Source organism: Argopecten irradians, chromosome 6 (genome assembly GCF_041381155.1).
Source record: "Argopecten irradians isolate NY chromosome 6, Ai_NY, whole genome shotgun sequence".
Taxonomy (NCBI): Eukaryota; Metazoa; Mollusca; class Bivalvia; order Pectinida; family Pectinidae; genus Argopecten; species Argopecten irradians.
Genome location: NC_091139.1, coordinates 47,071,704 through 47,215,882, shown reverse-complemented (window position 1 = coordinate 47,215,882; position 144,179 = coordinate 47,071,704). Strand labels below are relative to the sequence as shown.

At 38.8% G+C, this 144,179-nt stretch overlaps 3 protein-coding genes across 3 annotated transcripts; 2 read left to right on the top strand and 1 right to left on the bottom strand.

The window, feature by feature from the left end:
- Positions 1-29,375: 29,375 nt before the first annotated feature.
- LOC138326091 (equilibrative nucleobase transporter 1-like) lies at positions 29,376-61,910 on the top strand. Its single transcript, XM_069272231.1, has 10 exons — positions 29,376-30,067; positions 33,312-33,358; positions 33,574-33,650; positions 40,358-40,450; positions 42,548-42,731; positions 47,949-48,116; positions 48,413-48,514; positions 56,461-56,647; positions 56,914-57,034; positions 60,147-61,910. The coding sequence occupies exons 1-10, from the start codon at positions 29,670-29,672 to the stop codon at positions 60,294-60,296; spliced, it is 1,527 nt and encodes a 508-aa protein (XP_069128332.1). The 5' UTR covers positions 29,376-29,669; the 3' UTR covers positions 60,297-61,910.
- A 9,573-nt stretch (positions 61,911-71,483) lies between these two features.
- LOC138326090 (cholecystokinin receptor-like) lies at positions 71,484-125,975 on the bottom strand. The gene is made up of 5 exons (XM_069272230.1): positions 125,944-125,975; positions 104,450-104,573; positions 102,639-102,841; positions 74,475-74,649; positions 71,484-73,668 (listed from the first exon to the last, which is right to left on the bottom strand). Exons 1-5 carry the CDS (start codon positions 125,955-125,957, stop codon positions 73,249-73,251), a joined length of 936 nt encoding a protein of 311 aa, XP_069128331.1. The 5' UTR covers positions 125,958-125,975; the 3' UTR covers positions 71,484-73,248.
- A 227-nt stretch (positions 125,976-126,202) lies between these two features.
- Positions 126,203-128,113, top strand: LOC138326566 (zinc finger protein 665-like). The gene has a single exon (XM_069272663.1). The coding sequence runs from the start codon at positions 126,203-126,205 to the stop codon at positions 128,111-128,113; it is 1,911 nt and encodes a 636-aa protein (XP_069128764.1).
- Positions 128,114-144,179: the final 16,066 nt, after the last annotated feature.

Below are 144,179 nucleotides of genomic sequence, written 5' to 3'. Positions count from 1 at the left end.
AGGTAGATCTATCCCTCATATTGTGGTGTTTGTAGCCGACTACAGTGATTTAGTTATGTAAAGCTTACTAGTATCTGTTTACCAGCCATAAACCACTGTAATAAATGAGGTACTGTCTATCCCTACTTTAATTGTTGTTGTAGCCGACTACAGTGGATTTCAAGATTTAGCCTTTGTCTTACTACAGCTGTTACTGCCATAACCGATATCAAAATGATGTGCTCTCACTATAGCAGGTAACTAGCCGATATACATGTGGTTGCTCTCACTATAGCAGTTACTGTCGATATCAAGCTGTGCCAGCTCCACTGTAATAAAGTAGGTTGTCGATATCAAGATGTGCCACTCACTGTAAGCAGTAGTTAGCATTATCACTGTCGATATCAAGATGTGCTCTCACTATTGTAGCAGTTACTGTCGATTTCAATTTATGTGCTCTCACTATACGTGTAGCTGTCGATATCAGCCATGTGCTCTCACTATAGCAAGTTATACTGTCGATATCATTCATTGATGTGCTATAGCCGGTCACAGGGTGAGTTTAGTTATCGTAAGTGTCGATATCTAAGATGTTACTCTCACTAAAGCACTGTAATAAAATGATATCAAGATGTGTCTATCTACTGTGAATTTAGTTATGTAAGCCATGTTAACCATTGTATTGATGTGTCTATCCCTATTCATAGTTGTAGCTCTCACAGACTACAGCGATGGATGTAATAGTGTAACTGTAAGTCTTACTACAGTGTCGATATCATGTAGCCTTAACCAGCCAGCTCATACTAACTGTCGATATCAAATGTTCTCTCAATTGTAAAAGTTAGTAGCCGATATTCAAGATGTTGTTATCTAAGTCTTACTACAGCTGTTAGTTAGCTGTAACTCGATGTATCTAAATGATAGTGTCGATCCCTCATTAGTGTGTTGTTGTAGCCGTTACTGTCGATTTCAGTTATGTAAGCTCATTGTACAGTATGCTGTTACGAGCCATCAAAGATTAGCTCTCACTATAGTAGTTTTACTGTCCGATATCAAGCTCTTACTATTCGAGTAGTCGATATAAGATGTGCACTACTCAGGTAGCAGGTATACTGTCGATATTCAAAACATGTGCATCTCACTATATAGGTAGTATATCTGTCGATATCATACGATGTTGCTCTCCACTATAGCGCGTTTAAAATGTCGATTATCAACATGTGCTACTCACTGGTAGCAGCAACTGTCGATATTCAACATGTTTGCTCTCACTGTAGCATGTTATACTGTCGATATCAAGATGTGCTCTCACTGTTGCAGTTAGGTCTAAATCATGATGTGCTTCTCACTATCACGTAGCCAGTTATATCTAGTGTGCTCTCTCTATAGCAGTAACTGTCGATATAAGATGTGTTCTCATTGTAAGCTAACTGTCGTTATCCAAGATACTGTAGCTGTTACTGTCATAGAAGATGTGCTCTCTCTACTTGTGATGTGCTCTGCAACTGTAGCAGTAATTCTGTCGATATCAAGATGTCCTCTCACTATAGTGCAGTAACTGTCGATATCAAGCTCACTGTAGCAGTTATACTGTCGATATCAAGAGTAACTGTGATATCAAGATGCTCTCACTACAGTAGATATGCATAACTGTCGATATCAAGATGTGCTCTCACTGGTGCAGTAACTGTCGATATCAAGATGTGCTCTCAACTTGTAGCGTTATACTGTCGATATCAAGATGTGCTCTCACTGATAGCAGTAACTGTCGATATCAAGATGTGCTCTCACTATAGTAGTAACTGTCGATATCAATGATGTGCTTTCACTGTAGCAGTTACTGTCGATATCATGATTTGCTCTCACTATAGCAGTAAACTGTCGATATCAAGATGTGCTCTCACTGTAGCAGTAACTGTCGATATCAAGATGTGCTCTCACTATAGCAGTTACTGTCGATATCAAGATGTGCTCTCACTGTAGCAGTAACTGTCGATATCAAGATGTGCTCTCACTATAGCAGTTATACTGTCGATATCAGATGTGCTCTCACTATAGTAGTAACTGTCGATATCAAGATGTGCTCTCACTGTAGCAGTTATACTGTCGATATCAAGATGTGCTCTCACTGTAGCAGTAACTGTCGATATCAAGATGTGCTCTCACTATAGCAGTAACTGTCGATATCAACATGTGCTCTCACTATAGCAGTAACTGTCGATATCAAGATGTGCTCTCACTATAGCAGTTACTGTCGATATCAAGATGTGCTCTCACTATAGCAGTAACTGTCGATATCAAGATGTGCTCTCACTATAGTAGTTACTGTTGATATCAAGATGTGCTCTCACTGTAGCGGTTATACTGTCGATATCAAGATGTGCTCTCACTATAGCAGTTATACTGTCGATATCAGATGTGATCCCACTATAGCAGTAACTGTCGATAACCGATTTACTCTCACTGTAGCGGTTATACTGTCGATATTAAGATGTGCTCTCACTGGTGCAGTAACTGTCGATATCAAGATGTGCTCTCACTATAGCAGTAACTGTCGATATCAAGATGTGCTCTCACTATAGCAGTAACTGTCGATATCAAGATGTGCTCTCACTGTATAGCAGTTATACTGTCGATATCAAGATGTGCTCTCACTATAGCAGTAACTGTCATATCAAGATGTGCTCTCACTATAGCAGTTATACTGTCGATATCAAGATGTGCTCTCACTGTAGCAGTTACTGTCGATATCAAGATGTGCTCTCACTGTAGCAGTAACTGTCGATATCAAGATGTGCTCTCACTATAGCAGTAACTGTCGATATCAAGATGTGCTCTCACTGTAGCAGTTATACTGTCGATATCAAGATGTGCTCTCACTGGTGCAGTAACTGTCGATATCAAGATGTGCTCTCACTGTAGCAGTTATACTGTCGATATCAAGATGTGCTTCTCACTATAGCAGTAACTGTCGATATCAAGATGTGCTCTCACTGTAGCAGTTACTGTCGATATCAAGATGTGCTCTCACTTAGCAGTAACTGTCGATATCAAGATGTGCTCTCACTGTAGCAGTTATACTGTCGATATCAAGATGTGCTCTAACTGAAGCAGTAACTGTCGATATCAAGATGTGCTCTCACTATAGTAGTAACTGTCGATATCAAGATGTGCTCTCACTGTAGCAGTTACTGTCGATATCAAGATGTGCTCTCACTATAGCAGTAACTGTCGATATCAAGATGTGCTCTCACTGTAGCAGTAACTGTCGATATCAAGATGTGCTCTCACTGTAGCAGTAACTGTCGATATCAAGATGTGCTCTCATTGTAGCAGTAACTGTCGATATCAAGATGTGCTCTCACTGTAGCAGTTACTGTCGATATCAAGATGTGCTCTCACTATAGCAGTAACTGTCGATATCAAGATGTGATCTCACTATAGCAGTAACTGTCAATAACCGATTTGCTCTCACTGTAGCGGTTATACTGTCGATATCAAGATGTGCTCTCACTGGTGCAGTAACTGTCGATATCAAGATGTGCTCTCACTGTAGCAGTTATACTGTCGATATCAAGATGTGCTCTCACTATAGTAGTTACTGTTGATATCAAGATGTGCTCTCACTGTAGCGGTTATACTGTCGATATCAAGATGTGCTCTCACTATAGCAGTTAACTGTCGATATCAAGATGTGCTCTCACTGTAGCAGTTAACTGTCGATATCAAGATGTGCTCTCACTGTAGCAGTATACTGTCGATATCAAGATGTGCTCTCACTATAGCAGTAACTGTCGATATCAAGATGTGCTCTCACTGTAGCAGTTATACTGTCGATATCAAGATGTGCTCTCACTATAGCAGTTATACTGTCGATATCAGATGTGATCCCACTATAGCAGTTTACTGTCGATATCAAGATGTGCTCTCACTATAGCAGTAACTGTCGATATCAAGATGTGCTCTCACTGTAGCAGTTAACTGTCGATATCAAGATGTGCTCTCACTATAGCAGTAATACTGTCGATATCAAGATGTGCTCTCACTGTAGCAGTTATACTGTCGATATCAAGATGTGCTCTCACTATAGTAGGTTTACTGTCGATATCAAGATGTGCTCTCACTGGTGCAGTAACTGTCGATATCAAGATGTGCTCTCACTATAGCAGTTACTGTCGATATCAAGATGTGCTCTCACTGTAGCAGTAACTGTCGATATCAAGATGTGCTCTCACTATAGCAGTAACTGTCGATATCAAGATGTGCTCTCACTGTAGCGGTTATACTGTCGATATCAAGATGTGCTCTCACTATAGCAGTATACTGTCGATATCAAGATGTGCTCTCACTGTAGCAGTTGCTAACTGTCGATATCAAGATGTGCTCTCACTGTAGCAGTAACTGTCGATATCAAGATGTGCTCTCACTATAGCTGTAACTGTCGATATCAAGTTGTGCTCTCACTGTAGCAGTTATACTATTGATATCAAGATGTGCTCTCACTATAGTAGTTACTCTCGATATCAAGATGTGCTTTCACTGTAGCAGTAACTGTCGATATCAAGATGTGCTCTCACTATAGCAGTTATTGTCGATATCAAGATGTGCTCTCACTGTAGCAGTAACTGTCGATATCAAGATGTGCTCTCACTATAGCAGTAACTGTCGATATCAAGATGTGCTCTCACTGTAGCAGTTATACTGTCGATATCAGATGTGCTCTCACTATAGCAGTTACTGTCGATATCAGATGTGCTCTCACTGTAGCAGTAACTGTCGATATCAAGATGTGCTCTCACTGTAGCAGTAACTGTCGATATCAAGATGTGCTCTCACTGTAGCAGTTATACTGTCGATATCAAGATGTGCTCTCACTATAGTAGTTACTGTCGATATCAAGATGTGCTCTCACTGTAGCAGTTACTGTCGATATCAAGATGTGCTCTCACTATAGCAGTAACTGTCGATATCAAGATGTGCTCTCACTGTAGCAGTTATACTGTCGATATCAAGATGTGCTCTCACTGTAGCAGTAACTGTCGATATCAAGATGTGCTCTCACTGTAGTAGTTACTGTTGATATCAAGATGTGCTCTCACTGTAGAGGTTATACTGTCGATATCAAGATGTGCTCTCACTGGTGCAGTAACTGTCGATATCAAGATGTGCTCTCACTGTAGCAGTTATACTGTCGATATCAAGATGTGCTCTAACTGAAGCAGTAACTGTCGATATCAAGATGTGCTCTCACTGTAGCAGTAACTGTCGATATCAAGATGTGCTCTCACTATAGCAGTTAACTGTCGATATCAAGATGTGCTCTCACTGTAGCAGTTACTGTCGATATCAAGATGTGCTCTCACTATAGCAGTAACTGTCGATATCAAGATGTGCTCTCACTATAGCAGTAACTGTCGATATCAAGATGTGCTCTCACTGTAGCAGTTAACTGTCGATATCAAGATGTGCTCTCACCTGTAGCAGTAGCTGTCGATATCAAGATGTGCTCTCACTGTAGCAGTTACTGTCGATATCAAGATGTGCTCTCACTGTAGCAGTTATACTGTCGATATCAAGATGTGCTCTCACTATAGCAGTTACTGTCGATATCAAGATGTGCTCTCACTATAGCAGTAACTGTCGATATCAAGATGTGCTCTCACTATAGCAGTAACTGTCGATATTGCAGTAACTGTCGATATCAAGATGTGCCCTCACTGTAGCAGTTATACTGTCGATATCAAGATGTGCTCTCACTATAGTAGTTACTGTTGATATCAAGATGTGCTCTCACTGTAGAGGTTATACTGTCGATATCAAGATGTGCTCTCACTGGTGCAGTAACTGTCGATATCAAGATGTGCTCTCACTGGTGCAGTAACTGTCGATATCAAGATGTGCTCTCACTGTAGCAGTTATACTGTCGATATCAAGATGTGCTCTAACTGAAGCAGTAACTGTCGATATCAAGATGTGCTCTCACTATAGTAGTAACTGTCGATATCAAGATGTGCTTTCACTGTAGCAGTTACTGTCGATATTATGATTTGCTCTCACTATAGCTGTAACTGTCGATATCAGATGGGCTCTCACTGTAGCAGTAACTGTCGATATCAAGATGTGCTCTCACTATAGCACTTACTGTCGATATCAGATGTGCTCTCACTGGTGCAGTAACTGTCGATATCAAGATTTGCTCTCACTATAGTAGTTACTGTCGATATCAAGCTGTGCTTTCACTGTAGCAGTAACTGTCGATATCATATGTGATCTCACTATAGCAGTAACTGTCGATAACCGAGTTGCTCTCACTGTAGCGGTTAAAATGTCGATATCAACATGTGCTCTCACTGGTGCAGCAACTGTCGATATCAACATGTGCTCTCACTGTAGCAGTTATACTGTCGATATCAAGATGTGCTCTCACTATAGTAGGTACTGTCGATATCAAGATGTGCTCTCACTGTGGCGGTTATACTGTCGATATCAAGATGTGCTCTCTCTATAGTAGGTACTGTCGATATCAAGATGTGCTCTCACTGTAGCAGTTATACTGTCGATATCAAGATGTGCTCTCACTGGTGCAGTAACTGTCGATATCAAGATGTGCTCTCACTGTAGCAGTTATACTGTCGATATCAAGATGTGCTCTCACTATAGTAGGTACTGTCGATATCAAGATGTGCTCTCACTGGTGCAGTAACTGTCGATATCAAGATGTGCTCTCACTATAGCAGTAACTGTCGATATCAAGATGTGCTCTCACTGTAGCAGTTATACTGTCGATATCAAGATGTGCTCTCACTATAGCAGTAACTGTCGATATCAAGATGTGCTCTCACTGTAGCAGTTATACTGTCGATATCAAGATGTGCTCTCACTATAGCAGTAACTGTCGATATCAAGATGTGCTCTCACTATAGCAGTAACTGTCGATAACCGATTTGCTCTCACTGTAGCGGTTATACTGTCGATATCAAGATGTGCTCTCACTATAGCAGTAACTGTCGATATCAAGATGTGCTCTCACTGTAGCAGTTATACTGTCGATATCAAGATGTGCTCTCACTATAGTAGGTACTGTCGATATCAAGATGTGCTCTCACTGGTGCAGTAACTGTCGATATCAAGATGTGCACTCACTGTACCAGTTACTGTCGATATAAATATGTGCTCTCTCTATAGCAGTAACTGTCGATATCAAGATGTGCTCTCACTGTAGCAGTTACTGTCGATATCAAGATGTGCTCTCACTGTAGCAGTTATTGTCGATATCAAGATGTGCTCTCACTATAGCAGTAACTGTCGATATCAAGATGTGCTCTCACTATAGCAGTAACTGTCGATATCAAGATGTGCTCTCACTGTAGCAGTTATACTGTCGATATCAAGATGTGCTCTCACTGTAGCAGTTACTGTCGATATCAAGATGTGCTCTCACTATAGCAGTAACTGTCGATATCAAGATGTGCTCTCACTATAGCAGTAACTGTCGATATCAGATGTGCTCTCACTATAGCAGTAACTGTCGATAACCGATTTGCTCTCACTGTAGCGGTTATACTGTCGATATCAAGATGTGCTCTCACTGGTGCAGTAACTGTCGATATCAAGATGTGCTCTCACTGTAGCAGTTATACTGTCGATATCAAGATGTGCTCTCACTGAAGCAGTAACTGTCGATATCAAGTTGTGCTCTCACTACAGCAGTTACTGTCGATATCAACATGTGCTCTCACAATAGCAGTAACTTTCAATAAGAAGTTGTGCTCTCACTGTAGCAGTTATTGTCGATATCAAGATGTGCTCTCACTATAGCAGTAACTGTCGATATCAAGATGTGCTCTCACTATAGTAGTTATTGTCGATATCAAGATGTGCTCTCACTGTAGCCGTTATACTGTCGATATCAAGATGTGCTCTCACTGTAGCAGTAACTGTCGATATCAAGATGTGCTCTCACTATAGCAGTAACTGTCGATATCAAGATGTGCTCTCACTGTAGCAGTTATACTGTCGATATCAAGATGTGCTCTCACTATAGCAGTAACTGTCGATATCAAGATGTGCTCTCACTATAGCAGTAACTGTCGATATCAAGATGTGCTCTCACTGTAGCAGTTATACTGTCGATATCAAGATGTGCTCTCACTGTAGCAGTAACTGTCGATATCAAGATGTGCTCTCACTGTAGCAGTTATACTGTCGATATCAAGATGTGCTCTCACTATAGCAGTTACTGTTGATATCAAGATGTGCTCTCACTGTAGAGGTTATACTGTCGATATCAAGATGTGCTCTCACTGGTGCAGTAACTGTCGATATCAAGATGTGCTCTCACTGTAGCAGTTATACTGTCGATATCAAGATGTGCTCTAACTGAAGCAGTAACTGTCGATATCAAGATGTGCTCTCACTATAGTAGTAACTGTCGATATCAAGATGTGCTTTCACTGTAGCAGTTACTGTCGATATTATGATTTGCTCTCACTATAGCTGTAACTGTCGATATCAGATGGGCTCTCACTGTAGCAGTAACTGTCGATATCAAGATGTGCTCTCACTATAGCACTTACTGTCGATATCAGATGTGCTCTCACTGGTGCAGTAACTGTCGATATCAAGATTTGCTCTCACTATAGTAGTTACTGTCGATATCAAGCTGTGCTTTCACTGTAGCAGTAACTGTCGATATCATATGTGATCTCACTATAGCAGTAACTGTCGATAACCGAGTTGCTCTCACTGTAGCGGTTAAAATGTCGATATCAACATGTGCTCTCACTGGTGCAGCAACTGTCGATATCAACATGTGCTCTCACTGTAGCAGTTATACTGTCGATATCAAGATGTGCTCTCACTATAGTAGGTACTGTCGATATCAAGATGTGCTCTCACTGTGGCGGTTATACTGTCGATATCAAGATGTGCTCTCTCTATAGTAGGTACTGTCGATATCAAGATGTGCTCTCACTGTAGCAGTTATACTATTGATATCAAGATGTGATCTCACTATAGCAGTAACTGTCGATATCAAGATGTGCTATCACTGTAGCAGTTATACCGTCGATATCAAGATGTGCTCTCACTATAGTAGGTACTGTCGATATCAAGATGTGCTCTTACTGGTGCAGTAACTGTCGATATCAAGATGTGCTCTCACTATAGTAGTTACTGTTGATATCAAGATGTGCTCTCACTGTAGAGGTTATACTGTCGATATCAAGATGTGCTCTCACTATAGCAGTAACTGTCGATATCAAGATGTGCTCTCACTGTAGCAGTTATACTGTCGATATCAAGATGTGCTCTCACTATAGTAGGTATTGTCTATATCAAGATGTGCTCTCACTATAGCAGTAAAACTGTCGATAACCGATTTGCTCTCACTGTAGCGGTTATACTGTCGATATCAAGATGTGCTCTCGCTTGTGCAGTAACTGTCGATATCAAGATGTGCTCTCACTGTAGCAGTAATACTGTCGATATCAAGATGTGCTCTCACTATAGTAGGTACTGTCGATATCAAGATGTGCTGTCACTGGTGCAGTAACTGTCGATATCAAGATGTGCTCTCACTATAGCAGTTATTGTTAATATCAACATGTGCTCTCACTATAGCAGTAACTTTCGATAACAAATTGTGCTCTCACTGTAGCAGTTACCGTCGATATCAAGATGTGTTCTCACTGTAGCAGTTATTGTCGATATCAAGATGTGCTCTCACTATAGCTGTAACTGTCGATATCAAGATGTGCTCTCACTATAGCAGTAACTGTCGATATCAAGATGTGCTCACACTGTTGCATTTATACTGTCGATATCAGATGTGCTCTCACTGTAGCAGTTACTGTCGATATAAATATGTGCTCTCACTATAGCAGTAACTGTCGATATCAAGATGTGCTCTCACTATAGCAGTAACTGTCGATATCAAGATGTGCTCTCACTATAGCAGTAACTGTCGATATCAAGATGTGCTCTCACTATAGCAGTATACTGTCGATATCAAGATGTGCTCTCACTGTAGAGGTTATACTGTCGATATCAAGATGTGCTCTCACTGGTGCAGTAACTGTCGATATCAAGATGTGCTCTCACTGTAGCAGTTATACTGTCGATATCAAGATGTGCTCTCACTGAAGCAGTAACTGTCGATATCAAGATGTGCTCTCACTATAGTAGTTACTGTCGATATCAAGATGTGCTCTCACTATAGCAGTAACTGTCGATATCAAGATGTGCTCTCACTGTAGCAGTTATTGTCGATATCAAGATGTGCTCTCACTATAGCAGTAACTGTCGATATCAAGATGTGCTCTCACTATAGTAGTTATTGTCGATATCAAGATGTGCTCTCACTGTAGCAGTTATACTGTCGATATCAAGATGTGCTCTCACTGTAGCAGTAACTGTCGATATCAAGATGGTCTCTCACTATTGCAGTAACTGTCGATATCAAGATGTGCTCTCACAGTAGCAATTATACTGTCGATATCAAGATGTGCTCTCACTATAGCAGTAACTGTCGATATCAAGATGTGCTCTCACTATAGCAGTAACTGTCGATATCAAGATGTGCTCACACTGTAGCATTTATACTGTCGATATCAGATGTGCTCTCACTGTAGCAGTTACTGTCGATATAAATATGTGCTCTCACTATAGCAGTAACTGTCGATATCAAGATGTGCTCTCACTATAGCAGTAACTGTCGATATCAAGATGTGCTCTGACAGTAGCAGTTATACTATCGATATCAGATTTGCTCTCATTGTAGCATTAACTGTCAATATCAAGATCTGCTCTCACTATAGTAGTTACTCGTCGATATCAAGATGTGCTCTCACTGTATAGTAGTTACTGTCGATATCAAGATGTGCTCTCACTATAGCAGTAACTGTCGATATCAAGATGTGCTCTCACTGTAGCAGTTATACTGTCGATATCAAGATGTGCTCTCACTGTAGCAGTAACTGTCGATATCAAGATGTGCTCTCACTGTAGCAGTTATACTGTCGATATCAAGATGTGCTCTCACTGTAGCAGTAACTGTCGATATCAAGATGTGCTCTCACTATAGCAGTTACTGTCGATATCAAGATGTGCTCTCACTGTATAGCAGTTACTGTCGATATCAAGATGTGCTCTCACTATAGCAGTTAACTGTCGATATCAAGATGTGCTCTCACTGGTGCAGTAACTGTCGATATCAAGATGTGCTCTCACTATAGCAGTAACTGTCGATATCAAGATGTGCTCTCACTGTAGCAGTTACTGTCGATATCAAGATGTGCTCTCACTGTAGCAGTAACTGTCGATATCAAGATGTGCTCTCACTGTAGCAGTTATACTGTCGATATCAAGATGTGCTCTCACTATAGTAGTTACTGTTGATATCAAGATGTGCTCTCACTGTAGAGGTTATACTGTCGATATCAAGATGTGCTCTCACTATAGCAGTTACTGTCGATATCAAGATGTGCTCTCACTGTAGCAGTTATACTGTCGATATCAAGATGTGCTCTCACTATAGCAGTAACTGTCGATATCAAGATGTGCTCTCACTATAGCAGTAACTGTCGATATCAAGATGTGCTCTCACTATAGCAGTAACTGTCGATATCAAGATGTGCTCTCACTGTAGCAGTTATACTGTCGATATCAAGATGTGCTCTCACTGTAGCAGTAACTGTCGATATCAAGATGTGCTCTCACTGTAGCAGTTATACTGTCGATATCAAGATGTGCTCTCACTGAAGCAGTAACTGTCGATATCAAGATGTGCTCTCACTATAGCAGTAACTGTCGATATCAAGATGTGCTCTCACTGTAGCAGTTATACTGTCGATATCAAGATGTGCTCTCACTGTAGCAGTAACTGTCGATATCAAGATGTGCTCTCACTATAGCAGTAACTGTCGATATCAAGATGTGCTCTCACTGTAGCAGTTATACTGTCGATATCAAGATGTGCTCTCACTGTAGCAGTAACTGTCGATATCAAGATGTGCTCTCACTGTAGCAGTTATACTGTCGATATCAAGATGTGCTCTCACTATAGCAGTTATACTGTCGATATCATGATGTGCTCTCACTATAGCTGTAACTGTCGATATCAAGATGTGCTCTCTCTATAGCAGTAACTGTCGATATCAGATGTGCTCTCATTGTAGCAGTAGCTGTCGATATCAAGATGTGCTCTCACTGTAGCAGTTACTGTCGATATCAAGATGTGCTCTCACTGTAGCAGTAACTGTCGATATCAAGATGTGCTCTCACTATAGCAGTAACTGTCGATATCAAGATGTGCTCTCACTGTAGCAGTTATACTGTCGATATCAAGATGTGCTCTCACTGTAGCAGTAACTGTCGATATCAAGATGTGCTCTCACTATAGCAGTTATACTGTCGATATCAAGATGTGCTCTCACTGTAGCAGTAACTGTCGATATCAAGATGTGCTCTCACTATAGCAGTAACTGTCGATATCAAGATGTGCTCTCACTGTAGCAGTAACTGTCGATATCAAGATGTGCTCTCACTATAGCAGTAACTGTCGATATCAAGATGTGCTCTCACTGTAGCAGTTATACTGTCGATATCAAGATGTGCTCTCACTATAGCAGTAACTGTCGATATCAAGATGTGCTCTCACTGTAGCAGTTATACTGTCGATATCAAGATGTGCTCTCACTATAGCAGTAACTGTCGATATCAAGATGTGCTCTCACTGTAGCAGTTATACTGTCGATATCAAGATGTGCTCTCACTATAGCAGTAACTGTCGATATCAAGATGTGCTCTCACTGTAGCAGTTATACTGTCGATATCAAGATGTGCTCTCACTGTAGCAGTAACTGTCGATATCAAGATGTGCTCTCACTATAGCAGTAACTGTCGATATCAAGATGTGCTCTCACTGTAGCAGTAACTGTCGATATCAAGATGTGCTCTCACTATAGTAGTTACTGTCGATATCAAGATGTGCTCTCACTGTAGCAGTATACTGTCGATATCAAGATGTGCTCTCACTATAGCAGTAACTGTCGATATCAAGATGTGCTCTCACTGTAGCAGTTATACTGTCGATATCAAGATGTGCTCTCACTGTAGCAGTAACTGTCGATATCAAGATGTGCTCTCACTGTAGCAGTTATACTGTCGATATCAAGATGTGCTCTCACTATAGCAGTTACTGTCGATATCAAGATGTGCTCTCACTGTAGCAGTTATACTGTCGATATCAAGATGTGCTCTCACTGTAGCAGTAACTGTCGATATCAAGATGTGCTCTCACTATAGCAGTTACTGTCGATATCAAATGTGCTCTCACTGTAGCAGTAACTGTCGATATCAAGATGTGCCCTCACTGTAGCAGTTATACTGTCGATATCAAGATGTGCTCTCACTATAGTAGTTACTGTTGATATCAAGATGTGCTCTCACTGTAGAGGTTATACTGTCGATATCAAGATGTGCTCTCACTGTAGCAGTATACTGTCGATATCAAGATGTGCTCTCACTGCAGTAGTAACTGTCGATATCAAGATGTGCTCTCACTGTAGCAGTAACTGTCGATATCAAGATGTGCTCTCACTGTAGCAGTAACTGTCGATATCAAGATGTGCTCTCACTGTAGCAGTAACTGTCGATATCAAGATGTGCTCTCACTATAGCAGTTATACTGTCGATATCAAGATGTGCTCTCACTATAGCAGTTGTACTGTCGATATCAAGATGTGCTCTCACTGTAGCAGTTAACTGTCGATATCAAGATGTGCTCTCACTATAGCAGTAACTGTCGATATCAAGATGTGCTCTCACTATAGCAGTAACTGTCGATATCAAGATGTGCTCTCACTGTAGCAGTTACTGTCGATATCAAGATGTGCTCTCACTATAGCAGTAACTGTCGATATCAAGATGTGCTCTCACTGTAGCAGTTAACTGTCGATATCAAGATGTGCTCTCACTGTAGCAGTAACTGTCGATATCAAGATGTGCTCTCACTATAGCAGTAGTAACTGTCGATATCAAGATGTGCTCTCACTATAGCAGTAACTGTCGATATCAAGATGTGCTCTCACTGTAGCAGTTATACTGTCGATATCAAGATGTGCTCTCACTATAGCTGTAACTGTCGATATCAAGATGTGCTCTCACTGTAGCAGTTATACTATTGATATCAAGATGTGCTCTCACTATAGCAGTAACTGTCGATATCAAGATGTGCTCTCACTATAGCAGTAACTGTCGATATCAAGATGTGCTCTCACTGTAGCAGTAACTGTCGATATCAAGATGTGCTCTCACTATAGCAGTTAACTGTCGATATCAAGATGTGCTCTCACTATAGCAGTTAACTGTCGATATCAAGATGTGCTCTCACTATAGCAGTAACTGTCGATATCAAGATGTGCTCTCACTGTAGCAGTTACTGTCGATATCAGATGTGCTCTCACTGTAGCAGTATACTGTCGATATCAAGATGTGCTCTCACTATAGCAGTAACTGTCGATATCAAGATGTGCTCTCACTATAGCAGTTACTGTCGATATCAAGATGTGCTCTCACTATAGCAGTAACTGTCGATATCAAGATGTGCTCTCACTTAGCAGTAACTGTCGATATCAAGATGTGCTCTCACTGTAGCAGTTATACTGTCGATATCAAGATGTGCTCTCACTATAGCAGTAACTGTCGATATCAAGATGTGCTCTCACTATAGCAGTAACTGTCGATATCAAGATGTGCTCTCACTGTAGCAGTTACTGTCGATATCAAGATGTGCTCTCACTATAGCAGTAACTGTCGATATCAAGATGTGCTCTCACTGTAGCAGTTAACTGTCGATATCAAGATGTGCTCTCACTATAGCAGTAACTGTCGATATCAAGATGTGCTCTCACTGTAGCAGTTAACTGTCGATATCAAGATGTGCTCTCACTATAGCAGTAACTGTCGATATCAAGATGTGCTCTCACTGTAGCAGTTAACTGTCGATATCAAGATGTGCTCTCACTATAGCAGTAACTGTCGATATCAAGATGTGCTCTCACTGTAGCAGTAACTGTCGATATCAAGATGTGCTCTCACTGTAGCAGTAACTGTCGATATCAAGATGTGCTCTCACTATAGCAGTAACTGTCGATATCAAGATGTGCTCTCACTATAGCAGTAACTGTCGATATCAAGATGTGCTCTCACTATAGCAGTAACTGTCGATATCAAGATGTGCTCTCACTGTAGCAGTTATACTGTCGATATCAGATGTGCTCTCACTGTAGCAGTAACTGTCGATATCAAGATGTGCTCTCACTGTAGCAGTAACTGTCGATATCAAGATGTGCTCTCACTGTAGCAGTTACTGTCGATATCAAGATGTGCTCTCACTGTAGCAGTAACTGTCGATATCAAGATGTGCTCTCACTATAGCAGTAACTGTCGATATCAAGATGTGCTCATCACTGTAGCAGTTAATTACATTGTCGATATCAAGATGTGCTCTCTCACTATAGCAGTTACTGTCGATATCAAGATGTGCTCTCACTAGAGTAACTGCATATAGATGTGTAACTGTCGATATCAAGATGTGCTCTCACTATAGCAGTTACTGTCGATATCAGATGTGCTCTCACTGTAGCAGTTACTGTCGATATCAAGATGTGCTCTCACTATAGCAGTAACTGTCGATATCAGATGTGCTCTCACTGTAGCAGTTACTGTCGATATCAGATGTGCTGATCTCACTATAGCAGTAACTGTCGATATCAAGATGTGGTCTCACTGTAGCAGTACTGTCGATATCAAGATGTGCTCTCACTATAGCAGTTAACTGTCGATATCAAGATGTGCTCTCACTATAGCAGTAACTGTCGATATCAAGATGTGCTCTCACTATAGCAGTTACTGTCGATATCAAGATGTGCTCTCACTATAGCAGTTACTGTCGATATCAAGATGTGCTCTCACTATAGCAGTAACTGTCGATATCAGATGTGCTCTCACTGTAGCAGTTACTGTCGATATCAGATGTGCTCTCACTATAGCAGTAACTGTCGATATCAAGATGTGCTCTCACTGTAGCAGTTAACTGTCGATATCAGATGTGCTCTCACTATAGCAGTAACTGTCGATATCAGATGTGCTCTCACTGTAGCAGTAACTGTCGATATCAGATGTGATCACTATAGCAGTATGTCGATATCAGATGTGCTCTCACTATAGCAGTAACTGTCGATATCAGATGTGCTCTCACTATAGCAGTAACTGTCGATATCAAGATGTGCTCTCACTATAGCAGTAACTGTCGATATCAAGATGTGCTCTCACTATAGCAGTAACTGTCGATATCAAGATGTGCTCTCACTATAGCAGTAACTGTCGATATCAAGATGTGCTCTCACTGTAGCAGTTACTGTCGATATCAAGATGTGCTCTCACTATAGCAGTAACTGTCGATATCAAGATGTGCTCTCACTATAGCAGTAACTGTCGATATCAGATGTGCTCTCACTGTAGCAGTAACTGTCGATATCAAGATGTGCTCTCACTGTAGCAGTTATACTGTCGATATCAAGATGTGCTCTCACTGAAGCAGTAACTGTCGATATCAAGATGTGCTCTCACTATAGTAGTAACTGTCGATATCAAGATGTGCTCTCACTGTAGCAGTTATACTGTCGATATCAAGATGTGCTCTCACTGTAGCAGTTAACTGTCGATATCAAGATGTGCTCTCACTGTAGCAGTAACTGTCGATATCAAGATGTGCTCTCACTATAGCAGTTACTGTCGATATCAAGATGTGCTCTCACTGTAGCAGTTACTGTCGATATCAAGATGTGCTCTCACTATAGCAGTAACTGTCGATATCAAGATGTGCTCTCACTGTAGCAGTTACTGTCGATATCAAGATGTGCTCTCACTGTAGCAGTTATACTGTCGATATCAAGATGTGCTCTCACTATAGCAGTAACTGTCGATATCAAGATGTGCTCTCACTGTAGCAGTTATACTGTCGATATCAAGATGTGCTCTCACTATAGCAGTAACTGTCGATATCAAGATGTGCTCTCACTATAGCAGTTACTGTCGATATCAAGATGTGCTCTCACTATAGCAGTAACTGTCGATATCAAGATGTGCTCTCACTGTAGCAGTTATACTGTCGATATCAAGATGTGCTCTCACTGTAGCAGTAACTGTCGATATCAAGATGTGCTCTCACTATAGTAGTAACTGTCGATATCAAGATGTGCTCTCACTGTAGCAGTTATACTGTCGATATCAAGATGTGCTCTCACTGTAGCAGTAACTGTCGATATCAAGATGTGCTCTCACTGTAGTAGTTACTGTCGATATCAAGATGTGCTCTCACTATAGCAGTAACTGTCGATATCAAGATGTGCTCTCACTATAGCAGTAACTGTCGATATCAAGATGTGCTCTCACTATAGCAGTAACTGTCGATATCAAGATGTGCTCTCACTGTAGCAGTTATACTGTCGATATCAAGATGTGCTCTCACTATAGCAGTTACTGTCGATATCAAGATGTGCTCTCACTATAGCAGTAACTGTCGATATCAAGATGTGCTCTCACTGTAGCAGTAACTGTCGATATCAAGATGTGCTCTCACTGTAGCAGTTACTGTCGATATCAAGATGTGCTCTCACTATAGCAGTAACTGTCGATATCAAGATGTGCTCTCACTGTAGCAGTAACTGTCGATATCAAGATGTGCTCTCACTATAGCAGTTACTGTCGATATCAAGATGTGCTCTCACTATAGCAGTAACTGTCGATATCAAGATGTGCTCTCACTATAGCAGTAACTGTCGATATCAAGATGTGCTCTCACTATAGCAGTAACTGTCGATATCAAGATGTGCTCTCACTGTAGCAGTAACTGTCGATATCAAGATGTGCTCTCACTATAGCAGTTACTGTCGATATCAAGATGTGCTCTCACTATAGCAGTAACTGTCGATATCAAGATGTGCTCTCACTCAGCAGTATGTCGAGAGTTACTGTAGCAGATATCAGATGTGCTCTCACTATAGCAGTTAACTGTCGATATCAGATGTGCTCTCACTATAGCAGTTACTGTCGATATCAAGATGTGCTCTCACTATAGCAGTTACTGTCGATATCAAGATGTGCTCTCACTATAGCAGTAACTGTCGATATCAAGATGTGCTCTCACTATAGCAGTAACTGTCGATATCAGATGTGCTCTCACTGTAGCAGTTATACTGTCGATATCAGATGTGCTCTCACTATAGCAGTAACTGTCGATATCAAGATGTGATCTCACTGTAGCAGTAACTGTCGATATCAGATGTGCTCTCACTATAGCAGTAACTGTCGATATCAAGATGTGCTCTCACTATAGCAGTAACTGTCGATATCAGATGTGCTCTCACTATAGCAGTAACTGTCGATATCAAGATGTGCTCTCACTATAGCAGTTACTGTCGATATCAAGATGTGCTCTCACTGTAGCAGTAACTGTCGATATCAAGATGTGCTCTCACTACAGCAGTAACTGTCGATATCAAGATGTGCTCTCACTACAGCAGTAACTGTCGATATCAAGATGTGCTCTCACTGTAGCAGTAACTGTCGATATCAAGATGTGCTCTCACTATAGCAGTTACTGTCGATATCAAGATGTGCTCTCACTATAGCAGTAACTGTCGATATCAAGATGTGCTCTCACTATAGCAGTAACTGTCGATATCAAGATGTGCTCTCACTGTAGCAGTTATACTGTCGATATCAAGATGTGCTCTCACTATAGCAGTAACTGTCGATATCAAGATGTGCTCTCACTATAGCAGTAACTGTCGATATCAAGATGTGCTCTCACTATAGCAGTTACTGTCGATATCAAGATGTGCTCTCACTATAGCAGTTATACTGTCGATATCAGATGTGCTCTCACTGTAGCAGTTACTGTCGATATCAAGATGTGCTCTCACTATAGCAGTAACTGTCGATATCAAGATGTGCTCTCACTATAGCAGTTACTGTCGATATCAAGATGTGCTCTCACTATAGTAGGTACTGTCGATATCAAGATGTGCTCTCACTGTAGCAGTAACTGTCGATATCAAGATGTGCTCTCACTGTAGCAGTAACTGTCGATATCAAGATGTGCTCTCACTATAGCAGTAACTGTCGATATCAAGATGTGCTCTCACTATAGCAGTTACTGTCGATATCAAGATGTGCTCTCACTGTAGCAGTTACTGTCGATATCAAGATGTGCTCTCACTATAGCAGTTACTGTCGATATCAAGATGTGCTCTCACTATAGCAGTAACTGTCGATATCAAGATGTGCTCTCACTATAGCAGTTACTGTCGATATCAAGATGTGCTCTCACTATAGCAGTTACTGTCGATATCAAGATGTGCTCTCACTGTAGCAGTTACTGTCGATATCAAGATGTGCTCTCACTGTAGCAGTTATACTGTCGATATCAAGATGTGCTCTCACTGTAGCAGTAACTGTCGATATCAAGATGTGCTCTCACTATAGCAGTAACTGTCGATATCAAGATGTGCTTTCACTGTAGCAGTTATACTGTCGATATCAAGATGTGCTCTCTCTATAGCAGTAACTGTCGATATCAAGATGGGCTCTCACTGTAGCATGTACTGTCGATATCAAGATGCGCTCTCACTATAACAGAACCTGTCGATATCAAGATGTGCTCTCACTGTAGCAGTAACTGTCGATATCAAGATGTGCTCTCACTATAGCAGTAACTGTCGATATCAGATGTGCTCTCACTGTAGCAGTTATACTGTCGATATCAAGATGTGCTCTCACTGTAGCAGTAACTGTCGATATCAAGATGTGCTCTCACTGTAGCAGTAACTGTCGATATCAAGATGTGCTCTCACTATAGCAGTAACTGTCGATATCAAGATGTGCTCTCACTGTAGCAGTTATACTGTCGATATCAGATGTGCTCTCACTATAGCAGTAACTGTCGATATCAAGATGTGCTCTCACTATAGCAGTTACTGTCGATATCAAGATGTGCTCTCACTATAGCAGTAACTGTCGATATCAAGATGTGCTCTCACTATAGTAGTTACTGTCGATATCAAGATGTGCTCTCACTGTAGCAGTTACTATCGATATCAAGATGTGCTCTCACTATAGCAGTTACTGTCGATATCAGATGTGCTCTCACTGTAGCAATAACTGTCGATATCAAGATGTTCTCTCACTATAGCAGTTACTGTCGATATCAAGATGTGCTCTCAGTATTGCAGTTACTGTCGATATCAAGATTTGCTTTCCTTATAGCAGTAACTGTCGATATTAGATGTTATCTCACTATAGCAGTTACTCTCGATATCAAGATGTGCTCTCACTATAGCAGTAACTGTCGATATCAGATGTGCTCTCACCATAGCAGTAACTGTCGATATCAAGATGTGTTCTCACTGTAGCAGTTATACTGTCGATATCAAGATGTGCTCTAAATGTAACAGTAACTGTCGATATCAAGATGTGCTCTCACTGTAGCATGTACTGTCGATATCAAGATGTGCTCTCACTATTGCAGTAACTGTCGATATCAAGATGTGCTCTCACTATAGCAGTAACTGTCGATATCAGATGTGCTCTCACTGTAGCAGTTACTGTCGATATCAGATGGGCTGTAACTATAGCAGTAACTGTCGATATCAGATGTGATCTCACTGTAGCAGTTACTGTCGATATCAGATGTGCTCTCACTATAGCAGTAACTGTCGATATCAGATGTGCTCTCACTGTAGCAGTAACTGTCGATATCAGATGTGATCTCACTATAGCAGTTATACTGTCGATATCAAGATGTGCTCTCACTATGGCAGTTACTGTCGATATCAGATGGGCTCTAACTATAGCAGTAACTTTCGATATCAGATGTGATCTCACTGTAGCAGTTACAATCGATATCAGATGTGCTCTCACTGTAGCAGTAACTTTCGATAACAAGTTGTGCTCTCACTGTAGCAGTAACCGTCGATATCAAGATGTGTTCTCACTGTAGCAGTTACTGTCGAAATCAAGATGTGCTCTTACTATAGCAGTAACTGTCGATATCAAGATGTGCTCTCACCATAGTGGTTACTGTCGATATCAAGATGTGCTCTCACTGCGGCAGTAACTGTCGATATCAAGATGTGCTCTCACTGTAGCAGTTATACTAATGAAATCAAGATGTGCTCTCACTATAACAGTAACTGTCGATATCAAGATGTGCTCTCACGGTAGGAGTTATACTGTCGATATCAAGATGAGCTCTCACTGTAGCAATAACTGTCGATATAAAGATGTGCTTTCACTGTAGCAGTTATACTATTGATATCAAGATGTGCTCTCACTATAGCAGTAACTGTCGATATCAAGATGTGCTCTCACTGTAGCAGGTATACTATCGATATCAAGATGTGCTCTCACTGTAGCAGTTATACTGTCGACATCAAGATGTGCTCTCACTGTAGCAGTAACTGTCGATATCAAGATATGCTCTCATTGTTGCAGTTATACTGTCGATATGAAGATGTGCTCTCACTGGTTCAGTAACTGTCGATATCAGATGTGCTCTCACTGTGGCAGTTATACTATCGATATCAAGATGTGCTCTCACTATAGGAGTAACTGTCGATATTAGATCTAGATGTGCTCTCACTGTAGCAGTTACTGTCGATATCAGATGTGCTCTGACTGTAACATTGCACCTCACTGCACCTGTATATTTGGTATGACTTTACTGCTGAAGGTTCAACGTATCTAATAGTATTATCTGTTGCACAGAATTGATCAATAAAGCATACACAGAGAATAGTTAAGCATCATGTTATCTTCATGCATTTTTCACAACGCTACAGCTCGTGTATTGGGAAATAGCTCTAATGTAGTCTGTGAAAAAGGATAATCCAAAGATAGAATTTTCTATAAATACTGATTTATTACAGTCCGGTGCGGAGCGGATAAATATCCAGCTCTACACTTCCAAACCTAGGCCTAAAGTGAATATACAAGTAATACAAAATGATATGATACAAAACATACAGGAACAAACATGTAAACACCACTTAGTCTAAACGTGATATACAATAGTTGCTAATTAACTGACGCAAGCGTTACCGGCATTGAGAAGTACTAAGAAGGATTAGCTAAAGGAAACACAGGTAAATACATTAAAGAAATATATCACAATAAAGAAACGGCTTATATATTCAAAATGAAGTTTTGTATTTTACTTCTAAACTTAGAATATTAAGTATGTTCGAGTAGATTAAAACAAATAAATTATATCACAAATGTCCGAATATGAACCTGTCATAAACCGCGTGACACATTTATTTATTTGGTCATGTAATGATATTGACTACTGCTATACATGTAATGTAGAGGAGTTCGGTCATGTAATGATATTGACAACTGCTATACATGTAATGTAGAGGAGTTCGGTCATGTAATGATATTGACGACTGCTATACATGTAATGTAGAGGGGTTCGGTCATGTAATGATATTGACAACTGCTATACATGTAATGTAGAGGAGTTCGGTCATGTAATGATATTGACGACTGCTATACATGTAATGTAGAGGGGTTCGGTCATGTAATGATATTGACAACTGCTATACATGTAATGTAGAGGTGTTCGGTCATGTAATGATATTGACGACTGCTATACATGTAATATAAAGGAGTTCGGTCATGTAATGATATTGACAACTGCTATACATGTAATGTAGAGGAGTTCGGTCATGTAATGATATTGACTACTGCTATACATGTAATGTAGAGGAGTTCGGTCATGTAATGATATTGACTACTGCTATACATGTAATGTAGAGGAGTTCGGTCATGTAATGATATTGACAACTGCTATACATGTAATGTAGAGGAGTTCGGTCATGTAATGATATTGACGACTGCTATACATGTAATGTAGAGGGGTTCGGTCATGTAATGATATTGACAACTGCTATACATGTAATGTAGAGGTGTTCGGTCATGTAATGATATTGACGACTGCTATACATGTAATATAAAGGAGTTCGGTCATGTAATGATATTGACAACTGCTATACATGTAATGTAGAGGAGTTCGGTCATGTAATGATATTGACTACTGCTATACATGTAATGTAGAGGAGTTCGGTCATGTAATGATATTGACTACTGCTATACATGTAATGTAGAGGAGTTCGGTCATGTAATGATATTGACTACTGCTATACATGTAATGTAGAGGAGTTCGGTCATGTAATGATATTGACTACTGCTATACATGTAATGTAGAGGAGTTCGGTCATGTAATGATATTGACGACTGCTATACATGTAATGTAGAGGAGTTCGGTCATGTAATGATATTGACAACTGCTATACATGTAATGTAGAGGAGTTCGGTCATGTAATGATATTGACTACTGCTATACATGTAATGTAAAGGTGTAATGATATTGACTACTGCTATACATGTAATGTAGAGGTGGGTGTTTTAGACGAAATACACACGCACTATATTGTGTAGATATGATTGATGAGGTCATTTTATTGCTTCTGCCTATGCCTTTTTTTTATTTACCTAACATATGTTGCCTTAGATATCGGTTTGTAGTTAAATTGAATTTAACTGCGCAACGATGAACTCGTCTGGAAGTCTGAAAGCGATAGCAGTGTTCTAACATTGTCCTCCCAAAGATATCGATCAGAGGACTCTACTAGCCTTTTAGGAGATAGAACAACAGTTTACAAACCTGTAGATATTATTAAATATAATGTTTAATGAGAGGAACGTTTTATAAAAATGTTGAAACTTATTTTAAATCACCCATGGTGTAAACAATATATCGCATGTGCTTCTTTTTAGATGTCAAATACTTTCTAGTACTTATATTTATGTAACACATGTTTGTAAATTAATTCAACTTGTGAGTACGAATTAATAGATTTTCAGAAAAGTTAAGCTATATGACATCGAGGCTGCTTCTAAACAGTTTGTTAATATTGAATTAAAAGCCTTAGCTTATTGTGGATCGCTACAGGTACATGTAACATCAATGATATATTGATATTTATTAATAGACTTATGTTAGGCCCCTATCTATCGTGAATGAAATTGCGTATTTCTTTTTTTCTGTTTTCCTTTCGATATTAAATTACGACAAATAAACGTTTTCAGTTGTATTTTTCACTGTGGTCTTCCTCACAACTTCTTAGAGTTTGCTTTTAGTCGAAATTGTAAGCCTGATAGAAAACAATACATTTATTTTGTAGTAAAGTTCCACTTCTGCCACGCGATCACGGAATGTGACTTGTATCTATCATATCAGAAGTGGATGTTCGGTTCCAGTATACAGTCGAGACTGCCTGATTGATACCCTGTGTGTAGCGACTCCCTGTCTAATGTGACCTTACCCCCCCCCCCCCCCCCAACGTATTTTGCTATATAATGGGTCTGTTTTCAGCGACTCCCTGTCTTACGTGACAATCGACCATTTTTTTACAACCCACACATTATAAAAAGTCTGTCTTGAGCGACTTTTCATTCGCCTGAGGCCTTAATTATGATCGATAAAGAGGTGTGAACATCGAACTAAACATTGACTGTTGACTCCGATAAGAGTACATTACTGTGTAACCAGTTTTGACGGATCATGAAAGATTTTTTTTCCCCACAAAATTTGGCCTTAAACTATTAAACAGGCCAGATATCATTCAGATATTTCTGCATACTAAACAATGGTAAACATTGACAATTAATAATGGAACACGTTAAATAAATCGGCATGTTTTATTTTGCCTACCGTAACATCCTATAGATGGCTTGCCGTGGGTGACTCTCTTCTTGTTTTTTACATGTCATTTTAACTGCCATCCCAAAGTCAGAAACCCTATATTTTCTTCAAACGTTTCTCATAACACCAAAAAGTCTTGTAAAAACAAATGCACACGACTTTGGATTCTGTAATGGCCGCCATTTGGTAGCAGTGTACAGTAGATTTGTAAAATTCAGCAAAATAAAGCCCAGGTCTAGGCCTAATGTACAGTAGTAATGTTTTTTTTTAATTTACACAACATCTGCAAATGTTTTGCAATGGTTATTTTCGGACAAGTGTGATTTTTATGGGTTTTTTTAAGCCTGAAAAACATAACATTCAAATATTTCTTTTTAATTGCAAATAATGAGATTTTTATTAAAAAATTACACACCCTCCAGATAGAATTTGTTTCTTGAACAAAGTTTAAAACCAAACTTCAATGTATGTCTGCTTGTAATCTATTACTTTGTCTAAATGATTTTTAATTTAAAAAAATAAACATTTTGTTTTATTTTTTTATTATTATTATTTTTGATTTTGATTTTTCTTAAATCTGGTAATTGATACATTTATAATGAAGAATAAATTTACAGACAATTAAAGACAGATTGTTGTACAGTGATGTTGCGGTTTAACTTGGACTGCCTTAAGTGACTCCTTGTTTTATGTGACTTTTTTGTATTGGGCCCTTGGAAAGTCACATAAGAAAGTCTCGACTGTACTTCGTATTGGTGTGCAACAGTTCCCAGTTAATTATAAAAAAGGTTCTGATCGTTATAGCAGACGTCCGTATCAGGAACAAAGTATTTACTAATCCAGCAGCTACGTCCATAACAATATGTTTCTCTGAGATATATCGTCAGTTGTTGTAGTTACACTGTCTATATAATTTTATTATACCCGACTAATAAAATAAAAGGCGGTACTCTAAGCAAGAGATGTCATTAAAACTACTCATTTAGTTAAACAATATTTCATTTAATAAGGAAACATTACAACATATACAAATGTACAATGTACTTATATTATATGTAACATACGCAGACACTACTTATTACATGTTCTATAAGGTACCAGTGCTAAGGTGATAGGGGAGGACAAGGAAGGGGTGCAGGGTAAAACAAAATGGTGTTTCCAACCATGCAACACTACTCATTGAAGAGGTATCACTATAGTGTGTCAAAGTGATATAAAATCTACTCATAGGAGAAGGTTGTTTAAACCCAAATTGTTAATTTTATACCTAAACAGAAGTCTAGCATTATGAATTGTTGATTCGAAAACTCGATCAGGAATCTATATAGACTTGTTTTCATAAAAGTCTGTTTTAGTTTACATTATTTACTCATTTCGGGAGTCCCCGATTTAACGTTGTTTAAGTAAACCGTTTGTCAACGATGATTTAGCCATCTAAATCTCAGAATTAAACGGAGATCAGTTGACGTGTTAACGTCGATTGATGACGTCATAATATTTCGTTTTGGATGTGACAATTACATCGCCAAGACTTCATTTGTGACAGACGAATGTAAATATAAAAAAGTAACCTATTTGTTTATATAAATGTCTGTATAAAGAACTTGTTATAGCTATAGCTATCGGGCGACCTAGATCTCGACCACAGACGACGGTACTTAGTTACTAGCACAAAGTTATGTTATGATTACGCAAGCTAGACTGCCCCAACTCTACAACAGACTGAGAAGTTAGTGTGGGTAACTCGGCTGGTAAAACTCCTAAAAGAAACTCGGCTGGTAAAACTCCTATAAGAAACTCGGCTGGTAAAACTCCTATAAGGTAAAACTCCTATAAGAAACTCGGCTGGTAAAACTCCTATAAGGTAAAACTCCTATAAGAAACTCGGCTGGTAAAACTCCTATAAGAAACTCGGCTGGTAAAACTCCTATAAGAAACTCGGCTGGTAAAACTCCTATAAGAAACTCGGCTGGTAAAACTCCTATAAGGTAAAACTCCTATAAGAAACTCGGCTGGTAAAACTCCTATAAGGTAAAACTCCTATAAGGTAAAACTCCTACAAGAAACTCGGCTGGTAAAACTCCTATAAGAAACTCGGCTGGTAAAACTCCTATAAGAAACTCGGCTGGTAAAACTCCTATAAGAAACTCGGCTGGTAAAACTCCTATAAGGTAAAACTCCTATAAGAAACTCGGCTGGTAAAACTCCTATAAGGTAAAACTCCTATAAGAAACTCGGCTGGTAAAACTCCTATAAGAAACTCGGCTGGTAAAACTCCTATAAGAAACTCGGCTGGTAAAACTCCTATAAGAAACTCGGCTGGTAAAACTCCTATAAGGTAAAACTCCTATAAGAAACTCGGCTGGTAAAACTCCTATAAGGTAAAACTCCTACAAGAAACTCGGCTGGTAAAACTCCTATAAGAAACTCGGCTGGTAAAACTCCTATAAGGTAAAACTCCTATAAGGTAAAACTCCTATAAGGTAAAACTCCTATAAGGTAAAACTCCTATAAGGTAAAACTCCTATAAGGTAAAACTCCTATAAGGTAAAACTCCTACAAGAAACTCGGCTGGTAAAACTCCTATAAGAAACTCGGCTGGTAAAACTCCTATAAGGTAAAACTCCTATAAGGTAAAACTCCTACAAGAAACTCGGCTGGTAAAACTCCTATAAGAAACTCGGCTGGTAAAACTCCTATAAGGTAAAACTCCTATAAGGTAAAACTCCTATAAGTAACTCGGCTGGTAAAACTCCTATAAGGTAAAACTCCTATAAGGTAAAACTCCTATAAGAAACTCGGCTGGTAAAACTCCTATAAGGTAAAACTCCTATAAGAAACTCGGCTGGTAAAACTCCTATAAGGTAAAACTCCTATAAGAAACTCGGCTGGTAAAACTCCTATAAGAAACTCGGCTGGTAAAACTCCTATAAGGTAAAACTCCTATAAGGTAAAACTCCTATAAGGTAAAACTCCTATAAGGTAAAACTCCTATAAGGTAAAACTCCTATAAGAAACTCGGCTGGTAAAACTCCTATAAGGTAAAACTCCTATAAGAAACTCGGCTGGTAAAACTCCTACAAGAAACTCGGCTGGTAAAACTCCTATAAGAAACTCGGCTGGTAAAACTCCTATAAGGTAAAACTCCTATAAGAAACTCGGCTGGTAAAACTCCTATAAGAAACTCGGCTGGTAAAACTCCTATAAGGTAAAACTCCTATAAGAAACTCGGCTGGTAAAACTCCTATAAGGTAAAACTCCTATAAGGTAAAACTCCTATAAGAAACTCGGCTGGTAAAACTCCTATAAGAAACTCGGCTGGTAAAACTCCTATAAGGTAAAACTCCTATAAGAAACTCGGCTGGTAAAACTCCTATAAGGTAAAACTCCTATAAGGTAAAACTCCTATAAGAAACTCGGCTGGTAAAACTCCTATAAGAAACTCGGCTGGTAAAACTCCTATAAGGTAAAACTCCTATAAGAAACTCGGCTGGTAAAACTCCTATAAGAAACTCGGCTGGTAAAACACCTATAAGATATAGTTTACATACCGCCAGAGACAAGAGGTTTTCACAACTTGACCTAGATTGCAATCCTTGGCATTTTGTTCTCGGCTTTATTGTCTTGAAAAAAATCAAGGCTCAATTAAAACTACAATCATCACCTCTTACCGATACTGACAATTATATGCGACTATTATATGTAATCGCAGTTTTGATTGTTGTCTTGTTTGGTCTGATGTCAGTATTTCAGTATAATTGAAAATAGAAAAGAATAAAAAGACATAAAGGACGGTCAATTTGAAGAAATTTAGTGATTAGGACGTAAGAATGTTTGTTGCTGTGATCGAAAATGGAATTTTAAATCTATGATTTTATTTTCTGTCTTTTGTCTTTATCCTGTAATATACAAATTAATAAAAAAAATATATAATTAAAAAAAACTAATATTAAAAATTAATATCAAATGTAATGTACATCTTAAATATTTAAATGTTATGACCATCTACAGACATGTCCTGTATCATGTAATACCATCAGTATGATTTCCGGAATTTGTCGTTTTTCTGTATCATTATCTGTTTCCGTTTCCGGGAAAATAATGGAGAGTTTCTGATAGAGCTGTTTTAAATCAATTACTGTATGTTATTGTTATTACAAAGAAGAAATAAATAAACCATGTCTATAGACTTATTATAATTTATAATATTTACAATATTATTTAAACTAAAAAAAAACCACAATTAGTCAGATGTTTTGTGAGATTACCGTATGTAAACAATCACTTGATTAACTTTGCATGATCGCTGTTATTTGGTTCAGAACCTGTTTCAACCAGTTCCCGTCACCTTTCTAAACATAGACTTGGGACGACTATCGTTCAAATGTTGACAGCTGTAGGTTTATAAATGCAGTGATACACACGACGTTTGGCCGTACTAGGAATTTTAGACCATTCTATTCTCTTCGCAGTATTTTATTAAACCCTGAATTTAGCAGCACCCCATACAGGTATCGTTATTTATAAATAATGTATCGATGATATACGCATGCGTGTCATATGAATAAAATATTTTTAACGCATCGCTTCTTGTAATGATATTTTGTAGGACTTTTAGTAATTCGAATCAATACATACACTTATACGTCGGCTAACTATTTCAACCTTTCAGGTGGATCCTTTCAACTGTGACATGTCATAATGAAGTCCACTGAAGTTATATTAACGGAGCGGATCTTAGTGTATTGGTTCTTCGTACTACGTATGTGAGTGTATACACCTAAAACATATGAAAACACACATGATTCAGTCAGCTGGTAGGTAATATGTGCAGGCAGTTCGTACCCGTCCAGGCGATATGAAGCTGTACATTAGATGTAGACTGCTCTGTGCTGTGTGGTGTGCAGTAGAAATTCTTTTCTTTGGAGGAATTATATACGGCTGGGGGTCACTGGTTTTTGTTTTAAAAGAGGAGGGTTTTTATTACGAAGAATGCTTAAGTGTCATAACACCTGCTGAACAGGAATATAATGTCACAAATAATACTATAGTTACTGTGTACCAGGACGACCTCCAGGATTCAGATCACCAAAGACGATGGGTCAGCGCGCAGACGACAGCTCCCACCTGTCCACAACAGGAATCCAAGCTCAATCTCTGGTTCTCTGTAGCAGTAGCATTTATGTACTTATCCATGGCGTTTTTAGGCGAGCTAACCACCCGTCTCGGAACACAGGTCACCAGGCACATCTTCACGTAAGTAACAATACACATTATAAAAATGTTTGTGTATTATTTACAAAACCTGTCACTTGCTGACCAACGTACTTAGCAGTTGTATTTGTGTGCATTCTAGGTCAATACTCAAGGTTAATCGGGTAGCGATGTGTTTACATAGAGGCTAGCGGTAGTACATTAGTATTGGATAGGCTAGGCGAATAAATACAAATGAATGATATAAAGTCTATTTCGTCCTGTCATGATATCTGTGATGGTCTTATCATATCTGTGGTGATTGAATATTGAGGCGTGGTGCCGGTTTAATGATTTTCATATCCATTATTCAACAGTATAACATTAAACCAAGCTGTATATAAATTGCTCATTACTTCCGGAGATTTCTAGCGTAGTATACTTATATATATATATTGGTAAAATGTGGTGCTCAGTCACATTCGTACGTTTATGTGGTATACGGTTGTAGATCATGGGACAGTGTCATAAACGTTCGAACTAGTGGTCAGTCACATTCGTACGTTTATGTGGTATACGGGTGTAGATGGGACAGTGTCATAAACGTTCGAACTAGTGGTCAGTCACATTCGTACGTTTATGTGGTATACGGGTGTAGATGGGACAGTGTCATAAACGTTCGAACTAGTGGTCAGTCACATTCGTACGTTTATGTGGTATACGGGTGTAGATGGGACAGTGTCATAAACGTTCGAACTCGTGGTCAGTCACATTCGTACGTTTATGTGGTATACGGGTGTAGATGGGACAGTGTCATAAACGTTCGAACTAGTGGTCAGTCACATTCGTACGTTTATGTGGTATACGGGTGTAGATCATGGGACAGTGTCATAAACGTTCGAACTCGTGGTCAGTCACATTCGTACGTTTATGTGGTATACGGGTGTAGATGGGACAGTGTCATAAACGTTCGAACTCGTGGTCAGTCACATTCGTACGTTTATGTGGTATACGGGTGTAGATGGGACAGTGTCATAAACGTTCGAACTAGTGGTCAGTCACATTCGTACGTTTATGTGGTATACGGGTGTAGATGGGACAGTGTGTCATAAACGTTCGAACTCGTGGTCAGTCACATTCGTACGTTTATGTGGTATACGGGTGTAGATGGGACAGTGTCATAAACGTTCGAACTAGTGGCCAGTCACATTCGTACGTTTATGTGGTATACGGGTGTAGATCATGGGACAGTGTCATAAACGTTCGAACTCGTGATCAGTCACATTCGTACGTTTATGTGGTATACGGGTGTAGATGGGACAGTGTCATAAACGTTCGAACTAATGGTCAGTCACATTCGTACGTTTATGTGGTATACGGGTGTATATGGGACAGTGTCATAAACGTTCGAACTAGTGGTCAGTCACATTCGTACGTTTATGTGGTATACGGGTGTAGATGGGACAGTGTCATAAACGTTCGAACTAATGGTCAGTCACATTCGTACGTTTATGTGGTATAGGTGTAATACGTGGTTGTATGATGGGACAGTGTCATAAACGTTCGAACTGTGGTCAGTCACATTCGTACGTTTATGTGGTATACGGGTGTAGATGGGACAGTGTCATAAACGTTCGAACTAGTGGTCAGTCACATTCGTACGTTTATGTGGTATACGGGTGTATATGGGACAGTGTCATAAACGTTCGAACTAGTGGTCAGTCACATTCGTACGTTTATGTGGTATACGGGTGTAGATGGGACAGTGTCATAAACGTTCGAACTCGTGGTCAGTCACATTCGTACGTTTATGTGGTATACGGGTGTAGATGGGACAGTGTCATAAGTAAACGTTCGAACTCGTGGTCAGTCACATTCGTACGTTTATGTGGTATACGGGTGTATATGGGACAGTGTCATAAACGTTCGAACTCGTGGTCAGTCACATTCGTACGTTTATGTGGTATACGGGTGTAGATGGGACAGTGTCATAAACGTTCGAACTCGTGGTCAGTCACATTCGTACGTTTATGTGGTATACGGTTGTAGATGGGACAGTGTCATAAGTAAACGTTCGAACTCGTGGTCAGTCACATTCGTACGTTTATGTGGTATACGGGTGTAGATGGGACAGTGTCATAAACGTTCGAACTCGTGGTCAGTCACATTCGTACGTTTATGTGGTATACGGTTGTAGATGGGACAGTGTCATAAGTAAACGTTCGAACTCGTGGTCAGTCACATTCGTACGTTTATGTGGTATACGGTTGTAGATGGGACAGTGTCATAAGTAAACGTTCGAACTCGTGGTCAGTCACATTATGACTGAACTAGTAGTCAGTGTCATTATGTCGTGCCATATTAATAATGCCAGTCTTCCTCCTCTTGTTCATCCTCCTACATTTCGCCATATAACATGGTCTTATTACACTTGATGTCGCTACGTTTAGGCCAATTTATTATCTTTAAAGTTAGCTGGTATGAAAATGAAAATTGTTTAAAATGAAAAGTTGGTTGTATAAAATGAAATGTTCGTTGTTTAAAATGAAATGTTCGTTGTTTAAAATGAAATGTTCGTGTTTAAAATGAAATGTGCGTTGTTTTCGAGGATGCTATGATAAATACCATGAAATAGAAACGACTGTTTTTATATAATTGTTGCTATTTATCCTTCAGCTAACCGCCAAATCTTCAATCCACAAAATGATGTTAAAGTTACCACAAACTAAAACACACACGAATCAATTCAAAATATTTTATTGTATATATAAATTATACACAATGGGGGTAACAGGCAGTGCCTGTATCAAACCTTTCCCTCTTCCAGTAATGTACAACATGTTATAAATACAATTTAAACATCAAATTACAATTTAATTAGTATACACATCCTTGCACTCTCTCACACACATCCTCACGTTCCTACCCTTAGAATTATATTAATGAATCAGGGAGCATTTAAATTTGAGTAAAGATAATAAATTATATGGGAAAATGTATAAATAATTTGTTATTAATTGTGTTTATTAATTATTAATTTAAAACACACACGAATAGTGCATGTTATACAGTATTTACGTAGAGACAAACATTGATAGACTGATTACATATGCGCGAAAGGCAAACATATACATTTCTTCATTTGTATGTGTTTAGTATACCTATTGTTGTCCAAATGATAATTATCATAAATGTTCGATGATATAGCATCTCGTAAAACAACATCATCGAGGTGCTTTTGTATATTATATAATAAAGAGAGATAGTCATGACGAGTAATTAAATGCATTTTCCTGACATTTTCTAGGTTCATGTTTGTGTGTGGAGCGTTGTGTGTGGCGTTCGCGACAAAAGGTAGGTCTGTTGGTGTCTCTTATCTATCACGGTGTTTGCTGATTTTAATAAAATTAAAATGCAATATAATGCGTTTGTTTCTTGATGTAATGCCTTAAATTTGCAATAAAAGGAAAATGAAAAATTATATTATTTGTGATTACTTATAATGAATACTTATATTGTGTAGTATTTAGCCTAACCTTCTCTAATATTACTATTAATCCTATTACCAGAGGTTCCTTGGCTGCTGTGCCCAGGGCTGTGTGGCATTGCTGTCTCTGGTTTAGTTATTTTTGCCACCAACATTCAGGTAAGTCATCGTTTTAATTTAGCTTAAAAACAAGATAAAACCACTTACGATATATTACCTCCCAAAATTAATCAGCTATCTCGTATACAATGTAGTTATGTTAAGAAGGGGCTAAAATAGTACTGGATTGCAGTAGGGTGTTTCCTAGTTACACATACGTGCTGTAGTGTTAGCTCCCTCCTCTCCAAATATTTACATATATTTCTCTTTAAGTGAGGTTAAGTTCTTTTACGATTGCTGAATCACCTTTCTGATATTTCTTTTGTCCTTAAGTTTGGTTTACGTGGTCAATTCCGTCGATATCCAGGAAAATGGGAGGTCCGTGTGCTTACTTTTTTGCCCCATTTCAATATCTGTTATTTTTCAATATTTTAGGGTAAAAATTAAAGTTCTTAAATGACCATTAAATGTTAAAATAAATTGACAACGCGTACCATTTCACACATTAATGCTTAATATTTTAATTACCACGAAATTAGTAAAGAATTACAGCAAAAATTAGCTTGATACAGCTAAAAATGCTCGTGCAGTGATTATTTTAGTAAAAACAATTTAAGCAAAAATGGTAAAACTTTGACCATAATTTCCTAATGAGGTGTTTGATATGCATGGATGTTTGCATAATTTATTTTCCAGTGGTCTTTTTTTTCAAAATATAGCAGTTATAATTGATAAGACTTATATTTTATCTCAGATTAACGACATATGCTACCCCTACCCCTTAATTTTGAGCTACAAAATGCACCATTTCAGCCATATTTGCCAGATTTAACCCATATCAAAAAAGTTCTGGTATTAAACTTTTGGAAATATTGTTCATATCAATAGAGAAAAGGTTGCTCTTTCTAAATCAGGCAGAAAAATGGGAGGTCCGTGTGCTTACTTTTTTGCCCCATTTCAATATCTGTTATTTTTCAATATTTTAGGGTAAAAAATTAAAGTTCTTAAATGACCATCAAATGTTAAAATAAATTGACAAAGCGTACCATTTCACACATTAATGCTTAACATTTTAATTACCACGAAGTTATTAAAGAATTACAGCAAAAATAACTTGATACAGCTAAAAATGCTCGTGCAGTGATTATTTTAGTAAAAATAATATAAGCAAAAAATGGTAAAACTTTGACTCTACTCAAAGCGAAAAAAGCACATTTTCAAAATGGCCGAAAATTGGTCATTTCTTAAAAACTCCGTATAAAAAATCTGCTAAAAATAAAGTTTGCAACTGGCAACTTGCTACAGATATTGATAGATTTTATTTGAAAATCTCATAACTTCTTTGTTCTTTATCGAAACGAGACTGAAACATCAGAAGAATACATCCTTGTAACTGATCTCTTCTCTGATAACAAGCTACCAATGGTCAAACTACCGTATTGAAATGATACACGAGTGTCACTGGTCAGTCTATGTACCTATGCGATAACATTGATAACCAGGGTTCAACAGGGGGCACTATCATTACAAAGGCTTGATGACACATTAAGATACAAGTATTCTGGTACAGGACTATCCAGACTCCTCAGACTCCTCTGTACATCAAATACTCGGTAAGGGGTATATGTACATTATATGCAATATTATTGTTTTATAATTAAAGCAGTGTTATTAATCAATACTTCTAAATAATGCATCATTTACCCCGACAAGCCTAAGTAGACATAAGATACACTGACAAGGCTGAGTACACGTCATTTACCCTGAGACAAGCCTAAGTAGACATAAGATACATTGACAAGCCTGATTTACCCTGAGACAAGCCTAAGTAGACATAAGATACACTGACAAGCCTGAGTACACGTCATTTACCCTGAGACAAGCCTAAGTAGACATAAGATACACTGACAAGCCTGAGTACACGTCATTTACCCTGAGACAAGCCTAAGTAGACATAAGATACACTGACAAGCCTGGGTACACGTCATTTACCCTGAGACAAGCCTAAGTAGACATAAGATACACTGACAAGCCTGGGTACACGTCATTTACCCTGAGACAAGCCTAAGTAGACATAAGATACACTGACAAGCCTGGGTACACGTCATTTACCCTGAGACAAGCCTAAGTAGACATAAGATACACTGACAAGCCTGAGTACACGTCATTTACCCTGAGACAAGCCTAAGTAGACATAAGATACACTGACAAGCCTGAGTACACGTCATTTACCCTGAGACAAGCCTAAGTAGACATAAGATACACTGACAAGCCTGGGTACACGTCATTTACCCTGAGACAAGCCTAAGTAGACATAAGATACACTGACAGCCTGAGTACACGTCATTTACCCTGAGACAAGCCTAAGTAGACATAAGATACACTGACAAGCCTGGGTACACGTCATTTACCCTGAGACAAGCCTAAGTAGACATAAGATACACTGACAAGCCTGGGTACACGTCATTTACCCTGAGACAAGCCTAAGTAGACATAAGATACACTGACAAGCCTGAGTACACGTCATTTACCCTGAGACAAGCCTAAGTAGACATAAGATACACTGACATACAGTGGTACACGTCATTTACCCTGAGACAAGCCTAAGTAGACATAAGATACACTGACAAGCCTGAGTACACGTCATTTACCCTGAGACAAGCCTAAGTAGACATAAGATACACTGACAGCCTGGTACACGTCATTTACCCTGAGACAAGCCTAAGTAGACATAAGATACACTGACAAGCTGGTACACGTCATTTACCCTGAGACAACTAAGTAGACATAGTACATGACAGCTGAGTACACGTCATTTACCCTGAGACAAGCCTAAGTAGACATAAGATACACTGACAAGCCTGAGTACACGTCATTTACCCTGAGACAAGCCTAAGTAGACATAAGATACACTGACAAGCCTGAGTACACGTCATTTACCCTGAGACAAGCCTAAGTAGACATAAGATACACTGACAAGCCTGGGTACACGTCATTTACCCTGAGACAAGCCTAAGTAGACATAAGATACACTGACAAGCCTGGGTACACGTCATTTACCCTGAGACAAGCCTAAGTAGACATAAGATACACTGACAAGCCTGAGTACACGTCATTTACCCTGAGACAAGCCTAAGTAGACATAAGATACACTGACAAGCCTGAGTACACGTCATTTACCCTGAGACGTCTAAGTAGACATCAGTTATATTGACAAGCCTTAGTGCACGTCATTTACCCAGAGACAAGCCTAAGTAGACATAAGATACATTGACAAGCCTGAGTACACGTCATTTACCCTGAGACGTCTAAGTAGACATCAGTTATATTGACAAGCCTTAGTTCACGTCATTTACCCTGAGACAAGCCTAAGTAGACATAAGATACACTGACAAGCCTGAGTACACGTCATTTACCCTGAGACAAGCCTAAGTAGACATAAGATACATTGACAAGCCTGTGTACACGTCATTTACCCAGAGACAAGCCTAAGTAGACATAAGATACATTGACAAGCCTGTGTACACGTCATTTACCCTGAGACGTCTAAGTAGACATCAGTTATATTGACAAGCCTTAGTGCACGTCATTTACCCAGAGACAAGCCTAAGTAGACATAAGATACATTGACAAGCCTGAGTACACGTCATTTACCCTGAGACAAGCCTAAGTAGACATCAGTTATATTGACAAGCCTAGTTCACGTCATTTACCCTGAGACAAGCCTAAGTAGACATAGATATTGACAAGCCTTGTCACGTCATTTACCCTGAGACAAGCCTAAGTAGACATAAGATACATTGACAAGCCTGAGTACACGTCATTTACCCTGAGACAAGCCTAAGTAGACATAAGTAATGACAAGCCTAGTACACGTCATTTACCCTGAGACAAGCCTAAGTAGAATAGCACAATAGTGACATGACAAGCTGAGTACACGTCATTTACCCTGAGACAAGCCTAAGTAGACATAAGATACATGACAAGCCTGGAGTACACGTCATTTACCCTGAGACAAGCCTAAGTAGACATAAGATACATTGACAAGCCTGTGTACACGTCATTTACCCTGAGACAAGCCTAAGTAGACATAAGATACATTGACAAGCCTGAGTACACGTCATTTACCCTGAGACAAGCCTAAGTAGACATAAGATACATTGACAAGCCTGTGTACACGTCATTTACCCTGAGACAAGCCTAAGTAGACATAAGATACACTGACAAGCCTGAGTACACGTCATTTACCCTGAGACAAGCCTAAGTAGACATAAGATACATTGACAAGCCTGAGTACACGTCATTTACCCTGAGACAAGCCTAAGTAGACATAAGATACATTGACAAGCCTGGGTACACGTCATTTACCCTGAGACAAGCCTAAGTAGACATAAGATACATTGACAAGCCTGGGTACACGTCATTTACCCTGAGACAAGCCTAAGTAGACATAAGATACATTGACAAGCCTGGGTACACGTCATTTACCTTGAGACGTCTAAGAGACAAGCCGCCTAAGTAGACATAAGATACATTGACAAGCCTGAGTACACGTCATTTACCCTGAGACAAGCCTAAGTAGACATAAGATACATTGACAAGCCTGAGTACACGTCATTTACCCTGAGACAAGCCTAAGTAGACATAAGATACACTGACAAGCCTGGGTACACGTCATTTACCTTGAGACGTCTAAGTAGATCAATTGATTCACTGCAAAATACCCGCCCTACTAGATTATCAGCTATATAATAGTGATGTGCATGGTGTTTTATAGGAGATCAAACAGGCATGATTAGCATTTAAAGGTCAAGGTCGCGCACCTAGTTCTTAACAATATACCAATCATTCAGGTAATGGTATAGTATATTATAATGAAATCTAACTCCAGGTATCTGGTTTTGGGTGATTTAGGTAATGTCATATAGAGTTTGTATATTTTGTAACGTTATGTTACGTTTTTACATAGGACACAGCACCTACATAGATAGTAACAAGTGCATGTTATTATATGTGTAGAAAGCCTTTTATAGTATTATATAAAACTGAAAATAGAGACTCACATGAAGATGGAAAAATACAGTATTATGTAACATATACTTTGTACGAGACTTTGAAAACCAATAAAGCGGAGTTCATGCAGTGACATGATGATTTAGAGACTGAAGGGAATGATTCAAATTCATATGCTGTGATGTCCCTTTTATTTATTGTTGAGCACGTTTAGCACTGACCGTGAACCTACTTGACGTAAATCGATTTGCTGCGTCAACACATTGTCTTTACAGTACATTTATACAAACGGCATAGAGTCGATAGACAGTTTAAATTTCTTGGTTAAGGAATATCGTTATTCATTTCATTATAATTGATTCGCAGTGCCGCATCAAACCTCGAAAATAACAAAAGTTTTGAACGAGGATAACATGTATATCTGATTATATCGATGTATGCGACTTAGCAGAATTTTAGGTATTAGGGTAGTGGCTGCTTAAAGACTCGTCGGTAATCATATTTTGATAGTTCTAAATATACCTACATGAACGCGCGTGGTGTACGCGTGCTTACATACTGCCATGCACAAAGATGTACCTGTATGACACGCAGGATGAACGTGTTGACCTAGTGGCCTAATAACCACTGCCTCATGGGTTCATCGACATCTCTACACTATAATATACACAACCAAAATATCTGCACACTAATCAGGAAAATCAGGAAGTGACCTATTCTTCATCTTCGTGGCTCATTGAGAGCACGAGTGATAATTCACCTAATCAAACTGTCCTACAACCTGGTATGTCTGGTCAGTTGTACATGTTCTCTAACGATTAGCCCAGCATGTTGTTAGGGAAAATCATCATTTGATTTTCAGGATTAAATCTAACACAAAAATGTTAATAACAGGTTTTATGATCAATTCCAACCAATACTAATCTCATATCTGACACTTTAGACACTGCGTACAGTCTGTGTATTGACGCGTCGTGGTCGAATGACTAGCTGAAACAAATGTTTTTTCGAATGACTAGCTGAACAGTATCCCTCCACTGAAGAGGTGATCTCGTTATAGGACAGTTATTAACGCCTTATTGTTATCATCTACACAGACGGACTGCCTCACCTGGTCAGTGTGTGAAAAAACTGAAGCTTAAAATCACACGTATAAATGATATCATTGCTTGTCAGTAACTGTTTGAGAAATCCTTTAATGATACCCAGTAAACTGATTTACTTCTTACCTTAGCATTCAACGAAACATATGCAATTTTGAATACTTACATTTCCAATAACATTCTAATTATATCCCAGGTGTCTTATAAGGATGGCCCTATTGTATGCTACAAGAATACATTTCAATACTTACATTTTCAATGCATCCCCACTATGTACAATGTATCCTCACCAAGCGCAGTTGGCATTCGTCAGTGTATGAACTGCCATCCGCTTATTATGATGTCATTATATCATTGTGACGTCACAAGTGTTGTAACAGCGAAAACAGAAAATGATCATTCAAATGGCTGTTCCGTCTTAACGATAATTATTACTTTATTCATTATATATGTAAACACGTTGGTATTGCAGCATAAACTTATGTAAACAAAGCATCATGCTGATAATCACAAAAAGTGGATTTATACAGGACGCAAGATAAATATGAACAAGTGCCATATCAATAAAGACCTTAATGCCTTTGATTTATTTGGTATATTTGTATATCACATTCCATTAATAAGTAAATGTGTTTTCTGCCTTTATTGTAGGTAGCGAATTTATTCCCGCGCCTACAATCAACAGTGGTGGCGCTGTACTGTGGGTTGTTTGATTCCTCATCCGTTGTTCAACAGATAATGAAGGTAAGAGTATATCGGCATTAAAACGAAACTAAACATCACAACAGGTCATATTAAATATATAACAAAACATGTTGGCTGTTGAACATTTCATGAAAATAAATATCAATGCATCAACGTCATGACATATGCATTACGGCAGATAAGTAGTTAGATATGATGAATTCAGACAAAGAAAACACTTAGTAGATAGTAACAAATCACACTTACCCTTAGACACAAGGTTTCATTTGTTTCTCTGGTATTAGTCTCTTATGACAGCTAATAATATAGAAAACCTGTCGTGTAAGCAATATATCTGGATGTATTAAATATATATCATTGGTTCGAGAAGGTTTTATATTCTCATGATTTCCTCCTTGGTAGGAACTAAATAACATTTTGTCTGACAGAATAATAATGGTAAATGTTACCTAACTGCTTAACTGTTTAATAACTGTCTAATTTCATCTGGTAACATTACCAAGAGAATATTGTGCTATTTCACTGAATCGTACTGGAATAGACAAGAAAGGTTGATGATTAAATGTGTGTGTGAGTCATACAACATATGATATTTTAAAGTCATATCATCAATACCTTTTTGCCATATAATAGTTGCTGAATTTAATTAAAACTCTTTTCGTGTTTTAATGTAAGAATAACGTGCATGCTCTATATAAAAAACTGATCGATTATGACTAATCATATTATGTAAAATTTAATAATTAATTTAAACCTGTATTTCTTAAACTTAAGAATAACAAAATTTACAATATAAATATCAAATATCAGGGTTATAATAAGAATATCAACATTGCATAATTTAACAACAATTGACACACTTTAGACTGTCAAACCTACAGAGATTTCAAACACACATCTATAATGTCGCACACATGCATGTGTATTTCATATAATGTTTATCATGTGCCTGATCATGCATTCCTACTTTTGATTTCAGAAAGATATGATATCGTTTATATAGATACAATGTTGGTGGTATCAATATCACTAAGATATGCTGTTATTTATATAAATACAATGTTGGTGATATCAAATTCACTAAGATATGGTATTGTTTATATAAATACAATGTTGGTGATATCAAATTCACTAAGATATGGTATTGTTTATATAAATACAATGTTGGTGATATCAAATTCACTACGATATGCTATTTTTTATATAAATACAATTTTGGTGATTCCAATATCACTACCTTTGTTTCTAATTTTGACATATTTTTCAACCTTTACATTCTCGCTACTTCAACATAGTATGTAGGTAACGGGAGAGTGGCTATATAAATAAATAATGGCTAGTTAGCGTGACGACATTGTAAACAGGTAAACAGGTAAACACTGGTATCTGTATTATATCTATAGTACGATGGCTTTGTACATCAGTAAACACTGGTATCTGTATTATATCTATAGTACGATGGTTTTGTACATCAGTAAACACTGGTATCTGTATTATTTCTATAGTACGATGGTTTTGTACATCAGTAAACACTGGTATCTGTATTGTATCTTTAGTACAATGGCCTTGTACATCAGTAAACACTGGTATCTGTATTGTATCTTTAGTACAATGGCCTTGTACATCAGTAAACACTGGTATCTGTATTGTATCTGTAGTACGATGGTTTTGTACATCAGTAAACACTGGTATCTGTATTATATCTATAGTACGATGGCCTTGTACATCAGTAAACACTGGTATCTGTATTATATCTATAGTACGATGGTTTTGTACATCAGTAAACACTGGTATCTGTATTATATCTATAGTACGATGGCCTTGTACATCAGTAAACACTGGTATCTGTATTATATCTATAGTACGATGGCTTTGTACATCAGTAAACACTGGTATCTGTATTATATCTATAGTACGATGGCTTTGTACATCAGTAAACACTAGTATCTGTATTATATCTATAGTACGATGGCCTTGTACATCAGTAAACACTGGTATCTGTACTCATACAAAATGTTATTGTAATCTGTTTTATGTACAGTTTTCTTTTTCTGGTTGAATAGGGAAACATTGAATTATCCTTTAAGGTATATACCTTATGTAAATATGCATATATTTCAATTGTGTGTGTTTTAGATTGCCAACGAGAACGGAATGTCCCGGCGGATATTTTATGTGTGTCTGGCCGCCCTAGGTCTCGTCATGCTGAGCGTTAGCACCATCCTATTTCTGCCCAAGTCTTACATCACTAAACAAAAGATACGGCGAAAGTCATGTGAACTGGAAATCAAAAGTGGTCGACTTTTATCAGAGTTAAAAGGTATGGTGCATCAGTATCGCCATTAAGTTTCTTTGGTTTTTTTTCTTTTCATTAAGTACCTTATACAGTAAACCACCTTTCCTTCGAGTGCAGTTGACTGGCGATCAAAGTAAATCCGTGATAATCACTAGCCCCCAGTTTACTGGCGATCAAAGTAAATCCGTGATAATCACTAGCCGTCAGTTTACTGGCGATCAAAGTAAATCCGTGATAATCACTAGCCGGCAGTTTACTGGCGATCAAAGTAAATCCGTGATAATCAGTAGCCGCCAGTTTACTGGCGATCAAAGTAAATCCGTAATGATCACTTGCCGGCAGTTTACTGGCGATCAAAGTAAATCCGTGATAATCACTAGCCGGCAGTTTACTGGCGATCAAAGTAAATCCGTGATAATCACTAGCCGGCAGTTTACTGGCGATCAAAGTAAATCCGTGATAATCACTAGCCGCCAGTTTACTGGCGATCAAAGTAAATCCGTGATAATCACTAGCCGGCAGTTTACTGGCGATCAAAGTGAATCCGTGATAATCACTAGCCGCCAGTTTACTGGCGATCAAAGTAAATCCGTGATAATCACTAGCCGCCAGTTTACTGGCGATCAAAGTAAATCCGTGATAATCACTAGCCGTCAGTTTACTGGCGATCAAAGTAAATCCGTGATAATCACTAGCCGGCAGTTTACTGGCGATCAAAGTAAATCCGTGATAATCACTAGCCGGCAGTTTACTGGCGATCAAAGTAAATCCGTGATAATCAGTAGCCGCCAGTTTACTAGTGATCAAATTAACTCCCTAACCGGCAGTTTACTGGCGATCAAAGTAAATCCGTAATGATCACTTGCCGGCAGTTTACTGGCGATCAAAGTAAATCCGTGATAATCACTAGCCGGCAGTTTACTGGCGATCAAAGTAAATCCGTGATAATCAGTAGCCGGCAGTTTACTGGCGATCAAAGTAAATCCGTGATAATCACTAGCCGTCAGTTTACTGGCGATCAAAGTAAATCCGTGATAATCAGTAGCCGGCAGTTTACTGGCGATCAAAGTAAATCCGTGATAATCACTAGCCGGCAGTTTACTTGGTTTATAGTATTCTGTCATCCACATCTGTCCATATTACAAAAAATGACTACATCATATATTGCGAGCAATTTAAGTTCACCAGTATAAACGAGAATTTCATTTGAATCCCTCTATTTATACTGTGTTGCTGATGTATGATTTGCGTTGTTTTTATAGTAATTATTCCCCATAATAATATATTTCACAAACTTGTAATTGTAAGATGTGTCTGAAAACATAAGTCGCGAAATAAAATAGTCATAATCTCAAAATGTTCAAATATTCAAGGGTCGATTATTTTATTTTATTGATCCCGTCATGGATGTGATTACTTACTTTGATCACAAGGGTGCCGATAGATAATTGCTCAGTTATCCGTCTAAACACAAACTAACATTGAGTCCCCACAATTACACATAATTACATCATGATATAGACAGTAACTGTGCCGGTCGCTTGGTACATTCCCGTGTAGTGGTGAGGGAGAGACGACTGCTGAACTATTGCCCTTCTGTTTTGGCATTATCGTGTTACACCAAGGTAGCCGGTGTGATAATTGACGCAACAGTCCGTAAATACATCTCGACTTATCACACAATCACGTCTAACTTAATATAGGCTGTTCCACAGACTAAGGACGCTGAGATGTAACAAACAGAGAGACACTTCACAGTCAATTATATTTACATCGAAGGTCACGCACCAAATGACTTTATTGAAATAAAGTATAGGTTTATTATAATAAAGATATCGTAACTAAGTACCGGAAACACAAGCTATCTGTAGCTGCACGTGTTTGCCATTGCAATCAATGTCGCTGGGACATTATCATAATATCTTGAGTGGCTTATAAGGATGGCTCTGTTGTATGCTACAAGAATATACATGTACGTGTGTATGTAGGTGTTAGGGTGTGCGTGTGTAAAGGGTGTGTAGGTAGGTGTGAGTGTGTATGTGTGGGAGGGGGTGTAATTGGTAGCGTTTGTGTTTTGACGAATTCGGTTTATGTTCCTTTCTTGGTGCCGAAAAAATTAAAGAAAAATCATCAAAGCTTTGCATGAACACTGATACCCGGAAAATATGTGACATTCAGCCAATAGCATGTATCCTGAATACTAGTTACTTAACAAAAATGAAGACTGGCTTCTGCAGATGTTGTGTTATTTCTCAATCTGGATGAATCTATATATAGAGCTACTTCCTGGTTACTTAGTTCGACAGTTTTCGAGCAGACAAAAATCAGACACATAATTTAAAAGTATTTAGGTTTTCGTCTGACAAATATTTTTCGTCAAATATTTTTCGTCAGAAAAATATTAAGTGATGAGTTTTCGTCAGACATATATTCAATGATATAGTTTTTGTCGGACAAATATTCAATGAAAGGTATTCGTCAAATATGTAGTGATGACTTTTCGTCAGGCATATATTCAAAGATGAGTTTTTACCAGACAAATATTTAGTGATGGGGTTTCGTCAAACTAGAAAAGACATATCCTAACGTTTTTTATGATAGTTTTTGTCTGAATTAAAGCATATAGAATAGGTGGGGTTGCAAAATCTGCCCACGCTCCGATTTTTTCCCAAATTTGGCAGTGTTATAGGTCTCGATGCATCGCTACTTTTTAAAAAAGCAAAAAAGGGGCCTAAAATGGTGTTTTCTAACAATATTCTTGATATGTGTTTAGGCGACCCATTGTAACCACCTTTTGAACATACTTTTTATTGTTTTATTAGTTTTCTTAATGAACGATACTTCATTCTTTATTGTATACCCATTTTTTTATGATATATACTAATTTTGATTACAAATAGAACTTTGCACCAAATATTTGGAATTTATTGATTTTGTCCACACTTTTAAATCATTTGAATAACATGTCATATGTATTATCTCATATCAGATACTTTAAAAAATTAAGAAAATGAAATCCGGGAAAATAGCATTTCAAAGGCTGAAAAGTAGGTAGAGTGGATTTTCTAAAGAAATCAAATTTGTCATAGGTGACTGTAAATTGAAAATTGACCATAGTTACCGTAATAAAACATTATAGTTATAGAATTTGGTAAACTTACATGTCTTCTATAAAATTAATATATTATTAATTTTATCATTTTCTCTGACAGTACAAAAAAGTCTAACAACTACATATGCTCTTGGGTAAAACAAATGGTTTCTCTTTTAATATCAGAAATCAAATGATGATAGGAAATAAATGTATTTTTGTTTGTAACTCAAATTCAAAAGATACAAATTAATATTTTAATTCATCTTTCCCTCTTAGAGAGATAAAAATTATTTGAAATTAGATTTATTTGTAATTAAGAGTGAAGCAGAGTTACATTTTTCAAATAAAACATGTTTAAATTAAGAATACCAACACCACAAAGGCTTCAATCTTAATTTGATCAATCAGGGTCCTTTATTTTGTTACCATGACATTAGTATTTCGGCATACTTAATAACCCATATGTACCAATTTTTAATTATATCTAAAAATTCTAAAGTTCAACCAATCAGAGTCGCACATTTGTTTACCATGGAAACCAAACAGTTCGAAAGTGTCACCATTATATTTATCATCCAAAATTATTATTATGCACTAAATAATTTGACTCTGAAATTTTAAACTGGAGATGTTTAGCTAGGTATACATGTAACAGAGTTATGTTGCTACCTCCATTCGCTATATATAAATCACCCAAAATTGTTTTCCCGGATTTTAATTTTGAAACTAAATTACACATAGACAGAGAATGTTCTGACAGTATTTTTAATGCAGAGCAAAATTGTGGACACCTCCTTTAATAGGGTGAAATGAGATGACAAAGAGCAATATTTCGTTTTCCATTTTCCCCAAAAGTATTTATTTTTTTGCTACAATAATTATTCAAAACAAACTCTTCCTTTCAAAATCTTAACAAATGACTCAGATATAAAGTATATGATCAAATGATTCATAAATACAAAATGTAGAATATATAACAAAGGATGATATATTTTGACATATTTGAGAAGGTAGTTTTATTGAAAATTAATTTCTGGCCCTTTGGGCCTTTTTGAAACCACAAAAGGAAACAGTATTCTTATTTAAAGGGGCAACTAGTAGTACTATCGATATGCAATGTTTAAAGAAAAACAGTGCTGTGGGCAGTTTCTGTGGGGTTTTTAACATTAGCTTTAACACCACCTTTAACTATTTACTGAATGTTCTCTCGGCAGATATCGCTCATTGATACATACATCTTTACCCAATAAAACTAGACATACTTCAATGAGTCTTGATAATAATTCTTTCAGCTTCTCAATACGTCAGGCTCTTTTGCGCGTGTGCTTTTGTCAGTAAGAGTTTCGGTAGATATATTACTCTGTAGAATGAGTAATAGTACTTAGATTGAACTGTTGTCATTGTTATTTTACTGCTTGTCATTGTTATTTTACTGCTTGTCATTGTTATTTTACTGCTTGTCACTGTTATTTTACTGCTTGTCATTGTTATTTTACTGCTTGTCATTGTTATTTTACTGCTTGTCATTGTTATTTTACTGCTTGTCATGGTTATTTTACTGCTTGTCATGGTTATTTTACTGCTTGTCATTGTTATTTTACTGCTTGTCATTGTTATTTTACTGCTTGTCATGGTTATTTTACTGCTTGTCATGGTTATTTTACTGCTTGTCATGGTTATTTTACTGCTTGTCATGGTTATTTTACTGCTTGTCATGGTTATTTTACTGCTTGTCATGGTTATTTTACTGCTTGTCATGGTTATTTTACTGCTTGTCATTGTTTTTTTACTGCTTGTCATTGTTATTTTACTGCTTGTCATGGATGGTTTACTGCTTGTCATGGTTATTTTACTGCTTGTCATGGTTATTTTACTGCTTGTCATTGTTATTTTACTGCTTGTCATTGTTATTTTACTGCTTGTCATGGTTATTTTACTGCTTGTCATGGTTATTTTACTGCTTGTCACTGTTATTTTACTGCTTGTCATGGTTATTTTACTGCTTGTCATGGTTATTTTACTGCTTGTCATGGTTATTTTACTGCTTGTCATGGTTATTTTACTGCTTGTCATTGTTATTTTACTGCTTGTCATTACAACCTTTAATACAATCTTTTTTTAATTGAAGAAAAACGCTCGTTTTTTAGGTTTTCAGGATCAAAGAGAGACCGATGAGACATCTATACGCACGTGTATATGTTCTGTGACCTATCTCCTGCACGTGGCCTGGATGAGTATCAATACCGTGACATTTGTTACATTTATAGGACTGATCAACGTTAACCTAGAACAATTGTCAGATCAAAAACAAGTCGGTAGGTGTATCCTTGTTTTGATTAATCTCTTTGTAAAGTACAAATAAAGTATGAATTTGTTCAAAGCTTTCAATGGAACGTCTAGGTACAATTATTATTTGCAACGGAATATAGAATAAAGTTGGAATGATAAATCTATAAAAAAAAGGGGAAATAACATGGATTTATTTCACAAAATAATAGATATTTATAATTATATAAACTCACATTCTGGATGGTAAATAGGGTCCCTCGTCAGATAAGATCCCTGTACCACCCCCTATTTACCTCAGTTTCTCGATGTCCCTGTTTTACAGTGAGTAAATACCTTGGTGTTTTCGCCTATACAACAATGTGTACTGTCGTGGCTGGGTTGTTGGCCGGTATGAGCTACGATTGTCAACGAAAACGATACTATGGTAAGTCTTAGTATCCCTCTAGTTGACTTTTTTGTTCGGAATTTACTGTAAGGTATATTTGGGTGAGAATAGAGCAAACACGAGCAGACGACATATGTTTGCTCTTCCATTTTATTCTATGGTATGAACTCCTACTTCCAAAAAAACATTTAAAAAATAATAATACAAGACACTTTTGATTTCTAAGATGTACATATCTTTAATAAAATTGTTTGACAAATGTTTATATCAGATTACCCGCATGTTTAATTAATAAATATTTTTGTTATTCACTATTTTACTGTTTGGTTCAACTAAACACAATAAAGGTATCCTGATGACTTTTATTTTCCTTACTTCTGCAGATTACCCGTCCCCATGTATATTTATATTTGTTCTATCACCAGATTACCCGTCCCCAGCCCGAGTATGGCGACCCGTACTTATATATTTCTATTTGTTCTCTCACCATTCTACCCGTCCCCAGCCCGAGTTTGACGACCCGTACTTATATAAATCTATTTGTTCTATCACCAGATTACCCGTCCCCAGCCCGAGTTTGGCGACCCGTACTTATATAATTCTATTTGTTCTATCACCAGATTACCCGTCCCCAGCCCGAGTATGGCGACCCGTACTTATGTATTTCTATTTGTTCTATCACCAGATTACTCGTCTCCAGCCCGAGTTTGACGACCCGTCCTTATGTATTTCTATTTGTTCTATCACCAGATTACCCGTCCCCAGCCCGAGTTTGACGACCCGTCCTTATGTATTTCTATTTGTTCTATCACCAGATTACCCGTCCCCAGCCCGAGTTTGACGACCCGTCCTTATGTATTTCTATTTGTTCTATCACCAGATTACCCGTCCCCAGCCCGAGTTTGACGACCCGTCCTTATGTATTTCTATTTGTTCTATCACCAGATTACCCGTCCCCAGCCCGAGTATGACGACCCGTACTTATGTATTTCTATGTGTTCTATCACCAGATTACTCGTCCCCAGCCCAAGTTTGACGACCCGTCCTTATGTATTTCTATTTGTTCTATCACCAGATTACCCGTCCCCAGCCCGAGTTTGACGACCCGTCCTTATGTATTTCTATTTGTTCTATCACCAGATTACTCGTCCCCAGCCCGAGTTTGACGACCCGTCCTTATGTATTTCTATTTGTTCTATCACCAGATTACCCGTCCCCAGCCCGAGTTTGACGACCCGTCCTTATGTATTTCTATTTGTTCTATCACCAGATTACCCGACCCCAGCCCGAGTTTGACGGCCCGTCCTTATGTATTTCTATATGTTCTCTCACCAGATTACCCGTCCCCAGCCCGAGTTTGACGACCCGTCCTTATGTATTTCTATTTGTTCTATCACCAGATTACCCGTCCCCAGCCCGAGTTTGGCGACCCGTCCTTATGTATTTCTATTTGTTCTATCACCAGATTAACCGTCCCCAGCCCGAGTTTGGCGAACCGTCCTTATGTATTTCTATTTGTTCTATCACCAGATTACCCGTCCCCAGCCCGAGTTTGGCGACCCGTCCTTATGTATTTCTATTTGTTCTATCACCAGATTACCCGTCCTCAGCCCGAGTTTGGCGACCCGTCCTTATGTATTTCTATTTGTTCTATCACCAGATTACCCGTCCCCAGCCCGAGTTTGACGACCCGTCCTTATGTATTTCTATTTGTTCTATCACCAGATTACCCGTCCCCAGCCCGAGTTTGGCGACCCGTACTTATATATTTCTATTTGTTCTATCACCAGATTACCCGTCCCCAGCCCGAGTTTGGCGACCCGTACTTATATATTTCTATTTGTTCTATCACCAGATTACCCGTCCCCAGCCCGAGTTTGACGACCCGTCCTTATGTATTTCTATTTGTTCTATCACCAGATTACCCGTCCCCAGCCCGAGTTTGACGACCCGTCCTTATGTATTTCTATTTGTTCTATCACCAGATTACCCGTCCCCAGCCCGAGTTTGGCGACCCGTCCTTATGTATTTCTATTTGTTCTATCACCAGATTACCCGTCCCCAGCCCGAGTTTGACGACCCGTCCTTATGTATTTCTATTTGTTCTATCACCAGATTACCCGTCCCCAGCCCGAGTTTGGCGACCCGTACTTATGTATTTCTATTTGTTCTATCACCAGATTACTCGTCCCCAGCCCGAGTTTGACGACCCGTCCTTATGTATTTCTATTTGTTCTATCACCAGATTACCCGTCCCCAGCCCGAGTTTGGCGACCCGTACTTATGTATTTCTATTTGTTCTATCACCAGATTACCCGTCCCCAGCCCGAGTTTGACGACCCGTATTTATGTATTTCTATTTGTTCTATCACCAGATTACCCGTCCCCAGCTTGAGTTTGACGACCCGTCCTTATGTATTTCTATTTGTTCTATCACCAGATTACCCGACCCCAGCCCGAGTTTGACGACCCGTCCTTATGTATTTCTATTTGTTCTATCACCAGATTACCCGTCCCCAGCCCGAGTTTGGCGACCCGTCCTTATGTATTTCTATTTGTTCTATCACCAGATTACCCGTCCCCAGCCCGAGTTTGACGACCCGTCCTTATGTATTTCTATTTGTTCTATCACCAGATTACCCGTCCCCAGCCCGAGTTTGACGACCCGTCCTTATGTATTTCTATTTGTTCTATCACCAGATTACCCGTCCCCAGCCCGAGTTTGACGACCCGTCCTTATGTATTTCTATTTGTTCTATCACCAGATTACCCGTCCCCAGCCCGAGTTTGACGACCCGTCCTTATGTATTTCTATTTGTTCTATCACCAGATTACCCGTCCCCAGCCCGAGTTTGGCGACCCGTCCTTATGTATTTCTATTTGTTCTATCACCAGATTACCCGTCCCCAGCCCGAGTTTGACGACCCGTCCTTATGTATTTCTATTTGTTCTATCACCAGATTACCCGTCCCCAGCCCGAGTTTGGCGACCCGTCCTTATGTATTTCTATTTGTTCTATCACCAGATTACCCGTCCCCAGCCCGAGTTTGGCGACCCGTCCTTATGTATTTCTATTTGTTCTATCACCAGATTACCCGTCCCCAGCCCGAGTTTGGCGACCCGTCCTTATGTATTTCTATTTGTTCTATCACCAGATTACCCGTCCCCAGCCCGAGTTTGGCGACCCGTCCTTATATATTTCTATTTGTTCTATCACCAGATTACCCGTCCCCAGCCCGAGTTTGGCGACCCGTCCTTATATATTTCTATTTGTTCTATCACCAGATTACCCCCGTCCCAGCCCGAGTTTGGCGACCCGTCCTTATGTATTTCTATTTGTTCTATCACCAGATTACCCGTCCCCAGCCCGAGTTTGGCGACCCGTCCTTATGTATTTCTATTTGTTCTATCACCAGATTACCCGTCCCCAGCCCGAGTTTGGCGACCCGTCCTTATGTATTTCTATTTGTTCTATCACCAGATTACCCGTCCCCAGCCCGAGTTTGGCGACCCGTCCTTATGTATTTCTATTTGTTCTATCACCAGATTACTCCGTCCCCAGCCCGAGTTTGACGACCCGTCCTTATGTATTTCTATTTGTTCTATCACCAGATTACTCGTCCCCAGCCCGAGTTTGACGACCCGTCCTTATGTATTTCTATTTGTTCTATCACCAGATTACCCGTCCCCAGCCCGAGTTTGACGACCCGTCCTTATGTATTTCTATTTGTTCTATCACCAGATTACCCGTCCCCAGCCCGAGTTTGACGACCCGTCCTTATGTATTTCTATTTGTTCTATCACCAGATTACTCATCCCCAGCCCGAGTTTGGAGACCCGTCCTCATGTATTTCTATTTGTTCTATCACCAGATTACTCGTCCCCAGCCCGTGTTTGACGACCCGTCCTTATGTATTTCTATTTGATTTGTTCTATCACCAGATTACTCGTCCCCAGCCCGAGTTTGGCGACCCGTCCTTATGTATTTCTATTTGTTCTATCACCAGATTACCCGTCCCCAGCCCGAGTTTGGCGACCCGTACTTATGTATTTCTATTTGTTCTATCACCAGATTACCCGTCCCCAGCCCGAGTTTGGCGACCCGTCCTTATGTATTTCTATTTGTTCTATCACCAGATTACCCGTCCCCAGCCCGAGTTTGACGACCCGTCCTTATGTATTTCTATTTGTTCTATCACCAGATTACCCGTCCCCAGCCCGAGTTTGGCGACCCGTCCTTATGTATTTCTATTTGTTCTATCACCAGATTACCCGTCCCCAGCCCGAGTTTGACGACCCGTCCTTATGTATTTCTATTTGTTCTATCACCAGATTACCCGTCCCCAGCCCGAGTTTGGCGACCCGTACTTATATATTTCTATTTGTTCTATCACCAGATTACCCGTCCCCAGCCCGAGTTTGGCGACCCGTCCTTATGTATTTCTATTTGTTCTATCACCAGATTACCCGTCCCCAGCCCGAGTTTGACGACCCGTCCTTATGTATTTCTATTTGTTCTATCACCAGATTACCCGTCCCCAGCCCGAGTTTGACGACCCGTCCTTATGTATTTCTATTTGTTCTATCACCAGATTACCCGTCCCCAGCCCGAGTTTGACGACCCGTCCTTATGTATTTCTATTTGTTCTATCACCAGATTACTAGCCCGATTTGCGACCCGTCTTATGTATTTCTATTTGTTCCCCAGATTACTCTCCCCAGCCCGAGTTTGGCGACCCGTCTTATGTATTTCTATTTGTTCTATCACCAGATTACTCGTCCCCAGCCCGAGTTTGACGACCCGTCCTTATATATTTTCTATTTGTTCTATCACCAGATTACCCGTCCCCAGCCCGAGTTTGGCGACCCGTCCTTATGTATTTCTATTTGTTCTATCACCAGATTACCCGTCCCCAGCCCGAGTTTGGCGACCCGTCCTTATGTATTTCTATTTGTTCTATCACCAGATTACCGTCCCCAGCCCGAGTTTGACGACCCGTCCTTATGTATTTTCTATTTGTTCTATCACCAGATTACCCGTCCCCAGCCCGAGTTTGGCGACCCGTCCTTATGTATTTCTATTTGTTCTATCACCAGATTACCCGTCCCCAGCCCGAGTTTGACGACCCGTCCTTATGTATTTCTATTTGTTCTATCACCAGATTACTCGTCCCCAGCTTGAGTTTGACGACCCGTCCTTATGTATTTCTATTTGTTCTATCACCAGATTACCCGTCCCCAGCCCGAGTTTGACGACCCGTCCTTATGTATTTCTATTTGTTCTATCACCAGATTACCCGTCCCCAGCCCGAGTTTGGCGACCCGTCCTTATGTATTTCTATTTGTTCTATCACCAGATTACCCGTCCCCAGCCCGAGTTTGGCGACCCGTCCTTATATATTTCTATTTGTTCTATCACCAGATTACCCGTCCCCAGCCCGAGTTTGGCGACCCGTCCTTATATATTTCTATTTGTTCTATCACCAGATTACCCGTCCCCAGCCCGAGTTTGATGACCCGTCCTTATGTATTTCTATTTGTTCTATCACCAGATTACCCGTCCCCAGCCCGAGTTTGACGACTTTGGCGACCCGTACTTATATAATTCTGTTTGTTCTATCACCAGATTACCCTTTTTCAGCCTGAGTATTGATACCCGTCCTGATATATTTCTATTTGTTCTATCACCAGATTACCCGTCCCCAGCCCGAGTTTGGCGACCCGTCCTTATGTATTTCTATTTGTTCTATCACCAGATTACCCGTCCCCAGCCCGAGTTTGACGACCCGTCCTTATGTATTTCTATTTGTTCTATCACCAGATTACCCGTCCCCAGCCCGAGTTTGACGACCCGTCCTTATATATTTCTATTTGTTCTATCACCAGATTACCCGTCCCCAGCCCGAGTTTGACGACCCGTCCTTATGTATTTCTATTTGTTCTATCACCAGATTACCCGTCCCCAGCCCGAGTTTGGCGACCCGTACTTATATATTTCTATTTGTTCTATCACCAGATTACCCGTCCCCAGCCCGAGTTTGGCGACCCGTCCTTATATATTTCTATTTGTTCTATCACCAGATTACCCGTCCCGCCCGAGACCCGTTTATATTCTTTTGTTCTATCACCAGATTACCCGTCCCAGCCGAGTTTGCGACCCGTCTTATATATTTCTATTTGTTCTATCACCAGATTACCCGTCCCCAGCCCGAGTTTGGCGACCCGTCTTATTATTCTATTTGTTCTATCACCAGATTACCCGTCCCCAGCCCGAGTTTGGCGACCCGTCCTTATGTATTTCTATTTGTTCTATCACCAGATTACCCGTCCCCAGCCCGACTTTGGCGACCCGTACTTATATATTTCTATTTGTTCTATCACCAGATTACCCGTCCCCAGCCCGAGTTTGGCGACCCGTCCTTATGTATTTCTATTTGTTCTATCACCAGATTACCCGTCCCCAGCCCGAGTTTGGCGACCCGTCCTTATGTATTTCTATTTGTTCTATCACCAGATTACCCGTCCCCAGCCCGAGTTTGGCGACCCGTACTTATATATTTCTATTTGTTCTATCACCAGATTACTCGTCCCCAGCCCGAGTTTGGACGACCCGTCCTTATGTATTTCTATTTGTTTGATTACTATCACCAGATTACTCGTCCCTAGTTCTATCCCAGTACGTTTTGGCGACCCGTACTTATATATTTCTATTTGTTCTATCACCAGATTACCCGTCCCCAGCCCGAGTTTGGCGACCCGTCCTTATGTATTTCTATTTGTTCTATCACCAGATTACTCGTCCCCAGCCCGAGTTTGACGACCCGTCCTTATGTATATATTTGTTCTATCACCAGATTACTCGTCCCCAGCCGGTTTGGCGACCCGTTTGTTCTATCACCAGATTACTCGTCCCCAGCCCGAGTTTGACGACCCGTCCTTATGTATTTCTATTTGATTTGTTCTATCACCAGATTACTCGTCCCCAGCCCTGTATGGCGACCCGTCCTTATATATTTCTATTTGTTCTATCACCAGATTACTCGTCCCCAGCCCGAGTTTGACGACCCGTCCTTATGTATTTCTATTTGTTCTATCACCAGATTACCCGTCCCCAGCCCAGGTATGGCGACCCGTCCTTATATATTTCTATTTGTTCTATCACCAGATTACCCGTCCCCAGCCCGAGTTTGGCGACCCGTCCTTATATATTTCTATTTGTTCTATCACCAGATTACTCGTCCCCAGCCCGAGTTTGATGACCCGTCCTTATGTATTTCTATTTGTTCTATCACCAGATTACCCGTCCCAGCCCGGTATGGCGACCCGTCCTTATATATTTTCTATTTGTTCTATCACCAGATTACTCGTCCCCAGCCCGAGTTTGACGACCCGTCCTTATGTATTTCTATTTGTTCTATCACCAGATTACAGCCCGTTTGGACCCGTCCTTATATTCTATTTGTTCTATCACCAGATTACCGTCGTCCGTCCTTATTATTTCTATTTGTTCTATCACCAGATTACCGTCCCCAGCCCGGGTATGGCGACCTGTCCTTATATTTTTCTATTTGTTCTATCACCAGATTACTCGTCCCCAGCCCGAGTTTGACGACCCGTCCTTATGTATTTCTATTTGTTCTATCACCAGATCACCAGATTACTCGTTTATCCCCAGCCCAAGTTTGATGACCCGTCCTTATGTATTTCTATTTGTTCTATCACCAGATTACCCGTCCCCAGCCCGGGTATGTCGACCGGTCCTTATATATTTCTATTTGTTCTATCATCAGATTACTCGTCCCCAGCCCGAGTTTGACGACCCGTCCTTATGTATTTCTATTTGTTCTATCATCAGATTACCCGTCCCCAGCCCGACTTTGGCGACCCGTACTTATATATTTCTATTTGTTCTATCACCAGATTACCCGTCCCCAGCCCGGGTATGGCGACCGTCCCTTATATATTTCTATTTGTTCTATCAACAGATTACTCGTCCCCTGCCAGAGTTTGGCGACCCGTCCTGTTGCCAATGACAATGACCGGTATCCTTGGATCCATGGTCTATGTGTTCCTATTGGTTGAACACCTCAGTGTCATCGTGCCTACATTTGTTGTTTTCACGCTCTACCGTTCCTTCCTCTACTCTATAGGCGTTGCCTTCGTCAATGACGCGTAAGCGGCTTTCTGTGTTGTCAATTGTTGATGCTTTATGTTTTAAAGCTTCTGTTACAAGACAAATAATGCATTATGTAAATAAATTTGAAATAGAGATACAAAGCTACATAGAGCTATTTTAAGTTTGTGAACATTGTGCGTTCATTTACTCATAATTTGAAACATTTTCTTTTACAAAAACGTCCATCACAGGAAAAGAAGGTCTGTATAACGTTTGTCCTCTTACTTCTTTGCCCTATACCAATATGCATGCTTATTTGCAGATTTCCAGAGCAACATTTCGGCGCCCTGTACGGTATAATGACTTTCTCCACCGGTTTGTTTACTATGCTTCAGTATGGTTTCTTTTCATGGTTTGACGCTTACGACGGAGCAAATGTACATGTAAGTAACTTCTAATGTGCATGTTTACGTGGTGTTTTTTTTTTAATTTTGCAGTGTTATATATCTAGGTACATTACTTCTTTATATGTGCTTTTTATCTATTTTTTTTAAACAAGACATAAAATGTTTAAAATGATAGGTTCTAACAATAGTCTGGGTATGTGTCAAGGGGACCCCTTGTGGCCACCTTTGAACATAGTTCTTTTTATTTCTTATAAGTATTGTTATTGAAGATACTTCATTCGTTATCATATACCCATTTATAATGATATTTACTAATTGCTTTGACTACAAATAGATTTTTCATGCAAAAAAAATGTTAAATTTTTGACATAATAAATATTAAGGGTATTTGGTTTGCACCAAATATTTGACATGTTATCGATTTTATCCACATTTGTAATTCATTTTCAAAACATGCCATATGTATAATTTTATATCAGATACGTTTCAAAAAAAACCCAACAAATTCAGATAAATAGCATTTCAAATACTGATATGTAACTCAAACTTAAAAGATACAAATTAATATTTTAATTCATCTTTACCTCTTAGATAGATAAAAAATATTTGAAATTAGATTTATTTGTAATAAAGAGCGAAGCAGAGTTACATTTTTTCAAATAAAACATGTTTAAATTAAGAATACCAACACCACGAAGGTGTTTCCTTCTTAGGTAGATAAAAACTATTTGAAATGAAATTTATGTAGATTAAATAGCGAAACAGAATTACATTTGGTTTACAATAAAATGTGTTAAAACTAAGAATAATACCAACGCCATAATGACTGCAATCTTAATTTTGACCATTTAAGGCCCTTCATTTTGTTACCATGACAACAAAGTATTTCAAAATTGTTACTTTAGTGATCCTATGTTATCCAGCATTCTTCATCACCCTTATATACCAGTTTTCACTTAAATCTGACAATATCTAAATGTTAACCAATTAGGGGTCTCCATTTTGTTACCATGGCAACCAATCTTTCTTAAAGTGTTACCATGATATTCAGCATAACTCATAACCCGTATACACCAACTTTTACTTGAATCTGACATTATCTATATTTTAGCCAATCAGAGGTTACAATTTTCATACCATGGCAACCAATATTTTCGAAACATTCAGCATCCAAAATTATTACTATACACTAATTTTCCCTTAAATTGAACTCTGAAATCTTAAACAGGAGATGTTAAGCTGGGTTTGTTAACTTCCTACACTCGCTATATCAAAATCACACAAAAACTTTTTACCGCATTTTTAAACCGGATGGGACAAAAGATTTATTGAAAATGAACACGAAGATTTCAGGCCTTTTGGACCTTTTTAAAATCACAAAACGAAAAAAAGTAGTCTTATTTTTAAGGGGCAACTAGTAGTACTATTGATATGGAGAGTTTAAAGAAAACTGAGCTGGGGGCTGTTTCTACGGGATTTTTAACACCACCTTTCCACTCCGATTAGAAAATGTTCGTCCAGATATGGCACATATAATGTTAACTACAAAGGCTAATCGGAGTGGAAAGGTGGTGTTAAAAATCCCATAGAAACAGCCCCCATGATAAAAGAACAATTGAAATAATTCAAAATAAGGCAAATCTATGTTCTTTCTAAAATATGTCATAAAAATGATTACACGAGCAAACAACAAGGTTTTAACTACCACGTTACAGTATATGTGGTTCTCACAAGGTCGGATATGACAAATAAAGCTACTTTCATTGACGTCATTGTTGATTATTTACTGATATACACATTTATCTGTCATCATATTTCTCATGCGAAAGCCTGCTCGCGGATGTCGATGTGACGTCATACAAGGCGACCTGTGACATCTCTCGATGTACTGGTAGAAATATTTTGACAGCTCTGATCTTTACCCCGCTGACGTATAAAGTAACATTGCGGATATAATAATGAAGAGAAAGATCAATTGATATTTAATCTTTAATATTTTACTGGATTTCCACATGGTTAACCGTAGAGAAAATTATTCGGTAATGTGATTCAACCAGGGTTTAATAAAACTTACATCAAAAAGAATGTTTGAAACTGATTTTATAAAGTTATCCACTTAATGTGTGTGACTGAGTGACTCCATGCACTGTTTTTATGTCCAACCGTTCGTAATGTTTTATAGCTTTTACACAGTCATTGTCTAATCAACATATACTGTATGGATGATAACTATGGCATTAACTTAGATGATGAAATAAGTAAAAAGACACAGATGAATGACTTCATACAGAAGGAAACACTTCTCCGTCTGTGTATTAGGCGTATCTTGTGGTTAAGAGAGCGTTTAAGATGACTTATCACGTGAACAAGCGGCGTTGTCAAAGACACGATGACGTAAATGGATTATCCGATCAATGTGTGATAACAAGTAAATAGGATTTATAGGGTTAATGCATACATAGGCTAAGTTTTAAGTAATTTTTAAACACACAACAGGTATGGGTTTTGACATCTACGATATTTCAGGGGTTACTTTCACTGCCATTATAACTACCCTCTGGCTACAATTTCACGAAACAAACTTTAGTTAAAAACGGACTGACGTAAAATGGACATAACTGTTTTTATTTATATCGGCGCTTTTTGTTTCTTGAAATTGGGGTCTGGATAAAATCATAGCGAACCTGAAGGCTCGGTGTACGACAACAGATTATACAGGTAGATTGGCCTTTTAGTATACATCAGGTAGAGCTCTGTCTCTGTAGTAATATTCCGAGGAAGTCTCGTCTTAATAGGCCTGCGATTACTCTCGTTTTCTCCTGAAATGCCTTCAGCTTCGCCATGACATACTCCAGGGGTTATAATGACAACATATATATTAACTCCTTGTCAATTTGTGTATTGTATTCTGCAGTTAAATATAAAATACCATTATTTATGTTGTGTTTTGTCTCCCGTGAGTTATTTCTTGTTTTCTAAGTTACCTCCCTTCAATCATCGTTGACATCCATACCAATATAAGACGCTATGTTATGAACAAGATGACGAGATATTGTATTCCCTTATACAGTATATACCTGTTGATGTAGATAGATGCCTACTAGTCTATGTACCTGTATACTTACCATTGTTTTGTTGTTAATTGTAGGTAACGATCTTTCTGCTGTTCCTCTGCCTCCTCACCTTTATACATCCTCTACAGTTAGGTATACGGAGTCGAAAGACGAACAGCGAAGACAGCAAAGATCTAAACACGGAGGAGGTTTTTATTCCATCCGATCTATCCGAGAAGACATGAACAATGTTTGGCTGTCACATCCTTTATAGAACAATTAGATTACAGTGTGTCTAAATCACATGCCACAATGTGCTTTCAGATGCACAACTTAACTCTTCTGTGTCACTGTTTCTGACACATAGTCTAAGATAATGTGTTTAAATATTCGACACATAGTCTAAGATAATATGTCCAAAAAATTCGACACATGGTCTAAGATATTGTGTCAAAATATCAGACACATAGTCTAAGATAATGTGTCAAATTATAAGACACATAGTCTACGATAATGTGTCAAATTATAAGACACATAGTCAACGATAATGTGTCAAAATACCCGATACGCAGCCTAAGATAATGTGTTCAAATATTCGACACATAGTCTAAGATAATGTGTCCAAAAAATTCGACACATGGTCTAAGATATTGTGTCAAAATATCAGACACATAGTCAAAGATAATGTGTCAAAATATGAGACACATAGTCTACGATAATGTGTCAAAATATTAGACACATAGTCTCCGATGATGTGTCAAAATACCCGATACGCAGCCTAAGATATTGTGTCAAAATATTTGACACACAATCTAAGATATGTGGATAAATATTCAATACATAGTCTAAGGTTTTTGTGGGAAAATCTCAGAAGGTAAACTGAAACATGCAAATTAAGACATTCAGAATATATGCGTTCAAGCTAAAATATGGTACAGTTGCATTTTCCAGAAGGCTTTCAGAGAAAATAGCAAGTTAAAACACTTCAGTACGCTAAGTTAACTAATTCAATGCCAAACAAATAACAACCACTAAAAAGAATATGCTATGTCTTTATTTCAAGAAATGTCTTTAATTGCGGACAGATTGCGACATATCTTTGATCACAGACATTGAAATATCTGTTGTTTAACTTGGTGTCATGTGCTTAACATATCTTGCCTAAATAATACTATTTTTATTATGTAGTAATTGTGGTAAAGACTTATATATAGATCATGTGAAATATACCATAACGTATACGAGAGGTGACAGTGTGTTATTGTGTTAAATATACATCATGTGAACTATCTAATACGTATACGAGAAGTGACAGTGTGTTATTGTGTTAAATATACATCATGTGAACTATCTAATACGTATACGAGAAGTGACAGTGTGTTATTGTGTTAAATATACATCATGTGAACTATCTAATACGTATACGAGAAGTGACAGTGTGTTATTGTGTTAAATATACATCATGTGAACTATCTAATACGTATACGAGAAGTGACAGTGTGTTATTGTGTTAAATATACATCATGTGAACTATCTAATACGTATACGAGAAGTGACAGTGTGTTATTGTGTTAAATATACATCATGTGAACTATCCATTACGTATACGAGAAGTGACAGTGTGTTATTGTGTTAAATATACATCATGTGAACTATCTAATACGTATACGAGAAGTGACAGTGTGTTATTGTGTTAAATATACATCATGTGAACTATCTAATACGTATACGAGAAGTGACAGTGTGTTATTGTGTTAAATATACATCATGTGAACTATCTAATACGTATACGAGAAGTGACAGTGTGTTATTGTGTTAAATATACATCATGTGAACTATCTAATACGTATACGAGAAGTGACAGTGTGTTATTGTGTTAAATATACATCATGTGAACTATCAATACGTATACGAGAAGTGACAGTGTGTTATTGTGTTAAATATACATCATGTGAACTATCATATACGTATACGAGAAGTGACAGTTGTTAATATACATCATGTGAACTATCAATACGTATACGAGAAGTGACAGTGTGTTACAAAATACATTATGTGAACTATCCAATACGTATACGAGAAGTGACAGTGTGTTATTGTGTTAAATATACATCATGTGAAATATACCATTACGTATACGAGAAGTGACAGTGTGTTATTGTGTTAAATATACATCATGTGAACTATCTAATACGTATACGAGAAGTGACAGTGTGTTATTGTGTTAAATATACATCATGTGAACTATCTAATACGTATACGAGAAGTGACAGTGTGTTATTGTGTTAAATATACATCATGTGAACTATCTAATACGTATACGAGAAGTGACAGTGTGTTATTGTGTTAAATATACATCATGTGAAATATACCATTACGTATACGAGAAGTGACAGTGTGTTATTGTGTTAAATATACATCATGTGAACTATCTAATACGTATACGAGAAGTGACAGTGTGTTATTGTGTTAAATATACATCATGTGAACTATCTAATACGTATACGAGAAGTGACAGTGTGTTATTGTGTTAAATATACATCATGTGAACTATCCAATACGTATACGAGAAGTGACAGTGTGTTATTGTGTTAAATATACATCATGTGGAATATACCATTACGTACACGGGAAGTGACAGTGTGTTATTGTGTTAAATATACATCATGTGAACTATTCAATACGTATACGAGAAGTGACAGTGTGTTATTGTGTTAAATATACATCATGTGAACTATCTAATACGTATACGAGAAGTGACAGTGTGTTATTGTGTTAAATATACATCATGTGAACTATCCAATACGTATACGAGAAGTGACAGTCTGTTACAATACGTATACGAGAAGTGACAGTGTGTTATTGTGTTAAATATACATCATGTGAACTATCTAATACGTATACGAGAAGTGACAGTGTGTTATTGTGTTAAATATACATCATGTGAACTATCTAATACGTATACGAGAAGTGACAGTGTGTTATTGTGTTAAATATACATCATGTAAACTATCCATTACGTATACGAGAAGTGACAGTGTGTTATTGTGTTAAATATACATCATGTGAACTATCCATTACGTATACGAGAAGTGACAGTCTGTTACAATACGTATACGAGAAGTGACAGTGTGTTATTGTGTTAAATATACATCATGTGAACTATCTAATACGTATACGAGAAGTGACAGTGTGTTATTGTGTTAAATATACATCATGTGAACTATCCAATACGTATACGAGAAGTGACAGTGTGTTATTGTGTTAAATATACATCATGTGAACTATCCATTACGTACACGAGAAGTGACAGTGTGTTATTGTGTTAAATATACATCATGTGAACTATTCAATACGTATACGAGAAGTGACAGTCTGTTACAATACGTATACGAGAAGTGACAGTGTGTTATTGTGTTAAATATACATCATGTGAACTATCCAATACGTATATGAGAAGTGACAGTGTGTTATTGTGTTAAATATACATCATGTGAACTATCCAATACGTATACGAGAAGTGACAGTCTGTTACAATACGTATACGAGAAGTGACAGTGTGTTATTGTGTTAAATAAACATCATGTGAACTATCCATTACGTATACGAGAAGTGACAGTGTGGTATTGTGTTAAATATACATCATGTGAACTATCTAATACGTATACGAGAAGTGACAGTGTGTTATTGTGTTAAATATATATCATGTGAACTATCTAATACGTATACGAGAAGTGACAGTGTGTTATTGTGTTAAATATACATTATGTGAACTATCCATTACGTATACGAGAAGTGACAGTGTGTTATTGTGTTAAATATACATCATGTGAAATATACCATTACGTATACGAGAAGTGACAGTGTGTTATTGTGTTAAATATACATCATGTGAACTATCCAATACGTATACGAGAAGTGACAGTGTGTTATTATGTGAAATATACACCATGTTAACTATCCAATACGTATACGAGAGGTGATAGTGTGTTACTGTGTTAAATAAACATCATTTGAACTATCCAATACGTAACATCATGTGAAGTATCCATTACGTATACGAGAAGTGACAGTGTGTTACAATACGTATACGAGAAGTGACAGTGTGTTACAATACGTATACGAGAAGTGACAGTGTGTTACAATACGTATACGAGAAGTGACAGTGTGTTACAATACGTATACGAGAAGTGACAGTGTGTTACAATACGTATACGAGAAGTGAAAGTGTGTTACAATACGTATACGAGAAGTGACAGTGTATTACAATACGTATACGAGAAATGACAGTGTGTTACAATACGTATACTAGAAGTGACAGTGTGTTACAATACGTATACGAGAAGTGAAAGTGTGTTACAATACGTATACGAGAAGTGACAGTGTATTACAATACGTATACGAGAAGTGACAGTGTGTTACAATACGTATACTAGAAGTGACAGTGTATTACCATACGTATGCGAGAAGTGACAGTGTGTTATAATGCGTATACGAGAAGTGACAGTGTGTTACAATACGTCTACAAAAAGTGACAGTGTGTTACAATACGTATACGAGAAGTGACAGTGTGTTACAATACGTATACGAGAAGTGACAGTGTATTACAATACGTATACGAGAAGTGACAGTGTGTTACAATACGTATACGAGAAGTGACAGTGTGTTACAATACGTATACGAGAAGTGACAGTGTATTACAATACGTATACGAGAAGTGACAGTGTGTTACAATACGTATACGAGAAGTGACAGTGTGTTACAATACGTATACGAGAAGTGACAGTGTGTTACAATACGTATACGAGAAGTGAAAGTGTGTTACAATACGTATACGAGAAGTGACAGTGTGTTGCAATACGTATACGAGAAGCGACAGTGTGTTGCAATACGTTTACGAGAAGTGACAGTGTGTTACAATACGTATACTAGAAGTGACAGTGTGTTACAATACGTATACGAGAAGAGACAGTGTGTTCCAATACGTATACGAGAAGTGACAGTGTGTTACAATACGTATTCGAGAAGTGACAGTGTGTTATAGTGTTATACACGTGAATTTTTTAAACGGTAACATAATATTACGTACTTGCGTACTTGATATAGATACTTACAAAAATATTTTTACACGGATGTTATATATTACGGAATATTGATAGATTGATGAGATTTGGATGATGTCAAACTCCACAAGCATGTACAATTCATCAGAAAATCAGAGATTATTCAGAGACTCCAATTACTCCAATAGGACAAAATTTTAACTTTCATTCGATGAAATAGTCCCTGTTAACAAGATTTTAACTTAATCCCGTACAAATTCTTTTAAGACAAAGTAAAATTGTTCCTACATGATAACAGCAACTGCATACATTTGAATTTCAAAAGACTACAATCAAAAGCAACATGACAAATATTCCTGATAACCATACTTAGTTTCTCGTACTCGATTTATTGTGTCTTGCATTAAATAAAGATTTCAGCTATTATTTGAGCGATGATAGAATAGTTATTTGGTGATATAGTGCTTATAAGGTATCCTATCGTGTAAAGATAGAAGTTTATTTCGCAGTTGTTCTATTTTGTGTTTGTAATAGGATACTAGTAATGTGGTATAAGTATGGATCAGATGGATGTTAGGTTGTCTGTTAGTAGGTTGTTTGCTAGCCAGAATATTACATATTCTATAACTCTGTAGGGTGAATGGCCATTGGGTGTTGACACTATACAAAGCATTCCAACTACTTCAGTTTTACATGTTCGTGTGTGTTCCTATGTTTATTTTGCGAGTGTGGTGGGTTTCTGGTAATATCGGGACCGACAGTTAGGGATATTTGGACATGACCTAGAGATTGTTTTGTTATTGGTGTATTTAAGATGATTTTATTTAGTATCAAGCCGGGGTATCTACCATCAACCCGTCTTTGGGGATGCTATTTAATTTGTGATGATTATGCTGTTTAATAATGTCGGTAAGAATAAACGACACATGTGCGATAAGATTTTGTAAAGAGAAACATACATATCCAGATCATTATATAATATAGGTAATATTTGATGATCTGCATCTGTAATCGTATATTAACATATTGAGCTATTTAACATTCCGACTGTATTTTAACGACATAAAAATCATCTTGTTGTTATCGTTGTTAGGTTTCTACAATATACATGTATAATGTTTGAGGGTGCAGTGATTACACACACACAAAATAATAATAACAAACTTGTCATATTGCACAATACTCGGACGTACTGTAAAGAACAATACCAAACACAATAAGACAATAACATAATATGCTTGATATTACAATTCAGAACATTTATGAACCTTCGGCATGGATTCCCTTCCATATTGCAGCACTCTCAGCGATAGTATGTGATACATACACTACAGTTAAAACACAACCAGATTAAATATAACTTAAACACACATGTAGACTACATGCATTGTTGCTATCAAATGGGTCCAAGAAAGGGTTTTCCTGGTTTTTTTCTGTTAATTATATTTTTTTTATATTTATTTGTTTGGTTATTTCAATATCCTCGGGGATTTTGTTAAATCGGCTTTGAACGTCATCAATTATCCACTATTTTGTTACTATTGTGGTATGCTGGCTATGATACAGAACACCTGTTCGTTGTTACTATGTCACCACCTATACTATGTTAAACATACGATAAGGAGTGAGGTATGGATTATATCAACCATCTAATGTGATACCAAATTGCTCAATGTACAGACGTTTTGATAGGAAATGTATAAAGAACATGCAAACTTTAGTATTAATTGTATAATATATTCTATAGTATAATGACTTATAGGCACTAGACTGTATAGTGCAATGGAAAGCCATTATTGTGATTATATCTTTATTTTGGTGTATTTAAATATACATGAATGAACTCGTTAGCTATAAACAGTGGACTATTACTAGGTTTATAATATAAAGAGTAGACTCAAATTAAGATGTAAAATAAGCCGATTGTTCAAATTGTCTTGATCAATGATATATTTACAGATTTTGTGTTGTATAAGTTCAAAATATAGAAAAAAATTTCAATCAGCGGTTTTGAAACCTGTTTTAAGATAGTTAAACATGCCTATGGAACATTTAAGGGATAAAATGTTAACAAATAGGACATTTAATACTTTATTTCTGATTTGTTTATCATTGACTAGTTTGTAAGATTTTACATTTTGTATGGAATCTTTGTCGTTAACGACAACAAACAATATATTGTGTTGGTTTTCGCATTCTATAATACTCAAAATTAAATTGATATTTGCAAATGTAGCTCGTGTGATATCGCTTGAAGAACCTTTGAATTTAATTAACTTATATTTAGAAAACAACTTAGTTAACAATAGATATTGATTTCCTATATATTACGTAAATATTTCTACCTTTTTTCTAATGTTTTCATATACGAACCATGAGCAAAAGAAATATTTTGATATTCTTGTGAGCAATATCTCTTCTATTTGTTTATTCCTTGTTTTAAATAAACATTTCACCTCTAGCGTAAGTTGTTATGCTTTTCAATCCATCTTTGACTGTTACCATTGAAGTTTACCATAATATAATACAATTTTTGTAGTGGTTTTAAGCTAAAATACCAAAGACGAAATATCTGATGGCCATTCATCACATTTGCAGTGAATTTTTCATTTTTCATCCACAGTATTCCAGAAAATACACTTTTTAACCTTTGAAGAAATCGATTTATATACTCTTATGGGTTTCTTTGTTAATAGACAAGGAATTAATTCTGATAAAAGATAATGAAAATAAGGTTTGATAATAGATAGGGAATCAGAAGATGTGGAAGATGAACCCAATATATCACTCGGTCTAAAACAATGAAAGTCGTTCAATTATTGTGACAGACAAAACATGTATCATGTACAGAACAAAGCATTTCAGGACGTTCTTGCACAATTAAGAATTACTTCCCTTCATGCATGAACATTGTTTTTAAGGTTTTGTTCATAAGCCCAGCTTACTTAAATACAAAGATATGTCCAGTTGTTGATAAATCACTATCCTTGATCAACGAATAACTTATCTAAATTATTCTTTTTCATTGTACTGTTGTCTGACCTTGAAACGTTTAGAACATGTCGAGTATATTAGCCTCAATGACATCGAGAAGCATGTAGAAGGACTGGTGCATATTCCCCATCCCCTGTAATAGACTTACCCCCGACAGAGTGACTAATGTATAAAAGTAATGTATAAAAGTAAAGACTTACTTGTAAAGATGTGTTTCCTGTTAACAACCGATAACCACACTGTCACGTATTTTAGAGTACCTTATTTCCACCTACGAAGTCTGAACAACTCGCATGTGATTTCAATTAAAAAAATACATCATTTGTTGGTGGCCTTATTCACACGACTCACCATTACACAGTCTACTTTGATATAATTTACTAAACGTTTCTTTGCTTTGTCAAACATGCTAAATATTTTTTTAAGAAATATCCTTTCTAAGAAAATAGTTTCAATATTCGTTATGGTAATAAAATATAAGTTCATATAACCCTATCAGTTATTTTTATAATATCCTATATATTTATATACCCGTAATTTCTTTGTTTTCTTCTTGTTGTTACTATTTTCAACAGCTGCAGATCATAGTTTAGAATGATGGCCTCACATACTTACGTTAAGTGACAACGTCTGATGTATACCACAGGAGTTTGACGTTCTGTCAATATATATTGTATAGTATACATATGCAAAAAATACCCCTATATACCATATAAAAACACCAGGAATGAAATGCATGGCTGGCCAAAATTTTCACCACCTTCGGTAAAAGTTCTGTAAAATTTGTTCTGGGCATTGTCTGTATGTGTCACCGCGCCGATAATACAATAAGATGTTATTCTTCACATATATCAACACTAACCTGTTCACAACCCCAACACAATAAGTTTAATCCCAAGTCATTTTGAAAGTTTAATTTATTTCAATTATTTTTAAATTCAATTATTTAACTGTAACCTCTTAAGCTATTTGATATTTATAAAATATCTATTCTGTTACATATCGTATACATTTTTTCGTGAACGAAAAAGATATTTTTGATAAACATTTTAAAGTTTTAAACAAATTTTTACCGGTGGTGAAAATTTTGGCCAGCGATGCATTTCATTCCTGGTGTTTTTATATAATATATAGGGGTATTTTTTACATATGTATACTATGCAATATATATTGACAGAACGTCAACTCCTGTGTGTATACTTAAATCAACTGTGGCTTGTTTGAATATTGCGTTCATACTCCAATAAAGGATATAAAAATGGCCAATACCACTAAAAACAATGCTTGCATATTTCATTCCGTATTTTGTTTGCTTTAATAATTATTGTATTTTGAAAATAAAAATGGTCTCCCTATTATATGCAACCATTATCAGATGTAGTGATCGATTTATTTGATTCCCTGAAGAATCCCGTTCCTTTACAATTTGTATGGATCGATAAATGTTAGGAGCATACAGACACTTGCCAACGGCACTATAGATTTATCAGTTTCTCATCCGACAAAAATCAGAGCACGATACAGGTCACTTAGTGAAAAACTGGCATAAATATCACAAGTTAATACGACATCCATTTTCTCTTTGAAGTAGCGAGACAATTGGTCAAGGGACGTGGTTATGTACATAATTCTAAATTTATCAAAAAATCTTGGCATTACGGAGAGGTATCGTTCACAACAATCAAACAAGCATTTCGGTCCAGTCGCCATTGCTATAAGAGCTATTCGGGAATTGTCTCGGCAAATGTTATTTAACATTGTTGTATTTATTTATATGAAAACAATGCCATTATGGTCGTGTGTAGAAATATCATGACTATGATGCTACTCAACCCATGTAACGACATTACTCAAATGACAGAAAAACAAACACTGAAGAACAAATTGTGCACCGGTACCAACACACTTACAGGTTTACAAGTGACTAAAAGCTCTTACATGAGGTATATGTGCGTCACAAATAGGATAAGCCATGCCAAAAATAGGATCAAAAGTCCGGCAATTATTTTATAATCTATTGTATTTTTAGGAGTATTTGACAATTAGTTTTTACATTTTAATGTGATACAAACGTCTTGTTCGACTGATTTGTATCATTGAGAGTATCAACTTTGTATCAATGTACATAGCTTTTTATCTCATACTCACATATCTTTGTGTTGTTTTCCTGAGGGGTTGCAGCACTGAAATCTGGACCGAATAGATATCTTCACTTGGGGATTTTTTCAAATATTTGCCCCTTTCAAAGGGCGTTCGTTTGCTTATCATGAAACTTTTGAAATTTTAGCGATATTTGCTATTTAGTGAGCGGAACTATCCGCTGAAACATAGCACTGCAATACTTGCAATAAGGGGTCTTTTTGCAAAAGATTTTTTTAGGGCATGCACGCCTGGGTATATGATCTATGGTGAATTGGGAAGATATCCGTTAGAAATAAAAGTAAATCTGAGAATGTTAAATTTTTGGAACAACCTTTTGTTAAATGAAAATAGATTAAGTGATATTTTATTTAGACTAATGGCGAGTTTAAATCGCAATGGACACATTCGGTTTAAATGGTTATATCGTGTTAAACATATCTTTAATAATACAGGAATCACATATTTATTTGATAGTTAAATACCTATGAATGCCAATTTTTATAAGCATGAAGTTGCACAACGTCTACGTGACGCTTTTATACAAAAATGGTGTGCAGGCATAGAAACCTCGTCCAAAGGTCGGTTTTATTCAAAATTTAAAAAAGAATTTATTTTCGAAAGTTATTTAACAAAGTTATCGGAACAAAACAGAATTACTTTTACAAAATCTCGTACCTCAACTATAAAGTTCCCTTTTGAAACTGGACGATGGCTTGGTATCCCAAAGGAGAATAGAATATGTAATTAATGTCATTTTAAAATTGAAGATGAATTTCACTATCTTTTCAAATGTCAAAAAAGGGAAATTAAAGCTATTACGGAAAACTAATTTGCTCACTACTACATCAAATATCCTACTTTTTTTAATTAGAGCGTCTATTGAATGTTTGCTGTATCCACAAATTTAAATGTATGAACAAATTTGCATTTTTACTAAGAAAGGTTATGATATAACTTTAAATTAAACACCATACAATTATAACTTTCTGTATTTCTATATCTTGTCTATGTAGATTTTGTATCCATCTTGTCATGCATGTCTATGTATATCATTATGTCCTCATGTAACACGTTTTCATGTGTCTGAGAGTAACAAATAAAATCTTGAATCCTGTACTAGGCGCTGCCGCATGGTCCATTCCTATGATTTTATAAATTCTTGAACTGTTCTAAGTTAATTGATTTTCCGACCCTCTTTGTTTCTTTGGTACAAAAAAGCAAATTAGTAAACAATTTAATTTTAATCATTTTTATTAACATCAATGACTTTTTTATCTTTACATACACAAGATTAACTCTCATTAGCGACATTAAATGCCGTTAAACATGTATTATTGTAGTTCAATACTCTCATATAGCAAATTGTGTTTTAATGCATTCAAGTTTTGGTCTTGTTGGCACGCATTCTATTACAGTTCTTCTAATAAACAACATATTGCAATCTTGTTTTCTTCTCAATACAAGTGTGCAATGAACAGTTTATTGCATGAAAACGATATTTTATTGATAAACCACCAAAGATGTGATCCCTAGTCTCAACGAGGAGTAACGTCGTTCAATATTTACATGATTACAAAAGTTTGTTCCGTGAAATATGAATGATAAATGAGGAGCTTAACATATTCGTGAATTCGTTTTTTTTTTCTTTAGATTAATCTACAACAATGCTATATTCAGTTATTTTTGGTTGTTTATATTAAGGATATAGGATACAACCTGTACTAGAGAATATATCAATCCTCCTTTCTCAACATGTGCACCAAAATCATTCTCATCTTTTATTGTCAATTAAAATGGAAACTCACTCTCCGCATGTGACTCTTTAACCTAAACATAAATATCCACATTTTGTCTATCGACCTCGACGATACAAGCTGCTTCGTTGTATCACCCAATAGTTTACTAAATATTATAAACTAATGACAATGTATGTAACGGTCAAGATGGAATTATGCAGAAAATCCTGATTTAAAGTTGTCCAATGCCATTCTTTCTGCAAATTAAACTCTAGATACATCTAAAATGAAGAGTGAAAATCAATGTCATATGATTCGATTGAAGTGATTACCGTTACTTCGTTAAGGGGAAGAGCTTGTTTCAAACAACTAAACCATCCTGGCATCTTAACACACGGATGACTATAGGCCTAAAATAGGCCATAACACTTATAGAATACATGTCCCACCCCTACCCCTAGCCACACTATAATTCAACAGATTACAACCCAGTGAGAAAATCTTACAAACCATAGCTTTTTATTGAACAGTATGATATACAATGTACATTGTAGAATAAGCCGATACTTTATATTTTATCGTAACTGGTTCTCCGAATTACTACTTCATTTTGAATGCGCATTTTGTCGTCAAAACTGTATACCTCTGATAAGTATCTGTGATTGTTCCATTCATTCCAGCTCGTCATTGGTCTACAAAGTTCGATGTTTGGAATGACTCTATAAACTCTACATTGTGAAAATAATATGATTCCATTAAACTTTTAATTAATGCCCTCTCGACAACTTCCAGTTCATGAAGTTCACTTATGCTAAAACTCTCTAACAAAGACAAGTGGATGTAAGGTGGACTTCTATAAGAGACACGCCGATTTTTGTTAGTTAATCTGCTTTCTAACATTCCGTGATCTGCCATTTGCTAATATCTACGAGTTAAATTGAGTACATTACATGTACATAAAAAAGAGGAATTTGTTTTATCATGAAATGACGTGTTCTAGAAACAAACAAGTTTCTATCAAACAATCAGAAACTATGCCTAGTTAATGCTAAAATGATATCCATACTATATGTTTTGACTACATTATTGAACACGTGTTTTACATAAACCCCAGTGATATTCTGTTTACCGAGTTGAACCCTTTGTAGATTACATCCTTTAATATATGTACAGAGTGACCTACGTTGTAGTTTACTTGTATAATTGCTTTAAAACAAAGTCAATCGTCGTCGATACTGCCTATCACTGTGTCCAACTTTCACCTACCCTAGCCTGTCCATCTGTTTACTGTCTATAGTTATCGATCCTTTTGATGGGGAACGAAAAGCCGTCTCGGTTGTAGTGGTATAACCATTGTCTTTGTCGTCACTTCCGTTGCTTGATTTCAGAATAGAAGTTCTCGTTGTATCAAGTATCGCTAAACGAGACTTCCGCTTTCCTTTACAACAAGTGGATATTGCCTTTTTGAAGCTTTCCCGGAAGTTCCTCGACATAAATCCATATACAATGGGATTCACGCAGCTGTTTGCATATGACATGAGATGGAAAGCCAGACGCATTGGCTTTAGGTAGTACGCGTGAAAGTCGTTCAGGATTTTAAAAGACACCAGAACATTGTTGACGAGGATTGGTCCCCAGCACACTGCGAATAATACCACCACCACAATCAGCATGATGATTACCTGAGACAAAGAAACAAAATTATCATTTTAGTACGACAAGATCAGGTTAAAGGGAACGCACAAATGGTTAACGACTATCACATTCAGCCCATTGGCGCCGGAGCTGTTTTTGCGTTAAGATATGATTGAGCTGATTGCGCTTATTGCTGTTATTCTCAAAATCTACATAATAATAACAAATATACACTTTCCTTATAATCACATCCTCGATACTCCAGGGGTTCCGATCACTTACGATTTCTACACCCCCTGAACTCTATCATTGTAAAACTGAAAGCAGCTCAGGGAACAAATATGTACCAATCACAGGCTTGCAATTATTTTTCTCTGGATACTACAGAGAGAGCGACGCCCTACTTCAAAGCCACACAGTTAACCACAGTGTTCCGTTGTGCGGCTCTTTTGTTGTACATCAAAGGACTAAATTAACTGTTCTGTTGTTTCCAGTTTTACTATGAAATAGTCCAGAGGTGTCGAGATCGTATGTGATCGGAACCCCTGGAGTATCGATGATGTTATAATCATAGGTTACACTTAAACATAAATAGAGACAACAATTAGAAAATAGATATGGATTAAAATGTAAAATTGTGTATCACTTAACAGAAGAAACACAAGACTATGTTTTTTGACTTTTTTTTACAGAATTTTGAAATTTCTAACATCTAAAACCTTTTAATTACAGTTTTATTTCTGTGATTGATAAATTGAGATGGTCTTTCTTTAACAACTATGCAGCACACCGAATCTTGAACTTTTAAATATGATACAGACAGCCATTGTGCTGACGTAATAAGATTCGTCACCTGTTTACGTGTACGTGTGTCGTCTGAACTTTTGACCGGTACGCGTCTTGTCGAGTCCCCGGCTGTTCCTCTCGTTGAGTCACCAAACGCTGGATATACATTAGAGGACGATCTTTGTGACGACATTGTATATGATGGGCAAGAGGAAGAGCGAGCTTCCTTATATTGACATTCACTGAAATAAAGAAATGAGTTCATTAAAATTCATCATCAAAATACACACAGTTAACTTTGTGATGCTACTGTGACTGTGCATGTGATAATACCGTGAGTGTGCTTGTGATGCTACCATGACTGTGCTTGTGATGCTACCATGACTGTGCTTGTGATGCTACCGTGACTGTGCTTGTGATGCTACATTGACTGTGCTTGTGATGCTACCATGACTGTGTTGTGACTGTGCTTGTGATGCTACCATGACTGTGCTTGTGATGCTACCATGACTGTGCTTGTGATGCTACCGTGACTGTGCTTGTGATGCTACCATGACTGTGCTTGTGATGCTACCGTGACTGTGCTTGTGATGCTACCGTGACTGTGCTTGTGATGCTACCGTGACTGTGCTTGTGATGCTACCATGACTGTGCTTGTGATGCTACCATGACTGTGCTTGTGATGCTACCGTGACTGTGCTTGTGATGCTACCGTGACTGTGCTTGTGATGCTACCGTGACTGTGCTTGTGATGCTACCATGACTGTGCTTGTGATGCTACCGTGACTGTGCTTGTGATGCTACCGTGACTGTGCTTGTGATGCTACCATGACTGTGCTTGTGATGCTACCGTGACTGTGCTTGTGATGCTACCATGACTGTGCTTGTGATGCTACCATGACTGTGCTTGTGATGCTACCGTGACTGTGCTTGTGATGCTACCATGACTGTGCTTGTGATGCTACCATGACTGTGCTTGTGATGCTACCGTGACTGTGCTTGTGATGCTACCATGACTGTGCTTGTGATGCTACCATGACTGTGCTTGTGATGCTACCGTGACTGTGCTTGTGATGCTACCGTGACTGTGCTTGTGATGTACTACCATGACTGTGCTTGTGATGCTACCCTGACTGTGCTTGTGATGCTACATTGACTGTGCTTGTGATGCTACCGATGACTGTGCTTGTGATGCTACCTGACTGTGCTTGTGATGCTACCGTGACTGTGCTTGTGATTGTGATGCTACATGATCTGTGCTGTGTGATGACTGACTGTGCTTGTGATGCTACCTGACTGTGCTTGTGATGCTACCGTGACTGTGCTTGTGATGCTACCGTGACTGTGCTTGTGATGCTACCATGACTGTGCTTGTGATGCTACCATGACTGTGCTTGTGATGCTACCGTGACTGTGCTTGTGATGCTACCATGACTGTGCTTGTGATGCTACCGTGACTGTGCTTGTGATGCTACCGTGACTGTGATTGTAAGGCTACCGTGACTGTGCTTGTGATGCTACCGTGACTGTGCTTGTGATGCTACCATGACTGTGCTTGTGATGCTACCGTGACTGTGCTTGTGATGCTACCGTGACTGTGCTTGTGATGCTACCGTGACTGTGCTTGTGATGCTACCATGACTGTGCTTGTGATGCTACCATGACTGTGCTTGTGATGCTACCGTGACTGTGCTTGTGATGCTACCATGACTGTGCTTGTGATGCTACCATGACTGTGCTTGTGATGCTACCATGACTGTGCTTGTGATGCTACCGTGACTGTGCTTGTGATGCTACCATGACTGTGCTTGTGATGCTACCATGACTGTGCTTGTGATGCTACCGTGACTGTGCTTGTGATGCTACCGTGACTGTGCTTGTGATGCTACCATGACTGTGCTTGTGATGCTACTGTGTTGTGATGCTACGTGACTGTGCTTGTGATGCTACCATGACTGTGCTTGTGATGCTACCGTGACTGTGCTTGTGATGCTACCGTGACTGTGCTTGTGATGCTACCATGACTGTGCTTGTGATGCTACCATGACTGTGCTTGTGATGCTACCATGACTGTGCTTGTGATGCTACCGTGACTGTGCTTGTGATGCTACCGTGACTGTGCTTGTGATGCTACCTGACTGTGCTTGTGATGCTACTTGACTGTGTCTTGTGATGCTACCGTGACTGTGCTTGTGATGCTACCGTGACTGTGCTTGTGATGCTACCTTGACTGAGCTTGTGATGACTACCATGACTGTGCTTGTGATGCTACCATGACTGTGCTTGTGATGCTACCATGACTGTGCTTGTGATGCTACCGTGACTGTGCTTGTGATGCTACCTTGTGATTGTGATACTACTGTGCTTGTGATGCTACCATGACTGTGCTTGTGATGCTACCATGACTGTGCTTGTGATGCTACCTTGACTGTGCTTGTGATGCATCCGTGACTGTGCTTGTGATGCTACCATGACTGTGATTGTAAGGCTACCGTGACTGTGCTTGTGATGCTACCGTGACTGTGCTTGTGATGCTACCATGACTGTGCTTGTGATGCTACCATGACTGCGCTTGTGATGCTACCGTGAGTGTGCTTGTGATGCTATCTTGACTGTGCTTGTGATGCTACCATGACTGTGCTTGTGATGCTACCGTGACTGTGCTTGTGATGCTACCGTGACTGTGCTTGTGATGCTACCATGACTGTGCTTGTGGATGCTACCGTGACTGTGCTTGTGATGCTACCGTGACTGTGCTTGTGATGCTACCGTGACTGTGCTTGTGATGCTACCGTGACTGTGCTTGTGATGCTACCGTGACTGTGCTTGTGATGCTACCATGACTGTGCTTGTGATGCTACCGTGACTGTGCTTGTGATGCTACCGTGACTGTGCTTGTGATGCTACCATGACTGTGCTTGTGATGCTACCGTGACTGTGCTTGTGATGCTACCATGACTGTGCTTGTGATGCTACCGTGACTGTGCTTGTGATGCTACCGTGACTGTGCTTGTGATGCTACCTGACTGTGCTTGTGATATGCTACCGTGACTGTGCTTGTGATGCTACTGACTGTGCTTGTAGCTACCGTGACTGTGCTTGTGATGCTACGTGACTGTGCTTGTGATGCTACCATGACTGTGCTTGTGATGCTACCGTGACTGTGCTTGTGATGCTACCATGACTGTGCTTGTGATGCTACCGTGACTGTGATGCTACCGTGACTGTGCTTGTGATGCTACCGTGACTGTGCTTGTGATGCTACCATGACTGTGCTTGTGATGCTACCGTGACTGTGCTTGTGATGCTACCTTGACTGTGCTTGTGATGCTACCATGACTGTGCTTGTGATGCTACCGTGACTGTGCTTGTGATGCTACCATGACTGTGTGCTTGTGATGCTACCATGACTGTGCTTGTGATGCTACCCATGACTGTGCTTGTGATGCTACCATGACTGTGCTTGTGATGCTACCGTGACTGTGCTTGTGATGCTACCGTGACTGTGCTTGTGATGCTACCATGACTGTGCTTGTGATGCTACCATGACTGTGCTTGTGATGCTACCATGACTGTGCTTGTGATGCTACCATGACTGTGCTTGTGATGCTACCATGACTGTGCTTGTGATGCTACCATGACTGTGCTTGTGATGCTACCATGTGACTGTGCTTGTGATGCTACCATGACTGTGCTTGTGATGCTACCGTGACTGTGCTTGTGATGCTACCTGACTGTGCTTGTTACTGAGTGCTATGCTACCGTGACTGTGCTTGTGATGCTACGTGACTGTGCTTGTGATGCTACCGTGACTGTGCTTGTGATGCTACATGACTGTGCTTGTGATGCTACCATGACTGTGCTTGTGATGCTACCATGACTGTGCTTGTGATGCTACCATGACTGTGCTTGTGATGCTACCGTGACTGTGCTTGTGATGCTACCATGACTGTGCTTGTGATGCTACCGTGACTGTGCTTGTGATGCTACTGACTGTGCTTGTGATGCTACCTGACTGTGCTTGTGATGCTACCGTGACTGTGCTTGTGATGCTACCATGACTGTGCTTGTGATGCTACCGTGACTGTGCTTGTGATGCTACCGTGACTGTGCTTGTGATGCTACCATGACTGTGCTTGTGATGCTACCATGACTGTGCTTGTGATGCTACCGTGACTGTGCTTGTGATGCTACCGAGACTGTGCTTGTGATGCTACCTTGACTGTGCTTGTGATGCTACCATGACTGTGCTTGTGATGCTACCATGACTGTGCTTGTGATGCTACCGTGACTGTGCTTGTGGTGCTACCATGACTGTGCTTGTGATGCTACCATAACTGTGCTTGTGATGCTACCGTGACTGTGCTTGTGATGCTACCGTGACTGTGCTTGTGATGCTACCATGACTGTGCTTGTGATGCTACCATGACTGTGCTTGTGATGCTACCGTGACTGTGCTTGTGATGCTACCATGACTGTGCTTGTGATGCTACCATGACTGTGCTTGTGATGCTACCGTGACTGTGCTTGTGATGCTACCATGACTGTGCTTGTGATGCTACCATGACTGTGCTTGTGATGCTACCGTGACTGTGCTTGTGATACTACCATGACTGTGCTTGTGATGCTATGCTACCGTGACTGTGCTTGTGATGCTATCGTGACTGTGCTTGTGATGCTACCGTGACTGTGCTTGTGATGCTACCGTGACTGTGCTTGTGATGCTACCATGACTGTGCTTGTGATGCTACCATGACTGTGCTTGTGATGCTACCGTGACTGTGCTTGTGATGCTACCATGACTGTGCTTGTGATGCTACCATGACTGTGCTTGTGATGCTACCGTGACTGTGCTTGTGATGCTACCGTGACTGTGCTTGTGATGCTACCATGACTGTGCTTGTGATGCTACCATGACTGTGCTTGTGATGCTACCGTGACTGTGCTTGTGATGCTACCGTGACTGTGCTTGTGATGCTACCGTGACTGTGCTTGTGATGCTACCTGACTGTGCTTGTGATGCTACCGTGACTGTGCTTGTGATGCTACCGATGACTGTGCTTGTGATGCTACCGTGACTGTGCTTGTGATGCTACCGTGACTACCTATGTGCTTGTGATGCTACCGTGACTGTGCTTGTGATGCTACCATGACTGTGCTTGTGATGCTACCATGTGACTGTGCTTGTGATGCTACCGTGACTGTGCTTGTGATGCTACCATGACTGTGCTTGTGATGCTACCGTGACTGTGCTTGTGATGCTACCGTGACTGTGCTTGTGATGACTGCCATGTGTACGTGACTTGTGTGATGCTACCTGACTGTGCTTGTGATGCTACCGTGACTGTGCTTGTGATGCTACCACTGACTGTGCTTGTGATGCTACCATGACTGTGTGCTTGTGATGCTACCGTGACTGTGCTTGTGATGCTACCGTGACTGTGCTTGTGATGCTACCGTGACTGTGCTTGTGATGCTACCGGATGGACTGTGCTTGTGATGCTACCATGACTGTGCTTGTGATGCTACCATGACTGTGCTTGTGATGCTACCTGACTGTGCTTGTGATGATGCTACTGACTGTGCTTGTGATGCTACCGTGACTGTGCTTGTGATGCTTGTGTGCTTGTGATGCTACCGTGACTGTGCTTGTGATGCTACCGTGACTGTGCTTGTGATGCTACCGTGACTGTGCTTGTGATGCTACTTGACTGTGCTTGTGATGCTACCGTGACTGTGCTGGTGATGTGACTACCGTGCTTGTGACTACTGACTTGTTGTGATGCTTGACTACTGACTGTGCTTGTGATGCTACCATGACTGTGCTTGTGATGCTACCGTGACTGTGGCTTGTGATGCTACCGTGACTGTGCTTGTGATGCTACCATGACTGTGCTTGTGATGCTACCGTGACTGTGCTTGTGATGCTACCGTGACTGTGCTTGTGATGCTACCTGTGACTGTGCTTGTGATGCTACCGATGACTGTGCTTGTGATGCTACCGTGACTGTGCTTGTGACTACCATGACTGTGCTTGTGATGCTACCATGACTGTGCTTGTGATGCTACCGTGACTGTGCTTGTGATGCTACCATGTGACTGTGCTTGTGATGCTACCAAGACTGTGCTTGTGATGCTACCGTGACTGTGCTTGTGATGCTACCATGATGTGCTTGTGACCTACCATGACTGTGCTTGTGATGCTACCGTGACTGTGCTTGTGATGCTACCATGACTGTTGCTTGTGATGCTACCGTGACTGTGCTTGTGATGCTACCATGACTTGTGCTTGTGATGCTACCGTGACTGTGCTTGTGATGCTACCAGACTGACTGTACCTTGAGCTTGTGATGCTACCATGACTGTGCTTGTGATGCTACCGTGACTGTGCTTGTGATGCTACCTTGACTGTGCTTGTGATGCTACCGTGACTGTGCTTGTGATGATGCCATGACTGTGCTTGTGATGCTACCGTGGCTGTGCTTGTGATGCTACCTTGACTGTGCTTGTGATGCTACCGTGACTGTGCTTGTGATGCTACCTTGACTGTGCTTGTGATATTACAGTGGCTGTGCTTGTGATGCTACCGGTGAGTGTGCTTGTGTGATGCTATCTCTTGACTGTGCTTGTGATGCTACCATGACTGTGCTTGTGATGCTACCAATGACTGTGCTTGTGATGCTACTCCCCCTATGACTGTGATTTGTGAATGCTACCGTGACTGTGCTTGTGATGCTACCATGACTGTGCTTGTGATGCTACCGAGACTGTGCCTTGTGATGCTACCGTGACTGTGCTTGTGATGCTCACCGTGAGTGTGCTGTGATGATACCATGACTGTGCTTGTGATGCTACCATGACTGTGCTTGTGATGCTACCATGACTGTGCTTGTGATGCTACCAGTGACTGTGCTTGTGGTGCTACCAATGACTGGTGCTTGTAGTGATGCTACCATAACTGTGCTTGTGATGCTAACACTGACTGTGATTGTGATGCTACCGTGGACTGTGCTTGTGATGCTACCATGACTGTGCTTGTTTTTATGCTACCCTGACTGTGCTTGTGATACTATCATTGACTGTGCTTGTGATGCTACCGATGACTGTGCTTGTGATGCGTAGACCGTGACTGTGCTTGTGATGCTACCCGTGACTGTGTTCTGTGATGCTACCATGACTGTGCTGCTTGTGATGCTACCGTGACTGTGCTTCGTGAATGCTACCTTGACTGTGCTTGTGATGCATCCGTGACTGAGCATAGCTGGTGCTACCATGTACTGTGCTTGTGATGCTACCATGACTGTGCTTGTGATGCTACCGTGACTGTGCTTGTGATGCTATACAGACCGTGACTGTGCTTGTTATGCTACCTTGGCACTGTGATCTGTGATGCAACCCCGTGACTGTGCTTGTGATGCTACCTGTGCTTGTGATGCTACCATGACTGTGCTTGCTTGTGATGTGCCTGTGATGCTACCGTGAGTGAGCTTGTGATGCTACCTATGACGTGTGCCTTGTGAAGCTACCATGGACTGTGCTCTGTGATGCTACCGTGACTGTGCTTGTGATACTAACCATGACTGTGTGCTTGTGATTCGTATGCTATCGTGGACTGTGCCTTGTGATGCTACCGTGACTGTGCTTTGTAAGGTAAGGCTACCGTGACTGTGGCTTGTGAAGCTGCACCGTGACTGTGCTTGTGATGCTACCATGATCTGTGCCTGTGATGCTACCGTGACTGTGCTTGTGATGAATTACCATGACCCCCCCCCTGGCTTGTGATGCTTACCGTGACTGTGCTTGTGATGCTATCTTGACTGAGCTTGTGATGCTACCGTTGACTTGTGATTGTGATGCTAACCATGAATGACTGTGCTTGTGATGCTACCATAACTGTGCTTGTGATGCTACCCGTGACTGTGCTTGTGATGCATACCGTGAGAGTGGCTTGTGATGCTACCATGACTGTGCTTGTGATGCTACCCCATGACTGTGCTTGTGATGCAACCGTGGACTGTGCAGTGTGAAGCTACCATGACTGTGCGTGTTGATGCTACCGGTGACTGTGACTTGTAGTAATTTGCCTACCGTGACTGTGCTTGTTGATGCTACCAAATGACTGTGCTTGTGATGCAACCGTGCACCTGAGATTAGTAAGGCTTACCATGACTGTGCGTTGTGATGCTAAGCCATGATTAATGCTTGTGATGCCTAACCATGAACTGTGCTTTGTGATGCTACCGTGACCTGTGCTTGTGGTGCTACCATGACTGTGCATGTGATGCTTACCATAACTAGTGGCTTGTGATGCAACCGTGACTGTGCTTGTGATGCTACCATGACGTGCTTGTGATGGTCTACCCCTGACCTGTGCTTGTGATGCTACCATTGACTGTGCTTGTGATGCTACCCGAGCCTGTGCTTGTGATGCATACCGATGACTGTGCATGGTGATGCTACCCGTAGACTTGTGCATGTGATGCTACAAGATGAATAGATGACTGACTGTGCTTGTGATACTTACATGTGGCTGTGCTTGTGATGCTACTATGACTGTGCTTGTGATTGCTATCTTGACTGTGCTTGTGGTGCTACCGTGGACTGTGCTTGTGAGTGATGCCACCATAACTGTGCTTGCTTGTGATGCTACCATGGACTGTGCTTGTGATGATACCGTGACTGTGCTTGTGATGCATACCGTGACTGTGCTTGTGATGTACGCTACCGTGACTGTGCTTGTGATGCTACCGTTGACTGAGAGTGTAAAAGGCTAACCGTGACTGTGCTATGTGATGCTAACCAGACTGTGTCGTTGTTATGCTAACCATGACTTATGCTTGTGATGCTACACGTGACTGTGTAAGGTCTTAACCAGTGTGTGTGGAAACAATTAACATCCCATGTAACCAGTGTGTGTGGAAACAATTAACATCCCATGTAACCAGTGTGTGTGGAAACAATTAACATGGTACCTCCCATATAACCAGTGTGTGTGGAAACAATTAACATCCCATATAACCAGTGTGTGTGGAAACAATTAACATCCCATGTAACCAGTGTGTGTGGAAACAATTAACATCCCATATAACCAGTGTGTGTGGAAACAATTAACATCCCATGTAACCAGTGTGTGTGGAAACAATTAACATCCCATGTAACCAGTGTGTGTGGAAACAATTAACATCCCATGTAACCAGTGTGTGTGGAAACAATTAACATCCCATATAACCAGTGTGTGTGGAAACAATTAACATCCCATATAACCAGTGTGTGTGGAAACAATTAACATCCCATGTAACCAGTGTGTGTGGAAACAATTAACATCCCATATAACCAGTGTGTGTGTGGAAACAATTAACATCCCATGTAAACCAGTGTGTGTGGAAACAATTAACATCCCATATAACCAGTGTGTGTGGAAACAATTAACATCCCATGTAACCAGTGTGTGTGGAAACAATTAACATCCCATGTAACCAGTGTGTGTGGAAACAATTAACATCCCATATAACCAGTGTGTGTGGAAACAATTAACATCCCATATAACCAGTGTGTGTGTGGAAACAATTAACATTCCATATAACCAGTGTGTGTGGAAACAATTAACATCCCATATAACCAGTGTGTGTGGAAACAATTAACATCCCATATAACCAGTGTGTGTGGAAACAATTAACATCCCATGTAACCAGTGTGTGTGGAAACAATTAACATCCCATATAACCAGTGTGTGTGGAAACAATTAACATCCCATATAACCAGTGTGTGTGGAAACAATTAACATCCCATATAACCAGTGTGTGTGTGGAAACAATTAACATTCCATATAACCAGTGTGTGTGGAAACAATTAACATCCCATATAACCAGTGTGTGTGGAAACAATTAACATCCCATGTAACCAGTGTGTGTGGAAACAATTAACATCCCATGTAACCAGTGTGTGTGGAAACAATTAACATCCCATATAACCAGTGTGTGTGGAAACAATTAACATCCCATATAACCAGTGTGTGTGTGGAAACAATTAACATTCCATATAACCAGTGTGTGTGGAAACAATTAACATCCCATATAACCAGTGTGTGTGGAAACAATTAACATCCCATATAAACCAGTGTGTGTGGAAACAATTAACATCCCATATAACCAGTGTGTGTGGAAACAATTAACATCCCATATAACCAGTGTGTGTGGAAACAATTAACATCCCATATAACCAGTGTGTGTGGAAACAATTAACATCCCATATAACCAGTGTGTGTGTGGAAACAATTAACATCCCATATAACCAGTGTGTGTGGAAACAATTAACATCCCATATAACCAGTGTGTGTGGAAACAATTAACATCCCATATAACCAGTGTGTGTGGAAACAATTAACATCCCATATAACCAGTGTGTGTGGAAACAATTAACATCCCATATAACCAGTGTGTGTGGGAAACAATTAACATCCCATATAACCAGTGTGTGTGGAAACAATTAACATCCCATGTAACCAGTGTGTGTGGAAACAATTAACATCCCATATAACCAGTGTGTGTGGAAACAATTAACATCCCATATAACCAGTGTGTGTGGAAACAATTAACATCCCATGTAACCAGTGTGTGTGTGGAAACAATTAACATCCCATATAACCAGTGTGTGTGGAAACAATTAACATCCCATATAACCAGTGTGTGTGGAAACAATTAACATCCCATATAACCAGTGTGTGTGGAAACAATTAACATCCCATATAACCAGTGTGTGTGGAAACAATTAACATCCCATATAACCAGTGTGTGTGGAAACAATTAACATCCCATATAACCAGTGTGTGTGGAAACAATTAACATCCCATATAACCAGTGTGTGTGGAAACAATTAACATCCCATATAACCAGTGTGTGTGGAAACAATTAACATCCCATGTAACCAGTGTGTGTGGAAAACAATTAACATCCCATATAACCAGTGTGTGTGGAAACAATTAACATCCCATATAACCAGTGTGTGTGGAAACAATTAACATCCCATATAACCAGTGTGTGTGGAAACAATTAACATCCCATATAACCAGTGTGTGTGTGGAAACAATTAACATCCCATATAACCAGTGTGTGTGGAAACAATTAATATCCCATATAACCAGTGTATGTGGAAACAATTAACATCCCATATAACCAGTGTTTGTGTGGAAACAATTAACATTCCATATAACCAGTGTGTGTGGAAACAATTAACATCCCATATAACCAGTGTGTGTGGAAACAATTAACATCCCATATAACCAGTGTGTGTGGAAAACAATTAACATCCCATATAACCAGTGTGTGTGGAAACAATTAACATCCCATATAACCAGTGTGTGTGGAAACAATTAACATCCCATATAACCAGTGTGTGTGGAAACAATTAACATCCCATGTAACCAGTTGTGTGTGTGGAAACAATTAACATCCCATATAACCAGTGTATGTGGAAACAAATAACATCCCATATAACCAGTGTGTGTGGAAACAATTAACATCCCATATAACCAGTGTGTGTGGAAACAATTAACATCCCATATAACCAGTGTGTGTGGAAACAATTAACATCCCATATAACCAGTGTGTGTGGAAACAATTAACATCCCATATAACCAGTGTGTGTGGAAACAATTAACATCCCATATAACCAGTGTGTGTGGAAACAATTAACATCCCATGTAACCAGTGTGTGTGGAAACAATTAACATCCCATGTAACCAGTGTGTGTGGAAACAATTAACATCCCATGTAACCAGTGTGTGTGGAAACAATTAACATCCCATATAACCAGTGTGTGTGGAAACAATTAACATCCCATATAACCAGTGTGTGTGTGGAAACAATTAACATCCCATATAACCAGTGTGTGTGGAAACAATTAACATCCCATATAACCAGTGTGTGTGGAAACAATTAACATCCCATATAACCAGTGTGTGTGGAAACAATTAACATCCCATGTAACCAGTGTGTGTGGAAACAATTAACATCCCATATAACCAGTGTGTGTGGAAACAATTAACATCCCATATAACCAGTGTGTGTGGAAACAATTAACATCCCATATAACCAGTGTGTGTGTGGAAACAATTAACATCCCATAAACCAGTGTGTGTGGAAACAATTAACATCCCATGTAACCAGTGTGTGTGGAAACAATTAACATCCCATGTAACCAGTGTGTGTGGAAACAATTAACATCCCATATAACCAGTGTGTGTGGAAACAATTAACATCCCATATAACCAGTGTGTGTGGAAACAATTAACATCCCATATAACCAGTGTGTGTGGAAACAATTAACATCCCATATAACCAGTGTGTGTGGAAACAATTAACATCCCATATAACCAGTGTGTGTGGAAACAATTAACATCCCATATAACCAGTGTGTGGAAACAATTAACATCCCATATAACCAGTGTGTGTGGAAACAATTAACATCCCATGTAACCAGTGTGTGTGGAAACAATTAACATCCCATGTAACCAGTGTGTGTGGAAACAATTAACATCCCATATAACCAGTGTGTGTGGAAACAATTAACATCCCATATAACCAGTGTGTGTGGAAACAATTAACATCCCATATAACCAGTGTGTGTGGAAACAATTAACATCCCATATAACCAGTGTGTGTGGAAACAATTAACATCCCATGTAACCAGTGTGTGTGTGGAAACAATTAACATCCCATATAACCAGTGTGTGTGGAAACAATTAACATCCCATATAACCAGTGTGTGTGGAAACAATTAACATCCCATATAACCAGTGTGTGTGTGGAAACAATTAACATCCCATGTAACCAGTGTGTGTGGAAACAATTAACATCCCATATAACCAGTGTGTGTGGAAACAATTAACATCCCATATAACCAGTGTGTGTGGAAACAATTAACATCCCATATAACCAGTGTGTGTGGAAACAATTAACATCCCATATAACCAGTGTGTGTGGAAACAATTAACATCCCATATAACCAGTGTGTGTGGAAACAATTAACATCCCATATAACCAGTTTGTGTGTGGAAACAATTAACATCCCATATAACCAGTGTGTGTGGAAACAATTAACATCCCATATAACCAGTGTGTGTGTGGAAACAATTAACATCCCATGTAACCAGTGTGTGTGGAAACAATTAACATCCCATATAACCAGTGTGTGTGGAAACAATTAACATCCCATATAACCAGTGTGTGTGGAAACAATTAACATCCCATATAACCAGTGTGTGTGGAAACAATTAACATCCCATATAACCAGTGTGTGTGGAAACAATTAACATCCCATGTAACCAGTGTGTGTGGAAACAATTAACATCCCATGTAACCAGTGTGTGTGGAAACAATTAACATCCCATGTAACCAGTGTGTGTGGAAACAATTAACATCCCATATAACCAGTGTGTGTGTGGAAACAATTAACATCCCATGTAACCAGTGTATGTGGAAACAATTAACATCCCATGTAACCAGTGTATGTGGAAACAATTAACATCCCATATAACCAGTGTGTGTGGAAACAATTAACATCCCATATAACCAGTGTGTGTGGAAACAATTAACATCCCATATAACCAGTGTGTGTGGAAACAATTAACATCCCATATAACCAGTGTGTGTGGAAACAATTAACATCCCATGTAACCAGTGTGTGTGGAAACAATTAACATCCCATATAACCAGTGTGTGTGGAAACAATTAACATCCCATATAACCAGTGTGTGTGGAAACAATTAACATTCCATATAACCAGTGTGTGTGGAAACAATTAACATCCCATATAACCAGTGTGTGTGGAAACAATTAACATCCCATGTAACCAGTGTGTGTGGAAACAATTAACATCCCATATAACCAGTGTGTGTGGAAACAATTAACATTCCATATAACCAGTGTGTGTGGAAACAATTAACATCCCATATAACCAGTGTGTGTGGAAACAATTAACATCCCATGTAACCAGTGTGTGTGGAAACAATTAACATCCCATATAACCAGTGTGTGTGGAAACAATTAACATCCCATATAACCAGTGTGTGTGGAAACAATTAACATCCCATATAACCAGTGTGTGTGGAAACAATTAACATCCCATATAACCAGTGTGTGTGGAAACAATTAACATCCCATGTAACCAGTGTGTGTGGAAACAATTAACATCCCATGTAACCAGTGTGTGTGGAAACAATTAACATCCCATATAACCAGTGTGTGTGGAAACAATTAACATCCCATATAACCAGTGTGTGTGGAAACAATTAACATCCCATATAACCAGTGTGTGTGGAAACAATTAACATCCCATATAACCAGTGTGTGTGGAAACAATTAACATCCCATATAACCAGTGTGTGTGGAAACAATTAACATCCCATATAACCAGTGTGTGTGGAAACAATTAACATCCCATATAACCAGTGTGTGTGTGGAAACAATTAACATTCCATATAACCAGTGTGTGTGGAAACAATTAACATCCCATATAACCAGTGTGTGTGGAAACAATTAACATCCCATGTAACCAGTGTGTGTGGAAACAATTAACATCCCATATAACCAGTGTGTGTGTGGAAACAATTAACATCCCATGTAACCAGTGTGTGTGGAAACAATTAACATTCCATATAACCAGTGTGTGTGGAAACAATTAACATCCCATATAACCAGTGTGTGTGGAAACAATTAACATTCCATATAACCAGTGTGTGTGGAAACAATTAACATCCCATATAACCAGTGTGTGTGGAAACAATTAACATCCCATATAACCAGTGTGTGTGGAAACAATTAACATCCCATATAACCAGTGTGTGTGGAAACAATTAACATCCCATGTAACCAGTGTGTGTGGAAACAATTAACATCCCATATAACCAGTGTGTGTGGAAACAATTAACATCCCATATAACCATGTGTGTGTGTGGAAACAATTAACATCCCATATAACCAGTGTGTGTGGAAACAATTAACATCCCATATAACCAGTGTGTGTGGAAACAATTAACATCCCATATAACCAGTGTGTGTGGAAACAATTAACATCCCATATAACCAGTGTGTGTGGAAACAATTAACATCCCATGTAACCAGTGTGTGTGGAAACAATTAACATCCCATATAACCAGTGTGTGTGGAAACAATTAACATCCCATATAACCAGTGTGTGTGGAAACAATTAACATCCCATGTAACCAGTGTGTGTGGAAACAATTAACATCCCATATAACCAGTGTGTGTGGAAACAATTAACATCCCATATAACCAGTGTGTGTGGAAACAATTAACATCCCATATAACCAGTGTGTGTGGAAACAATTAACATCCCATATAACCAGTGTGTGTGGAAACAATTAACATCCATTAACCAGTGTGTGTGGAAACAATTAACATCCCATATAACCAGTGTGTGTGGAAACAATTAACATCCCATATAACCAGTGTGTGTGTGGAAACAATTAACATCCCATATAACCAGTGTGTGTGGAAACAATTAACATCCCATATAACCAGTGTGTGTGTGGAAACAATTAACATCCCATATAACCAGTGTGTGTGGAAACAATTAACATCCCATATAACCAGTGTGTGTGGAAACAATTAACATCCCATATAACCAGTGTGTGTGGAAACAATTAACATCCCATATAACCAGTGTGTGTGGAAACAATTAACATCCCATATAACCAGTGTGTGTGGAAACAATTAACATCCCATATAACCAGTGTGTGTGGAAACAATTAACATCCCATATAACCAGTGTGTGTGGAAACCCCATGTGTGTGTGAAACAATTAACATCCCATATAACCAGTGTGTGTGGAAACAATTAACATCCCATATAACCAGTGTGTGTGGAAACAATTAACATCCCATATAACCAGTGTGTGTGGAAACAATTAACATCCCATATAACCAGTGTGTGTGGAAACAATTAACATCCCATATAACCAGTGTGTGTGTGGAAACAATTAACATCCCATATAACCAGTGTGTGTGGAAACAATTAACATCCCATGTAACCAGTGTGTGTGGAAACAATTAACATCCCATATAACCAGTGTGTGTGGAAACAATTAACATCCCATATAACCAGTGTGTGTGTGGAAACAATTAACATCCCATATAACCAGTGTGTGTGGAAACAATTAACATCCCATATAACCAGTGTGTGTGGGAAACAATTAACATCCCATATAACCAGTGTGTGTGGAAACAATTAACATCCCATATAACCAGTGTGTGTGGAAACAATTAACATCCCATATAACCAGTGTGTGTGGAAACAATTAACATCCCATATAACCAGTGTGTGTGGAAACAATTAACATCCCATATAACCAGTGTGTGTGGAAACAATTAACATCCCATATAACCAGTGTGTGTGTGGAAACAATTAACATCCCATATAACCAGTGTGTGTGGAAACAATTAACATCCCATATAACCAGTGTGTGTGTGGAAACAATTAACATTCCATATAACCAGTGTGTGTGGAAACAATTAACATCCCATGTAACCAGTGTGTGTGGAAACAATTAACATCCCATATAACCAGTGTGTGTGGAAACAATTAACATCCCATATAACCAGTGTGTGTGGAAACAATTAACATCCCATATAACCAGTGTGTGTGGAAACAATTAACATCCCATGTAACCAGTGTGTGTGGAAACAATTAACATCCCATGTAACCAGTGTGTGTGGAAACAATTAACATCCCATGTAACCAGTGTGTGTGGAAACAATTAACATCCCATATAACCAGTGTGTGTGGAAACAATTAACATCCCATGTAACCAGTGTGTGTGGAAACAATTAACATCCCATATAACCAGTGTGTGTGGAAACAATTAACATCCCATTAACCAGTGTGTGTGGAAACAATTAACATCCCATGTAACCAGTGTGTGTGGAAACAATTAACATCCCATATAACCAGTGTGTGTGGAAAACAATTAACATCCCATATAACCAGTGTGTGTGGAAACAATTAACATCCCATATAACCAGTGTGTGTGGAAACAATTAACATCCCATGTAACCAGTGTGTGTGGAAACAATTAACATCCCATAAACCAGTGTGTGTGGAAACAATTAACATCCCATATAACCAGTGTGTGTGGAAACAATTAACATCCCATATAACCAGTGTATGTGGAAACAATTAACATCCCATATAACCAGTGTGTGTGTGGAAACAATTAACATCCCATATAACCAGTGTGTGTGTGAAACAATTAACATCCCATATAACCAGTGTGTGTGGAAACAATTAACATCCCATGTAACCAGTGTGTGTGGAAACAATTAACATCCCATATAACCAGTGTGTGTGGAAACAATTAACATCCCATATAACCAGTGTGTGTGTGGAAACAATTAACATCCCATATAACCAGTGTGTGTGGAAACAATTAACATCCCATATAACCAGTGTGTGTGGAAACAATTAACATCCCATATAACCAGTGTGTGTGGAAACAATTAACATCCCATGTAACCAGTGTGTGTGTGGAAACAATTAACATCCCATGTAACCAGTGTGTGTGGAAACAATTAACATCCCATATAACCAGTGTGTGTGGAAACAATTAACATCCCATATAACCAGTGTGTGTGGAAACAATTAACATCCCATATAACCAGTGTGTGTGGAAACAATTAACATCCCATATAACCAGTGTGTGTGGAAACAATTAACATCCCATATAACCAGTGTGTGTGGAAACAATTAACATCCCATGTATAACCAGTGTGTGTGGAAACAATTAACATCCCATATAACCAGTGTGTGTGTGGAAACAATTAACATCCCATATAACCAGTGTGTGTGTGGAAACAATTAACATCCCATATAACCAGTGTGTGTGGAAACAATTAACATCCCATATAACCAGTGTGTGTGGAAACAATTAACATCCATATAACCAGTGTGTGTGGAAACAATTAACATCCCATATAACCAGTGTGTGTGGAAACAATTAACATCCCATATAACCAGTGTGTGTGGAAACAATTAACATCCCATATAACCAGTGTGTGTGGAAACAATTAACATCCCATATAACCAGTGTGTGTGGAAACAATTAACATCCCATATAACCAGTGTGTGTGGAAACAATTAACATCCCATATAACCAGTGTGTGTGGAAACAATTAACATCCCATATAACCAGTGTGTGTGGAAACAATTAACATCCCATATAACCAGTGTGTGTGGAAACAATTAACATCCCATATAACCAGTGTGTGTGGAAACAATTAACATCCCATATAACCAGTGTGTGTGGAAACAATTAACATCCCATATAACCAGTGTGTGTGGAAACAATTAACATCCCATATAACCAGTGTGTGTGGAAACAATTAACATCCCATATAACCAGTGTGTGTGGAAACAATTAACATCCCATATAACCAGTGTGTGTGGAAACAATTAACATCCCATGTAACCAGTGTGTGTGGAAACAATTAACATCCCATGTAACCAGTGTGTGTGGAAACAATTAACATCCCATATAACCAGTGTGTGTGGAAACAATTAACATCCCATATAACCAGTGTATGTGGAAACAATTAACATCCCATATAACCAGTGTGTGTGTGGAAACAATTAACATTCCATATAACCAGTGTGTGTGGAAACAATTAACATCCCATGTAACCAGTGTGTGTGGAAACAATTAACATCCCATATAACCAGTGTGTGTGGAAACAATTAACATCCCATATAACCAGTGTGTGTGGAAACAATTAACATCCCATATAACCAGTGTGTGTGTGGAAACAATTAACATTCCATATAACCAGTGTGTGTGGAAACAATTAACATCCCATATAACCAGTGTGTGTGGAAACAATTAACATTCCATATAACCAGTGTGTGTGGAAACAATTAACATCCCATATAACCAGTGTGTGTGTGGAAACAATTAACATTCCATATAACCAGTGTGTGTGGAAACAATTAACATCCCATGTAACCAGTGTGTGTGGAAACAATTAACATCCCATGTAACCAGTGTGTGTGGAAACAATTAACATCCCATGTAACCAGTGTGTGTGGAAACAATTAACATCCCATATAACCAGTGTGTGTGGAAACAATTAACATCCCATATAACCAGTGTGTGTGGAAACAATTAACATCCCATATAACCAGTGTGTGTGTGGAAACAATTAACATTCCATATAACCAGTGTGTGTGGAAACAATTAACATCCCATATAACCAGTGTGTGTGGAAACAATTAACATCCCATATAACCAGTGTGTGTGGAAACAATTAACATCCCATATAACCAGTGTGTGTGGAAACAATTAACATCCCATATAACCAGTGTGTGTGTGGAAACAATTAACATTCCATATAACCAGTGTGTGTGGAAACAATTAACATCCCATATAACCAGTGTGTGTGGAAACAATTAACATCCCATGTAACCAGTGTGTGTGGAAACAATTAACATCCCATATAACCAGTGTGTGTGTGGAAACAATTAACATCCCATATAACCAGTGTGTGTGGAAACAATTAACATCCCATATAACCAGTGTGTGTGGAAACAATTAACATCCCATATAACCAGTGTGTGTGGAAAACAATTAACATCCCATGTAACCAGTGTGTGTGGAAACAATTAACATCCCATATAACCAGTGTGTGTGGAAACAATTAACATCCCATATAACCAGTGTGTGTGGAAACAATTAACATCCCATATAACCAGTGTGTGTGGAAACAATTAACATCCCATATAACCAGTGTGTGTGGAAACAATTAACATCCCATATAACCAGTGTGTGTGGAAACAATTAACATCCCATATAACCAGTGTGTGTGCAAAACAATTAACATCCCATATAACCAGTGTGTGTGCAAAACAATTAACATCCCATATAACCAGTGTGTGTGGAAACAATTAACATCCCATATAACCAGTGTGTGTGGAAACAATTAACATCCCATATAACCAGTGTGTGTGTGGAAACAATTAACATCCCATATAACCAGTGTGTGTGGAAACAATTAACATCCCATATAACCAGTGTGTGTGGAAACAATTAACATCCCATATAACCAGTGTGTGTGGAAACAATTAACATCCCATGTAACCAGTGTGTGTGGAAACAATTAACATCCCATATAACCAGTGTGTGTGGAAACAATTAACATCCCATATAACCAGTGTGTGTGTGAAACAATTAACATCCCATGTAACCAGTGTGTGTGGAAACAATTAACATCCCATATAACCAGTGTGTGTGGAAACAATTAACATCCCATATAACCAGTGTGTGTGGAAACAATTAACATCCCATATAACCAGTGTGTGTGGAAACAATTAACATCCCATATAACCAGTGTGTGTGGAAACAATTAACATCCCATGTAACCAGTGTGTGTGGAAACAATTAACATCCCATATAACCAGTGTGTGTGGAAACAATTAACATCCCATATAACCAGTGTGTGTGGAAACAATTAACATCCCATATAACCAGTGTGTGTGGAAACAATTAACATCCCATATAACCAGTGTGTGTGGAAACAATTAACATCCCATATAACCAGTGTGTGTGTGGAAACAATTAACATTCCATATAACCAGTGTGTGTGGAAACAATTAACATCCCATATAACCAGTGTGTGTGGAAACAATTAACATCCCATGTAACCAGTGTGTGTGGAAACAATTAACATCCCATGTAACCAGTGTGTGTGTGGAAACAATTAACATCCCATGTAACCAGTGTGTGTGGAAACAATTAACATTCCCATGTAACCAGTGTGTGTGGAAACAATTAACATCCCATATAACCAGTGTGTGTGGAAACAATTAACATCCCATATAACCAGTGTGTGTGGAAACAATTAACATCCCATATAACCAGTGTGTGTGGAAACAATTAACATCCCATGTAACCAGTGTGTGTGGAAACAATTAACATCCCATATAACCAGTGTGTGTGGAAACAATTAACATCCCATATAACCAGTGTGTGTGGAAACAATTAACATCCCATGTAACCAGTGTGTGTGGAAACAATTAACATCCCATGTAACCAGTGTGTGTGGAAACAATTAACATCCCATGTAACCAGTGTGTGTGGAAACAATTAACATCCCATATAACCAGTGTGTGTGGAAACAATTAACATCCCATATAACCAGTGTGTGTGGAAACAATTAACATCCCATATAACCAGTGTGTGTGGAAACAATTAACATCCCATATAACCAGTGTGTGTGGAAACAATTAACATCCCATATAACCAGTGTGTGTGTGGAAACAATTAACATTCCATATAACCAGTGTGTGTGGAAACAATTAACATCCCATGTAACCAGTGTGTGTGGAAACAATTAACATCCCATGTAACCAGTGTGTGTGGAAACAATTAACATCCCATGTAACCAGTGTGTGTGGAAACAATTAACATCCCATATAACCAGTGTGTGTGGAAACAATTAACATCCCATATAACCAGTGTGTGTGGAAACAATTAACATCCCATATAACCAGTGTGTGTGGAAACAATTAACATCCCATATAACCAGTGTGTGTGGAAACAATTAACATCCCATATAACCAGTGTGTGTGGAAACAATTAACATCCCATGTAACCAGTGTGTGTGGAAACAATTAACATCCCATGTAACCAGTGTGTGTGGAAAAAAATTAACATCCCATGTAACCAGTGTGTGTGTGGAAACAATTAACATCCCATGTAACCAGTGTGTGTGGAAACAATTAACATCCCATATAACCAGTGTGTGTGGAAACAATTAACATCCCATGTAACCAGTGTGTGTGGAAACAATTAACATCCCATATAACCAGTGTATGTGGAAACAATTAACATCCCATATAACCAGTGTGTGTGGAAACAATTAACATCCCATATAACCAGTGTGTGTGGAAACAATTAACATCCCATATAACCAGTGTGTGTGGAAACAATTAACATCCCATATCCATAAAACCAGTGTGTGTGTGGAAACAATTAACATTCCATATAACCAGTGTGTGTGGAAACAATTAACATCCCATATAACCAGTGTGTGTGTGGAAACAATTAACATTCCATATAACCAGTGTGTGTGGAAACAATTAACATCCCATATAACCAGTGTGTGTGGAAACAATTAACATCCCATGTAACCAGTGTGTGTGGAAACAATTAACATCCCATGTAAACCAGTGTGTGTGTGGAAACAATTAACATCCCATATAACCAGTGTGTGTGGAAACAATTAACATCCCATATAACCAGTGTGTGTGGAAACAATTAACATTCCATATAACCAGTGTGTGTGGAAACAATTAACATCCCATGTAACCAGTGTGTGTGGAAACAATTAACATCCCATGTAACCAGTGTATGTGGAAACAATTAACATCCCATATAACCAGTGTGTGTGGAAACAATTAACATCCCATATAACCAGTGTGTGTGGAAACAATTAACATCCCATATAACCAGTGTGTGTGGAAAACAATTAACATCCCATGTAACCAGTGTGTGTGGAAACAATTAACATCCCATATAACCAGTGTGTGTGGAAACAATTAACATCCCATATAACCAGTGTGTGTGGAAACAATTAACATTCCATATAACCAGTGTGTGTGGAAACAATTAACATCCCATATAACCAGTGTGTGTGTGGAAACAATTAACATCCCATATAACCAGTGTGTGTGGAAACAATTAACATCCCATATAACCAGTGTGTGTGGAAACAATTAACATCCCATATAACCAGTGTGTGTGGAAACAATTAACATCCCATATAACCAGTGTGTGTGGAAACAATTAACATCCCATATAACCAGTGTGTGTGGGAAACAATTAACATCCCATATAACCAGTGTGTGTGGAAACAATTAACATCCCATATAACCAGTGTGTGTGGAAACAATTAACATCCCATATAACCAGTGTGTGTGGAAACAATTAACATCCCATATAACCAGTGTGTGTGGAAACAATTAACATCCCATATAACCAGTGTGTGTGGAAACAATTAACATCCCATATAACCAGTGTGTGTGGAAACAATTAACATCCCATATAACCAGTGTGTGTGTGAAACAATTAACATCCCATATAACCAGTGTGTGTGGAAACAATTAACATCCCATATAACCAGTGTGTGTGGAAACAATTAACATCCCATATAACCAGTGTGTGTGGAAACAATTAACATCCCATATAACCAGTGTGTGTGGAAACAATTAACATCCCATGTAACCAGTGTGTGTGGAAACAATTAACATCCCATATAACCAGTGTGTGTGGAAACAATTAACATCCCATATAACCAGTGTGTGTGTGGAAACAATTAACATTCCATATAACCAGTGTGTGTGTGGAAACAATTAACATCCCATATAACCAGTGTGTGTGGAAACAATTAACATCCCATATAACCAGTGTGTGTGTGAAACAATTAACATCCCATATAACCAGTGTGTGTGTGGAAACAATTAACATCCCATATAACCAGTGTGTGTGGAAACAATTAACATCCCATATAACCAGTGTGTGTGGAAACAATTAACATCCCATATAACCAGTGTGTGTGGAAACAATTAACATCCCATATAACCAGTGTGTGTGGAAACAATTAACATCCCATATAACCAGTGTTGTGGAAACAATTAACATCCCATATAACCAGTGTGTGTGGGAAACAATTAACATCCCATATAACCAGTGTGTGTGTGAAACAATTAACATCCCATATAACCAGTGTGTGTGGAAACAATTAACATCCCATATAACCAGTGTGTGTGGAAACAATTAACATCCCATATAACCAGTGTGTGTGGAAACAATTAACATCCCATGTAACCAGTGTGTGGTGGAAACAATTAACATCCCATATAACCAGTGTGTGTGGAAACAATTAACATCCCATATAACCAGTGTGTGTGGAAACAATTAACATCCCATATAACCAGTGTGTGTGTGGAAACAATTAACATTCCATATAACCAGTGTGTGTGGAAACAATTAACATCCCATATAACCAGTGTGTGTGGAAACAATTAACATCCCATATAACCAGTGTGTGTGGAAACAATTAACATCCCATATAACCAGTGTGTGTGTGGAAACAATTAACATCCCATATAACCAGTGTGTGTGGAAACAATTAACATCCCATGTAACCAGTGTGTGTGGAAACAATTAACATCCCATATAACCAGTGTGTGTGGAAACAATTAACATCCCATATAACCAGTGTGTGTGGAAACAATTAACATCCCATATAACCAGTGTGTGTGGAAACAATTAACATCCCATATAACCAGTGTGTGTGGAAACAATTAACATCCCATATAACCAGTGTGTGTGGAAACAATTAACATCCCATATAACCAGTGTGTGTGGAAACAATTAACATCCATATAACCAGTGTGTGTGTGGAAACAATTAACATCCCATATAACCAGTGTGTGTGGAAACAATTAACATCCCATATAACCAGTGTGTGTGGAAACAAATTAACATCCCATGTAACCAGTGTGTGTGGAAACAATTAACATCCCATATAACCAGTGTGTGTGGAAACAATTAACATCCCATATAACCAGTGTGTGTGTGGAAACAATTAACATCCCATATAACCAGTGTGTGTGGAAACAATTAACATCCCATATAACCAGTGTGTGTGTGGAAACAATTAACATCCATATAACCAGTGTGTGTGGAAACAATTAACATCCCATATAACCAGTGTGTGTGGAAACAATTAACATCCCATATAACCAGTGTGTGTGGAAACAATTAACATCCCATGTAACCAGTGTGTGTGGAAACAATTAACATCCCATATAACCAGTGTGTGTGGAAACAATTAACATCCCATATAACCAGTGTGTGTGGAAACAATTAACATCCCATATAACCAGTGTGTGTGTGGAAACAATTAACATCCCATATAACCAGTGTGTGTGGAAACAATTAACATCCCATATAACCAGTGTGTGTGGAAACAATTAACATCCCATATAACCAGTGTGTGTGGAAACAATTAACATCCCATATAACCAGTGTGTGTGGAAACAATTAACATCCCATATAACCAGTGTGTGTGGAAACAATTAACATCCCATATAACCAGTGTGTGTGGAAACAATTAACATCCCATGTAACCAGTGTGTGTGGAAACAATTAACATCCCATGTAACCAGTGTGTGTGGAAACAATTAACATCCCATATAACCAGTGTGTGTGGAAACAATTAACATCCCATATAACCAGTGTGTGTGGAAACAATTAACATCCCATGTAACCAGTGTGTGTGGAAACAATTAACATCCCATATAACCAGTGTGTGTGGAAACAATTAACATCCCATGTAACCAGTGTGTGTGGAAACAATTAACATCCCATGTAACCAGTGTGTGTGGAAACAATTAACATCCCATGTAACCAGTGTGTGTGGAAACAATTAACATCCCATGTAACCAGTGTGTGTGGAAACAATTAACATCCCATATAACCAGTGTGTGTGGAAACAATTAACATCCCATATAACCAGTGTGTGTGGAAACAATTAACATCCCATATAACCAGTGTGTGTGGAAACAATTAACATCCCATGTAACCAGTGTGTGTGGAAACAATTAACATCCCATATAACCAGTGTGTGTGGAAACAATTAACATCCCATGTAACCAGTGTGTGTGGAAACAATTAACATCCCATATAACCAGTGTGTGTGGAAACAATTAACATCCCATATAAACCAGTGTGTGTGGAAACAATTAACATCCCATGTAACCAGTGTGTGTGGAAACAATTAACATCCCATATAACCAGTGTGTGTGGAAACAATTAACATCCCATATAACCAGTGTGTGTGGAAACAATTAACATCCCATATAACCAGTGTGTGTGGAAACAATTAACATCCCATATAACCAGTGTGTGTGGAAACAATTAACATCCCATATAACCAGTGTGTGTGGAAACAATTAACATCCCATATAACCAGTGTGTGTGGAAACAATTAACATCCCATATAACCAGTGTGTGTGGAAACAATTAACATCCCATATAACCAGTGTGTGTGGAAACAATTAACATCCCATATAACCAGTGTGTGTGGAAACAATTAACATCCCATATAACCAGTGTGTGTGGAAACAATTAACATCCCATGTAACCAGTGTGTGTGGAAACAATTAACATCCCATGTAACCAGTGTGTGTGGAAACAATTAACATCCCATGTAACCAGTGTGTGTGGAAACAATTAACATCCCATGTAACCAGTGTGTGTGGAAACAATTAACATCCCATATAACCAGTGTGTGTGGAAAAAATAACATCCCATATAACCAGTGTGTGTGGAAACAATTAACATCCCATATAACCAGTGTGTGTGGGAAACAATTAACATCCCATGTAACCAGTGTGTGTGGAAACAATTAACATCCATGTAAACCAGTGTGTGTGGAAACAATTAACATCCCATGTAACCAGTGTGTGTGGAAACAATTAACATCCCATGTAACCAGTGTGTGTGGAAACAATTAACATCCCATGTAACCAGTGTATGTGGAAACAATTAACATCCCATGTAACCAGTGTGTGTGGAAACAATTAACATCCCATATAACCAGTGTGTGTGGAAACAATTAACATCCCATATAACCAGTGTGTGTGGAAACAATTAACATCCCATATAACCAGTGTGTGTGGAAACAATTAACATCCCATATAACCAGTGTGTGTGGAAACAATTAACATCCCATGTAACCAGTGTGTGTGGAAACAATTAACATCCCATATAACCAGTGTATGTGGAAACAATTAACATCCCATGTAACCAGTGTGTGTGGAAACAATTAACATCCCATGTAACCAGTGTGTGTGGAAACAATTAACATCCCATATAACCAGTGTGTGTGTGGAAACAATTAACATCCCATATAACCAGTGTGTGTGGAAACAATTAACATCCCATATAACCAGTGTGTGTGTGAAACAATTAACATCCCATATAACCAGTGTGTGTGGAAACAATTAACATCCCATATAACCAGTGTGTGTGGAAACAATTAACATCCCATATAACCAGTGTGTGTGGAAACAATTAACATCCCATATAACCAGTGTGTGTGGAAACAATTAACATCCCATATAACCAGTGTGTGTGGAAACAATTAACATCCCATATAACCAGTGTGTGTGGAAACAATTAACATCCCATGTAACCAGTGTGTGTGGAAACAATTAACATCCCATGTAACCAGTGTGTGTGGAAACAATTAACATCCCATGTAACCAGTGTGTGTGGAAACAATTAACATCCCATATAACCAGTGTGTGTGGAAACAATTAACATCCCATATAACCAGTGTGTGTGGAAACAATTAACATCCCATATAACCAGTGTGTGTGGAAACAATTAACATCCCATATAACCAGTGTGTGTGGAAACAATTAACATCCCATATAACCAGTGTGTGTGGAAACAATTAACATCCCATATAACCAGTGTGTGTGGAAACAATTAACATCCCATGTAACCAGTGTGTGTGGAAACAATTAACATCCCATTAAACAATTAACATCCCCATGTAACAATTAACATCCAGTAACCAGTGTGTGTGGAAACAATTAACATCCCATATAACCAGTGTGTGTGTGGAAACAATTAACATCCCATATAACCAGTGTGTGTGGAAACAATTAACATCCCATGTAACCAGTGTGTGTGGAAACAATGAAACAATTAACATCCCATGTAACCAGTGTTTTCTATTGTCTTAATTATTAATCAGTTTGAGTCGTACCATGATAGTTATTATTTAGTTAAAACAAAACAAATTATTTTATTAAGAAGATTATATTGATTCAATCAAATGCTTTCAAATAAAATAAAAAAAAATGTTGAAGTGTTTTGCGCTTTGTCTAGCAGATTTTAACTTGTATATTATCAATTTGAAACTGTCACACTCTATTGAAAGGTGAATACCAATTTAAAGAGATGAGTTGGGTACATTGGCTGTATTAATTCGAGAACTGGTGGAACATTGTTGTTTGTATCCTAAATAAATAAATATCATATATAGTTGTTGTCTTTACAACACCCTTTCTTTATCGTTCATTTTCTATAAAAGCTTGGTATTGACTTTCTGAGTTTGTTGTCTGACCCCGTGACGGATGTAGACACCTACCTGCCTGAGCGCATGACGGCCCTCTTGGACACGACATACCAGATCTCTACACAGATCCATGTATAGGTGAAGGACATTACACCTACTGGGATGACGAAGATGATGACCAGCATGTACAGCTCGTACGCCTGATGGTGAAGTGGTACGGCGAAGTCTAACCGGCACCAGAACGCTTTTCTCGTCGTACCTACCATTGTATGCTTCTGTAAGTATAGAAGGTGCATTGAAAGTTACAAAATATACATAAAATCAACTTTGTCTAAATTAGACTTCATTGTTCTCACGGAGATAAAAAGTAATCAGATGTAGACTAAAGTCAAACGTCCTTGGCCATTATTCTATATTCAGTTATTCATCACTGTCAAGGGTGGGACCAGTGTACATCATTGATAACTGGGGATCTATTTCGGGACTAATCGTTTGGCCATCCTTATCAGTATAGAAGTAAGGCACCATTGGCGACATGGTGGTGCAATTCCTCAAGCCTTCAATCTTCAGCGTTACCGTTTGGTTAACTGACGTTATTACTGTGCACTGCTGATCGTTTCAACCAATGCTTATACATGGGTTATAGAGAGGCGAAACGATAAACCCGAAACTGTTTAACATCTGACCCTGAAGTACAATGACCATGATAGGTCGTTCTGATATTACCAATGGTTTTTGAAATAATGGCTCACACGAAAAGTTTTTATTTTGAATTATCAAACTTTCCAGACAAACTTTTCGTCTTGTCGTTACCTTATATTTAGATTGAGTATACCACCATTATATATTTTAGCAAACTTAAAACGATATTGTAGAAACCTCTAATATGTCTGACCTTATAATCTACAATTTTCTAATGCTTATCTATAACTTACTAGACGTGTTTTCGAAAAAGGGAAGAATTACATCTCACTCTCTATCGATTAACTGCTAGAATTGTGTTTCAATCTTTGCATTTAGTTTATTCTAGAGAGCTGAGGAAACCTGTATAGCTGAGATATTTAAAATATACCCAATAAACCGGAACATAGACACTGTGGAGAACTGTCTGCAACACAGCTGAAAGCAATCTAAAAGTTTGGGTCAAATTTCATCATAGACAAACACAATTCGGAGAGAAAGACATGTGATTCGGCATGAAACATGTTATATAATCCATTCGACAAAATCTGTTGGCTTTAACGAATATATCTAACATGTCTCAGAACACTTCCAAACAGATTCAGATATCATGTAGCTCAAAGACGTGAAAGTCAGAAACATGTTCATCATCTCCAGGGTGACAACGTGTTGTCTTGGTTTAAGTGCTGAGAATAATTAAACGATTTGTACGAGGGAAAGGCCTTTATCTATCATTACACTAATGCTATTCAATTGATTTCCCTGATTATTGTTCAAAGTGTTCATATCTATCTTTCATGCTTTTTAAAAAGTCATGAAACATATAAATACAGTGTGTCTATCTATTACTGCTATGTTCTCACAAATGTCATAAATGTTCGGGTATAGGGAATATTAAAAAAAATGTTATGCTATAATATTGGAATAATATAAAAATATGACTGTTAGGGACTTATCCCGTACTTGACAGGGTCACCCCATGGTTGCTAGGGCAAAGAGAAATATGTCTTTTACCGGGGTAGGAAAAAGACAGCTCACACGCGCTTGACAATGATGTGACGTCACCGATACATGCAGAGACTATTATCGATGACGTCATTAATTTGGACGAATTACGTTGTCTATGTGAAGGAGACGATTTGAAAATAATAAACAACTAGATTCTCTAGAAAAAAAATAATCAGTAGAGTAGCGGTTCTTACCTGTCCGAATACGACTGGGATAGCCATGACGAGCGCCTGCAGCCAGATACAAAGGATGACAATCCGAGCGTGACGCATGGTGCATAGGTAGCGGGCTCTCAGGGGGAACAGGATGGCCATAAACCTGGAACAATCACAAACACCAATATAGGAAACGTAGACAGAAGAAAACAAAGAAAGACATGAAAACAGTCTACACGTCAGAAGGTTTAGCACAGCCCTGACTGTCTTCTAACTAACGATACTGTTTATGAGACACTAATTTTATTTATTGAGGCACAAAATAGCGAAGGTTGAAGAGGAGGGTTGTTAGGGTTAGCAGTTGTCGGAGGTTACTCAGAAAAATATTGAACCACAACCAACTCCTGTATATACTGGGCGACGGAGCGCAATTTCGAGTCAATCTGAGAATATTTCGAATACCATAGTGAATTTGGGTACCTAAGCCTAAAAGAATACGTTGATTTAAGGTTACGTATGATATAAGTACAAACTGTGATTTATCGTTCCTTTCTTCCTTGTACATCACATCATAAGCTGTCCTCTCCACTTTACATTACAAACATGATCTTTAAAAAGTTACGCCTGCAAACAAAGTCATTTTGTTCCAGAAAAGCTATAAATGTTCTATAACTTCCACCGTGCTTCGACAGGGATGTCAATTAGAATTAGATTATCTGTCATAGAGAAGTCATATACTTAACTTGTTAGTGATGCATCACCAGGATAACAACGCTTTCAGGGAAAGGTTATTGCGCGGAAGCTTCAGATAACGGCTTTACTTTCTTCTAGGGAAAGGATTTGGAAGAATGAATTATTCAAATTATTCAGATTCTGGTAATAGTTATACGCACAAACTTAAGACTGATCAAGTTATAAATAGATATTCACTCATCTTACCACGGTTTCTGAGTATCATACAATTAGCAGTACGGTTATTGTTTTGTTTCAGGCGCAAAATTAATTTTAGATTTCAGAAAATTCTAAAGACTGCCTCAATATCATGGTATTTTATTAAGACTCACTTGAAGGCACTACCATTAATCTTTTCAAAATGAAATGGTGTTTTTTACACATTTAAATAGCACTGTAGTGCAACTAGTACGGCAACGATGTTTTGATCCGTTTCCGGTTATCGCTTCGGCGACATGAAGACCACAGTACTGTGCTTTGTATCACTGATTTGCTGGCGTTACGGATGATACCATGATTCATGGTATGTAGTGATTGCTGAGGAGTATGATAAAACCAACACCAAAAAATTATTTTCTGTTTCAACCAAACCAAAAAATTATTTTCTGTTTTCTTATTTTCAAAAAATGCATTTGAATATCACACATGACAGAAAACAAAGCTAGATTTTTCGTTCAGTTTCGATTTGCCGACTTATTTTGAGGTATAGTTTTACTGTGATTCAATAGCACGCACAAGGACTTAAATATACTTAAGTTATAAATACTTGGTGCGAATTAGCACACCATAATAGAAATATATATCATATATATATGACTGTGTTTTAACATATATCCGCACCATGATAGATATGCGAGAACAATCAATTTATGTCACATACTAATGCATGTCAAAATATGACAACGAATGCTTTATTACACTATATACATGCAAAAACACTGGTACAAGGGCAAATCACTAAGTTATATAAAGAAAAAAAGCTAAAGTTTAATAATAAAACGCTTCGTACGTCCTGTATTAGAGTATGTTTACTTTGTTTGTTTGTTTGAGTTTTTACGGCCCATCGACAACTAAGGTCATGGGCCAAACTACAAGTCAGGTTAATAACAGGATAAAAGAGCAGGGTAAGAAAAGGCAAGTAAGGATTAAAACACAGATTGTAAACGTTTTATTTGATAAAAAAAAGGTTTGCATGTGATAAAATAGTTTTTGGCTAAAACACACGAGAAAACTCATGCAAAATGTTGATGAAACGATGAAATGTTGAGTTGATACGATGATATGATGAGAAAAACGTTCATAATTTATCTAAAGTTTTCTTTGAGATAATTAAAAAACTATTATGTCTCACGGCATGAAACAAAGTTACATGTCGGAGACATCGTAGTGCTTATCTCGTATATGCTAAAATCAATACAGTGCACTAAGATATGCTCCACTGTGATGAGGAGGGAATCACATGCATGACATGTTGGAGGATCCTCCCCTCTCAATAGATAGGAATGTGTAAAATATGTGTGTCCAGTTCGGAGCCGAGAGAGAACAACTTCCTCTCTGCGGTCTCTCCGACTGGACAGTTTTAGGATTAGAAGTGTAGGTTGAATTTTAAAACAGTTTATTGTTTGTTTCGGTAGACACCTTTGTTGCCAATGGTGTTTGATGGCTGACTGAATTTGAAGGTTTGATGTCGGTGTATGGTACAGTTTCAAATCTGTTTGTGCTAGGCGAAGAGCAGTCTTAGCTGCTTTATCAGCCTGTTCATTTCCCTTTTATACCCACATGACTGGAATCCAGAGATAAGTAATTTGAGTTTTTAGAAGATAATCGAAATGTTCGGATTAAAAGATTTTGATTAGAGTATTTCTAGGACATCTTGATTTCAAGCCTGAAGAAACCGAAAGAGAGTCTGAAACAGATGATTGCCTTTTCACCAATGCGGTGTTCTTCGATGTGGTCAAGAGCCAGACCGATAGCACAAGATTCCGCCAGAGAAAATGGAGGCAACATCTGAAGTCGGATAGGAGGAACAGTGAGTAGATGTACAGCATGCTGCCGCAACTTTATCACCATCTTTTGAACCGTCAAGTGTAGATCTTAACATGATCAGGTGAAAGCCCTAATGCACTCCCGAAAGGAGGATTTATGTTCTTCGGGTAATGCACTGGATTTGCCCTCTCATGTAGAGATAACATTGATATCAGGTGTTTGAATGAGCCATGGTGGTACATCCGATACGCGGTGTAACTCGTCAATGGTGTCGAGAGTTATATTAAGTTCCAGCAAAAATTTTGAAATTTCTGATGCCAAATGTTGGTATGAGTTTTGATTTTGTGTAAATATTTCTTGGTGTTTGTGGATTGAAACTTACAAGGATTAAATGCAGGATTTTTGGGTTAAGATTTCAGTTGAGCAGCATACTGTAAGGATAATTTCTTTCGTCGATCGGTGATAAACCTGCAGTGGTCTTGCCACTCTGTGTAGAGGACATGACCAGAAACTGTGGGAATGTGTTTGTTGTACCGCTTTTTGTTTATTGATTTGTGGTTGATTCCTTTTGGGGAGATTTTTGGTTGTAGTTCATTTTGTTTGTTTTTGGAAGCCATCTTTTAGAGTTAATTACAATTCGCTAGCTGTGCCCCCACCCACCTCGGAGCCCAACAGGGGGACACTAATGATGACATGGATATCCAATGTCAAAGTGTCAGGGTTACACAGATAGTATACTCGGAAGAATATTTCGAACAAACATAATTCAAATCAAGCTTGCGACAGCACGCTCGCAAGATTGTACACCTGCAAGATCGATCAGAATCAAGACAATCCAAATTAAACTCACGATTGACCCTAAGCCACCGCCTTCTTGGAGATCTACGAACCAAGGGCTTGGCATGACCAGCCGATTGATAATACAGGGCCCATATTACCTCTCGTCTAACCGGAGTCTGAAGCCAAAGTAGTGTGTAGCAGTAAAAAAAGGAAGAGTATAGAGTAAGAATACTATTTGATAAACAGTTGATGATTTTTGGAGAAATACTTGGTTCGATTTCTTCTGGTGTGTTGTAATCAGCAACCGATTAAACAATGACAGTATCTGACTACCGATAAACCAAATATGCTATAAGACTCTTTCATATGTGGATATGAAGGATAGGGATATTCTACCCGAGGGTCACAAAATGTAGTAAAGCCCGAGGCTTGCCGAGGGTTTTGCAACATTTTGTGATCCCGAGGGTAGAATATCCCTATCCTTCATATCCACATATGAAAGAGTATTTTTCTTTCATACCTCGACGTTTTATTGCAAATTTACAACGATAATATCCTGCCATTTTGAAATAAATTCGAAGAAATCCACGGCTGAAAATCAATTTTTCATACGTGATATTTTCAACAAAAATAACGTTATTTATATCTTTTATGGTAAAAGCAGTCAAATTTGTGAAAATTTTTTAAAATTTACCGAGGAAATAGAAATTTTGTTGAAGCAGTGATGTCACGAGGCTTTATTGCATGGGTAGCCACACAGGGACCTGGCACGAAAAATTTTAACCAATAGTATACATATATATATTATAGTATCAAGGGTATGAACTCGGCGGTCGAGAAAAACGGACCTATTTTAAACTCGAGAAGCGTTCCGAAGAACAAATGAACGTGGCGGTGACGGTTAAAGTAAGTGAGCTACACGATGTTTAAATGGAGTTTCTACAAAGTACGGGTTATGACACCTCCAACGGAGATTGTAGATGAACACAATTATGGGTACTGTTTACCACCACAAGCGTAGATTTTGTGATTTTGGCTTGGTTTTTGAGGTACCCATTAGAGCCGAGACGACATTTCGACCGGACAGGGAAATGTTTACCTAGCATATTTTTCGTAAATTTCCCGATTCATCAAGCCATAACTTCGTCAATACTTGGCCAATTTTATTCATCAAGCACTCAATGGAAAGATAAATTATTTCTCTTTAAGGTAAGATATCCCTCAATGTTGTATAGAACCCATTTGTTAAAATAATCACGGTTTAAAAAAATAGGTCCGTTTTTCTCGACCGCCGAGTTCATACCCTTGATACTATAATATATATATATGTATACTGTTAGTTTAAAAAAATCGTGCCAGGTCCCTGTGGGTAGCCATGCAATACAGCCTCAGGCGGCATGAGTATATTGCCATAGACCAGCCAGTATTACACCCGTAGGTATGAAAGAAAAAGACATATATACTTCTTCAATTTTAAGAATACATTGATATTATTCAATGAATTCTCACATTGACTTTAAACTCAGTGTTTATGTGACCTCTGAAGAAATAATTAGCACACCAAAATCTACATGTAACTGCCAATGTTAATATTGAGAATTATCATACATTGGGTTTAATAGCCATACATAGGTATTGTACATGTGTACAATGACAATATAAATATCGGCTATTAACGGGCACGAAATTCAATCTGACGTAATTTCAAAAACGATGAAGGGACATCAAGAAACCATGACGTAACGCCCACAAGAGTCTGATAATAAGATAAAGTTTGTATCACTGTACACCCCAAACAGTGCCCATGGACCATTTTATACGATTTAAAAAAACCCAAAAAGTATCGTTCTTTCCAACGGCAGTAATCTGTTTCTTAAGACTTCCGAAAAAATATTATTTTTGGCCGCTAAAGCGCAGGCGTGGTAGATTTTTCTTCGATTTTTAGCTCGCCTATTCGAAGAATATGGGGAGCTAATGTTGTCACCCCGGCGTCGGCGTCAGCGTTGGCGTCCCATTTCACGTTAAAGTTTTTGAGCAAGTTTCTGTTTCGTCAATTGTTTAAGCTTAAGTCATCATAAATGTTTATGATTTTATTTTCCTAATGTGTATGGATGCTGAACGTGATAATACAACCAATTTGGGGCCCTTTAGGTTTTTTTTGAGTCTGTTAATTTGTCATATTTCCATGTTAAAGTTTTTGAGCAAGTTTCTATTTTGTCAATTGTTTAAGCATAAGTCATCATAAATGTTTATGATTTTATTTTCCTAATGTGTATGGATGCTGAACGTGATAATACAACCAATTTGGGGCCCTTTAGGTTTTTTTGAGTCTGTTAATTTGTCATATTTTCATGTTTAAATAGTAAATACTTGAACATCAACTTCTTCTGAATAGGCGAGCTTTGCTGTTCTCCAACAGCTCTTGTTTTATACGTACTTTGTAGAATGTGAGTTAACCGATTTTTATTTAGACCCCCTAAACGTGTAAACGTGGTCTATGGGCTCTTTGGTTGGTCCATATTGAAATGAACTTTGAATGATTTAACAGATGTGTTTTAGGGAGACAGTCGCACGTCCTCGTTGCCCCCTCCGACCCTCTTGCAATTGTGTGAAGTCGATGATATTTCTAAAATCTCATAAAAACAATATCAGACCAGAGATAAAAAAAAACCTTTGCTTACAATAAAAGACACAAAAAGCATTATTAGATACCAACACCAAACACAAAAGATTTGAAGTAAACCCCAGACTACGCAAATGGCCCACACAATAGCAGTGCAATTGACATTACTATAAAGTCTGTTAATAGAAACAGGAAATGTACCACCAAGCTGGAAAGACGTTCATTTTTTCACTTTTCAGTAAACTAGCAATATGGATTTATATCAGGTAGATGGAAAACTCTGCAACCCCTTTGTGGTCCTGTCAAATGGGCCAAATTTCTATTTCAAAATATTTTATTAAACAATACAAGTTATACAGGAATTACAGAGAAAGACATTATATTATTATATTGATAAATGGATTAGACAACAGGTAAAGCCTATATAGGTCCTCTCCAGAAATCCGGTTTTACTTAACTAATTAATTATTAATAAATAAAATGGGCAAAATCACAAGGTAAAGAGAATCATTTCGATTCTGTTTATTCCTACTTTTTAAAGACATAGGATTTCGATCCTCGGTAATTATAAGTTAGTTAGAAATAATAAAAAAGCTATGATATTAGGAAGCAATACGTTAATAGATATTAATAAAAAATCGAAAAGAAGACTGGTCGCATACAGATAAGTAACACTTTAAATTTTCGTATTACTCTTGTACCACCACCAATATTCTCAACCATCTCTGTATAATATTGTATATATAATTAAATTGTGTTTTGAAGTTAGCTGTTCTCATTTCTGTTATTCTGGGTCATAACATAGATATTAATAAAAAAAATCGAAAAGAAGACTGGTCACATCTGGTCTTCCACAAGGGTCTGTAAATGGCCCGACACTGTTTATTTACATAAATTACCTCCACGATATCATCAACACTGTTATATATTTATTCGTAGATGACACTAAAATATTCAAGTATCACTGACGAATATGAACTGACGAATATGATAAAGGCATAATTCAGTAATGGTTTGGTAGAGAGCTCTTAAAATTGCATCTCACCACACAATCAACATTCGTTATAAGCAAACTAGAACCGTTAGGACTGACGAAGGATAAAGACCACAGAGTTGTTGGAAACTCATTCAAGCAAATATGATGAAAGATAACGAATATTTGTAACGAAGCTTACTGTTTAATCTATAAATCATATATATTCACTCATTTTAATTGTGAATGTGTTTTAAAATAGGTTTCTGTGAAGCACGAAATACATCGTGAACGTGCAAGAGAGGAAAGAACTGTGTCGTAGTGTAACTGTACTCGTGTGAAGCCTCCACTTTTGGGTCACGATTTCGATTCCTTTGTTGAGCAATTCTTAGGTACCGACCGTTGGCCGGTGGTTTTTCACTTTGGATTCTGGCTTTCATCCACCTCCTGAACCTGGCACGTCCTAAATGACCCTGGCTGTTAATAGGACGTTAACAATCCTAGCTTGACATGTTGGGTGCGCTCACAAATAATAGTCTGTGTGAGTACTGACTGTATGATAGATGATCACAAGGGTGAGGGTCACAAGCCGACATATTGATCTAGTGTAACAGTTTATTGTAAGCTCTACAAATCCCGAAATGAACAAATCCTGAACGAATTCGAAAATACGCCAAGCTATGCAAGCCGACATATTACAGCCGACAGCCAATAATATAGGAAAGACGTTAATCTGACTATCACTCACGGGTATCGAATGTAGGTCAGTGGCGCGGGCTCGACAACTTTGACAACAATACCAGAAAAGATGAGTTGTGTTACTTTTGCGAACGCTTAATACATGGGTGGAGCTGTATTTTCCACATCTTAAGCGACAAATTTGTAATATCATGTTGGACTTCACCGCTATTGTTTACAATTCATGGTATCATTCATATGTAATCGAACGCGCCTTTTCAAATAATGTAATGTAATCATACATAATCGAACTCGCCCTACATCTGCCACACAGAGTGCACGGCCTTGAAAGACGTGAATATATGGTCTTATTAAGTGGTATTAAACAAATTTGTTTGTATCTGACGCCACAGAACAAACAATCAGCCGGAATACACTGAGGCATTTACGAAGGGTTAACATTGTCAAAACAAATCGGTTGGCTGATCATTACTGATGGGTTAGTCAAGCATGGTCGACTTATCAAATAACATATATTGGCATTGCCAAGTATCACTTTCGACCGGTACAACAAATGTCACTTTGCAATATCTAATAATCTGGGCTTCGTATGGTGTTGTTAAACTGTTTATACACCGTTTGATTACATCTGAGCGCGTTTAAGTTATCTGTTCGATACCATTAATCTGTTTTACTAAAAACATCCACACAGACTATTTGGTTAAGCTTCCGTATGTTTCATATCTATTTATGTTGACGAGGTCTGTAGGGATCAGAAAGACCACCATGGACCTACTCTGAGTTTCTAACTTCGGACCCGAACTAGAAATAAGATGTGTTGCACTCTGACCTTTCGGCCACCAAAGACGACCTCTACATGAACATATCCATACATTACACGGAGTAGAGTAGAGTGATGTTTATTTTCAATGGCTTGCAGCTTTCAAAATAAGAAAATAGAAGAAATATTTAAGTGTGTTTTGATTCCACCGAACACAGCTACATGTGTTTAAGAATCACCAGAATGGAGTCGTGTACCAAAGACTTCAGAAGTCGAAACACTAGGAACTGATAGGTTACAGACCAATAAATCTGCATGCAAACACTTGCTTTTCTACAGAAAATATAATTTATGCTATTATATCTGAAATACAAATCTATGTCACTTTAAAATTCATGTAAATATAAAGAAAGGCGCAACATCATCGTGACGCTAAGTGTGATTTTATTGAATTCTTTCCAAACGTTTGCGATGCATAAAGACATCACTTGGACTCTAGTTACTACATGTAACTTCACATGAAGACCTTTCAGTACATTTAATCGTGCTTTATTGAGTTTGGTAATTTGGAATTTGCTTAATTAAATTTGAACGTGAAATATTACCCGATGAAGCCCTCTGCATGTGCATCAATCAATCTTAACTTAGAGAATTCTAAACAAACTTCTATTGGTTTACTGACCTTCTTCTATTGTGGTTTGGTGCGCAAAGAGCTATAGGTTTGTTTGCCTAAATTTATTTCAATGGTTCATAAGCTAAATGTGGCCATTAAAATGGAACAATTCATTACGCCGAGATAGTCTAATGAGAGGATTAACATGCTTGCCCAATGGACTTTTCATAAAGAGATTTCGTCATTCTGTCGTTCTAACTACCCTTAAACCGTTTCATTGTTTGACATTGAGTTGAGGGTTGACCTCTGTGAATGAGGATTTTTATTATGTTTGGTTTTGATTATTATAATTTCTTATTTCCAGCACGTCTACGGTTAAGGATATTCCCGGACATTCTTTACATACATTTGTTGATATCCTTTTCCGATACATCCAAAGTGGCTCGCAAAGGACTTTGGGTGATAGTCTTGGTTCATATATATATCGTGCACTGTTCAAGACAACAATGAGCTTGAACTACCCCTGGTGATCTTTACTCATAACAACTCAATAATCAAGTAAAACACCCACCCACATGGTTATCGTCGGTTGTTTTGTCACAGTTACACATGACCTCACTTGTAGACATATACTATTTTCATCTCTCATATTTACCTCATAAAGTTTAACATTATTGCATATATACACTGGTGTGTTTCACTTTTCACGTATGTGGCTCTAAACATCACTGACAAGTGTCGGGAAGACAGATTAGCCGTATTGTACACATGGTACTGTTGTATTATCCATTGCTGGAGGCCGACAATGAAAAGAAGTTTTTGCTTGCATTTCAAATATTTTTTTTCCAGCTGATACCTATTTAGCTGTCGTCACATTTTACAAGATCGATGTAAGATGCAGAAGAGATGTCTCTTGTAGACCAGAAAGTCATGACGATTCAATTAATCCAGTCAATACTTTACGTTTTGTTTGAAGTATGTTTAGGCTTTCGTACGATCCATGATAAATCAGATTTATTTAAAACCCGAGACAGACGGCGAAACGTGTTCTCATGGGCATTTTAGTTGTCTGCTGTGTTTCAAACGGGTACGGCATTACAACAGTAATACAGAAAGTCAGTCAATCCTACCATCGAAAATGTTACTTAATGAAACCTTTATTCCCAATCAAAAATCAACTGGTATATGAGGGAAAATGTAATATCTGCAGACAAAGCGTAGCAAATCAGATATAGGTGATGATGAATGTATTCACATCCCATAAAAATACTGGTAACTAACATCTAAAGGTAGATCAATACTTCCGCAAACCGCGCCAATTCATATGACGCTAAACCGGAAACTACGGAGGATGTTTTTATCCTGAAACTACAATTTACCATGGGTACCTAAAGTTCTCGATGGTACCTACAGCTCATCATGTGTACCTTCAGTTCACCGTGGGTATCTACAGCTTATCATGGGTATCTACAGTTCACCATGGGTACCTAAAGTTAACCGTGGGTATCTGCAGTTCACCATCGGTATCTACAGTTTACCATGGGTATCTACAGTTCACCATAGTATCTACAGTTCACCGTTAGTACCAGCAGTTCACCATGGGTCCCTACAGTTCACCGAAGGTATCTACAGTTCACCATGTGTATATACAATTCACCAATGGTCCTACAGTCACCATGGGTATCTATAGTTCACCATAGTACCTACAGTTTACCATGGGTATCTACAGTTTACCATGGGTCTCTATAGATCACCATGGGTATCTACAGTTCACCATGGTACCTACAGTTCACCATGGGTATCTACAGTTTACCATAGGTCCCTACAGTTCATCATGGGTATCTACAGTTCACCATGGGTATCTACAGTTCACCATGGGTATTTACAGTTCACCATGGGTATCTACAGTTTACCATGGGTATCTAAAATTCACCATGGGTATCTACATTTCACCATGGTACCTTCAGTTCACCATGGGTATCTACAGTTTACCATAGGTCTGTACAGTTATCCTAAGGTATCTACAGTTCGCCGTGGGTATCTTCAGTTCACCATGGGTATCTACAATTCACCATGGGTACCTAGAGTTCAACATGGATATATGCAGCTTACCATAGGTATCTACAATTCACCATGGGTACCTTCAGTTCACCATGGGTACCTACAGTTCACCGTAAATACCTTCATTTCACCATCAGTACCTTCACTTCATAATGGGTACCTACAGTTCACCATAGTATCTACAGTTCACCATAGGTACCTTCATTTCACAATGGGTACCTACTGTTCACCATAGTATCTACAGTTCACCATAGTATCTACAGTTCACCATAGGTACCTTCATTTCACAATGGCTACCTACTGTTCACCATAGTATCTACAGTTCACCATTGGAATATACAGTTCACCATGAGTATCTTCATTTTACTGTGGGTGTCTACAGTTCACCATTGGTACCTTAAGTTCTCCATGGTACCTACAGTTCATCATGGGTATCTACAGTTCACTATGGGTACCTACAGCTCACCATGGGTACCTACAGTTCACCGTAAATACCTTCATTTCACCATCAGTACCTTCACTTCATAATGGGTACCTACAGTTCACCATAGTATCTACAGTTCACCATAGGTACCTTCATTTCACAATGGGTACCTACTGTTCACCATAGTATCTACAGTTCACCATAGTATCTACAGTTCACCATAGGTACCTTCATTTCACAATGGCTACCTACTGTTCACCATAGTATCTACAGTTCACCATTGGAATATACAGTTCACCATGAGTATCTTCATTTTACTGTGGGTGTCTACAGTTCACCATTGGTACCTTAAGTTCTCCATGGTACCTACAGTTCATCATGGGTATCTACAGTTCACTATGGGTACCTACAGCTCACCGTTAGTACCTTCAGTTTACTATGGGTACCTAAAGTTCTCCATGGTATCTACAGTTCACCGTCAGTATCTATAGTTAACAATAGTACCTACAGTTCACCATGACTATCTAGTTCACAATAGTACCTACAGTTAACCGTTAGTATCTACAGTTCACCATGGGTATTTCCAGATCACCATGGGTTACTACAGTTCATCATGGGTACCTACAGTTTATCATGGGTATATGCAGTTCACCATGGGTTTCTACAGTTCACCAAGTGTACATACAGTTCAACATAGTACCTACAGATCACCATAGTACCTACAGTTTACTATGGGTACCTACAGTTTACCATGGATACCTAAAGTTCACCATGGGTACATACAGTTCACCATGGGTACCTACAGTTCACCACTGGTAACTACAGTTCATCATGGGTACCTACAGTTCACTATGGGTACATACAGTTCACTATGGGTACCTGCAGTTAGTCATGAGTACCTACAGTTTACCATAAATACCTACAGTTCACTATGGGTACATACAGTTCACTATGGGTACCTGCAGTTAGTCATGAGTACCTATAGTTTACCATAAATACCTACAGTTCACCATGGGTACATACAGATCACCGTTGGTATCTACAGTTCACTATGGTATCTACAGTTCGTCATGGGTTTCCTACAGTTCACTGCGGATACCTACAGTTCACCATGGGTACATACAGATCACCATGGGTATCTACAATTCACCATAGGTACCTACAGTTCGTCGTGGGTACCTACAGTTCACCCTGGGTACCTACAGTTAACCATTGGCACATACAGTTCACAATTGGTATCTACAGCTCACCATGGGTACCTACAGTTCACTATTGGTATCTACAGGTCACCATAGTACCTACAGTTCATCGTGGGTACCTACAAGTCACCATGGGTCTCTAAATTTCACCATTGGTACATACAGTCCACCATGGGTATCTACAGATCACCATGGGTACCTACAGTCCACCATGGGTATCTACAGTTCACTATGGGTATCTACAGTTCACCATAGGTATCTACAGTTCACCATGGGTATCTACAGATCAACATGGGTATCTACAGTTCACCATGGATACATACTGTTCACCATAAATACCTAAATTTCTCCATGGTACCTACAGTTCATCATGGGTATCTACAGTTCACTATGGTTACCTACAGCTCATCGTTAGTACCTACAGTTTACTATGGGTACCTAAAGTTCTCCATGGTATCTACAGTTCACCATAACTATGAGTATCTATAGTTAACAATAGTACCTACAGTTCACAATTATTATCTACAGTTCACTATAGTACCTACAGTTAACCTTGGGTACCTACAGTTCACCATGGGTATCTAAAGTTCTCCATGGTATCTACAGTTCACAGTGACTATCTAGTTCACAATAGTACCTACAGTTAACCGTGGGTATCTGCAGTTCACCATGGGTATCTAAAGTTCTCCATGGTATCTACAGTTCACAGTGACTATCTAGTTCACAATAGTACCTACAGTTAACCGTGGGTATCTGCAGTTCACCATGGGTATCTAAAGTTCTCCATGGTATCTACAGTTCACAGTGACTATCTAGTTCACAATAGTACCTACAGTTAACCGTGGGTATCTGCAGTTCACCATGGGTATCTAAAGTTCTCCATGGTATATACAGTTCACCGTGACTATCTAGTTCACAATAGTACCTACAGTTAACCGTGGGTATCTACAGCTCACCATGTGTACATACAGTTCAACATAGTACCTACAGATCACCATAATACCTACACTTCGCCATGGGTACCTACAGTTCACCATGGGTACCTACAGTTCACCATGGGTACATACAGTTCACCATGGGTATCTACAGATCACTATAGGTACCTACAGTTCGTCATGGGTACCTACAGTTCACCATGGATACCTACAGTTCACCATGGGTACATACAGATCATCATGGGTATCTACAGTTCACTAAGGTATCTACAGTTCACCATAGTACCTACAGTTAACCGTGGGTACCTACTAGTCACCATGGGTCTCTAAATTTCACCATTGGTACATACAGTCCACCATGGGTATCTACAGATCACCATGGTACCTACAGTCCACCATGGGTATCTCCAGATCACCATGGGTTACTACAGTTCATCATGGGTACCTACAGTTTACCATGGGTACCTACATTTCACCATGGGTACATACAGTTCACCATGGGTACCTACATTTCACCATAGTACATACAGTTTACCACGGGTATCTACAGTTCACAATGGATACCTACAGATCACCATGGGTATCTACAGTTCACTATGGGTATCTACAGTTCACCATTAGTATCTACAGTTCACTATGGGTACATACAGTTCGTCATGGGTACCTGCAGATGACCTTGGATACCTACAGATCACCATGGGTATCTACAGTTCACCATGGGTATCTACAGTTCACTATGGGTATGTACAGTTCACCATAGGTATCTACAGTTCACTATGGGTATCTACAGTTCACTATGGGTATCTACAGTTCACCATGGGTATCTACAGTTCACTATGGGTATGTACAGTTCACCATAGGTATCTACAGTTCACTATGGGTATCTACAGTTCACCATAGGTATCTACAGTTCACTATGGGTATATACAGTTCACCATGGGTATCTACAGTTCACTATGGGTATCTACAGTTCACATGGGTATCTACAGTTCACTATGGGTATCTACAGTTCACCATAGGTATCTACAGTTCACTATGGGTATCTACAGTTCACCATAGGGTATCTACAGTTCACTATGGGTATTACAGTTCACCATAGGTATCTACAGTTCACTATGGGTATCTACAGTTCACCATGGGTATCTACAGTTCACTATGGGTATGTACAGTTCACCATAGGTATCTTCAGTTCACTATGGGTATTTACAGTTCACCATAGGTATCTACAGTTCACATGGTTCTCGTTACTATGGTAATTCACGTATTACAGTTCACTATGGGTATCTACAGTTCACCATGGGTATCTACAGTTCACTATGGGTATCTACAGTTCACCATAGGTATCTACAGTTCACTATGGGTATCTACAGTTCACCATGGTATCACAGTTCACTATGGTATTACAGTTCACCATAGGTATCTACAGTTCACTATGGGTATCTACAGTTCACCATAGGTATCTACAGTTCACTATGGGTATTACAGTTCACCATGGGTATCTATCAGTTCACTATGGGTATCTACAGTTCACCATAGGTATCTACAGTTCACTATGGGTATCTACAGTTCACCATGGGTATCTACAGTTCACTATGGGTATATACAGTTCACCATGGGTATCTTCAGTTCACTATGGGTATTGTACAGTTCACCATAGGTATCTACAGTTCACATGGGTATCTACAGGGGTATCTACAGTTCACTATGGGTATACAGTTCACAGTTCAGTTCACCATAGGCATCTACAGTTCACTATGGGTATCTACAGTTCACCATGGGTATCTACAGTTCACTATGGGTATCTACAGTTCACCATAGTTATTTACAGTTCACTATGGTTTCTTCAGATCACCATGGGTGTTGTCAGAAGATTTATATAAGGTAGATCATGTGTCATTGTCCGTCAGGATTAACAAGACATTAGTACTACATTCATCAATCTCTGGGTCAAAGCATTCACATTTCAAGCACGTGCCAACTATTGTTTATCTACAGTTCACAGTAGTGGGTAAAGTAATTTAATGAGGTAGGTGATTAGGTTGGCTAGTTCACCTATCACAGGTAATTAGTGGGTGGTGGTAATAGTAAAGTAATCCCTTAAATGTAGGTGAGTTGGCCCACACGTGATATGGCCCCAGTCAGAGTCTGCTTGCGCGTTCGCGTACAATACAAACAACAAATAACCAATAACAAGAAAGAAACATGTACGTCATCACATTATACCTCAAACCTTAAAATGTCGGACGTGTTCTGGCCACCTTTACTTAACATTGATTATGGTCTTACTATCTATATACATGCACAGATATCAACGTAATTCGAAATAAACGAACTGACTTAAATGAAATTATTGTGTTTAGATATTTACCGTTTAGAAATTATATACCCTCCAACTGCGTAACAAGAAGATATTCATGGTAGGCACTAGTTTTTGGGCACAACAACAGTGTCATATCATTTTATAATTATAATTTATATTACATCCCTCGGCCTAGAATATTTCGAAAGTATATAGAAGGGTCTCGTATCATGAACGCCATAAAATAAACATCCTTAAACGGCTTCAATCATTTTCTGGAAAATAGGGTTCATAAATTCACTCATTATGCAGGATTTTACACCATTTATTCGAGAGCTGCCTCAGACCCACGCCTGATTTGCTTGACCTCCTGACCTCAAAACCCCGTGTGTTCGCCGCTGCTCACCGTACACACATATGGTAAAAAACACTCCACCGAACACAATATGGTAAAAAACACTTCCTCCGAACACACATATGGTAAAAACACTACCGTTACAACATATGGTAAAAAACACTCCACCGAACACACATATGGTAAAAAACACTCCACCGAACACACATATGGTAAAAAACACTCCACCGAACACACATATGGTAAAAAACACTCCACCGTACACACATATGGTAAAAAACACTCCACCGAACACACATATGGTAAAAAACACTCCACCGTACACACATATGGTAAAAAACACTCCACCGAACACACATATGGTAAAAAACACTCCACCGAACACACATATGGTAAAAAACACTCCACCGAACACACATATGGTAAAAAACACTCCACCGAACACACATATGGTAAAAAACACTCCACCGAACACACATATGGTAAAAAACACTCCACCGAACACACATATGGTAAAAAACACTCCACCGAACACACATATGGTAAAAACACTCCCACCGAACACACATATGGTAAAAAAAACACCACCGTACACACATATGGTAAAAAACACTCCACCGAACACACATATGGTAAAAAACACTCCACCGTACACACATATGGTAAAAAACGAAACTCCACCGAACACACATATGGTAAAAAACACTCCACCGAACACACATATGGTAAAAAACACTCCACCGAACACACATATGGTAAAAAACACTCCACCGAAACACTATGGTAAAAAACACTCCACCGAACACACATATGGTAAAAAACACTCCACCGAACACACATATGGTAAAAAACACTCCACCGAACACACATATGGTAAAAAACACTCCACCGAACACACATATGGTAAAAAAACACTCCACCGAACACACATATGGTAAAAAACACTCCACCGAACACACATATGGTAAAAAACACTCCACCGTACACACATATGGTAAAAAAACACTCCACCGAACACACATATGTGTAAAAAACACTCCACCGAACACACATATGGTAAAAAACACTCCACCGTAACACACATATGGTAAAAAACACTCCACCGAACACACATATGGTAAAAAACACTCCACCGAACACACATATGGATAAAAAACGACACACTCAGCCGAACACACATATGGTAAAAAACACTCCACCGAACACACATATGGTAAAAAACACTCCACCGAACACACATATGATAAAAAAACACTCCACCGTAACACACATATGGTAAAAAAACACTCCACCGTACACACATATGGTAAAAAACACTCCACCGAACACACATATGATTAAAAAACACTCCACACGGACACACATATGGTAAAAAACACTCCACCGAACACACATATGGTAAAAAACACTCCACCGAACACACATATGGTAAAAAAACACTCCACCGAACACACATATGGTAAAAAACACTCCCACCGAACACACATATATGGTAAAAAACACTCCACCGAACACACATATGGTAAAAAACACTCCACCGAACACACAAATGGTAAAAAACACTCCACCGAACACACATATGGTGAAAAAACACTCCACCGTACACACATATGGTAAAAAAACACTCCACCGAACACACATATGGTAAAAAACACACTCCACCGAACACACATATGGTAAAAAACCACTCCACCCGAACACACAAATGGTAAAAAAAACACTCCACCGAACACACATATGGTAAAAAAACACTCCACCGAACACACATATGGTAAAAAACACTCCACCGAACACACATATGGTAAAAAAACACTCCACCGAACACACATATGGTAAAAAACACTCCAACCGTACACACATAATGGTAAAAAACACTCCACCGAACACACATATGGTAAAAAAAACACTCCACCGAACACACATATGGTAAACAACACTCCACCGAACACACATATGGTAAAAAAAACACTCCACCGAACACACATATGGTAAAAAACACTCCACCGAACACACATATGGTAAAAAACACTCCACCGTACACATATATGGTAAAAAACACTCCACCGAACACACATATGGTAAAAAAACACTCCACCGAACACACATATGGTAAAAAACACTCCACCGAAACACACATATGGTAAAAAACACTCCACCGAACACACATATGGTTAAAAAAACACTCCACCGAACACACATATGGGATAAAAAACACTCCACCGAACACACATATGGTAAAAAACACTCCACCGTACACACATATGGTAAAAAACACTCCACCGAACACACATATGGTAAAAACACACCCGTACACACACACATATGGTAAAAAACACTCCACCGAACACACATATGTAAACAACACTCCACCGTAACACACATATGGTAAAAAACACTCCACCGAACACACATATGGTAAAAAAACACTCCACCGAACACACATAAGGTAAAAAACACTCCACCGTACACACATATGGTAAAAAACACTCCACCGAACACACATATGGTAAAAAACACTCCACCGAACACACATATGGTAAAAACACTCCACCGAACACACATATGGTAAAAAACACTCCACCGAACACACATATGAAAAAACACTCCACCGAACACACATATGGTAAAAAACACTCCACCGAACACACATATGGTAAAAAAACACTCCACCGAACACACATATGGTAAAAAACACTCCACCGAACACACATATGGTAAAAAACACTCCACCGAACACACATATGGTAAAAAACACTCCACCGAACACACATATGGTAAAAAACACTCCACCGAACACACATATGGTAAAAAACACTCCACCGAACACACATATGGTAAAAAACACTCCACCGAACACACATATGGTAAAAAACACTCCACCGAACACACATATGGTAAAAAAACACTCCACCGAACACACATATGGTAAAAAACACTCCACCGTACACACATATGGTAAAAAACACTCCACCGAACACACATATGGTAAAAAACACTCCACCGAACACACATATGATAAACAACACTCCACCGTACACACATATGGTAAAAAACACTCCACCGTACACACATATGGTAAACAACACTCCACCGAACACACATATGGTAAAAAACACTCCACCGAACACACATATGGTAAAAAACACTCCACCGAACACACATATGGTAAAAAACACTCCACCGAACACACATATGATAAAAAACACTCCACCGAACACACATATGGTAAAAAACACTCCACCGAACACACATATGGTAAAAAACACTCCACCGAACACACATATGGTAAAAAACACTCCACCGAACACACATATGGTAAACAACACTCCACCGAACACACATATGGTAAAAAACACTCCACCGAACACACATATGGTAAAAAACACTCCACCGAACACACATATGGTAAAAAACACTCCACCGAACACACATATGGTAAAAAACACTCCACCGAACACACATATGGTAAAAAACACTCCACCGAACACACATATGGTAAAAAAACACTCCACCGAACACACATATGGTAAAAAAACACTCCACCGAACACACATATGGTAAAAAACACTCCACCGAACACACATATGGAAAAAAAACACTCCACCGAACACACATATGGTAAAAAACACTCCACCGAACACACATATGGTAAAAAACACTCCACCGAACACACATATGGTAAAAAACACTCCACCGAACACACATATGATAAACAACACTCCACCGAACAAACATATGAAAAAAACAACACTCCACCGTTCACACACATATGATAAAAAACACTTACCACCGTACACACATATGATAAACAACACTTACCGTACACACATATGGTAAAAAACACTCCACCGTTCACACACATATGATAAACAACACTTACCATACACACATATGATCAACAACACTTACCGTTCATACATATGGAAAACAACTCTTACCGTTCACACACATATGATAAAACAACACTTACCGTCTCACATATATGATAAACAACACTACCGTTCACACATATGATAAAACAACACTTACCGATTCACACATATGAAAAACGAACACTTACCGTACAAACATATGATAAACAACACTTACCGTACACACATATGGTAAACAACACTTACCGTACACACATATGATAAACAACACTTACCGTACACACATATGATAAACAACACTTACCGTACACACATATGATAAACAACACTTACCGTACACACATATGGTAAACAACACTTACCGTTCACACATATGATAAACAACACTTACCGTACACACATATGATAAACAAAACTTACCGTTCACATATATGGTAAACAACACTTACCGTACATACATATGATAAACAAAATTTACCCTACACACATATGATAAACAACACTTACCGTTCACACCTATGAAAAAACCCTTTTACCGTTCACACATATGATAAACAACACTTACCGTACACACACATATGATAAACAACACTTACCGTACACACATATGGTAAACAACACTTACCGTACACACATATGATAAACAACACTTACCGTACACACATATGATAAACAACACTTACCGTACACACATATGATAAACAACACTTACCCTACACACATATGATAAACAACACTTACCGTTCACACATATGATAAACAACACTTACCGTTCACACACATATGATAAACAACAACTTTACCGTAACACATATGATAAACAACACTTACCGTTCACACATATGATAAACAACACTTACCGTTCACACATATGATAAACAACACTTACCGTTCACACATATGATAAACGACACTTACCGTTCACACATATGATAAACAACACTTACCGTTCACACATATGATAAATAACAAATTTACCGTACATACATATGATGAACAACATTTATTCGCACATATATGGTAAATGACACTTACCGTTCACACATATGGTCAATAACACTTACCATCATATACATATGATAAACAACACTTACCATTCACACATATGGTAAACAACACTTACCGTTCATACATATATGGTAAACAACACTTACCATTCACACACATATGGTAAACACACTTACACAAATACCGTAACATACATATGGTAAACAACACTTACCGTTCCACGCTCATCACTGTGAGGGTCAACACAGAACATAGATCATGGACACTTACCGTTCTGGATATAAAACGTATGCCATTACACAGGAACGGACCAAGACTTACCAGCACACATATGGTAAAGAACAAACGTACACCCCCTACAACAGAAACTTACCATTCACACATATGGTAAATGACACAAATACCGTACATACATATGGTAAAAACACTTACCGTTCCACGTCATCACTGTGAGGGTCATCACAGAACAGATCATGGACACATTCTGGAAAGTACACTCTTATACACAGGAACGGACCGAGACGCCAGCTATACGAGAAAAAGCTAAAAGAGAAAGTACACTCGTATACCAGACAAGAGCTACAACAGAGAAAGTACACTCGGTATACAGAAACATAGCTACAACAGAGAAAGTACACTCGATATACAGACATATAGCTAAAACAGAGAAAGTACACTCGATATACAGACATATAGCTAAAACAGAGAAAGTACACTCGGTATACAGACACAGAGCTACAACAGAGAAAGTACACTCGGTATACAGAAACATAGCTACAAAAGAGAAAGTACAATCGGTATACAGACATATAGCTACAACAGAGAAAGTACACTCGGTATACAGACACATAGCTACAACAGAGAAAGTACACTCGGTATACCGACACATAGCTACAACAGAGAAAGTACACTCGGTATACAGACACATAGCTACAACAGAGAAAGTACACTCGGTATACAGACACATCGCTACAACAGAGAAAGTACACTCGGTATACAGACATATAACTACAACAGAGAAAGTACACTCGGTATACCGACACATAGCTAAAACAGAGAAAGTACACTCGGTATACCGACACATAGCTACAACAGAGAAAGTACACTCGGTATACAGACACATAGCTACAACAGAGAAAGTACACTCGGTATACAGACACATAGCTACAACAGAGAAAGTACACTCGGTATACAGACACATAGCTACAACAGAGAAAGTACACTCGGTATACAGACATATAGCTACAACAGAGAAAGTACACTCGGTATACCGACACATAGCTACAACAGAGAAAGTACACTCGGTATACAGACACATAGCTACAACAGAGAAAGTACACTCGGTATACAGACACATCGCTACAACAGAGAAAGTACACTCGGTATACCGACACATAGCTACAACAGAGAAAGTACACTCGGTATACAGACACATAGCTACAACAGAGAAAGTACACTCGTATACACAAGAACACGACATAGCTACAACAGAGAAAGTACACTCGGTATACAGACACATAGCTACAACAGAGAAAGTACACTCGGTATACAGACACATAGCTACAACAGAGAAAGTACACTCGGTATACCGACACATAGCTAAAACAGAGAAAGTACACTCGGTATACAGACACATAGCTACAACAGAGAAAGTACACCCGGTATACAGACATATAACTACAACAGAGAAAGTACACTCGGTATACCGACACATAGCTACAACAGAGAAAGTACACTCGGTATACAGACACATAGCTACAACAGAGAAAGTACACTCGGTATACCGACACATAGCTACAACAGAGAAAGTACACTCGGTATACCGACACATAGCTACAACAGAGAAAGTACACTCGGTATACAGACACATAGCTACAACAGAGAAAGTACACTCGGTATACAGACACATAGCTACAACAGAGAAAGTACACTCGGTATACAGACACATAGCTACAACAGAGAAAGTACACTCGGTATACAGACATATAGCTACAACAGAGAAAGTACACTCGGTATACAGACATATAGCTACAACAGAGAAAGTACACTCGGTATACAGACACATAGCTACAACAGAGAAAGTACACTCGGTATACAGACACATAGCTACAACAGAGAAAGTACACTCGATATGCAGAAACATAGCTACAACAGAGAAAGTACACCCGGTATACAAACACATAGCTACAACAGAGAAAGTACACTCGGTATACAGACATATAGCTACAACAGAGAAAGTACACTCGGTATACCGACACATAGCTACAACAGAGAAAGTACACTCGGTATACAGACATATAGCTACAACAGAGAAAGTACACTCGGTATACAGACAACAAGCTACAACAGAGACAACAGAGAGTACACTCGGTATACAGACATAAAGCTACAACAGAGAAAGTACACTCGGTATACAGACATATAGCTACAACAGAGAAAGTACACTCGGTATACAGACATATAGCTACAACATAGAAAGTACACTCGGTATACAGACACATCGCTACAACAGAGAAAGTACACTCGGTATACAGACATATAGCTACAACAGAGAAAGTACACTCGGTATACAGACATATAGCTACAACATAGAAAGTACACTCGGTATACAGACACATCGCTACAACAGAGAAAGTACACTCGGTATACAGACATATAGCTACAACAGAGAAAGTACACTCGGTATACTGACACATCGCTACAACAGAGAAAGTACACTCGGTATACAGAAACATAGCTACAACAGAGAAAGTACACCCGGTATACAGACACATAGCTACAACAGAGAAAGTACACTCGGTATACAAACACATCCCTACAACAGAGAAAGTACACTCGGTATACCGACACATAGCTTGAAACTCAGCGATCATTACATAGGAAACAAGAAATTATTAAATCAAAGCATTTTGTATACGTTTATGTTTGTATTTGTTTTAAAAGTAACCTTGATTTTGTAAATGCAAATTCGTTCTGTTCGGTATCGTGTTTTATCAGTATTTTATTAGAACATATTGATGGACGTCATTGTACAAATGAAGCAAATTTCAGAAAGCATTTTTACACTTAGTATCTATTTTAAAAAATTTAACATCTATAGCCAGATGTGACTTTAGGATTTATCAGTCATACAAAAGATAGAAAAATGAAACCAAAGCTAACATCTTAAATGGCGAGCTTCTGCTCAACAGATGCATTCGTTTGCGTTTTACTTGTACAACCTACCATCTAAAGTTCGATAATTCGCAATTTAGTCTCCGACATATGAGTAGTACTTCTAATACGCATTTTTTTTAATATAAAAAGTATGGTTTGGGTGATGTTTTTGTGTTATGTCGATACCCACTATATGATGTACTGACTAAAAGCATTAATTACATATGGGTATGGAGACGGATCAGCTTGACATTAATCCCAGTAAGACATCGCTGTATTGACAATGATACCATAGTCCTGGCTAGTACTACTGCCCTATATATCACGATGTCGTAGTTCAGTAGGTCAAAGTATCATCTTCATCCTAATACGACTGTTTTCTCGATACTTCTGGCTAGTTATGTAATGGTGACCTGGTATTTACATTCACGCAGTTGGGCCGTTTGTAACCCATGTTTATTCCCAATGTACACCAGAAAGACGCATGTCGGTATGATGTCATTAATAACAAATAGAAACTAGTCGTTATCGTACCGTAAAACTTCGACTACAAAACGGGGGCAATGAATTCAAATTAATCGTGTTGGTCAATCCATTCATTTGATCGTTTAACTGATTTTCAGTTGACAGTTATGACAGGACGAATGGCAATTGGACAACAATTGAATGAAGTGATTCATCATGAATGCTTAATTATTCCGTTGGCGTATTCATTCGCCCACATTCCACCTTAAAGCAGTTAAATGCCTATATATATATATGGTAACAATTTTCAATATACGCAATCCTGATGAATATGAGCTGCAATATACCTCTCGACTAGGTAGAACTTCTTAGCCTGATCGTTCTAAGACATTAGCCGGAGGTCCCGAGTTCCATACATAGCGGATAAACGAGAGACAATGATTAAAAAATAGTGGTTCAACGGCTGTTTGTAATCTCCTCGTCAAACCAAACAAGAATTATAATAAGTCAATGACCAGAGGAGAGCAACCTTCCTTCTATATAATCGGTATGTATAAATCTCAATGGTATGTTTCCAATATATCAACATTATATCACGACAACGCACTCTAAAACCAACAACATTCGAAAATGTCAGCAGAATACACTGTCTCCTACAAAGTCTTACAACAGTATCAGAAATTGTCTGCAGGATACATTGTCTCTTACACAGTCTTACAACAACGTCAGAAAATGTCAGCAGAATACACTGTCTCTTACGGAGTCTTACAACAATGTCAGAAATTGTCAGCAGAATACATTGTCTCTTACACAGTCTTACAACAACGTCAGAAAATATCAGCAGAATATATTGTCTCTTACACTGTTACATCAACTCTCAGAAAATGTCTATAGAATACATTGTCTCTTACAGTTTAACAACAGCGTCAGAAAATAGACAGTACTCTATCGTAGATGTCGTACACAGATGCACTATAGAATTAATTTAGTCCCCCGGAAATCTACATGCAGGATTGGTAATCAATTTGGGGATTATGAAGATAGCCAATATCCTGATTCGGTAGCGATACTTAATACCAACTTAGTCACAGGAGATCTTAATTGCCTAAACGTGTTAATCGTTCTCAAGATATAGGCCGTTTTAATTCGTGACGTCGGTTCGACTTCCAAGATAGCACAGATTCCCCCCTAATGTTTTCTGTGTAGTGAACAGGAAAGTACATTCGGAACACATACGTTGTGTTGATGTTGACAGTGTCGATCTCTCGAGTTGACACTTTATTAAGATGGCAATCGAACGACTTAGATCATTTTAACAGATTGTACAATATAAATTACAACAGGAGAACGCATCATTCCTTAACAGCATACAATATCGTATTGCGAAATGATCTTTTTCACATTACACTATAACCATTACGCTAGATCTTTGGGAGTATACTGTCTCCATCGAAGATAAACTAAGATGTAGCGTTTTAATTAACTCTCAGTGTCGTCTGAAGTATGTTTGGTACAATATTATGATCGCTATCATAAATAACCCGTCATTGAATATAGACAGAGAATCGTGATTACAGTTCCGCCAATCACTAAAACAGATTGATAATGTTTACAGAAACGTATCTTAATAGTAGCGATGCAATATATTGAACCATCGAATGGGATTTGTTTACACGTGTTTCCCGAGGAAACTAGAATGATTGAAAAATGAGAAATAGGTCAAGAGGAAGTAAGTTACCATCATTGATATCTCTGTGTAAACTGTTAGTATAATATAAACCTACATGGGTCTGTCAGGTGGACAGGAATATCTTAACCCGAGTGAAAGATTTTGGCTAATCAACCAGAGGCTTAATCAACCCGAGGCTTGCCGAGGGTTGATGGACAAAATCTTTCACGAGGGTTTGATTCTTTTTCTCCATACTTTAACGAGAAATGGTGAAAATTCAGATGATATGAAAGTCGCTGTGCGTAAAAATGGTCGCCGCATGTATTGATGGCGTCACTGTCTAGCGCGAGTCTTTTCCTTTTTTTAATGTTTTTCTCACCTGCTAAGGATATATGATATATTACCTTGTGAGACTATGTATTGACGTGGTACCACATATCGACGTAATACGCCCATGGGGTTCCTGAGTTATACTTTACTTTTTATCAATGACTTTAATAGAATGATGGATACAGGAATAATGAAACAACTGATTAACGGCTGATCAGCAAACTAGACACTGTCTTCTGTACTGTGATTTATTACCGACATCAAAGAGAAGGTAGGGCAGTATGACAGTCATTGGGAATGATGTTCAGTCATCCATGGAAGGTAGTTCTATGCAGTATGACAGTCATTGGGAATGATGTTCAGTCATCCATGGAAGGTAGTTCTATGCAGTATGACAGTCATTGGGAATGATGTTCAGTCATCCATGGAAGGTAGTTCTATGCAGTATGATAGTCATTGGGAATGATGTTTAGTCATCCATGGAAGTTAGTTCTATGCAGTATGATAGTCATTGGGAATGTTGTTCAGTCATCCATGGAAGGTAGTTATATGCAGTATGACAGTCATTGGGAATGATGTTCAGTCATCCATGGAAGGTAGTTCTATGCAGTATGACAGTCATTGGGAATGATGTTCAGTCATCCATGGAAGGTAGTTCTATGCAGTATGACAGTCATTGGGAATGATGTTCAGTCATCCATGGAAGGTAGTTCTATGCAGTATGACAGTCATTGGGAATGATGTTCAGTCATCCATGGAAGGTAGTTCTATGCCAGTATGATAGTCATTGGGAATGATGTTCAGTCATCCATGGAAGGTAGTTCTATGCAGTATGATAGTCATTGGGAATGTTGTTCAGTCATCCATGGAAGGTAGTTATATGCAGTATGACAGTCATTGGGAATGATGTTCAGTCATCCATGGAAGGTAGTTCTATTGCAGTATGACAGTCATTGGGAATGATGTTCAGTCATCCATGGAAGGTAGTTCTATGCAGTATGACAGTCATTGGGAATGATGTTCAGTCATCCATGGAAGGTAGTTCTATGCAGTATGACAGTCATTGGGAATGATGTTCAGTCATCCATGGAAGGTAGTTCTATGCAGTACGATAGTCATTGGGAATGATGTTTAGTCATCCATGGAAGTTAGTTCTATGCAGTATGATAGTCATTGGGAATGTTGTTCAGTCATCCATGGAAGGTAGTTATATGCAGCATGATCGTCATTGGGAATGATGTTCAGTCATCCATGGAAGGTAGTTCTTGGTAGTATGATAAACATTGGGAATGATGTTCAGTCATCCATGGAAGGTAGTTATAGGCAGCATGATAGTCATTGAGAATGATGTTCAGTCATCAATGGAAGGTAGTTATAGGCAGCATGATAGTCATTGAGAATGATGTTAAGTCATCCATGGAAGGTAGTTATAGGCAGCTTGATAGTCATTGAGAATGATGTTCAGTCATCAATGGAAGGTAGTTCTAGGCAGCATGATAGTCATTGGGAATGATGTTTAGTCATCCATGGAAGGTAGTTCTAGGCAGCATGATAGTCATTGGTAATGATGTTCAGTCATTCATGATCCAAATCCAAAAGTATGTGTTCAGATGAAAAACGCCTCAATCACTTCATGAATAAGTAATAAAGTGAAAACTTTTAAAATTGATTCATAATCGTACCTTTTTGGGTTAAAGATTCATTTCATTGTCCTTTAATCATTCGCTACGATGACAATTGATCCAAAGATATTTATCATTATTTTTATATCAAATCCCCTTTTGTAATGTGTGTTGTAAGTATATTATCATTAGCTTCAATTTATGTGATTGTATGTTCTCCTCCTTTTTAACATCTCTACATCGCGATGTTAGGCACACATTAGGGAGTCACTATTTAAATCACTGTATTTATTTTCTAGTTGTTTGTCATCAATTCCCGCCACCGAAAAGAAAATCGCCGATTTAAAACGAGCTGAAAGCAAGATAGACGTATTCAGTATATTATACCACATTTTGATTACATTCTTATTTGTGATTTTACTGATTTTACAATCCAGCGATACGTTTTTGGATTGATGTCAATAAAGACGCTTTATCCTCAGGAACATCTTGTTGGATTTGTATTCCGTGTTATCTTTAACTTTTTTCTCTGTTTCAGTATTTCAGTACATGGAATGGATAGTATAACCATCTCAATATTTTAAGTGTTTTTCATTATGAGGAATTTGAGACAATATCTAAATAAATAATTCAAGGTTCTCCCTGTTTATTACCTTGCAATATCTCATTTTTTATTATCACCTTTCTGAAAATATTTGTAACATAACTGATCTCTTTGAAATCGAAAAGATGTCATGTTTGATCCAATTCCAATACAATTGATGTGAAATATCTGGTATAGATATTTTACTTTTCAAATTGATAACTGTAATGTAATAAAGCATATGTATGCGTTATTCTTTTATTCAAGACTTTGTTCCCCTTTTACGCAGAATCTCTTGTTACAAATATAGATCCCCAGAAGTAGGTCAAGGACTTCTATAAGACAAGTATTTAATATTTTATTGAGTTGTTGTATAAGCTAACACCAATGCTAAAAGTAAGAAGATATATAGTTGCGTGTGTTACATGATAAAATATGTTATGGTTTCAGTTGAATATAAGAAAATGTGTATTCAGATACGAATTGATGTATTCCTACTAAATTCATTCAAAACAAGGTTGACGGTGTTCTAGGTCCTTCGTAGTATGATATATCACGATCACATCACGAACACTTCGGTGTTCGCTATGCTCGAGGCAATTGCTTTAGATTAAATATCAAAATGAGCACCTGTTTAATTTCTTTATTCCACTCCATTGTAAAGTTTTAACTTTTCGTTTATCAGTAAACATTACTGATGGCGTTGTCCTCAGAAAGCGTGCCTGTCCAAGGGATAATTAGCCAGATCATGAGGTAATTCTTTCAAAATAAAAAAAAATAAATGATCACACATTCAATTTTGATGTAACCACGGACATGATAGGCCGCCGGATTGCCACTGAATTCAGAAATACTTTTATGACGTATTTTTTTTTGAAAGCGACATTATCGCTCCGAACAGTTTGGGGACATTCTACGTTGCTTTCCAAAATGTGTCTGAAAGCTAAATACAAAACGACAATGGTTTTAAATAGAAAGGCTTACATTAAATCAATTTCAGTGAACATTATAAAGTGGATTTCGTACGAAGTCTAATGGAAGTTTGGTATAAACTACTCAGTATAGTATCCCCTATTACGTATCTTACTAGTGTGTTCTCTAAAGTCTGATTGGCTTAGACATTTGAATGTGCTATACAGACACAGAGACTCCTATCAAAATCAGACGAGGCTTGTTTCAGGATAATTATGTACTTAATATACTAAATTTGTGAATTCGAGATAAATCCGAACCAAAACAAAATGTTTAAACAGTAAATGTATTACAAAGCACCCAATATCCAACTACCTGTAATGCATGAGTTTGTGTATACTTTCTGTATTCTAAGAGTAGCACTTTACTGCAAGAAAAACATTAAGGAGAATAGATTTTATAAATAAGAAGAAAACGACTGAAGAAGTAATTTACAAATATCTTCCGTCTTGTTACATTTACTCTACGTTTACTTTACTAACAAATGCATAAGGACTTTTACTTTTCCTATATCTTTATTGGGTGGTATCTGTCAATGTGATGTCTGATATAATACAAGTACATTGGGATCAGATTGTTATCACGATGGTTAATTGGATGTCCACGTGACCACATAAGGGAAATTGGAAACCAACAGTTTAAGGATTCATTTTGTTTTTGAACTTTGATATCCGACTACCCATTGTACCAACATGTTTTGCTCAGAGAATTAAGAGAAATTTTCTTTTATGCTATACAGGGAAGTCTTTACAAGTCAAACTTTTCCCTGGTTCGGTCACAGCCGCCGTCTCGCAAAGTGTCTTATTCAGGTCAGGGTGCTTGCGTCGCGATTCCAACAACTAAATTATTTGCGCAAATTATTGACCATGGTTCATGCAAATGTGAAATAAAGGTCAGTTTGCCAGTGGCTTTAAATAAGCAATCTGTTTGATGATACTTTCCCTTACCTGAATCATCGATGGATTGTCTAGGACAATACACACACAAACCAAAGGATTTCTAAAATGATAAGGTATTAACGCTAATTGACAATATGAAAGTAACAAGACTGTTATTCTATTTTTATAAATAAATATCGAGTGTGAACTATTCAGCATCAGATGGAAGTCTATCTCGGACAATATATTTACAGTCCTATCAGGTGACGAGGTTCGTTTGTCACAAGGAGTCTTTAGAGGTATGATGTAAGAGTAAACAGAGCCGATAGGAATAATCATACAGACAATGAGTGTCAGTGGTGTTCTCCTCACACACACAGACAATGGCGCTACTGTTACATCATACCTCCTCTTTATATCACACACACAGACAATGGGGCTACTGTTACATCGTACCTCCTCTTTATATCACACACTCAGACAATGGGGCTACTGTTACATCGTACCTCCTCTTTATATCACACACTCAGACAATGGGGCTACTGTTACATCGTACCTCCTCTTTATATCACACACTCAGACAATGGGGCTACTGTTACATCGTACCTCCTCTTTATATCACACACACTCAGACAATGGGGCTACTGTTACATCGTACTCTACTCTACCTTTATATCACACACTCAGACAATGGGGCTACTGTTACATCGTACCTCCTCTTTATATCACACACTCAGACAATGGGGCTACTGTTACATCGTACCTCCTCTTTATATCACACACCTCAGACAATGGGGCTACTGTTACATCGTACCTCCTCTTTATATCACACACTCAGACAATGGGGCTACTGTTACATCGTACCTCCTCTTTATATCACACACTCAGACAATGGGGCTACTGTTACATCGTACCTCCTCTTTATATCACACACTCAGACAATGGGGCTACTGTTACATCGTACCTCCTCTTTATATCACACACTCAGACAATGGGGCTACTGTTACATCGTACCTCCTCTTTATATCACACACAGACAATGGGCTACTGTTACAGACAATGGGGCTACTGTTACATCGTACCTCCTCTTTATATCACACACTCAGACAATGGGGCTACTGTTACATCGTACCTCCTCTTTATATCACACACACAGACAATGGGGCTACTGTTACATCGTACCTCCTCTTTATATCACACACTCAGACAATGGGGCTACTGTTACATCGTACCTCCTCTTTATATCACACACACAGACAATGGGGCTACTGTTACATCGTACCTCCTCTTTATATCACACACTCAGACAATGGGGCTACTGTTACATCGTACCTCCTCTTTATATCACACACTCAGACAATGGGGCTACTGTTACATCGTACCTCCTCTTTATATCACACACTCAGACAATGGGGCTACTGTTACATCGTACCTCCTCTTTATATCACACACTCAGACAATGGGGCTACTGTTACATCGTACCTCCTCTTTATATCACACACTCAGACAATGGGGCTACTGTTACATCGTACCTCCTCTTTATATCACACACTCAGACAATGGGGCTACTGTTACATCGTACCTCCTCTTTATATCACACACACTCAGACAATGGGGCTACTGTTACATCGTACCTCCTCTTTATATCACACACTCAGACAATGGGGCTACTGTTACATCGTACCTCCTCTTTATATCACACACTCAGACAATGGGGCTACTGTTACATCGTACCTCCTCTTTATATCACACACTCAGACAATGGGGCTACTGTTACATCGTACCTCCTCTTTATATCACACACTCAGACAATGGGGCTACTGTTACATCGTACCTACTCTTTATATCACACACTCAGACAATGGGGCTACTGTTACATCGTACCTCCTCTTTATATCACACACTCAGACAATGGGGCTACTGTTACATCGTACCTCCTCTTTATATCACACACTCAGACAATGGGGCTACTGTTACATCGTACCTCCTCTTTATATCACACACTCAGACAATGGGGCTACTGTTACATCGTACCTCCTCTTTATATCACACACTCAGACAATGGGGCTACTGTTACATCGTACCTCCTCTTTATATCACACACTCAGACAATGGGGCTACTGTTACATCGTACCTCCTCTTTATATCACACACTCAGACAATGGGGCTACTGTTACATCGTACCTCCTCTTTATATCACACACTCAGACAATGGGGCTACTGTTACATCGTACCTCCTCTTTATATCACACACTCAGACAATGGGGCTACTGTTACATCGTACCTCCTCTTTATATCACACACACAGACAATGGGGCTACTGTTACATCGTACCTCCTCTTTATATCACACACTCAGACAATGGGGCTACTGTTACATCGTACCTCCTCTTTTTATATCACACACTCAGACAATGGGGCTACTGTTACATCGTACCTCCTCTTTATATATCACACACACAGACAATGGGGCTACTGTTACATCGTACCTCCTCTTTATATCACACACACTCAGACAATGGGGCTACTGTTACATCGTACCTCCTCTTTATATCACACACTCAGACAATGGGGCTACTGTTACATCGTACCTCCTCTTTATATCACACACTCAGACAATGGGGCTACTGTTACATCGTACCTCCTCTTTATATCACACACTCAGACAATGGGGCTACTGTTACATCGTACCTCCTCTTTATATCACACACACTCAGACAATGGGGCTACTGTTACATCGTACCTCCTCTTTATATCACACACTCAGACAATGGGGCTACTGTTACATCGTACCTCCTCTTTATATCACACACTCAGACAATGGGGCTACTGTTACATCGTACCTCCTCTTTATATCACACACTCAGACAATGGGGCTACTGTTACATCGTACCTCCTCTTTATATCACACACACAGACAATGGGGCTACTGTTACATCGTACCTCCTCTTTATATCACACACTCAGACAATGGGGCTACTGTTACATCGTACCTCCTCTTTATATCACACACTCAGACAATGGGGCTACTGTTACATCGTACCTCCTCTTTATATCACACACACAGACAATGGGGCTACTGTTACATGTTACATCTACCTCCTCGTTATGAATCGTACATATCACACACCAGACAATGGGGCTACTGTTACATCGTACCTCCTCTTTATATCACACACTCAGACAATGGGGCTACTGTTACATCGTACCTCCTCTTTATATCACACACACAGACAATGGGGCTACTGTTACATCGTACCTCCTCTTTATATCACACACTCAGACAATGGGGCTACTGTTACATCGTACCTCCTCTTTATATCACACACACAGACAATGGGGCTACTGTTACATCGTACCTCCTCTTTATATCACACACTCAGACAATGGGGCTACTGTTACATCGTACCTCCTCTTTATATCACACACACAGACAATGGGGCTACTGTTACATCGTACCTCCTCTTTATATCACACACACAGACAATGGGGCTACTGTTACATCGTACCTCCTCTTTATATCACACACACAGACAATGGGGCTACTGTTACATCGTACCTCCTCTTTATATCACACACTCAGACAATGGGGCTACTGTTACATCGTACCTCCTCTTTATATCACACACTCAGACAATGGGGCTACTGTTACATCGTACCTCCTCTTTATATCACACACACAGACAATGGGGCTACTGTTACATCGTACCTCCTCTTTATATCACACACTCAGACAATGGGGCTACTGTTACATCGTACCTCCTCTTTATATCACACACTCAGACAATGGGGCTACTGTTACATCGTACCTCCTCTTTATATCACACACTCAGACAATGGGGCTACTGTTACATCGTACCTCCTCTTTATATCCTCTCTTTATTCACACTCAGACAATGGGGCTACTGTTACATCGTACCTCCTCTTTATATCACACACTCAGACAATGGGGCTACTGTTACATCGTACCTCCTCTTTATATCACACACTCAGACAATGGGGCTACTGTTACATCGTACCTCCTCTTTATATCACACACTCAGACAATGGGGCTACTGTTACATCGTACCTCCTCTTTATATCACACACTCAGACAATGGGGCTACTGTTACATCGTACCTCCTCTTTATATCACACACTCAGACAATGGGGCTACTGTTACATCGTACCTCCTCTTTATATCACACACTCAGACAATGGGGCTACTGTTACATCGTACCTCCTCTTTATATCACACACTCAGACAATGGGGCTACTGTTACATCGTACCTCTCTTTATATCACACACAGACAATGGGGCTACTGTTACATCGTACCTCCTCTTTATATCACACACCAGACAATGGGGCTACTGTTACATCGTACCTCCTCTTTATATCACACACTCAGACAATGGGGCTACTGTTACATCGTACCTCCTCTTTATATCACACACTCAGACAATGGGGCTACTGTTACATCGTACCTCCTCTTTATATCACACACACAGACAATGGGGTTACATCGTACCTCCTCTTTATATCACACACCAGACAATGGGGCTACTGTACATCTACCTCTTTTATATCACACACTCAGACAATGGGGCTACTGTTACATCGTACCTCCTCTTTATATCACACACTCAGACAATGGGGCTACTGTTACATCGTACCTCCTCTTTATATCACACACTCAGACAATGGGGCTACTGTTACATCGTACCTCCTCTTTATATCACACACACAGACAATGGGGCTACTGTTACATCGTACCTCCTCTTTATATCACACACTCAGACAATGGGGCTACTGTTACATCGTACCTCCTCTTTATATCACACACTCAGACAATGGGGCTACTGTTACATCGTACCTCCTCTTTATATCACACACTCAGACAATGGGGCTACTGTTACATCGTACCTCCTCTTTATATCACACACTCAGACAATGGGGCTACTGTTACATCGTACCTCCTCTTTATATCACACACACAGACAATGGGGCTACTGTTACATCGTACCTCCTCTTTATATCACACACTCAGACAATGGGGCTACTGTTACATCGTACCTCCTCTTTATATCACACACTCAGACAATGGGGCTACTGTTACATCGTACCTCCTCTTTATATCACACACTCAGACAATGGGGCTACTGTTACATCGTACCTCCTCTTTATATCACACACTCAGACAATGGGGCTACTGTTACATCGTACCTCCTCTTTATATCACACACTCAGACAATGGGGCTACTGTTACATCGTACCTCCTCTTTATATCACACACTCAGACAATGGGGCTACTGTTACATCGTACCTCCTCTTTATATCACACACTCAGACAATGGGGCTACTGTTACATCGTACCTCCTCTTTATATCACACACTCAGACAATGGGGCTACTGTTACATCGTACCTCCTCTTTATATCACACACTCAGACAATGGGGCTACTTTACATCGTACCTCCTCTTTATATCACACACTCAGACAATGGGGCTACTGTTACATCGTACCTCCTCTTTATATCACACACTCAGACAATGGGGCTACTGTTACATCGTACCTCCTCTTTATATCACACACTCAGACAATGGGGCTACTGTTACATCGTACCTCCTCTTTATATCACACACTCAGACAATGGGGCTACTGTTACATCGTACCTCCTCTTTATATCACACACTCAGACAATGGGGCTACTGTTACATCGTACCTCCTCTTTATATCACACACACAGACAATGGGGCTACTGTTACATCGTACCTCCTCTTTATATCACACACTCAGACAATGGGGCTACTGTTACATCGTACCTCCTCTTTATATCACACACTCAGACAATGGGGCTACTGTTACATCGTACCTCCTCTTTATATCACACACTCAGACAATGGGCTACTGTTACATCGTACCTCCTCTTTATATCACACACTCAGACAATGGGGCTACTGTTACATCGTACCTCCTCTTTATATCACACACCAGACAATAGGGGCTACTGTTACATCGTACCTCCTCTTTATATCACACACTCAGACAATGGGGCTACTGTTACATCGTACCTCCTCTTTATATCACACACTCAGACAATGGGGCTACTGTTACATCGTACCTCCTCTTTATATCACACACTCAGACAATGGGGCTACTGTTACATCGTACCTCCTCTTTATATCACACACTCAGACAATGGGGCTACTGTTACATCGTACCTCCTCTTTATATCACACACTCAGACAATGGGGCTACTGTTACATCGTACCTCCTCTTTATATCACACACTCAGACAATGGGGCTACTGTTACATCGTACCTCCTCTTTATATCACACACTCAGACAATGGGGCTACTGTTACATCGTACCTCCTCTTTATATCACACACTCAGACAATGGGGCTACTGTTACATCGTACCTCCTCTTTATATCACACACTCAGACAATGGGGCTACTGTTACATCGTACCTCCTCTTTATATCACACACTCAGACAATGGGGCTACTGTTACATCGTACCTCCTCTTTATATCACACACTCAGACAATGGGGCTACTGTTACATCGTACCTCCTCTTTATATCACACACACAGACAATGGGGCTACTGTTACATCGTACCTCCTCTTTATATCACACACTCAGACAATGGGGCTACTGTTACATCGTACCTCCTCTTTATATCACACACACAGACAATGGGGCTACTGTTACATCGTACCTCCTCTTTATATCACACACACAGACAATGGGGCTACTGTTACATCGTACCTCCTCTTTATATCACACACTCAGACAATGGGGCTACTGTTACATCGTACCTCCTCTTTATATCACACACTCAGACAATGGGGCTACTGTTACATCGTACCTCCTCTTTATATCACACACACAGACAATGGGGCTACTGTTACATCGTACCTCCTCTTTATATCACACACACAGACAATGGGGCTACTGTTACATCGTACCTCCTCTTTATATCACACACTCAGACAATGGGGCTACTGTTACATCGTACCTCCTCTTTATATCACACACTCAGACAATGGGGCTACTGTTACATCGTACCTCCTCTTTATATCACACACTCAGACAATGGGGCTACTGTTACATCGTACCTCCTCTTTATATCACACACTCAGACAATGGGGCTACTGTTACATCGTACCTCCTCTTTATATCACACACTCAGACAATGGGGCTACTGTTACATCGTACCTCCTCTTTATATCACACACTCAGACAATGGGGCTACTGTTACATCGTACCTCCTCTTTATATCACACACTCAGACAATGGGGCTACTGTTACATCGTACCTCCTCTTTATATCACACACTCAGACAATGGGGCTACTGTTACATCGTACCTCCTCTTTATATCACACACTCAGACAATGGGGCTACTGTTACATCGTACCTCCTCTTTATATCACACACTCAGACAATGGGGCTACTGTTACATCGTACCTCCTCTTTATATCACACACTCAGACAATGGGGCTACTGTTACATCGTACCTCCTCTTTATATCACACACTCAGACAATGGGGCTACTGTTACATCGTACCTCCTCTTTATATCACACACTCAGACAATGGGGCTACTGTTACATCGTACCTCCTCTTTATATCACACACTCAGACAATGGGGCTACTGTTACATCGTACCTCCTCTTTATATCACACACTCAGACAATGGGGCTACTGTTACATCGTACCTCCTCTTTATATCACACACACAGACAATGGGGCTACTGTTACATCGTACCTCCTCTTTATATCACACACTCAGACAATGGGGCTACTGTTACATCGTACCTCCTCTTTATATCACACACTCAGACAATGGGGCTACTGTTACATCGTACCTCCTCTTTATATCACACACTCAGACAATGGGGCTACTGTTACATCGTACCTCCTCTTTATATATCACACACTCAGACAATGGGGCTACTGTTACATCGTACCTCCTCTTTATATCACACACTCAGACAATGGGGCTACTGTTACATCGTACCTCCTCTTTATATCACACACTCAGACAATGGGGCTACTGTTACATCGTACCTCCTCTTTATATCACACACTCAGACAATGGGGCTACTGTTACATCGTACCTCCTCTTTATATCACACACTCAGACAATGGGGCTACTGTTACATCGTACTCTTTAATCACACACTCAGACAATGGGGCTACACACGTACCTCCTCTTTATATCACACACTCAGACAATGGGGCTACTGTTACATCGTACCTCCTCTTTATATCACACACTCAGACAATGGGGCTACTGTTACATCGTACCTCCTCTTTATATCACACACTCAGACAATGGGGCTACTGTTACATCGTACCTCCTCTTTATATCACACACTCAGACAATGGGGCTACTGTTACATCGTACCTCCTCTTTATATCACACACTCAGACAATGGGGCTACTGTTACATCGTACCTCCTCTTTATATCACACACTCAGACAATGGGGCTACTGTTACATCGTACCTCCTCTTTATATCACACACTCAGACAATGGGGCTACTGTTACATCGTACCTCCTCTTTATATCACACACTCAGACAATGGGGCTACTGTTACATCGTACCTCCTCTTTATATCACACACTCAGACAATGGGGCTACTGTTACATCGTACCTCCTCTTTATATCACACACTCAGACAATGGGGCTACTGTTACATCGTACCTCCTCTTTATATCACACACACAGACAATGGGGCTACTGTTACATCGTACCTCCTCTTTATATCACACACATCAGACAATGG

Coding starts and splice junctions, on each gene's coding strand:
- LOC138326091 (XM_069272231.1), top strand. CDS start 29,670: ATGAAGCTGTACATTAGATGTAGACTGCTCTGTGCTGTGTGGTGTGCA. Junction 48,515..56,460: donor TCAACGAAAACGATACTATG/GTAAGTCTTAGT, acceptor TTCTATCAACAG/ATTACTCGTCCCCTGCCAGA. Junction 57,035..60,146: donor ACGACGGAGCAAATGTACAT/GTAAGTAACTTC, acceptor TGTTAATTGTAG/GTAACGATCTTTCTGCTGTT.
- LOC138326090 (XM_069272230.1), bottom strand. Junction 102,842..104,449: donor TCCCAGTCGTATTCGGACAG/GTAAGAACCGCT, acceptor CTATACTTACAG/AAGCATACAATGGTAGGTAC. Junction 73,669..74,474: donor ACACACGTACACGTAAACAG/GTGACGAATCTT, acceptor TCTTTGTCTCAG/GTAATCATCATGCTGATTGT.
- LOC138326566 (XM_069272663.1), top strand. CDS start 126,203: ATGGACACATTCTGGAAAGTACACTCTTATACACAGGAACGGACCGAG.